Here is a 105,399-nt window from a genome sequence, read left to right as displayed (position 1 = left end):
CCAGCCCCTTTTAAAAAAGTGACTTGGTGCACCGTGGCGCGGCCATACATTTCAGTACACCTTCTCACTGACTTGTTTTCCATCCATCTCCTCTGAGCTGTCAATCAAAGAGAAGAGTGGAGGTTGAAGGAAAACAAGCGGGTGGGTAGGTGCACTTAAATTATTGGCTCCACCATGAAGCACCAAGCGGCGGCTCTGGGATGGATCAGTCAGCCATTCTGTGCCAACAAGGGACCTTTAATGCTTCCTCCATCATAGTGATCAAGTGAATATTTATTTTTACAAGAAATAAACACTAGGATTGTGGGAGCCAAACACTGTGGGGAAAACTGTCCTCAAATGTCCCATTAATATATAGAAATCTGATTAATAAAGCTGCAAGAGAAGGAGAGCTCGGTCAGAGCACAGCTGCATCACAGCGGTCGGAGGCAGAGGGGGCGCCGATATCGCAGAGGTGGTCGAGCAGAAGTCGTGTTAGTCCCCCCACTTTAGGCTGCAGTATTAATCAGATCTTCATTAATGTGTGCAAACATAAAAGTCACAAATTCACTGCAGTCATAGGACAAGAAAAAAATAAAACCACAGACAGGTTGATTTTATCTGAAGTTTTTTTTTTTTATATATATAAAGTTCACACATGATCGCATCCTCCGAGCCGGGGACACAGTCCACTGCTAAGTGCTCTCCTGCTCGGGTCAAAGTCACTGCGGCACGTGTCCAGCTCCAGCGCGGGCAGAGATCGTTCTGGGGATGAGAGGGGGAGGGGAGAGGGGGTCTAAAGAAGAATTACGGGGGCAGATTTGGTCGGCGGCGTTCATCATTTCTTGCCTTTCTGTATAAGACTGTCGCTGCAGAGAGAGACAAATAAAATGAGAGCCAGAAACATCAGAGGGACAAATATCTAAAAACACATGCAGATACAACATATCCAATAAAGGAGGGACCTACCTTCCTCTGCAGGATCCACATCATCCCAGGGAAGAAGAGAGAAGGAAAAAATAAAATAAAAATCAGTAAAATAAATCACAAACATTATGTATGAAATCTGAGCGCGGGTCCAGGGGTGCACATACATATATATGGATGAGAATTTACTAAACCTTGTATCTCAGCCGCTGGAGAGAGACATGCCAGATGTACGAAGAGGCGCACGGCTACTAAAGTTCTAAGATATCGCCTATAATTTAACAGTCTGGGGTAAAGCTTAGTAAAACTTTTGGGAATTTTGGTGGTCCTGCTCCCCTCCTCATACCAGGCTTCCTCATCTCCCAATTAAAAAAAAAAAAAAAAAAAAAAGGACTGCAGTGGGGATGAGTGACTTCTCTCATGTTTGATGATATTTTTTTCCTTTGCACCAAACTCTGCAAAAAAGGGGTCGATAAATTTTGCTCAAAATTACAGCCGCTTTTATTTTTCTTACTTTTTTGCAGCAAACTATTAGTTTTTTTTTTTTTTTTAAATGAGGGGCAAAGATAATGATGAATGAATTGGGAGTAAACGGCAGAAAGATAGTGATATTTTTCCACCAGAAAACTACTGAAAAGAGCGGTATAACTCTCCCCTGCAGTAAGATGCATTAAGGCCATGTTCACATGTGCAGGATTTGTAAGCCCAGACCAGGAGTGGGTCATAAATCCAGAAGTGCTGTCGTGCTTCTATTATACTTTTGCTCGGATTCTTCCGCTCCTCATTTTAGCTTACAATTACGGATGTAAAATACTGAACGTGGCCGTAGAAAAACCATCAGACACTGTTACAAAGCATCTGGCGGCCATGTTTTGCATATTTTGCTCATCTGGCTCCAGTTCCAACCACCAATTTTGTGACATTCCTCCTATAAGTCGAGCACTTTTTGGGGGTGTTTATTCCTTCTCCATGTCCCCCCTACCTGGTGAAGGCGTCATCCTGGAGGTTGAGGACGAGGTTGTCGGCGTTCAGATATACACGGTTCTGCGATGCGGCGATCTGAAATGCACAGAAGGACAGGAGTTACCCCTGGAAGAAGGTGTTCTCCCCCTCCGTCACATCCCACCCTAGTGGAGACCCCGTCATCCTCACATTACACGACCACTCACCGTCTTCGCTATGCTCTGAGCCGCCCTGATCCGCCTTAGTTTCAAGTAGCCAGGATTTTTACTCAGAGCATCACCAATGTAAATGGCAGTCAAGGAAAAGATAAAGAATGACACGGCGACCACCCTTATCCCACCCTCCATAGCAGAGGTCACCTACTCCCACCACTACTGGCAATGTCACGGGGGGGCTCTCATGTCTGGCTAAGAAGGATATCATCTTAGCAGCGGTGGCTTCTCCCTCCGCCTGGACAATCTTCTGTTTCTGGTCCTGCTTCGCCTTCTCCACTAAGAACTGAGCTCGCTGCGCCTCCTGCTGAGCTGTGGATGGGAGATAAAATGGTCAATGTGTGAAGGTTGGGCACGACCAGTGAGGACACGCGCGTCTGGAATTAAAGGCATATTTCCCACCGTAACAAGCGATATCACAGTCAGGAGCAGCGCTGCTCCAAATCCTCTGCTATAATGCCTGCAGTCACCACTAGGGGGAGCTCACCACACAGGTCTATGACCACTGTAGACATTCATGTGACGGGAGCTCCCCCTAGTGGTGACAAATATTAATCACATAACCCTCACGTCAGGGGAAGTTGGGGAAAATGTCACTTCCCTACATCCCCCTAAACTGATCAGTGCAGAGATCACTTACCCACTTGCTTGGACTCCACGGCCGCCGTGTATTCTCTGCTGAAGCTCAGTTCGGTGATGGCCACATCATCTAGGATCAAACTGAAATCCTTCGCTCGTTCTGTCAGCTCCCGACGGATCAAGAGAGAGACCTGAAAAAAACAAAACAAACAAAAAAAAGACGGTAAGGGCCAAGTGTGACACACGATGGGGGTCTCCCGGTCACCCTCTCCCCATAAAAACACCAAGCACAAAGCAACGGGTGCACCCTTAACCCCCCTCACAAACAGATCCTGATCCCACTCTATGTAGCGGACATAGGACGTACCCGTCCGCTCCATGTTGGGACGGTGCTAAGTGCTTTCCGGTAACAGAACTGATACCCAAGAACAATTATTTGCTTGATTCCTAGAATCCCACACGTGTAATCCGGGGGCTGCTCACTTCTGCAACCAGAGACGCAACAAACTTTGCGTCGCTCTCACCTGCCTGTTCTGCTGGTTAGAATCAGGTGCATGCGAGACCGGGCATCGACGTCATGTCGGCAGCATCTCCGCATGCAGAAGGGAGAGGCGCTGGATAACCCCATCGATATCCTGACATAGCCCACCTGGCTCAACCACAAATCCTTTCCCCCACATGTTGACACACACACTCCATCCCTTGCCACCTACACAAGTTAGCTGACAACCTTTCTCTTGCCTCCTCGGTGACACCTGTGAAATAGCCTAATGCTGGCTATAAACAGTGGCTTGCAAAAGTATACATCCCCTTGGCATTTTCAGGTTTTGTTACCACACAGCCTGGAACTTCACGTTTTTGTTTGTTTTTTTTTGGAAGGTTTAGTTTGCATCAGTTCATGTAAAAGAACAGGCAGACAACTGTGAACATTTTTTTTTTCCTTTTATCGTTATTCCCGAGTATTTTTTAGTGCTCGGAGATTTCGTTTGTTGACGGAGCTGCCCGATTTACAGCTGCTAATCAGCCTGAGTACATGTAGGGATTCCCTAGCAGCCAGGCAACCCCCACATGTACTTATGCTGGCTAACAGATGTAAATCATTCAGCTGTGTCAACAAAAACGAAATCTCCGAGCACTAAAAATTACTCGGAGACCCCCAGAGCGTGCTTGGGAAATCTCGAGCAACGAGTACACTCGCTCATCACTAATCTCAACCAAAAGCCGAGATCCTCAGATGAGGAACAGAACAGACATTTACTGTATATACTCGAGTATAAGCCAAGATTTTCAGCCCATTTTTTTAGGCTAAAAGCGCCCCTCTCGGCTTATACTCGAGTCATTGTCCTAAGGGGTCGACGGGGGAGCGGCAGGAATGGCGGCTGTCACATGATGCTCACCCCCTCCTGACGCGGTCTCTGCACTTCCCTGCTTCTCCGATTGTCTCCATCACCGGTAACTCTTCCTGTTTTCAGCGGTCACATGGTACAACTCATTAAAGTAATGAATATGGACGCAACTCCACTCCCATAGGCAGAGCGCATATTCATTACTTTAGTGAGCGGTACCATGTGACTGAGTGAACACAGGAACAAGCTGCCGGCGTCAGAGACTATCGGAGAAGCAGGGACATACAGAGAGACCGCGCCAGGAAGGTAAGTATAACGGGGGAGGGCGAGGCATGCGATATTCACCTGTCCTCCTCGTTCCACCGCCGGGCTGTGTCTTCCGCGTCCTCTGGCTGTGACATTCAGGTCAGAGGGTGCGATGACAGTTAGTGCGCACCCTTTGCCTGAACAGTCACTGCAGAGGCCAGGAAGACACAGCGGCGGTGGAACGGGGACAGGTGAATATCGCAAGTGCCAGGGGCCTGAGCCAGCGGCGACACCGGCATCTGACCCCCATAGTGCATCGGTGTCCCCTCCTGCTCAGGCCCCCGGCACTCGGCGATGAGAGGCGAGTATGTCATTTTAAAATTTTTTTTTTTTTTTTTATAAATCACAGCAGCATACGGAGCATATTATTCTATGGAACATCTCATGGGGCCATCAACCTTTGTGCAGCATTATATGGGGCATAATATTCTATGGAGCATGTTATGGGGCCATCATTAACCTTTAATGCAGCATTATATGGGGCATATTTTAATATCAGACTTTGAGCCCTCGCGGGCAGGGTCCTCCCTCCTTCTGTACCTGTTAGTGCCTTGTTTTTTGCTCATATTTAATGTATTTGTCTATATTTGAACCCTTTTCACATGTAAAGCGCCATGGAATAAATGGTGCTATAAAAAAGTATAATAATAATAATAATAATAATAATAATAATAATATGGAGCATCTAATGGGGCCCATCATAAACTGTATGGAGCATTATATGGGGCTCCTGATTTAATATGGATATTCAAAAACATTTAACCTACTGATGTCTCAATTAATTTTACTTTTATTGGTATCTATTTTTATTTTTGCCATTTACCAGTGGCTGCTGCATTTTCCACCCTAGGCTTATACTCGAGTCATTCAGTTTTCCCAGTTTTTTTGTGGCAAAATTAGGGGGGGGGGGGGTCGGCTTATACTATAGTATATACGGTATAGGACATTTCGGAAATATCCCAAATTATTATGGAAACATTTACAGCACATCCTGCATTGTACTAATGCACCCAAATTTGTTATTTAGTTTAGGAGTCGCGCCATTTTATACAGACACCGACTCCACAGCCCTGGTGAATACTTTTGCAAACCACTGTACATTAAAGAGCTGTTGGCCGGAGGCTCTCACCCATATAAAGGGCCGTTGAGCTCGGCCGAGCGCTGCTGTCTTCTCTATGAGAGATGCCTCTGGCAGCCACTTAAGTAAAATGATTAGTTAACTTAATCCCAACCACCAGAATCTTCTGTGGAGGGACGGTCAGGAGACCCCTATGGAGAAGAATGGATCCGTTGACCTTGCCATGTTCGGATGGCCATCACTTAATGTACTGAACACTTCCAGCCTCCCCCAAGGATTCCTAACCCCCCACTCCTCAGCGGGGGGCTTTACCTGGGCTCTCTGTGTGATGAGCTGCGATGCATTGAACTTGGCCACCACGCTCTTCAGGACTTCATTCACAATGGAGGGCAGGACTCTCTCATCATAATCCATACCAAGTCGCTGGTACATCTGGGGGAGCTCGGAAGCCAGAGGGCGAGAGAGGACGCGCAGGGTGATGTTCACCATCTGCAGATCTGGGGAACAAGAGCAGAGTGTTATACCCTGCACACAGGACTGCAGACAAGTGGCGGACACAGACGAGCATCACTGTACAGGATAAAGCCAGGTATAATCTTCAGATCAGCAACAAAAAAATGGTGCAAATAGACCACAGACTGAGTATAATCCATAAATAGTATCTTTATTAATAAAGTTTAAAATTTGATACAATAGGAACTAGAACTACTGGACACCATATCAAAGGGACAGGATACAACCAACATACATTGAAAGCCTTTTATGTATTTATAGTGACGCATACACCAAAAAAATTACTCACAAAGTGCTAGTGCATATCATATCAACATATAGCCCAAAGGTTAGGAGAAATGCAACATGTCTTGCCAATATAAACAGGCTTCCACCGGCACATTAGCCTGTGTATACTGGTAAGACATGTTGCATTTCTCCTAACCTTTGGGCTATATGTTGCAGCGGTTCAGTGTGGATGACGTGATATGCACTAGCACTTTATTTTGTATCTTAATTCTCTTCATGGACTACCGCTTGCCTGAGATTATCTATACTAATGGCCCATGGGACACATGTTTAATTCAGCTTCCATTAGCTTTAAGTGAGTAATTTTTTTGGTCTATGTGTCACTATAAATAAAAGGCTTTCAATGTGTGTTGGTTGTATCCTGTCCCTAGGATATGGTGTCCAGTAATTCTAGTTCCTATTGTATCAAATTTTAAAAACTTTATTAATAAAGATACTATTTATGGATTATACTCAGTCTGTGGTCTATTTGCACAATTTTTTTGTTGATGTAGAGTATGTGTTGAGTTTCATGTCCTCCATTTAATTTTGGGAAAATTTTTGAGTGTTAATAATCTTCAGAACCCCTGCAAATATTTATTACCAAGTATTTACTTCAGTCGCATCCAGAGCTGCATTCACAATTCTACTGACTTTAAGATCTCTGTGCAAATTGTAAATTCTATTGCACTTGTCTTCTCAGGTCCAGAGACTAAAATGAAACCAGTAAAATACTCTATGCAGCTCCTGATGTGTCAGGAGTACAAGATGATGATGATGCTCATTAAAAACAGAAAAAGTAATCGTAAAAAACAACATTATCCTGTAGTGATCCCAAGTTACATCTATTATACCCCAGAGCTGCACTCACTATTCTGCTGGTGCAGTCACTGTGTACATACATTACATTACTGATCCTGTACTGATCCTGAGTTACATCCTGTATTATACTCCAGAGCTGCACTCACTATTCTGCTGGTGGAGCCATTTTATCTCCCATCAGGTTACTGTATGGCGACACATCACAGTACACACAGTCCGATCTGTGCAGACTCTGAATCTTCATCTCACCTTTAGACCCAGTCGGGGAGGAGATTTTTCGGGGTTTTGCTCGGATATCGTAGATAATTGGATACTGGAACCAGGGAACTCTGCAAAATATGAGATATGTTACCCAGTGATACAAGACATGGAGGAAACAGCAATATCCGGACCCTCCGGTCAAATAACAGATCTAGAACAAATGAGAAAACGGCTCAGTGAAGCGGAGAGTTGGCGATAGCCAAGTGTCTACGTGCTGAGACGACTTCCACCAATCAAGGCACAATGTATGAGCTGGACATGCTGGCACCTGTAGTGTCGCCCCACTAGCAAAGCATTGCCAATGCCTGTGGATAATGGAAATCAATCGGCTCCTATGCGAGTCTTAATGGTATAACGTGGTATCATCTATGCAGACCCGATCGTCACAGCTGAGGGTCTGCTACAATTGTATCCAGCATAGACAATTATCCGAAATATGACACCTGCAGCCAGACTGATACATTGTAAGATTTGCCCTTCTGGACTCTGGGAGAGCTGGGTGACGACGTGCGGAGAGAGGTGCAACAACAGCATTACCAGGTGTCAGTACCTGATGTGAAGCCCCTCGGCGAGGATTGTGTCCTGCTGAACCCCCCCGATCCGGTTGAAGAAGATGGCTCTGTGACCTCCCTCCACTGTGGAGAGAGACAAGGTGAGATGCTGCACAGAATCTGGGGGTACGAGGTTTCTGGGGGAGGCACTTACCTGTAAAGACCGACTCCTTCACGGCATAGGCCACAGCACCTGCACCCAGCAGCAGCTTCAGTCCAGTGCCCAAACCCCGGGGTCCAGCGGGCAGGCGACCTGCGAAGTCCTTCAGGTTCTGAGCCATGATCTGCAGAGAGGAAAGATAAAATCCAACCATATTACAGTCCTATAACGCTCCATATACTTTGTGTTCAAATTCGTTACTTTCAAGATCTCCGCTTGCTGTCAGAGGATTTTGTTACAATATTGCTCCGACTCCGGGGGGTGGGGGGAGTCAGGAAAGAGAGCAGTAGACGGCGCTCACCTGTGTACGGGGGGGGGGGAGTCGGGAGAGACAACAATAGACGGCGCTCTCCTGTGAACGGGGGGAGTCGGGAGAGACAGCAGTAGACGGCGTTTTCCTGTGAACTGGGGGAGTCGGGAGAGACAGCAGCAGACGGCGCTCTCCTGTGTACAGGGGCAGTCAGGAGAGACAGCAGCAGATGGTGCTCTCCTGTGTGTATGGGGGGGGGGGGTTGGTAAGACAGTAGTAGACGGCGCGCTCTCCTGTGTACGGGGGGGGGGGGGGGGTGTGTTTGGTAAGACAGCAGCAGACGGCGCTCTCCTGTGTACAGGGGCAGTCAGGAGAGACAGCAGCAGATGGCGCTCTCCTGTGTGTATGGGGGGGGGGGTTGGTAAGACAGTAGTAGACGGCGCGCTCTCCTGTGTACGGGGGGGGGGGGGGTGTTTGGTAAGACAGCAGCAGACGGCGCTCTCCTGTGTACGGGGGGGTGTTTGGGAGTTGGTAAGACAGCATAATTACATAGATCTCTTAGACCTGATGAGCCTGATGTGCTTACCGTGATAATCTGTCGGTAAGGCAGTAGCAGACGGCGCTCTCCTGTGTACGGGGGGGTGTTTGGGAGTTGGTAAGACAGCAGCAGACGGCGCTCTCCTGTGTACGGGGGGGGGGGGGGGGGGGGGAGAGTTGGTAAGGCAGCAGTAGACGGCGCTCACCTGTGTATGGGGGGGCGCTCTCCTGTGTACAGGGGGAGTAAGGAGAGACAGCAGTAGACGGCGCTCTCCTGTGTACGGGGGGAGTCAGGAGACCGCAGTAGACAGCGCTCTCCTGTGTGTACGGGGATGGGGGGGTTGGTAAGGCAGTAGCAGACGGCGCTCTCCTGTGTATGGGGGGGGGGGGGGGGGGGAGAGTTGGTAATACAGCAGCAGACGGTGCCCTCCTCTGTACAGAAGGAGGGTTGTTGGTAAGACAGCAGTAGACGAGACTGTGTGCCCCTGTATGCAGTAGATTACTACTGGTTACATCAGATCACACCGGTCATGTGACTGATGAAAACTTCTCATTTCATACATTATTACATAGATCTTAGACCTGATGAGCCTGATGTGCTTACCGTGATAATCTGTCGGTAAGGCAGTAGCAGACGGCGCTCCCCTGTGTACGGGGGGAGAGAGTTGGTAATACAGCAGCAGAAGGCGCCCTCCGGTGTACGGGGGGGGGGGGTTGTGTGATGGTAATACAGCAGTAGATGGGTAGATGGCGCTCTCCTGTGTACGGGGGGGGGGGGGGGGGGGGGAGTTGGTAAGACAGCAGTAGATGGCGCTCTCCTGTGCGTACGGGGGGGGGGAGTTGGTAAGACAGCAGTAGACGGCGCTCTGCTGTGCGTACGGGGGGGGGGGGAGTTGGTAAGACAGCAGTAGACGGCGCTCTCCTGTGCGTACGGGGGGGGGGGGGGGGGGGGAGTTGGTAAGACAGCAGTAGGCGAGACTGTGCGCTCCTGTATACAGTAGATTACTACTGGTTACATCAGATCACACCGGTCCATTTACTGAAGGAAACTTCTAATTTCATACATTATTACATAGATCTCCTAGACCTGATGAGCCTGATGTGCTTACCGTGATAATCTGTCAGAATTCCTGCGTAATCCTGACAGTAAGAGTGAATTATGAGTGCGGTCATCCTGACATGGATGTGAGACGAGGACCGGACCCCAAATGTCCTCTCCATCTGACCCAATATTCACATACACCTCGGCGCACATCTGACCCTTCACCCCGTCCCCATCGGTGATCCCAGCACTGACCCTCCATCCGGCCCTGACCTCCCCCCTCCTCACACCGACCTTCACCCAAGACCCAAACAGTCGCCCCCTCCATCCGACCCAGACGTCGCCCCCCAGGGCCCTACTACGGCAGACCCCGACCATCACCACAGATGTGGATGACCCCCGCTCCGGCCGCTGGGGCTTCGATAATTTCCATTTTCTCCAGAATCAGAACAATCAAAAGTTACAAAAAAAACAAATGAGCAGCGACTCCGACAACAAATCCGAACACCAGAAACGGAGGCGGAAAACCACCGAGCGCCCTCACAGCTGTGTCCGACTGTCAGAGCCCCAATAACACAAGGAATGACGGCAGAGGAGCGGTCACCATGTGAGGTGATATACAGCCACCGGAGATACGGCCTCAGGGCGGCGCTCACACACAACACACATGTACAGCGGCCCCCGGGGGCCCCACGGTCTCCCGCGTCCTCACCCCTGTTCTCCTGCTGCTCTCACGTGTCCCCTCCTGTATGTCAGCCCCGGCAGTAGAAGGACACCGGAAGTGTGCTCCCGCCTGTCAGCTCCGGGCGGCCGCCTCTCCTCCTTCTCTTTAGTTCCGCTAGAGCCGCAGCTTCCGCATCACGTGACTCTCCAGCCAACCGCAAGATGGCGCTGTCACCGGAAGTCGCTGCATTTCCATCCGCAACACTTACACACAAAACATGGCGGCGCGCAGGGAGCACGCGAGTGTAGATCACACAGAAGACGGGCCACCAGTGAAGAGGAAGAAAAACAAGAGGCTGATCGTGTTACTGGAGGGAGCCAGTCTGGAGACTGTGCGGGTAATATCTGCAGGTGTTTTGGGGAACTAGAAGTATCAGCATGGCTCTGCAATGGTGGATGTGAGCTCAGTCTGTGGAGCGGTTATAAATTGTTGGGTGTTTAGTGTCGTGCATAAGTTTATAGACCCTATAATTAGCACAGTGGTTTGGCCCGTTTGTCATTACAATGGAGCTGTGATATTGCTCGGAATGTTCCATTACAGTTAGAGGGGAGGTAAGGAAACCTGATGACTGAGCAGGGTCCTGTGGATCCATTGTAGAGACCAATGTGGATGACTGGCGTTGAAAGGGTGTTACAACGATACCGTCCAATCGGTATAGACTGTGAGACCTCCGTGGCATTGGGCTCCAGTCATCCTGATACTACAACTCCCAGCATTCCAGTGCAGGCAGCACATGCTGAGAGTTGTAGTTCTTCATTAGCTGATCAGCCCATATGTTGTCACTTGCAACCATTGTCCTCCTGGGGTTGGGCGCAACTCAGTAATTCTCCCCTCAAAGACATGGACTGCAGTAAAATCCCCATGACAGTTCTTCCTGGACGTGCAGAGGCTGCTCTCCGCTATTCACCGTCATCGTTTCTTCTTTCAGGTGGGAAAAACCTACGAATTATTAAATTGCGACCAACATAAAAATATCCTGGTAAAGAATGGGCGAGACCCCGGCGAGGTGCGGCCGGACATCACACACCAGGTACGTGGCGGCCGTGGTCAGGAGCCGCTGGGGGTCCTCACTGTATCCACAGGGCAGGATAGAGACCGGGAGCGTCTACATGCTGACAGTTTCCTATTAGAGGGGTTGTCTCCGGACTGTGGACGAGGAGTCCGGTGCCCCCCAGTGTTAGCGGGAGCCCAGGCTTAGAAGCCATTGATTCACAGGTCCGGAGTCCGAGGAGCAGATTGTCTTGTACCTTAGAATTGTCCGGCTTTATTACAACTTTCTTGTGGACATTGATGACGTAAAAATGACCGGAGGCGCGCTCAGCTGCTGTCACCATTGTGGGTTTAGCGCAGTGATGTCACCACCGTGCTTCTGTCACAGGCCTGCTGAGACCTATTATAAACCAAGAAAAAGATGGACTCCAAAAGCTAAAAATTACAGTTTATTCAAGAACCATTAAAACAATACATACAAATAAAGTATATGATAAAGACAAAAATTGTAATGAGTAGTAGAAGAGCGACACTAGTGCCGCATACACATGTATCCTGCTCTGAAGATAATTAAAGGGAAGGGAAATATACCATAACTCAATACAATAAATATTTCAATGATATTATAAAGTATATATCATGATACACAGCCAATAACCTGTCATTTAGTAAGGTAATAGTTCACATATAAAAAGCAGGTATAAAAAACAAGGCATGTGATCAAGAAAACTTAAAGTAATGAAGGTGCCTAATGTAAGTTAAGTATGGCAGAAAAGCCCTATATGTGAGACCTAATTATCATATTTGTATGCAAATATATTGGCAACAGTAGCGTGACAGTTCACACATGGGGAGCAGGTACAAAGGGACAATAGGTGTGCATATGAGTCACAGGGGATAATAAAGTGCCTCATGCATATTTTGGAAGCAAATCATAGTATCCGTGCCTAGGTGTAATAAGGAAAAATCCCAAGCATATGCATCAGTCAAAATGTAGTGTAGTGTAATGCTTGGGATTTTTCCTTATTACACCTAGGCACGGATACTATGATTTGCTTCCAAAATATGCATGAGGCACTTTATTATCCCCTGTGACTCATATGCACACCTATTGTCCCTTTGTACCTGCTCCCCATGTGTGAACTGTCACGCTACTGTTGCCAATATATTTGCATACAAATATGATAATTAGGTCTCACATATAGGGCTTTTCTGCCATACTTAACTTACATTAGGCACCTTCATTACTTTAAGTTTTCTTGATCACATGCCTTGTTTTTTATACCTGCTTTTTATATGTGAACTATTACCTTACTAAATGACAGGTTATTGGCTGTGTATCATGATATATACTTTATAATATCATTGAAATATTTATTGTATTGAGTTATGGTATATTTCCCTTCCCTTTAATTATCTTCAGAGCAGGATACATGTGTATGCGGCACTAGTGTCGCTCTTCTACTACTTATTACAATTTTTGTCTTTATCATATACTTTATTTGTATGTATTGTTTTAATGGTTCTTGAATAAACTGTAATTTTTAGCTTTTGGAGTCCATCTTTTTCTTGGTTTATTATATATTTTGATGGCTGAGCATTTATTTATAGTGCCCTCTTTATAGGTTTATCTGCTGAGACCTATGATTGGCTGCAGTGGTCATGTGACTGGAACGACACGTCTGATGATGATGATTATTTATTTCTCTAGCACCATTGATACCATGGTGCTGTACATGAGAAGGGGTCACATACAAATTACAGATATCACTTACAGTAAACAAACTAACAATGACAGACTGATACAGAGGGGCGAGGACCCTGCCCTTGCGGGCTCACATTCTACAGGATGGTGGGGAAGGAGACAATAGGTTGAGGGTTGCAGGAGCTCCGGTGTTGGTGAGGAGGCAGCGGGGTCAGTGTAGGCTGTAGGCTTTCCTGAAGAGGTGGGTTTTCAGGTTCCGTCTGAAGGATCCGAATGTGGTTGATAGTCGGACGTGTTGGGGCAAAGAATTCCAGAGGATGGGGGATATTGTGGAGAAGTCTTGGAGGCGGTTGGATGAGGTGCGAATAAGTGTGGAGGAGAGATGGAGGACCGGAGATTACGTGAGGGAACATATCGGGAGATTAGGTCAGAGATATAGGGAGGAGACAGGTTATGGATGGCTTTGTAGGTCAGTATTAGTAATTTGAACTGGATACGCTGAGGGAATGGGAGCCAGTGAAGAGATTTGCAGAGGGGGGAAGCAGAGGAGTATCGAGGAGAGAGATGGATTAGTCGGGCAGCAGAGTTAAGGATGGACTGGAGAGGTGCAAGGGTGTTAACAGGGAGGCCACAGAAAAGGATGTTGCAGTAGTCAAGGTGGGAGATGATGAGGGCATGCACAAGCATTTTAGTAGATTGACGGTTGAGGAAAGGACGGATTCTGGAGATATTTTTGAGCTGGAGGCGACAGGAGGTGGAAAGAGCTTGGATGTGCGGTTTGAAGGACAGGGCAGAGTCGAAGGTTACTCTGAGACAGTGGATTTCCGGTACGGGGGAAAGCATTATGTCATTAATTGCAATGGATAGGTCAGGTAAGGAAAATCTATGGGATGGAGGAAAGATGAGGAGTTCAGATTTGTCCACATTGAGTTTGAGGAAGCGAGAGGAGAAGGAGGAGGATATGGCTGATAAACACTCTGGGATTCTGGACAGCAGAGAGGTGATGTGAGTGTCATCAGCATAAAGGTGGTACTGGAAGCCATGAGACTTTGAGTTGTCCCAGGCCAAGTGTATAGATTGAGAAGAGTAGGAGTCCTAGAACAGAGCCTTGGGGGACTCCAACAGAGAGAGGGTGGGATGAGGAGATAGGCTTCTTTCACATTTCCGTCGGTACGGGCCCGTCGCAATGCGTCGGGCTGACGTATCAACGGACGTTGTTAATTCTCTGCACGACGTGGGCAGCGGATGGATGCATCCGCTGCCCATTCTGCAGTCCGGGGAGGAGGGGGCGGAGTTTCAGCCGCGCATGCGCGGTCAAAAATGGCGGACCCGTCACACAAAAAAAGTTACATTGAACTTTTTTTGTGATGACTGTCCGCCAATTACCGACGCATCCAGTGCACGACGTATGGAACGTGTGTCCATACGTCGCGATGCGTCGGTAATACAAGTCTATGTGAAAAAAACGCATCCTGCGGGCAACTTTGCAGGATGCGTTTTTTTCACAGAACGACGCATTGCGACGTTCACATTCCGACGGAAGTGTGAAAGAAGCCATAGTGTGGGAGTGGGAGACGCTGAATGTGCGGTTGGAAAGGTACGAGGAGATCCAGGATAGGGCGAGGACTTTGATGCCAAAGGAGGAGAGGATCTGTAGTAGGAGGCAGTGGTCAACTGTGTCGAAAGCAGAGGACAGGTCTAGAAGGAGGAGTACAGAGTATTGTCCGTTAGCTTTGGCTGTAAGTAAGTCATTAGTGATTTTGGTCAGGGCTTTCTCAGTTGAGTGATGGGGGCGGAAACCAGATTGTAGATTGTCAAAGAGCAAGTTAGATGAGAGGTGGAAGGAAAGTTCAGTGTGGACGTGCTGCTCCAGGAGTTTGGAAGCAAATGGAAGCAGCGATATTGGGTGATAGCTGGATAGCAGTTGGATCGAGGGTTGGCTTTTTAAGGATAGACGTGATTGTGGCATGTTTGAAAGCAGAAGGGAAGGTGCCAGAAGTTAGTGATAGGTTGAAGAGGTGGGTTAGGGATGGGATAAGTGTTGTGGTGAGGTTGGGGAGGAGGTGGGATGGGGTCGAGCGCACAGATGGTGAGGTGCGATTTGGAGAGGAGACAATTAAGCCCCCTTCAGTGATGTTGGATAGGGAGGTTATGGGGTTTGAGCATTGGTCTGGTATACAAAGGGGTTGTGGTGTTTGAACAATGAAGACTTGCCTTGTCTGGTCGATCTTATTTTTAAAGTGCGTGGCAAAGTCCTCAGCAGAGATGAGGGAGGTTGGAGGGGGCAGTGGTGGGCGGAGGAGGGAATTAAAGGTTTTGAATAACTGTTTGGGGTTGTAGGATAGGGAAGATACGAGGGTTGTGAAGTAGGCCTGTTTAGCAGAGGTGAGAGCAGATTTAAAAGCGAGTGTTGCCTGTTTGAATGCAGTGAAGTCGTCTTGCGAATGTGTTTTCTTCCAACGCCACTCCGCAACCCTGGACACTTGCCGGAGCTTTTTAGTGGTGTTATTGTGCCAGGGTTGTCTATTGATACGTCGCACTCTGCCAAGGACGAGAGGGGCAACCGTGTCAATAGCTGATGTAAGAGTGGCATTGTAGAAAGCAGTGGCAGTGTCTGTGTCGTGGAGTGAGGATATGGATGCCAGTGGTAGGATAGAGTCAGAGAGTGTGTGGGTGTCTAGGTGTGCAAGGTTTCTGCGGGGGTGCACATATTGCTGGACATGGATGACCGGTGAGGAGGACAGGGATGAGAAAGTGAGCAGATGGTGGTCAGATAGAGGGAGAGGGGAGGTGGTTAAGTTAAGTTGGTTAAGTTAGATAGAGAGCAGAGACGGGTGAAGACCAGGTTTAGTGTATGTCCGTCTGTGTGGGTGGCTGCGGAGGAATAATGAGTAAGTCCAAAAGATGAAGTAAGGGACAGAAGTTTGGAGGCTGTTGACTTGAGGGGTATCAGTGGGGATGTTGAAGTCACCCATAATGATGGTGGGAATGTCAGCAGAGAGAAAGTGAAGGAGCCAGGTGGAGAATTAGTCAATAAAGGCAGTGGTCGGGCCAGGAGGTCGGTATATGATGGCCACTTAGAGGATGGAGGGAGAGTAGATGCGGACAGAGTGGACTTCAAAAGAGGGGAGGATAAGGGAGAGTAGAGGTGGGATTAGGTTAAAGGTGCAGTTAGAAGAAAGGAGAAGTCTGTTGCCGAGATGAGGGGTGTGGGTGAAGTGGAGGCCACCGTAACACAGCGCAATGACTGATAACACCTCTATATACAGTAGATATCACAGGATCCACCATTCACAATAGGAGATGTCACAGCTCACCTCCTCCTCCTGTACAATGACTGATAACACCGCTATATACAGTAGATAACACAGGATCCACCATTCACAACAGCGGATGTCACAATTCACCTCCTTTCCCTCCCTTCACAATGACCTTTGCACACGCTCATTGGATGCATCAATACAAAGGATTGGGTCAGGGTCAGACCATTGTGGCTTATGTACATGTGCTACTGATGAGTGAACATGCTCAGATAAGGTGTTATCTGAGCATGCTCGGGTGCTGAGTGTTTTCGGCATGCTTGAAAAATATGTTCAAGTCCTCGTGGCTGCAAGACTAATGAGACATGCAGCCGCGGGGACTCGGAACATATTTCTCAAGCACAGTGAATACACTCAGGTAGCACCCGAGCATGCTCGTATAACACCTGATCTGAGCATGTTCACTCATCACTAACGTGCCATTTCCTGAAAGAACGGAAAGTTAGACTCTACTAAAAGCCTGAGTGGGAAATGTCAAAATTGGAAATTACGTTTTATTACTCTGTCGCCTCATTGGGGGACACAGGACCACGTTTTTGCTTAGTGTCGCATAGGAGGCACACCTAAAAAAAAATTTTACTCCTTTTTTTTCTGACGGGATTACAGATGAAGAAAAGTGGGTTTCCTGTGAGACTTCCGGGGGGGGGGGTGCCCGGTTGAAGTCGAGATGGCTATTCCCCATGTCGCTCCTTCCCCAGTCCCTCGGGTGCTGGTTCGAAGTCGAGACCCCCCCTCCTTCCCCAATTCCTTTTGGTTTCTGGGTTGAGGTCGCGGCGAGGATAAAGCTCCCTGATGGTGACAACAGCACCCTCCCTATTCCCCCTCTGGGGGCATTAGGTTGAGACGCCTCAGGTAGTCGGAAAAAACCGGAGTAAAAATTTTTTAGGTGTGCCTCCTGTGCGACACTAAGCAAAAACATAGTCCTGTGTCCCCCACTTAGAGACTAAGAGAAAGAGATTTTACGGTGAGTAGTACACAAAAATCTCCTTTTTTTGTAAAATCTATATATTGATGTAAACAATAGGTGATTTTCTGATGACTGTAAGGGTGCATGCTTATAATGATGGCTCCATGGATGCGCTGTGAGAGAAAGCCCGCTCCGCCTGGCCATGAGCACATGGATGTTCGGGGAGACCTTGCACGGTCCGCGGTGATATGGTGGGAGAATAGAGATGATTGTAGGCCGTGTAGTGCAGCTTTGGTGAATCGGGGGCTATGTAATGAACATCCTGGGGGTGCGGGGTGGGCTCGGCTTGCAGCTGGGGCTCTACCAGGCATAGGTTAGATTGATGTTAGTGCTGCGCTCCAGGGAGAAGTGACTGCCTGCAGGTAAATGCAGTTCTGTTCCCAAACCAGCCCCCTTCAGTAACACTGTTCTGATCTCTTCCGTTGAACTCCCCAGAGTTTGCTGATGCTGTTGGACAGTCCCCTGAACCGCGCCGGATTACTGCAAGTCTATATCCACACACACAGGAACGTCCTCATCGAGGTCAACCCGCAGACCCGCATCCCCCGAACCTTCCCCCGATTCTGTGGCCTGATGGGTAAGTGGCGGCTCGTGTGGCCTCCTATGAGGAATCGCCTGTGCCGCAGTTTACAGACTTTATTATTTCTCTCCTTTTTTAGTACAACTGCTGCATAAGTTGAGCGTCAGAGCCGCCGACGGACCCCAGAAACTCTTAAAGGTGAGAGCGCTCCAAAAAAGCTCCTGCTAAACCACATAACCCCCAAATCTCCTGTGACATCAGTCGGACATTGACACCATTTTTCTGGTTCTTACCCTCTCTGATAATCATATGCCCGGATAAACCAGGCGTCTGGACACAGGCTTTTTTTTTTTTTGCGGAAAACTATCTAATTATTTTTTTGTTTGTTTCCCTCATTCCCAATTTATTTAATTATTTTATACCCTTATTATTTTTGTAACACCTTCCTGACAGATGACATACAATTACTTCTTATGTCTGGTCCCCCCTGCTTTGATTCAACCTCAGAATGTAAGGATCTGCTCTAACAGCAGCAAGACTAATAGGTAAAGTTTAAAAAATAGAATTATTCTTACCATTAATTCGGTTTCTAGGAGCCTTCCACGACAGCCACCAGGAGGTTGTCTCCATACCCTAATGGGGGACAGGAAGCACGAGAGGTTAAAAGCCCCTCCCACCTCCCATTAACCAGTGACTTACAACTGAACCCATAGCACCGGTTACCTTTTAGGTTCTCAGAAAAAATTTATCCAAGAACATCGGGAGGGAATTAATGCTGTCGTGGAAGGCTCCTAGAAACCGAATTAACGGTAAGAATAATTCTATTTTCTCTAGTAGCCTTCCACGACAGCCACCAGGAGGAATGCCAACCAATTCTGTATTTAGGGGGGGACCACAGCCTGAAGAACCTTTCGGCCAAAGGCAAGATCCCGGTTGGACCAGAAGTCCAATCTATAATGCTTAGTAAAAGTGTGCAAGGAAGACCATGTTGCTGCCCTGCAAATCTGCTCCGTTGAAGCACCAGCCCTTTCAGCCCAAGAGACAGACGTAGATCTGGTGGAATGAGCTTTTAGGCCCGCAGGAATAGCAATATTCTGAGATAGGTATGCTTCAGAAATGGCTTTCTTTATCCAGTTGGCAATGGTACTCTTCGCTACCTTCTTGCCCTTGTTTCTGCCAGAAAGATGAACGAAGAGATTTTTATCAATTCTGAATGATTTAGTATGTTCTAAATAGAAAAGGACTATACGCCGTACATCCAAGGTATGAAATTTGTGTTCTTCCTGGTTTGAAGGATTGTGACAGAACGATGGGAGGATTATATCCTGTGATCGATGGAATTCTGACACTACTTTCGGGAGGAAACAAGGATCAGGTCGGAACACAATGGAGTCGTCTCTTATGGTTAGATAAGGTTCTCTAACTGAGAGGGCTTGTATTTCTCCCACTCGCCTAGCTGTAGAAATTGCAACCAAGAAGGCCGTTTTGCAGGATAGAAGTTGCGAGGAACAAGACGACAAAGGCTCGAATGGAGGAGCTGTTAGGCCCTTTAGAACTATATTTAAGTCCCATGATGGTACGAAAATTTGTTTTCTTGGGCAATGCCTTGATGCTGCGACCATAAACCTCTTTATCCACCGATGATTTGCAAGGTCTTGATCGAAGACAGAGCTCAAGGCTGACACTTGAACTTTCAAGGTACTTGGCTTCAGCCCCAGCTCTAAACCTTTTTGCAAAAAATCTAATATCTGTGAGACATTAGGATGGAAAGGGTCAGGATTATGAGGATGACACCACGAGGAGAATCTATTCCAAATTTTCCCATATATGGCGTTTGTGATGGGTTTCCTAGACTTTTGTAGGGTAGAAATTACTGACTGTGAAAGGCCCTTGGCCCTTAGTACCTGGGCTTCAATAGCCAGGCTGCTAGATTGAACTTTTGTGGATCCGGATGGCAAAAGGGGCCCTGGCGGAGAAGACCTTCCGCTTGAAGAAAAATCGGACCATCCACCTTCAGTTCTCTTATGAGGTGGTACCAGCTTCTTTTCGGCCATGCCGGCGCTACTAGGATGGTTTGGACTTGATCGTCCCGGATCTTCCGGAGGGTCTTTGCTAGTAATGGTATAGGAGGGAATACGTACGCCAGACGAAACCTCCATGCGTGAGCGAAGGCGTCTACTCCTTGGGACTTGTCCTTGGAGTTCAGGGAGAAATAGTTCTCGACCTGTGCATTCTGACTTGACGCTAGAAGGTCTATATCTGGAAGACCCCATCTGTCTGTCAACGCTCTGAAGATGTCCTCCTTCAGGCTCCATTCTCCTGGATGCAAGTCGTGACGACTTAGAAGATCTGCATGAATGTTTACTGACCCTTTGAGGTGTATTGCTGATAGAGAGAGGAGATGTTTCTCTGCCCAGCAAAATATTCTGTTCGATATTGCTCTCAACTGGTTGAACTTTGGGCTTCCCTGATGTTTTAGATGCGCAACAGTCGTCATATTGTCCGAATAAATTCTGACGTGCTGACCTATAATGAGACTGCTGGCCGCCAGGAGGGCCCTCTCCACTGCCAACAATTCCCTGTAGTTGGAGGAACTGGAACTTTCTCTTCGACTCCAGTGACCCTGGAATGGGATCTGCGAGACCACTGCTCCCCAACCTTTCTGACTGGCGTCCGTTGTCACTGTGATCAGAGGATCTTGTACCCAGCTTACTCCTTTTAGGAGGTTGGATTGGATCGCCCACCAGGTTAAAGAGACCTTTACCTTCCCAGGAGTGTATAATCTCTTGTTCAGGGAGTTTGGATCTCCGTTCCAGTTTTGTAGGATGTGTGCCTGCAGTACTCTTGAGTGGCTTTGAGCCCACTGGACTGATTGTATACAGGCCGTCATTGACCCTAGGAGAGACATTGCAGCCCGTAGACTCGGAGAGCGTTGTTTCTTGAAGTCTGAGATTTTTGAAGTCAGGTTTATTCGGTGTTCCTCTGGTAGGAAAGATTTCTGATTCTCTGAATCCAAGAGGACACCGAGGAATTTTCTCACCTTTGATGGTGACAGTTGAGACTTTTGTAGATTTGGTAACCAACCCAAATCCTGTAAAATGTTCAGAGTTTTGGAAACTCTCTGTTTGAGAATTTCGGCGGAAGGACCAATTATCAGAAGATCGTCCAAGTATGGCACTATAGCGATGTCTTGGCTCCTGATGTGGGCTACTGCCTCTGCCATAACTCTGGAAAACACCCTTGGGGCTGAGGAGATCCCGAAGGGGAGAACATTGTACTGGAAATGTAAGATTTTTTGATTGATTTGGACCGCAAATCTTAAGTATTTCCTGTGACGAGGATGCATTGGAATATGGAAATAGGCATCCTTGAGGTCTATTGTTGCCATATAAGACTGAGGAGCTATTAAAGGGATGGCTGTTTTTACTGACTCCATCTTGAATTTGCGGTAAGTTATATATTTGTTGAGAGCTTTCAGATTTATTATGATCCGAGACTGCCCGGAAGGCTTTTTTACCATAAAGATACGGGAATAGTGTCCTTTCCCTTGCTCGTTCATCGGGACCGGGGAGATAGCTCTCGAGTCTAGTAAGTTTTGAATTCCAGCCATCATCAGTCTTTGGGTCTCCCGAGATGACGGGGAGGTGACTCTTATGATCCTGGGGGGAGGTGCGTCGAACTCTATCAGAAGCCCCTGTTGTACAACACTGACCACCCAAGGGCTGTTGGAGATATTCTGCCAACTGTGAGCGAAGTTCGAGAGCCTCCCCCCCACAGGATCGGAGTCATTGCTTTTCTTGTTGAGCTTGCTGGGGAATAAGGATGTTTTTAGGCTTCCCCTTCGCATAGCTCCACCTCCCGGTTTTTCCTTTCCCTTTACCCTGGGAGGGCTGGGACTGGGACTGGGAGCCTCGAAAAAAACGCTTCCTGGGAGGCCTCTGCTCAGGAAGAGTTTTCTTTCTGTCTGTGGCCTTCTCTAGGATGTCGTCTAATGAAGGTCCAAACACATATTCACCTTTAAAGGGAATGGAACAAAGTTTTATTTTGGAAGTGACATCTCCACTCCACATTTTTAACCAGAGAGCTCTTCTGGCTGAGTTTGTCTGGACCAGGGACCGGGCTGCCACCCGGATAGATTCCAGTGAGGCATCTGCGAGGAACCCAGTTGCTCTCTGAAGAATAGGCAGGGAGTCCAGAACTTCTTCTCTCGGGGTACCCTGAGAGATGTGGTTTTCCAGCTCTTCTAACCAGCGGAAGAGGGAGCGGGCCACACCGGTGGATGTGATGTTGTATCTGAGGGCTGAGGTAGACGTCTCCCAAGATTTTTTGAGAAGGCTCTCGATTTTTCTATCTAAGGGGTCCTTCAACTGGGAGGAATCCTCGAACGGCAGAGCCGTTTTTTTAGCCACTCTGGCCACCTGTACATCAATTTTGGGAATGTTCCATTTTATTGTATCCTCATCAAGAGGAAAACGATGTTTAAAGTCCGGAGGAGTTGTTAGACGTTTCTCCGGCAATTCCCATTCATTATTAATCATGTCTATAATGCTCTTATGCACAGGAAAACCAGGTTGTTTTTCAGTATGAATACCGAAAAGCTCGTCTTGTATAGACTGAGGGACTGACTCTTCCTTAAGCCCCATGGTGTTCCTCACTGCAGATACCAATTCCTCAATGTATTCCGAAGAAAAGAGATATTTTCTAATCTCCGCAGTTTTATGGGGTAACGCCTCCTCCCATTTGGCAGAAGAGGACGTATAGGATGCCTCAGATTCTGACTCGGAATACTCCTGGATTTTTCTCTTTTTAGGAAGAGATGGACCAGGTGAGGATGGTGGCGGCGGTGGAGGTGGGGTGAGCGTGGCCAGAGAGGTCTGAACCTCCTGTCTAACCAAGGAGCGGATCTCCTCAATTAATGAAGGGTGTTCCGCCCGGACGATTTTATCCGTACAGGGTTGGCACAGCTTTTTCACCCAATCTAGCGGCATTTTTACATTACAGGTGGCACATTTGCGTTTGTTAACGTTTTTAGGGCCAGACTTCACTGCCTGCAAAGAGAGAGGAAGTGGTGTAAGAAGGTGTAAAGAGGTACTACCTTTGAATGGGACCCATCTCTGCCACACTTACTAGGGCTTGAGGAGCGCTGGGCTCTGCAGCTGCAGGGCAAGACGAATCCATGCTTACAGCAGCTTACCTGAGACGTCTTCGCAGCTTATATAGAAAATAAGTCTGCACCAGCGCAGGGCAATTTGCCGCCCCTCCCCCTCCGTAGTCCCAGGCAGGCGTGCGAGGATGCAGCGTGCCTCACGCGCCGTTCGGTAATCCACAGATCAAGTCTGTATCGCTCCTGTGCAGGAGCGCCGACCCGGAAGTGGAGGATCGTCTAACTTCCGGGTCACCGAACAGCGTGCGTCAGGAGGGGGAGACGCCGGAGAGCTCAGGGAGGCCTCCGGGAGGGCTCACCGGCCAGCTTTGTCCCCGCAAGAGGACGCAGGAGGACCGGGAACGCGGTCCCAGAATCCAAAGGAGACGGGAGGCACAGCGTAGGAGGAAGCCCCGAGGGACCCGACCATAGTGCCCGGCAGATGAAAAGAAAACACAGGTACACTGCCTAGAGCCGCCGCTGCAGCGCACCAGAAACCTCTCCATGCCCCATGGGGGACAGGAAAGACACTGGTTAATGGGAGGTGGGAGGGGCTTTTAACCTCTCGTGCTTCCTGTCCCCCATTAGGGTATGGAGACAACCTCCTGGTGGCTGTCGTGGAAGGCTACTAGAGAAACAAGTTTTCAGAAAAAAATATTTAAAAAAAAAAATGAAACGCACCCCTCCCCATTTAAAAAATAAAGTAATGCAAAAAATACACACGTGGTCTGATCTGTCAAAAGAAAACATTAATTAACTCGTTCAGTAATGTGGAAAAAAAATTCTAAACTTCCGAATTGCAGTTTCATGGTTGCTGCAACTACGTGAAAAAAAAAAAGAAATAAAAAGTGATCTAAACGTTGTATCTACTCCAAAATGGTGTCAATAAAATACGTCTGCTTTCCATGCAAAAACAGACAAACCCTCACACAGATCCATCAACTGGAAATAATGAAAACCATTTAGGCCTTGGAAAATAAGGCAAGCAGGTTTTTAAAAAAAAAATAAATCCCCAAAACCATATTCAATTTAGAGATCACTGTAATCCTACTAACGAACACGGTGAAACATTGCAATGTCCGGAAGAGGTTAAAATAAGTAAAAAAATAAATAAATATATATATATATATATATATATCAATCAATTTTTTTTATTACTATTATTTTTTTTTTCTCTTTCACCAGGTTATTAAGAATCCGATCACAGATCACCTCCCCGCCGGATGTGTGAGGATCGCCACCTCCTTTCAGGGTGAGAGTGTCCGGTGTGTGCGAGATCTCGTCCCCTCCGAGGATCCGATGATCATGGTAATCGGGGCATTCGCGCACGGCTCGGTGAGTGTTCAGCCAGTAGCATAAATGATGGACGGAAGTGCAGCAATGAGGCTGTGCTGCTGCAAATCTATACCCGAGAGTCTAAATATCAAAATGGCGCCTGTATACATTAATAGCCAACATTCCCCGATCCTTCTCTTTCCCACCGACATTTGCCCTGAGGATTGGCAGCTCTGGATACAGCTGTGACACACACTAGATCTGTGCAGCTTTTCTGGCTAACGCCGGATTCACGCATTTAACACTGACAGTATGTCTATATAAAATTAGATTTAATTATAGAATCTTTTTTTTTTTTTTTTTCTTGATCTTTCAGGTGAATGTAGATTTTGCAGAACGCTGTGTGTCCATCAGTCAGTATCCTCTGTCCGCAGCCCTGACCTGTGCCAAGATCTGCACAGCTTTTGAAGAAGTCTGGGGGGTGCTATGAAGACGTCAGACAAAACGCTGCTTCTTTCTTCCATTTTTCTGTGTATTTTTTATTTTATGTAATGTAATTACTATATATTTTTCCTTTAAAAAAAACAAAACGACCTACACATGAGTAAGGAGTGAATTATTTTCCAAAAGCTTCTAAATATGAAAGGTTTCTCAGCAGCTGCTATGGAATTACAACTCCAAGCATGAAGCCTGTCTGGCATGCTGGGAGTTGTATCTTATGATTAAACCAAAGCAGCAATGATTGTAAATGCATACTCTGTATACAATCTTATATATGCTAGCTTGCACCGGTGCACACAGTTTTTGGGAAAGGGGTTCTCAATGATGGGTTACCAGGATAAGCATATAGAGCAGGGTTCCCCAACTCCGGTCCTCAAGAGCCACCAACAGGTCATGTCTTCAGTTTTTCCTTAGTATTGCACAGGTGATAATTGCATCACCTGCACAGGCTATATTTCCATCACCTGTGCAATACTAAGGAAATCCTGAAAACATGACCTGTTGGTGGCTCTTGAGGACCGGAGTTGGGTAACACTGATAGAGGAAGAAGAAGAATCTACTTGGTGCTTTTTTTTTTTTTCTTTCTCTGAAATACAGCGCCACACCAGATCAAAGGTTTTGTTTGGTATTGCACCTCTGCAGTCTGCACTGGTGATCACTGAGCTGTACCTGCCTCAGTCTTATGCTCTATTCCAAATAACACAACTTAGTGTCCATCACTGCCACTCACCTAGGATTGATCACCCAGCTTTCCCAGTTCAGCAGTCATTCTCCTACACTGGTACAAAACTAATTACATTAATTACATTACATTACAATCTGCATCTCAAAAACATTTCTAGAATTCGCCCTTTTCTTACTTTCTACTCTGCAAAAACTCTTACTGTTTCTCTTATTCATTCCCGTCTGGACTATTGTAACTCTCTACTAATCGGCCTCCCTCTTACCAAACTCTCCCCGCTCCAATCTGTCCTGAATGCTGCTGCCAGGATCATATTCCTCACCAACCGTTATACCTTGTGCCAGTCATTACACTGGCTACCCATCCGCTCCAGAATCCAGTACAAAACTACTACCCTCATCCACAAAGCACTCCATGGCTCAGCACCACCCTACATCTCCTCTCTGGTCTCAGTCTACCACCCTACCCGTGCCCTCCGCTCCGCTAATGACCTCAGGTTAGCATCCTCAATAATCAGAACCTCCCACTCCCGTCTCCAAGACTTTACACGTGCTGCGCCGATTCTTTGGAATGCACTACCTAGGTTAATACGATTAATCCCCAATCCCCACAGTTTTAAGCGTGCCCTAAAAACGCATTTGTTCAGACTGGCCTACCGCCTCAACGCATTAACCTAACTATCCCTGTGTGGCCTATTAATAATAGAAAAAAACAAAACACATAATCAGGTTCCTCACATCATGTCCTCATACACTTTATGCAGTTAATAGCCCTCTGTGTCTGTACTGCTACATACTTAGGCTGATAACTGGTTCATGCAGCTTTACATGAACACCCGAGCCTTACACTATGGCTGGTCCAAATAACTAAAGCAATTGTTACCATCCACCTCTCGTGTCTCCCCTTTTCCTCATAGTCTGTAAGCTTGCGAGCAGCAGGGCCCTCATTCCTCCTGGTATCTGTTTTGAACTGTGATTTCTGTTATGCTGTAATGTCTGTTGTCTGTACAAGTCCCCACTATAAGTTGTAAAGCGCTGCGGAATATGTTGGCGCTATATAAATAAAAATTATTATTATTATAATTATACTGAAGTTTAGAAAAGCTGAATGATGGGGATTATCAGTCAGCTTGCCTATAAAATTAATTTTGGTGATGATTTTGGGGGGGAAGAGGTTGATAGAATTCAAAAACAACCTGTCCATTATTAGTGTGGTCTTAGAATTGTGCATGCAGCTCTGGAGGTGACAGAAGATAATATGATGCAAAAATACATGTGTGAAGTAGACCTATGTAACTTGAGAAGGCCTAATAAATAGACCATACATCTTTCTTAAATGTTTCTGCTTCTCACCATTTGGCTGGTGCAGTCACTGTGTACATACATTACATTACTGATCCTGAGTTACATCCTGTATTATACTCCAGAGCTGCACTCACTATTCTGCTGGTGCAGTCACTGTGTACATACATTACATTACTGATCCTGAGTTACATCCTGTATTATACTCCAGAGCTGCACTCACTATTCTGCTGGTGCAGTCACTGTGTACATACATTACTGATCCTGAGTTACATCCTATATTATCCTCCAGAGCTGCACTCACTATTCTGCTGGTGCAGTCACTGTGTACATACATTACTGATCCTGAGTTACATCCTATATTATCCTCCAGAGCTGCACTCACTATTCTGCTGATGCAGTCACTGTGTACATACATTACATTACTGATCCTGAGTTACATCCTGTATTATACTCCAGAGCTGCACTCGCTATTCTGCTGGTGCAGTCACTGTCTACATACATTACATTACTGATCCTGTATTATACCCCAGAGCTGCGCTCACTATTCAGCTGGTGCAGTCACTGTGTACATATATTACATTACTGATCCTGTACTGATCCTGAGTTACATCCTGTATTATACTCCAGAGCTGCACTCACTATTCTGCTGGTGCAGTCACTGTGTACATACAGTCATGGACAAAAATTTTGAGAATGAGACAAATATTAATTTTTCCAAAGTCTACTGCTTCATTTTTTCTAATGCCAATTTGCATATACTCCTGAATGTCAGAGTGATCAGCTTAACAGCAATTACTGTACTTACAAAGTCAATATTTGCCCAGAAAATGAACTTTAACCCCCAAAACACATTTCAACATCATTGCAGTCCTGCCTTAAAAGGAGCAGCTAACATCGTTTTAGTGATTGATCCATTAACACAGGTGTGGGTGTTGATGAGGACAGGGCTGGCGATCAATCAGTCATGATTAAGTAAGAATGACATCACTTGACACTTTAAAAGGAGGCTGGTGCTTGGTATCATTGTTTCTCTTCAGTTAACCATGGTTATCTCTAAAGAAACACGTGCAGCCATCATTGCACTGCACTAAAATGGCCGAACAGGGAAGAGTATCGCAGCTACAAAGATTGCACCTCAGTCAACAATCTATCGCACCATCAAGAACTTCAAGGAGAGAGCTTCCATTGTTGTCAAAAAGGCTCCAGGGCGCCCAAGAAGACCAGCAAGTGCCAGGACCATATCTTAAAACTGTTTCAGCTGCGGGATCGGACTCCCAGCAGTGCCGAGCTTGCTCAGGAATGGTCAGGCTGGTGTGAGTGCTTCTGCACGCACTGTGAGGCGGAGACTCTTTGAGCAAGGCCTGATTTCAAGGAGGGCAGCAAAGAAGCCACTTCTCTCCAGAAAAAACATCAGGGACCGACTGATATTCTGCAAAAGGTACAGGGAGTGGACTGCTGAGGACTGGGGCAAAGTCATTTTCTCTGATGAATCCCCTTTTCGATTGTTTGGGACATCTGGAAAACAGCTTATTCGGAGAAAAAGAGGTGAGCGTTACCACCAGTCTTGTCTCATGCCAACTGTAAAGCATCCTGAAACCATTCATATGTGGGGTTGCTTCTCAGCCAAGGAAATCGGCTCACTCACAGTCTTGCCTAAAAACACAGCCATGAATAAAGAATGGTACCAGAATGTCCTCCAAGAGCAACTTCTCCCAATTCTCCCAGTTTGGCGCCCAACAATGCCTTTTCCAGCATGATGGAGCACCTTGCCATAAAGCAAAGGTGATAACTAAATGGCTCATGGAACAAAACATAGAGATTTTGGGTCCATGGCCTGGAAACTCCCCAGATCTTAATCCCATTGAGAACTTGTGGTCAATCATCAAGAGACGGGTGGACAAACAAAAACCAACAAATTCAGGCAAAATGCAAGAATGGACTGCTATCAGTCAAGATTTGGTCCAGAAGTTGATTGAGAGCATGCCAGGGAGAATTGCAGAGGTCTTGAAGAAGAAGGGTCAACACTGCAAATATTGACTTGCTGCATTAACTCATTCTAACTGTCAATATAACCTATTGGTACTCATAATAGGATTGCAATTATATTTCTGTATGTGATATAAACATCAGACAAACACTAATAAAAACCAGAGGGCAGCAGATCATGTGAAAATATAATTTTGGTGTCATTCTTAAAAATTTTGGCCATGACTGTACATTACATTACTGATCCTGAGTTACCTCCTGTATTATACTCCAGAGCTGCTCTCACTATTCTGCTGGTGCAGTCACTGTGTACATACAGTACATTACTGATCCTGAGTTACCTCCTGTATTATACTCCAGAGCTGCACTCACTATTCTGCTGGTGCAGTCACTGTGTACTTACATTACTGATCCTAAATTATACTCCACAGCTGCGCTCCCTTATTAGGGGCTAGGCAAATGGAACTACCCTTGCTTTTTTTTGTACAATGTACTGTAATTAGGCTGCAATATTAGATTTGTAAAAAAAAAAAAAAGATCCAAAAAGTAGAAGCAGAGTCGTCATGTTCTCTATATATTTTTTTATATATAGTTTTATATATATTTATACCAGAAATCAGTGTTATTTCATTCATTGTCGTGACCCCCATTATCCGAGCACCCCCTTCACGGGGGTGAAGACGTGAACGAGGTGGTGGGTGGGGGAGACAGGAAGGGAGGGTAACACTTTAATTAGGAAGGAAAAGGTGAGTCCCGGATGGACAAAATAAAGTAAAAAACATTTTGGGGGTGATGAGCGGCTTCGGGCCTTCGTGTCTATGGGTTCTCAGCCATTTTTGTGGACCTGTACTCTGTCAGTACTTTAGTCTCTGGTTAGAGTGGAGCTGTACCCCCAAAAATGATTTGGACCGATGGAGGGGACCAGAAGGGAGTCGTTAGCAGCCTCTCAGGGACTTAATGTAAAAACATCACATGAGACGATTACTAACACGGAATGGAGGCGGCGAGTTTTCCCCTGAGAAATGATGACGTAAACGAGGGGGAGAGGCATCCGAAATGACAGACATGGTGGACGTGATACACATCCCGGCCAGTGTCTGGAGGGTGGCACTCTTCAAGAGACAGCCAGGCTGTGACAGACACACTCCAGAGGAGACGTCGGTGGGACACGTCCCCGGCCGAGCGTCTATACGTTGCACTCGTCGCTTAGAGTGTCGGAGAAGTAGTCAGAAGTGGCTGCGCACCGCACGTTCCTGTCAGGATTGTGGCGTACGCACCGGACGATGGTGGGGAGGACACATAAGCGAGAAGTACACGGATGCGCGGCTGTTGAAACGGAAAGACTTTCAACGTGACTCTTCCTCCTCCAGGTCCTCTTTCTCCGAGACGGATGATTTCTGAGCCGGGACCAAACCGCGAGACTGCAGAGACTGAGGGGAGAAGAAAAATGGAGAAGAGTCAAATGTTTCGCCCTTTTTTTTCTGGCTTTTGGGGGGTGGGAAATAAAAGCCTGAGGCTGCACTACTGAGAGATGCTGGTGACAATATGTCTCCTGTTTCCCGTCAGGCTCAGCGTTGTCATGGAGACCTTGTCTGAAGTCACACGAACATCCGCAGAAATGGAGGCAGATATCTGTGAGCACTAATGTATTTGGTGGTGTGGATTCACGTAAGGTCTCCATGACTAATGTATATTATATTTGTGAAGGCCGTTTCTTAATATCTCCCTCGTCCACTGAAATATAACCAGTTAGTCATAGGGCCTGAGGCTGCACTACTGAGACATTATGGCTCCTCCACTGTTGCCATGGAGACCTTCAATGGCTTCAGATGAACATCATATCCCAGACCCAAGTAGTGGCAGGTGCAGGGGAACATTGATGTGGGTGGTGATTTGGATCCATGTATAAGGTCTCCATGGCAACAGAAAACAACCTGAGGCTGGAGTCACACATAAAGTATAAAAATCGGTCCGTTTTTCACGGCCGAGAATCGCACAAATGTTCCCTGAACATTGATCCGTATGTCACCCGTGTGCAATGCGAGGAGGCGATTTTCTTGCATCTAAGCATCCGTATGGTGAGATTCTCTCGCCGGCTTGCAAAATGGACATATAATGGATCCATGGCCTCAAATATTCGTGAAAACATATATACAGTCTAATATATATATTTTTATATATATTATTTATATGTCAGTGAGACATTATATATATATGTATATCTTTATATTTCATAGAGAGTTAGATAGCAGAATAGCCGATAATTCAATTGTTGGGTTCTGTAAAATCATTACCGAACCAGACAGGATATGGGACATGGTTTACATACATTAGATTTTTATATGTTCCTCACTAATAATGTTAGTGGTGTGTGTGTAAAATTTTGGAGCTCTAGGTGTTAAATTAAAGGATTAATTCATGGAAAAAACTGGCGTGGGCTCCCGTGTAATTTTCTCCGCCAGAGTGGGAAAGCCAGTGACTGAGGGCAGATATTAATAGACTAGAGAGGGTCCATGGTTATTGCCCCTGGCAAAAACATCTGCCCCCAGCCACCCCAGAAAAGGCACATCTGTAAGATGCGCCTATTCTGGCACTTAGCCACTCTCTTCCCACTCCCCTGTAGTGGTGGGATATGGGGTAATAAAGAGTTAATGTCACCTTGCTATTGTAAGGTGACATTAACCCTGGTTGATAATGGAGAGGTGTCAAAAAGACACCTATCCATTATTAATCCAATAGTATGAATGGGTTAAAAAAATACACATTAAGAATAAAGTCTTTTAATGAAATAATTAAACACCCAGGTTTACCATCTTTATTACATTCTCAATCCAAACGAAGTTCTCGTTCTTCTGTAAAAAATCCCAAATAAAAAAGCAACAATATCCCATACCTGTCCGCCGTACAGTCAAGTCCCACGCTGCAATCCATCTCGAGGGGTTAAATAGTTTACAAGCGGGAGTGCTGCTAAAGCTACCGTCTGGGCTGTAAACCACAGAGGAATGAATGAAAAGCTGCCTGCGCAGCCTCCCCGCCTGACCAGACATGAACTCATTAGCATGGGAAAGTTTCTGAACATTTTCCCACGCTATCAAGTTCACCTCAGGTCAGGCGGCGAGTCTGCACATGGTCAGTTACGTCAGCGGTAGTCGGCCCCGCCTGACCTGAGGTGAACTCGGCAGCGTGGGAAAAAGTTCTGAAACTTTCCCACGCTACAGAGTTCATGTCCGGTCAGGCGGGGAGGCTGCGCAGGCAGCTTTTCATTCATTCATTACACAGTGGTTTACAGTTGGGACGGTAGCATTAGCACCGCTCCCGGTTGTAAACTAACCCCTTGAGATGGATTGCAGCGTGGCACTTGACTGTACGGCGGACAGGAATGGGATATTGTTGCTTTTTTATTTTGGATTTTTTTTATAGAAGAATGAGGGTTTTGCTTGGATTGAGACTGTAATAAAGATGGTAAACCTGTGTGTTTAATTATTTCATTAAAAGACTATATTCTTAATGTGTGTGTAGTTTTTTTAACCCATTTGTACTATTGGATTAATAATGGATAGGTGTCTTATTGACACCTCTCCATTAATAACCTGGCTTAATGTCACCTTACAATAGTGGCTAAGATGTTTTTAGCTGGGGGGGCAATAACCATGGTCCCTCTCTAGGCTATTAACCCCTTCACCCCCGGAGCTTTTTCCGTTTTTCCGTTTTCGTTTTTCGCTCCCCTCCTTCCCAGAGCCATAACTTTTTTATTTTTCCGTCAATTTGGCCATGTGAGGGCTTATTTTTTGCGGGACGAGTTGTACTTTTGAACGACATCATTGGTTTTAGCATGTCGTGTACTAGAAAACGGGAAAAAAATTCCAAGTGCAGTGAAATTGCAAAAAAAGTGCAATCCCACACTTGTTTTTTGCTTGCCTATTTTGCTAGGTTCACTAAATGCTAAAACTGACCTGCCATTATGATTCTCCAGGTCACTACGAGTTCATAGACACCTAACATGACTAGGTTATTTTTCACCTAAGTGGTGAAAAAAAATTCCAAACTTTGCAAAAAACAAAACAAAACAAAATTGCGCCATTTTCCGATACTCGTAGCGTCTCCATTTTTCGTGATCTGGGGTCAGGTGAGGGCTTATTTTTTGCGTGCCGAGCTGGCGTTTTTAATGATAGCTTTTTGGTGTAGATACGTTCTTTTGATCGCCCGTTATTGCATTTTAATGCAATGTCGTGGCGACCAAAAAAACGTAAATCTGGCGTTTCGAATTTTTTTCTCATTACGCCATTTAGCGATCAGGTTAATGCTTTTTTTTAATTGATAGATCGGGCGATTCTGAACGCGGCGATACCAAATATGTGTAGGTTTTTTTTTTTTTTTATTGATTTATTTTGATTGGGGCGAAAGGGGGGTGATTTAAACTTTTATGTTTTTTTTATTTTTTTCACATTTTTAAAAACTTTTTTTTTTTACTTTTGCCATGCTTCTATAGCCTCCATGGGAGGCTAGAAGCAGGCACAGCCCGATCGGCTCTGCTACATAACAGCGATCATCAGATCGCTGTTATGTAGCTAAAATGCAGGTGTGCTGTGAGCGCCGACCACAGGGGGGCGCTCACAGCCACCGGCAATCAGTAACCATAGAGGTCTCAAGGACCTCTATGGTTACAATGGAGGAGCATCGCCGACCCCCGATCATGTGACAGGGGTCGGCGATGCGCTCATATCCGGCCGCACGGCCGGATGCGGTAGTTAAATGCCGCTGTCTGCGTTTGACAGCGGCATTTAACTAGTTAATAGCGGCGGGTGATCGCGATTTCACCCGCCGCTATTGCGCGCACATGTCAGCTGTAAAAAACAGCTGACATGTCGCGACTTTGATGTGCGCTCACCGCCGGAGCGCACATCAAAGCGGGGGTCCCGACATGTGACGTACTATACCGTCACATGTCGGGAAGGGGTTAATATCTGCCCTCAGTCACTGGCTTTCCCTGTCTGGCGGAGAAAATTGCAGCCCACGCCAGTTCTTTTCGTGAATTAATCCTTTAATTTAACATCTACAGCTCCAAAATTTTACACACACACATTAGTAGTGAGGGACATATAAAAATCTAACTGTTCTGCAATGGTTTACTGTATGTATACCATGTCTCATATTCTGTCGGGTTCTGCAATGATTTTACAGAACCTGACAATTGAATTATCAGCTATTTTGCTACCTAGCTCTCTATGAAATATAAATACATATATATGTGTCTCACTGATGTATATACTATATACATATATATACACATCTCCCTATACTATGTGTAGACATTTATTTTATCTTTTCTATTATAACCTGTCAGTATGATTTTACTGTACACCGCCCTGAATTGCCGGCTTTTCTATAGAACACCGGTGCGTATTTCTCGCAAGTCACACTGATGGTCCATGTGGTGTGCGAGTTTTTCTCGCCCCCATAGACTTTCATTGGCGAGTCTCGGACGATATGCGCATACAGTCTCAGCATGCTGCGATTTCTCTGGCACGTATAATACGGCCGAGAAAACAACGGATGTTGGGAGCTGCCCCATAGATTAACATTGGTCTGAGTGCTATGCGATTTTTTTGTAGCATAGCACTCGTCCGTATTACGGTCTAGTGTGACTCCGGCCTAATATTGATCGTCTTAGCATGATGGCATCATTGGGCAATTAGCAGTGGGATCCATTCCTGATCTAATCTTATCTTTCACACGTGAAGTATCAGAGGGTTATCAGTAACCATGGGGCCCCATAGTGAAACATGAAATAGGGCCTCACCTTCAGCATTACCTGGAGAGCATAGAAAGGATATGACTACTAATGAACAGGGATAATGACCATAGTGATGTCACAGTACAGAGATAATGCCTACAGTGATATCACAGTACAGAGATAATGCACACAGTGATATCACAGTACAGGGATAATGCACACAGTGATATCACAGTACAGAGATAATGCACACAGTGATATCACAGTACAGAGATAATGCACACAGTGATGTCACAGTACAGAGATAATGCACACAGTGATGTCACAGTACAGAGATAATGCACACAGTGATATCACAGTACAGGGATAATGCACACAGTGATATCACAGTACAGAGATAATGCACACAGTGATATCACAGTACAGGGATAATGCACACAGTGATATCACAGTACAGAGATAATGCACACAGTGATATCACAGTACAGAGATAATGCACACAGTGATATCACAGTACAGAGATAATGCCTACAGTGATATCACAGTACAGAGATAATGCACACAGTGATATCACAGTACAGGGATAATGCACACAGTGATATCACAGTACAGAGATAATGCACACAGTGATGTCCCAGTACAGGGATAATGCACACAGTGATATCACAGTACAGGGATAATGCACACAGTGATATCACAGTACAGAGATAATGCACACAGTGATATCACAGTACAGAGATAATGCACACAGTGATATCACAGTACAGGGATAATGCACACAGTGATATCACAGTACAGAGATAATGCACACAGTGATATCACAGTACAGAGATAATGCACACAGTGATGTCACAGTACAGGGATAATGCACACAGTGATGTCCCAGTACAGAGATAATGCACACAGTGATATCACAGTACAGGGATAATGCACACAGTGATATCACAGTACAGAGATAATGCACACAGTGATATCACAGTACAGGGATAATGCACACAGTGATATCACAGTACAGGGATAATGCACACAGTGATATCACAGTACAGAGATAATGCACACAGTGATATCACAGTACAGAGATAATGCACACAGTGATATCACAGTACAGAGATAATGCCTACAGTGATATCACAGTACAGAGATAATGCACACAGTGATATCACAGTACAGGGATAATGCACACAGTGATATCACAGTACAGAGATAATGCACACAGTGATGTCCCAGTACAGGGATAATGCACACAGTGAAGTCCCAGTACAGGGATAATGCACACGGTGATATCACAGTACAGAGGTAATGCACACAGTGATATCACAGTACAGAGATAATGCACACAGTGATATCACAGTACATAGATAATGCACACAGTGATATCACAGTACAGAGATAATGCACACAGTGATATCACAGTACAGAGATAATGCCTACAGTGATATCACAGTACAGAGATAATGCACACAGTGATATCACAGTACAGAGATAATGCACACAGTGATATCACAGTACAGAGATAATGCCTACAGTGATATCACAGTACAGAGATAATGCACACAGTGATATCACAGTACAGGGATAATGCACACAGTGATATCACAGTACAGAGATAATGCACACGGTGATGTCCCAGTACAGGGATAATGCACACGGTGATGTCCCAGTACAGGGATAATGCACACGGTGATATCACAGTACAGAGATAATGCACACAGTGATATCACAGTACAGAGATAATACACACAGTGATGTCCCAGTACACGGATAATGCACACAGTGATATCACAGTACAGGGATAATACACACAGTGATATCACAGTACAGAGATAATGCACACAGTGATGTCCCAGTACAGGGATAATGCACACAGTGATGTCCCAGTACAGGGATAATGCACACAGTGATATCACAGTACAGAGATAATGCACACAGTGATATCACAGTACAGGGATAATACACACAGTGATATCACAGTACAGAGATAATGCACACAGTGATGTCCCAGTACAGGGATAATGCACACAGTGATGTCCCAGTACAGGGATAATGCACACAGTGATATCACAGTACAGAGATAATGCACACAGTGATATCACAGTACAGGGATAATACACACAGTGATGTCACAGTACAGGGATAATGCACACAGTGATATCACAGTACAGGGATAATGCACACAGTGATATCACAGTACAGAGATAATACACACAGTGATGTCCCAGTACAGGGATAATACACACAGTGATATCACAGTACAGGGATAATACACACAGTGATGTCACAGTACAGGGATAATGCACACAGTGATATCACAGTACAGGGATAATACACACAGTGATATCACAGTACAGAGATAATGCACACAGTGATGTCCCAGTAAGTACAGAGATAATACAGTGAGTTCACAGTAAAATAGTAATACATTATATTTAGTCATCATGCACACTGTAACATCGCAGCACAGGAAAGAGAAACATTATGATGCTACCATGAATCTACACTAGATGTCACAGTGCAAGGATAATGCAAATTGTTACAGACCCTTCCATCATCTATATTTATTACCAACCGCACCTCGTGCCTCAGTGGAGAGGGGCCCCTGCCGGCTGCTTCGCCCGCTGCCCCGGTAGTCCCACCCTGTGCAGCATGTTACAATGTATCAGTTTACTACACTGTATCCAGAGTTGTTTCCATTCATTGTCAACAAGCAGAGCTTTTGTAAATGGTGAAAAATCGGAGTACAAAGTATGTCTGAAAGTTGCCGAACCTGACATTAATGTACTCACCTCCATTGGGTTCACAGTTATGGTCATCGCCGAGTCCTCCCAGAATGGGTCACGCTGATTGGCTGTCTCTAGCTCGGCCCCCTCAGAACCTCTTTGCCTCACGTTGTGTATCCTCGACAGCCCGAGAGTAACAATCAGGGCCAAGAAACCAATGCAAACAACGATGATGACCATAGCCACCCCAGGAAACACTACAAGGAAGAGAACATGATTGCACGTACGATGGGCACCGGGGGGTGTAGAGCTCGGGGGTCTTCACTGCACCAACCTGAGCCGCGGCTGACGCTGACCGGAGCATGGCCAGATAACTCCACAGGGGCCTGGTGCACACTGTGAATAAACTGCTGGGCAGATAGGAGGTGACTGGGGGACACGGCGTGAATCCCATGTAACACGTCAACCTGCGGCGACAGCATGAGAAGATCACACATGTCTGTATGCATCCATAGAGGTGAGTGCAGCCCCACAAGGCCCTGGTGCCATATAATCACACACTAGGTAACGGTTTGGGGACAATTTTACATTGGGGCCCTTTGCGTACTGCATTGGTTAATTTGGCACAGAATTTAAGCACCAGGTATCACACTGTGACGTTATGGATAAACGACCCCTGCTAAGCTGTGAGCGATCCCATCTCAGTGCAGAATCTGCTACATGTAATAATACCGCGCAGCACAGTGTAAACCCTTCTGCACCTGGTGCCGCTCCACCTGCGCCTGCAAAAAATCGCCTTATTGTGGATATATTACATGACACAGGATGTAAGAACATTTCACAGGTATTAGAGGTTGATTTCAAGATCTGTGTGAGAAAAGTAACGGACACCTTACAGGAGTTTTTTCAGCTAGTTAAGGAAGTAAAATTGTAAAAAAACAAGCAACTTGTACATAAGGGCAGTATTATATTATAGTAGATATATTCTTGTACATAGGGGCAGTATTATAGTAGTTATATTCTTGTACATAGGAGCAGTATTATAGTAGTTATATTCTTGTACATAGGAGCAGTATTATAGTAGTTATATTCTTGTACATAGGGGCAGTATTATAGTAGTTATATTCTTGTACATAGGGCAGTATTATAGTAGTTATATTCTTGTACATAGGAGCAGTATTATAGTAGTTATATTCTTGTACATAGGAGCAGTATTACAGTAGTTATATTCTTGTACATAGGGGGCCGTATTATAGTAGTTATATTCTTGTATATAGGGGCAGTATTATAGTGGTTATATTCTTGTACATAGGGGCAGTATTACAGTAGTTATATTCTTGTACATAGGGGGCAGTATTATAGTAGTTATATTCTTGTACATAGGGGCAGTATTATAGTAGTTATATTCTTGTACATAGGAGCAGTATTATAGTAGTTATATTCTTGTACATAGGGCAGTATTATAGTAGTTATATTATTGTACATAGGAGCAGTATTATAGTAGTTATATTCTTGTACATAGGGCAGTATTATAGTAGTTATATTATTGTACATAGGAGCAGTATTATAGTAGTTATATTCTTGTACATCAGGTGCAGTATTATAGTAGTTATATTCTTGTACATAGGAGCAGTATTATAGTAGTTATATTCTTGTACATAGGGGTAGTATTATAGTAGTTATATTATTGTACATAGGAGCAGTATTATAGTAGTTATATTCTTGTACATCAGGTGCAGTATTATAGTAGTTATATTCTTGTACATAGGAGCAGTATTATAGTAGTTATATTCTTGTACATAGGGGCAGTATTATACTAGTTATATTCTTGTACATAGGAGCAGTATTATAGTAGTTATATTATTGTACATAAGAGCAATATAATAGTAGTTATATTCTTGGACATAGGGGCAGTATTATTGTAGAGTGTAGCAATTGGACTAAAATATAACTTTTAATGTATGCAATTTAAAAAAGACTAACTGTGAAAACTTCACCACGTGATATAAACATACAGGGGACTTAAAAAAGGGGGGATAGGCGTACCCCCTCAGGACACAAAAGGTACGTAGGAATAAACGAATATGAATGTGCTGATCCGTTCATATAGAGATCCAGCAACATGCACTGGTAATATGCGGTGAGAATAGCAATGCTAGTGAGTCGAGCAGGCTCGGGTATCTGTGCACAGTGGCGAAATATGTAATGTCTTATAATAAGTCACCATAGGGTTCCAGACCCCAATTGTCTTTGTACACACACAGTACCTATAACCAAAATGCTCATTCAGTCCTTTCAGACTAACGACCTAGCTATATGCTTTAAACCAGATGCAATCATAAATTCAGCAGCAAAGATAACATATTGCTGACTATAATGATCAAAACAATGCATGCATATTGTGGAATACTTGTATACCCATCTCATGGGTTTCCACCCTTACCGCAGCAATATGATACTTCTAGTCAGTCACAATGTGCATTTAAACATAGCGCCTATATTACAGGCGACTTGGAATAATCTCACCCATTCGATGTGTTATGGAGAGAGAATATGTAGGTGGCAGATAGCGTCTCCCGACGCGTTTCGTCCTATCCAGGACTCATCAGGGGAATGACAGGGAACCTGCAGAGCTGCGTTACCTGACGTCCGCTTGTGCCTCCCTTATATGCGGTATGATAGGGACCGCGATACACGGCACGCTGTTCTCGGCGTGCGCGCCGCTTCCGGTCCTCATGACCTCACTTCCGGTTTTGTTTGTGCATAGTTTGCGCATGCGCTGGCTTGGAACGCATCAGCACCCCGCAATGAAACGCAAACATTATGTATTCTACTTATCATCCTAAAAGATGACCCGGAGCTTATTATAATGAGGACATAATTCTTGAAGGTAGAGCTCTCCAGAAATGTAATTGCGGAGGAGTTTTACCCGTGAGGTTGTACATAGAGTATACATTATCAAAATTGAGACAACCACACTTATTGGAATCAACTTGTTTTTACAAAAATTATGCAAAGTTGTTCCATTAATCCATGGGTATGGTCCGGTTTTTTACCCCGGTGCTAGACAAGTAGATAAAGAATCGGGTAAAGAGGCCAAAATTAGAGGAAAGAAAAAAAGGAACGTAGAAATATCACAAACCAACGTATTATGAAAGAATAACAATTTGGAAAAATGATGAGCATTTAGAAAAAAGAAATTTTACGACTAGTATAAATTCGTAATCAGGGACACCACGGACCTGTTTAAAGCCTGTACGCCCTATGAGGCCAGCTGCTCTGCTGTGCCCTACCTAACGCGGAGGTTGGCACCTCTACAGAACCTGCGCAAATGGCGCCCCCACTCGACGACGGCTATCCCTATCTATTCATCCCTACATGACCCTAAAAGTAGGGGGACAGGGGAGGTATGTAGTGCCTGAAGAGGATGTGGGGAATGAAAAGTGGGTGGCCACTGAGTTGATATTAACGAAATGTATGCCGTATAATAAACCTATAGAGAACTGCAACTTCTATGCTGTAATGCCTTTTTGCTGATATCCTACCTATAGCAGGGGTAGGCACCCTAAAAAGTATACGTTTGGTGGCGCCCCCACTCCTCGGCGGCTTTCCCTATGTTATCCCTGTTACCACCTAACTGTTCAAAGGTGGAGAAAGAATTGTAAATCAATATAGGGATATGGGAGTTGGAAGGGGAAGGGGAGGGTTTGGAGTTTGGGGGGAGGAGACTGGGACATATGCTGATTTAACCATTGGAATACTTGCTGAGTTTACAAAAAACAGTCATATGACAATTGCTCGTTTAGGCCATAGGGCTGTGTGGTTTTCAAGTTGAAGATCCATCTGCATTCTTTTTGCAGAATTTGTTTGTCCCAGTCGCCCCCCCTGGGTGATGGTACAATTTTGTCGATCCCGACAAATTTAATTTTCTTGGGGTCACCATTATGATATGTATTCATGTGATTCGCCACCGGGGTATCCCTTTTATTAAGGATATCCCGGACATGTTCGCGAATCCTTCTGCGGAATTCCCTTTTGGTTTTCCCCACGTACTCCATTCCGCACACACAGGTGGCCTTATAGACAATCCCCTTAGTGCGACAGTTGATGAAATGTCAGATGGAGTTTGGCTCATTTGTTGAAGGCCTGAATACAAACACCATAGGCCTCAGCTTTACGTATGAAGTGAACCCCACTAAATTGTCCTTTCTAGATATCTGCATTGAAAAAACCTTTAGCGGAGCTCTAGCAACAAGAACACACAGGAAGAGCACTTCAACCAACTCCCTTTTGAGATGGGAGAGTAACCACCCTGTCCCTCTCAAGAGAGGGATACCGAAAGGGCAATATTTACGTATGCGTAGAAACTGTTCACAACCTGAAACATTTCAAGAACAGGCCAACGATTTACAAATGAGATTTTTGGAAAGGGGGTATCCTCAAAGTATTTTGAAAAAGGCCTACAAAGAATCTGTAGCAAGAGACAGGAGGGAATTATTGGTGCCCAGAATGAGGGATGAATCTGACACCAAGGTTCGCTTCATCACAAGGTATTCGAATGGGGCAAATCACATCAGAACCATTTTGCAACGACATTGGTCTGTTCTAGCAATGGACAATGACATCAAGGAGTTCCTCCCAGAAATGCCACAGATCACATACAGAAGGGGAAGATCCCTAGGTGACCGTCTTGTCCACAGTCACTTTCAGTCCAATCAGGGGACTGGCAATTTTTTGACAAATCGAACTACAGGCTGCTTCAAATGCGGGAGGTGTAGGGCTTGCGACTCTATTCTTCCGAGCAGGTCCTTCTGCGGCAATGTCAGCGGTACCTCGTACTCCATCCGACATTTCATCAACTGTCGCACTAAGGGGATTGTCTATAAGGCCACCTGTGTGTGCGGAATGGAGTACGTGGGGAAAACCAAAAGGGAATTCCGCAGAAGGATTCGCGAACATGTCCGGGATATCCTTAATAAAAGGGATACCCCGGTGGCGAATCACATGAATACATATCATAATGGTGACCCCAAGAAAATTAAATTTGTCGGGATCGACAAAATTGTACCATCACCCAGGGGGGGCGACTGGGACAAACAAATTCTGCAAAAAGAATGCAGATGGATCTTCAACTTGAAAACCACACAGCCCTATGGCCTAAACGAGCAATTGTCATATGGCTGTTTTTTGTAAACTCAGCAAGTATTCCAACGGTTAAATCAGCATATGTCCCAGTCTCCTCCCCCCAAACTCCAAACCCTCCCCTTCCCCTTCCAACTCCCATATCCCTATATTGATTTACAATTCTTTCTCCACCTTTGAACAGTTAGGTGGTAACAGGGATAACTGTTATGGTTCTCAATGGCAAGAGAACATAGCCCAGCAAACATAAAAACTAGCTCTTGGAAGGATGGAAACTAAACTGACCATGAACTAAACCTGCCGCACAACTAACAGTAGCCGGGTAGCGTAGCCTGCGTTTTATCCCTAGACGCCCAGCGCCGGCCGGAGGACTAACTAATCCTGGCAGAGGAAAATATAGTCCTGGCTCACCTCTAGAGAAATTTCCCCGAAAGGCAGACAGAGGCCCCCACAAATATTGGCGGTGATTTTAGATGAAATGACAAACGTAGCATGAAAATAGGTTTAGCAAAATTGAGGTCCGCTTACTAGATAGCAGGAAGACAGAAAGGGCACTTTCATGGTCAGCTGAAAACCCTATCAAAACAGCATCCTGAAATTACTTTAAGACTCTAGTATTAACTCATAACATAAGAGTGGCAATTTCAGATCACAAGAGCTTTCCAGACACAGAAACGAAACTACAGCTGTGAACTGGAACAAAATGCAAAAACAAACAAGGACTAAAGTCCAACTTAGCTGGGAGTTGTCTAGCAGCAGGAACATGCACAGAAAGGCTTCTGATTACAATGTTGACCGGCATGGAAGTGACAGAGGAGCAAGGCTAAATAGCGACTCCCACATCCTGATGGAAACAGGTGAACAGAGAGGATGATGCACACCAGTTCAATTCCACCAGTGGCCACCGGGGGAGCCCAAAATCCAATTTCACAACAGTACCCCCCCCTCAAGGAGGGGGCACCGAACCCTCACCAGAACCACCAGGGCGATCAGGATGAGCCCTATGAAAGGCACGGACCAAATTGGAGGCATGAACATCAGAGGCAGTCACCCAAGAATTATCCTCCTGACCGTATCCCTTCCATTTGACCAGATACTGGAGTTTCCGTCTGGAAACACGGGAGTCCAAGATTTTTTCCACAACGTACTCCAACTCGCCCTCAACCAACACCGGAGCAGGAGGCTCAACGGAAGGCACAACCGGTACCTCATACCTGCGCAACAATGACCGATGAAAAACATTATGAATAGAAAAAGATGCAGGGAGGTCCAAACGGAAGGACACAGGGTTAAGAATCTCCAATATCTTGTACGGGCCGATGAACCGAGGCTTAAACTTGGGAGAAGAAACCCTCATAGGGACAAAACGAGAAGACAACCACACCAAGTCCCCAACACAAAGCCGAGGACCAACCCGACGCCGGCGGTTGGCAAAAAGCTGAGTCTTCTCCTGGGACAACTTCAAATTGTCCACTACCTGCCCCCAAATCTGATGCAACCTCTCCACCACAGCATCCACTCCAGGACAATCCGAAGATTCCACCTGACCAGAAGAAAATCGAGGATGAAACCCCGAATTACAGAAAAAGGGAGACACCAAGGTGGCAGAGCTGGCCCGATTATTGAGGGCAAACTCCGCTAAAGGCAAAAAAGCAACCCAATCATCCTGATCTGCAGACACAAAACACCTCAAATATGTTTCCAAGGTCTGATTCGTCCGCTCGGTCTGGCCATTAGTCTGAGGATGGAAAGCAGACGAGAAAGACAAATCTATGCCCATCCTAGCACAGAATGCTCGCCAAAATCTAGACACGAATTGGGTACCTCTGTCAGAAACGATATTCTCCGGAATACCATGCAAACGGACCACATTTTGAAAAAACAGAGGAACCAACTCGGAAGAAGAAGGCAACTTAGGCAGGGGAACCAAATGGACCATCTTAGAGAAACGATCACACACCACCCAGATGACAGACATCTTCTGAGAAACAGGAAGATCCGAAATAAAATCCATCGAGATGTGCGTCCAGGGCCTCTTCGGAATAGGCAAGGGCAACAACAATCCACTAGCCCGAGAACAACAAGGCTTGGCCCGAGCACAAACGTCACAAGACTGCACGAAGCCTCGCACATCTCGAGACAGGGAAGGCCACCAGAAGGACCTTGCCACCAAATCCCTGGTACCAAAGATTCCAGGATGACCTGCCAACGCAGAAGAATGAACCTCAGAAATGACTTTACTGGTCCAATCATCAGGAACAAACAGTCTACCAGGTGGGCAACGATCAGGTCTATCCACCTGAAACTCCTGCAAGGCCCGCCGCAGGTCTGGAGAAACGGCAGACAATATCACTCCATCCTTAAGGATACCTGTAGGTTCAGAATTACCAGGGGAGTCAGGCTCAAAACTCCTAGAAAGGGCATCCGCCTTAACATTCTTAGAACCCGGCAGGTAGGACACCACAAAATTAAACCGAGAGAAAAACAACGACCAGCGCGCCTGTCTAGGATTCAGGCGTCTGGCGGACTCAAGATAAATTAGATTTTTGTGGTCAGTCAATACCACCACCTGATGTCTAGCCCCCTCAAGCCAATGACGCCACTCCTCAAAAGCCCACTTCATGGCCAAAAGCTCCCGATTCCCAACATCATAATTCCGCTCGGCGGGCGAAAATTTACGCGAGAAAAAAGCACAAGGTCTCATCACGGAGCAATCGGAACTTCTCTGCGACAAAACCGCCCCAGCTCCGATTTCAGAAGCGTCGACCTCAACCTGAAAAGGAAGAGCAACATCAGGCTGACGCAACACAGGGGCGGAAGAAAAGCGGCGCTTAAGCTCCCGAAAGGCCTCCACAGCAGCAGGGGACCAATCAGCAACATCAGCACCCTTCTTAGTCAAATCAGTCAATGGTTTAACCAGATCAGAAAAACCAGCAATAAATCGACGATAAAAGTTAGCAAAGCCCAAAAATTTCTGAAGACTCTTAAGAGAAGAGGGTTGCGTCCAATCACAAATAGCCTGAACCTTGACAGGATCCATCTCGATGGAAGAGGGGGAAAAAATATATCCCAAAAAGGAAATCTTTTGAACCCCAAAAACGCACTTAGAACCCTTCACACACAAGGAATTAGACCGCAAAACCTGAAAAACCCTCCTGACCTGCTGGACATGAGAGTCCCAGTCATCCGAAAAAATCAGAATATCATCCAGATACACAATCATAAATTTATCCAAATAATCGCGAAAAATATCATGCATAAAGGACTGGAAAACTGACGGAGCATTAGAAAGACCAAAAGGCATCACTAAATACTCAAAGTGGCCCTCGGGCGTATTAAATGCGGTTTTCCACTCATCCCCCTGCCTGATTCGCACCAAATTATACGCCCCACGGAGATCTATCTTAGAGAACCACTTGGCCCCCTTTATGCGAGCAAACAAATCAGTCAGCAGTGGCAACGGATATTGATATTTAACCGTGATTTTATTCAAAAGCCGATAATCAATGCACGGCCTCAAAGAGCCATCTTTCTTAGCCACAAAGAAAAAACCGGCTCCTAAGGGAGATGACGAAGGACGAATATGTCCCTTTTCCAAGGACTCCTTTATATATTCTCGCATAGCAGCATGTTCAGGCACAGACAGATTAAATAAACGACCCTTAGGGTATTTACTACCCGGAATCAAATCTATGGCACAATCGCACTCCCGGTGCGGAGGTAATGAACCAAGCTTAGGTTCTTCAAAAACGTCACGATATTCAGTCAAGAATTCAGGAATCTCAGAGGGAATAGATGATGAAATGGAAACCACAGGTACGTCCCCATGCGTCCCCTTACATCCCCAGCTTAACACAGACATAGCTTTCCAGTCAAGGACTGGGTTATGAGATTGCAGCCATGGCAATCCAAGCACCAACACATCATGTAGGTTATACAGCACAAGAAAGCGAATAATCTCCTGGTGATCCGGATTAATCCGCATAGTTTCTTGTGTCCAGTATTGTGGTTTATTGCTAGCCAATGGGGTGGAGTCAATCCCCTTCAGGGGTATAGGAGTTTCAAGAGGCTCCAAATCATACCCACAGCGTTTGGCAAAGGACCAATCCATAAGACTCAAAGCGGCGCCAGAGTCGACATAGGCATCCGCGGTAATAGATGATAAAGAACAAATCAGGGTCACAGATAGAATAAACTTAGACTGTAAAATGCCAATTGAAACAGACTTATCAAGCTTCTTAGTACGCTTAGAGCATGCTGATATAACATGAGTTGAATCACCGCAATAGAAGCACAACCCATTTTTTCGTCTAAAATTCTGCCGTTCACTTCTGGACAGAATTCTATCACATTGCATATTCTCTGGCGTCTTCTCAGTAGACACCGCCAAATGGTGCACAGGTTTGCGCTCCCGCAGACGCCTATCGATCTGGATAGCCATTGTCATGGACTCATTCAGACCCGCAGGCACAGGGAACCCCACCATAACATCCTTAATGGCATCAGAGAGACCCTCTCTGAAATTCGCCGCCAGGGCGCACTCATTCCACTGAGTAAGCACAGCCCATTTACGGAATTTCTGGCAGTATATTTCAGCTTCGTCTTGCCCCTGAGATAGGGACATCAAGGCCTTTTCCGCCTGAAGTTCTAACTGAGGTTCCTCATAAAGCAAGCCCAAGGCCAGAAAAAACGCATCCACATTGAGCAACGCAGGATCCCCTGGAGCCAATGCAAAAGCCCAATCCTGAGGGTCGCCCCGGAGCAAGGAAATCACAATCCTGACCTGCTGAGCAGGATCTCCAGCAGACTTCTCTTTTCTCTCCTTTCTCTGTCAATTAATTTAACCCTTTGTGGCCGATCAAACTGTTATGGTTCTCAATGGCAAGAGAACATAGCCCAGCAAACATAAAAACTAGCTCTTGGAAGGATGGAAACTAAACTGACCATGAACTAAACCTGCCGCACAACTAACAGTAGCCGGGTAGCGTAGCCTGCGTTTTATCCCTAGACGCCCAGCGCCGGCCGGAGGACTAACTAATCCTGGCAGAGGAAAATATAGTCCTGGCTCACCTCTAGAGAAATTTCCCCGAAAGGCAGACAGAGGCCCCCACAAATATTGGCGGTGATTTTAGATGAAATGACAAACGTAGCATGAAAATAGGTTTAGCAAAATTGAGGTCCGCTTACTAGATAGCAGGAAGACAGAAAGGGCACTTTCATGGTCAGCTGAAAACCCTATCAAAACAGCATCCTGAAATTACTTTAAGACTCTAGTATTAACTCATAACATAAGAGTGGCAATTTCAGATCACAAGAGCTTTCCAGACACAGAAACAAAACTACAGCTGTGAACTGGAACAAAATGCAAAAACAAACAAGGACTAAAGTCCAACTTAGCTGGGAGTTGTCTAGCAGCAGGAACATGCACAGAAAGGCTTCTGATTACAATGTTGACCGGCATGGAAGTGACAGAGGAGTGTCATGATCTCTGCAGACAGAGATCATAGCAAGCCTATAGAGGGACAAGCTCTCGGAAGATGGAACTATACTGACCATGAACTAAGCCTGCCGCGCAACTAGAAATAGCCAGGTAGCATTTCCTATTTATAGCTAGATGCCCAGCTCTGGCCTAAGACCTAAATAGCTAGCAAAGGGAAATATAAGACCTGGCTCACCTCTAGAGAAATATTCCAAAGAAGACAGTAGCCCCCCACATATAATGACGGTGAGTTCAGATGAAACAACAAACGCAGCAGGAAAATAGTCTTAGCAAATTTGAGGTCCGCTTACTAGATAGCAGAAGACAGATAGTATACTTTCATGGTCAGCAGAAAAACACTAACAAAACACCATCCAGAGATTACCTTAAACTCTGGCATTAACTCATAACGCCAGAGTAGCAATCCCAGATCAACGAGAGCTTTCCAGACACAGTAACAAAACTTCAGCTGTGAACTGGAACAAATAGGCAAAAAGAAACATGGACAAAAGTCCAACTTATCTAGTAGTTGTCAGAAGCAGGAACAAGCACTGAGAGGCATCAGATAACATTGTTGACCGGCAAGAAACCACCAGAGAAATGAGCTTAAATAGCGACACCCACTACTGATGGAACCAGGTGAAACAGGAAAGAGGATGACAAGTCCAATTCCACAAGCGGCCACCGGGGGAGCCCAGAATCCAAATTCACAACAGTACCCCCCCCTCAAGGAGGGGGCACCGAACCCTCACCAGATCCACCAGGGCGACCAGGATGAGCCCTATGGAAGGCACGAACAAGATCAGAAGCATGAACATCAGATGCATTGACCCAAGAATTATCCTCCTGGCCGTAACCCTTCCAGTTGACCAGATACTGGAGTCTCCGTCTGGAAACACGAGAGTCCAAAATTTTCTCCACAACGTACTCCAACTCACCCTCAACCAACACCGGAGCAGGAGGCTCAACTGAAGGTACAACAGGTACCTCATACCTGCGCAATAACGACCGATGAAAAACGTTATGAATGGAAAAGGACGCAGGGAGGTCCAAACGGAAAGAAACAGGATTAAGAATCTCCAATATTCTATAAGGGCCGATGAACCGAGGTTTAAACTTAGGAGAAGAGACCCTCATAGGGACAAAACGAGAAGACAACCACACCAAATCTCCAACACAAAGCCGAGAACCAACACGACGATGACGGTTGGCAAAACGCTGAGTCTTCTCCTGGGACAACTTCAAATTGTCCATAACCTGCCCCCAGATGTGATGCAATCTCTCCACCACCGCATCCACTCCAGGACAATCCGAGGATTCCACCTGACCGGAGGAAAATCGAGGGTGAAACCCCGAATTACAGAAAAACGGGGACACCAAGGTGGAAGAGCTGGCCCGATTATTGAGGGCGAACTCTGCCAATGGCAAAAAAGCAACCCAATCATCCTGGTCAGCAGAGACAAAACACCTCAGATATGTCTCCAGGGTCTGATTAGTCCGCTCGGTCTGGCCATTAGTCTGAGGGTGAAAAGCAGATGAAAAAGACAAATCTATGCCCATCCTAGCACAGAATGCCCGCCAAAATCTAGACACAAATTGGGTACCTCTGTCAGAAACAATATTCTCAGGAATACCGTTACATCCCCAGCTCAACACAGACATTGCTCTCCAGTCCAAGACTGGATTGTGAGACTGCAACCATGGCAATCCCAGTACCAAATCGTCATGTAAATTATACAGCACCAGGAAACGAATAATCTCCTGGTGATCCGGATTGATACGCATGGTTACTTGTGTCCAGTACTGTGGTTTATTATTAGCCAATGGGGTGGAGTCAATCCCCTTCAGAGGAATAAGAGTCTCCAAAGGCTCTAAATCAAAACCACAACGATTGGCAAAGGACCAATCCATAAGACTCAGAGCGGCGCCAGAGTCAACATAGGCGTCCGTGGCAATGGATGACAAAGAGCAAATCAGGGTTACAGACAAAATAAACTTAGACTGAATGGTGCCAATGGAAACAGACTTATCAAGCTTCTTTGTACGCCTAGAGCATGCTGATATAACATGAGTAGAATCCCCACAATAGAAGCACAATCCATTCTTCCGTCTAAAATTCTGTCGCTCACTCCTGGACAGAATTCTATCACACTGCATACTTTCTGGCGTCTTTTCCATAGACACCGCCAGATGGTGCACCGGTTTGCGCTCCCGCAGACGCCTATCAATCTGAATAGCCATTGTCATGGACTCATTCAGACCTGCAGGCACAGGGAACCCCACCATAACATCCTTAACGGCATCAGAGAGACCTTCTCTGAAAGTTGCCGCCAAGGCGCACTCATTCCACTGAGTAAGCACAGACCATTTACGGAATTTTTGGCAGTAAACCTCAGCTTCGTCTTGCCCCTGAGATAGTGCCATCAAAGTTTTTTCTGCCTGAAGTTCCAAATGAGGTTCCTCATAAAGCAAGCCCAAGGCCAGAAAAAACGCATCCACATCGCGCAACGCAGGATCCCCTGCTGGCAATGAGAAGGCCCAATCTTGAGGGTCACCCCTGAGCAAGGAAATCACAATCCTAACCTGCTGAGCAGGGTCTCCAGCTGAACGAGACTTCAGGGACAAATAAAGCTTACAATTATTTCGGAAATTCTGGAAGCTAGCTCTATTCCCTGTGAAGAACTCCGGCAAAGGAATTCTCGGCTCAGATACTGGAGCATGTACCACAAAATCTTGCAAATTTTGTACTTTCGTGATGAGATTATTCAAACCCGCAGTTACACTCTGAAGATCCATTATTGTCAGGTGCACACAGAGCAATACAGAGATTAGGAGGAGAGAGAGAAAAAAGACTGCAGCAAGGCAAACTGGAGGAAAAAAAAAAAAAAAAAATTCCAGCAGACTTCTTATAACTCTCCTTTCTCAACCTGGGTCTTTAACACTTTATTGGCCGGTCAAACTGTCATGATCTCTGCAGACAGAGATCATAGCAAGCCTATAGAGGGACAAGCTCTCGGAAGATGGAACTATACTGACCATGAACTAAGCCTGCCGCGCAACTAGAAATAGCCAGGTAGCATTTCCTATTTATAGCTAGATGCCCAGCTCTGGCCTAAGACCTAAATAGCTAGCAAAGGGAAATATAAGACCTGGCTCACCTCTAGAGAAATATTCCAAAGAAGACAGTAGCCCCCCACATATAATGACGGTGAGTTCAGATGAAACAACAAACGCAGCAGGAAAATAGTCTTAGCAAATTTGAGGTCCGCTTACTAGATAGCAGAAGACAGATAGTATACTTTCATGGTCAGCAGAAAAACACTAACAAAACACCATCCAGAGATTACCTTAAACTCTGGCATTAACTCATAACGCCAGAGTAGCAATCCCAGATCAACGAGAGCTTTCCAGACACAGTAACAAAACTTCAGCTGTGAACTGGAACAAATAGGCAAAAAGAAACATGGACAAAAGTCCAACTTATCTAGTAGTTGTCAGAAGCAGGAACAAGCACTGAGAGGCATCAGATAACATTGTTGACCGGCAAGAAACCACCAGAGAAATGAGCTTAAATAGCGACACCCACTACTGATGGAACCAGGTGAAACAGGAAAGAGGATGACAAGTCCAATTCCACAAGCGGCCACCGGGGGAGCCCAGAATCCAAATTCACAACAGAGGAGCAAGGCTAAATAGCGACTCCCACATCCTGATGGAAACAGGTGAACAGAGAGGATGATGCACACCAGTTCAATTCCACCAGTGGCCACCGGGGGAGCCCAAAATCCAATTTCACAACAGATAACATAGGGAAAGCCGCCGAGGAGTGGGGGCGCCACCAAACGTATACTTTTTAGGGTGCCTACCCCTGCTATAGGTAGGATATCAGCAAAAAGGCATTACAGCATAGAAGTTGCAGTTCTCTATAGGTTTATTATACGGCATACATTTCGTTAATATCAACTCAGTGGCCACCCACTTTTCACTCCCCACATCCTTCTCAGGCACTACATACCTCCCCTGTCCCCCTATTTTTAGGGTCATGTAGGGATGAATAGATAGGGATAGCCGTCGTCGAGTGGGGGCGCCATTTGCGCAGGTTCTGTAGAGGCGCCAACCTCCGCGTTAGGTAGGGCACAGCAGAGCAGCTGGCCTCATAGGGCGTACAGGCTTTAAACAGGTCCGTGGTGTCCCTTATTACGAATTTATACTAGTCGTAAAATTTCTTTTTTCTAAATGCTCATCATTTTTCCAAATTGTTATTCTTTCATAATACGTTGGTTTGTGATATTTCTACGTTCCTTTTTTTCTTTCCTCTAATTTTGGCCTCTTTACCCGATTCTTTATCTACTTGTCTAGCACCGGGGTAAAAAACCGGACCATACCCATGGATTAATGGAACAACTTTGCATAATTTTTGTAAAAACAAGTTGATTCCAATAAGTGTGGTTGTCTCAATTTTGATAATGTATACTCTATGTACAACCTCACGGGTAAAACTCCTCCGCAATTACATTTCTGGAGAGCTCTACCTTCAAGAATTATGTCCTCATTATAATAAGCTCCGGGTCATCTTTTAGGATGATAAGTAGAATACATAATGTTTGCGTTTCATTGCGGGGTGCTGATGCGTTCCAAACTGTGCACAAACAAAACCGGAAGTGAGGTCATGAGGACCGGAAGCGGCGCGCACGCCGAGAACAGCGTGCCGTGTATCGCGGTCCCTATCATACCGCATATAAGGGAGGCACAAGCGGACGTCAGGTAACGCAGCTCTGCAGGTTCCCTGTCATTCCCCTGATGAGTCCTGGATAGGACGAAACGCGTCGGGAGACGCTATCTGCCACCTACATATTCTCTCTCCATAACACATCAAATGGGTGAGATTATTCCAAGTCGCCTGTAATATAGGCGCTATGTTTATATGCACATTGTGACTGACTAGAAGTATCATATTGCTGCGGTAAGGGTGGAAACCCATGAGATGGGTATACAAGTATTCCACAATATGCATGCATTGTTTTGATCATTATAGTCAGCAATATGTTATCTTTGCTGCTGAATTTATGATTGCATCTGGTTTAAAGCATATAGCTAGGTCGTTAGTCTGAAAGGACTGAATGAGCATTTTGGTTATAGGTACTGTGTGTGTACAAAGACAATTGGGGTCTGGAACCCTATGGTGACTTATTATAAGACATTACATATTTCGCCACTGTGCACAGATACCCGAGCCTGCTCGACTCACTAGCATTGCTATTCTCACCGCATATTACCAGTGCATGTTGCTGGATCTCTATATGAACGGATCAGCACATTCATATTCGTTTATTCCTACGTACCTTTTGTGTCCTGAGGGGGTACGCCTATCCCCCCTTTTTTAAGTCCCCTGTATGTTTATATCACGTGGTGAAGTTTTCACAGTTAGTCTTTTTTAAATTGCATACATTAAAAGTTATATTTTAGTCCAATTGCTACACTCAACAAGTATTTCCATTGGATTCTATCCCGCTAATTGCAGTATTATTGTAGTTATATTCTTGTACATAGGGGTAGTATTATAGTAGTTATATTCCTGTACATAGGAGGCAGTATTATAGTAGTTATATTCTTCTACATAGGAGCAGTATTATAGTAGTTATATTCTTGTACATAGGAGCAGTATTATAGTAGTTATATTATTGTACATAGGAGCAGTATTATAGTAGTTATATTCTTGTACATAGGAGCAGTATTATAGTAGTTATATTCCTGTACATAGGAGCAGTATTATAGTAGTTATATTCCTGTACATAGGGGCAGTATTATAGTAGTTATATTCTTGTACATACAGGCAGTATTATAGTAGTTATATTCTTGCACATAGGAGCAGTATTATAGTAGTTATATTCTTGTACATAGGAGCAGTATTATAGTAGTTATATTCTTGTACATAGGAGCAGTATTATAGTAGTTATATTCTTGTACATCAGGTGCAGTATTATAGTAGTTATATTCTTGTACATAGGGGCAGTATTATAGTAGTTATATTCTTGTACATAGGAGCAGTATTATAGTAGTTATATTCTTGTACATAGGAGCAGTATTATAGTAGTTATATTCTTGTACATAGGAGCAGTATTATAGTAGTTATATTCTTGTACATAGGGGCAGTATTATAGTAGTTATATTCTTGTACATAGGGGGCAGTATTATAGTAGTTATATTCTTGTACATAGGAGCAGTATTATAGTAGTTATATTCTTGTACATAGGAGCAGTATTATAGTAGTTATATTCTTGTACATCAGGTGCAGTATTATAGTAGTTATATTCTTGTACATACAGGCAGTATTATAGTAGTTATATTCTTGTACATAGGAGCAGTATTATAGTAGTTATATTCTTGTACATAGGAGCAGTATTATAGTAGTTATATTCTTGTACATAGGAGCAGTATTATAGTAGTTATATTCTTGTACATAGGGGCAGTATTATAGTAGTTATATTCTTGTACATAGGGGGCAGTATTATAGTAGTTATATTATTGTACATAGGGGCAGTATTATAGTAGTTATATTCTTGTACATAGGAGCAGTATTATAGTAGTTATATTCTTGTACATCAGGTGCAGTATTATAGTAGTTATATTCTTGTACATACAGGCAGTATTATAGTAGTTATATTCTTGCACATAGGAGCAGTATTATAGTAGTTATATTCTTGTACATAGGAGCAGTATTATAGTAGTTATATTCTTGTACATAGGAGCAGTATTATAGTAGTTATATTCTTGTATATAGGAGCAGTATTATAGTAGTTATATTCTTGTACATAGGGGCAGTATTATAGTAGATATATTCTTGTACATAGGAGCAGTATTATAGTAGTTATATTCTTGTATATAGGAGCAGTATTATAGTAGTTATATTCTTGTACATAGGAGCAGTATTATAGTAGTTATATTCTTGTACATAGGGGCAGTATTATAGTAGTTATATTCTTGTACATAGGAGCAGTATTATAGTAGTTATATTCTTGTACATTGAGGGCAGTATTATAGTAGTTTTATCCTTGTACGTATATCTTGCACATACCTCAGTATAGAGCTGGTTACTTATGTATCTCCCGTTCATCTCACTGCAGGATACATGAAACTTCCTTGCATATAATGAGGCTCGGACCCCTGTGCGGTAGCTGACACTGCGGAGGATATCCTCGTACACTGCTACATTCTGCACACCTGGATAAGACAAACGGCTCCGGATTTCCACGCTGCACGGAGTTTTTAGTATCTTCAGCTGATTTTCTTAGTGAGGCCTCTAACCTGTAACTCGCAGGCTCCGGGAGCTGTTCTCGGTCTCGAGTCCCCGCTGCCAGGCAGACGACACATCTAGGGACAGGCTCTCATACTCTGGATTCAGATCCTCTCCCACCACTCCGATCTCGCACCTCTCCAGGGCGCACTCTATGCCGTCAGGGGACTGCATATCTGGATACACAGAGAATGGTTCATATTGGGATCATGAGGATATAACGTAAAGGGGTATTCCAATCTGGGACATTTACGGATTATCGGCTTGATATGCAATAAAGGTTCAATAGATGCAGGTGGGAGATTTTGGAGCTCCCATAGAAATTAATGGAGAAAACCCCAATTGTGGAGCCACCTCTCTATTTCTGACACCCTGCATTGGGGACCATTAATCACATATCCTGTCGATATATCTGATACGTTCCATATAGGAATACTCCTTTATGCTATAGGAGACCATAAGGAAGGATCTAGAGAAGTCACTTACCAGATCTCGGAGCTCTTTCAAGCTTGTTGGGCGATATATTATGAGATACAGTGCATGTAATCTTCAGGTCTGGAAATATGGGAACACCTAGTGTCCCCTGGAAGTCAGATACAGGGTGCGCTGATCGAGGGGACCCGGCTAGTTGGACCTGTGGGGCATCAGGCTGCAGCACTACGAGATACCCATCGAGATCTGGTACCGTGAGACATCCTTCATCCGTGAGACACCTGGAAAAAAGAAGACGTAGAGCTTCAAGTGTATGAACCATTTGCCTTTTCTTTGTAGGGAGTCAGCAGCAGAGACAACACCAGTATTTTTCCCGTATATCTGATAAGGGGTCGGTGCTCTCCTTTTTCAGTACAAATCATCATTTCCATAATTTACTTGATAAGATCGCAGCTACCTGCTTTGGCCACTAGAGGGCGATATGTATGGAGCTGGCAATGTGCATGGACCAATACAGCCCCCTAGTGGTGGTAAAAGGTTTGAACCATTATATGTATATGTACCTGTATGTACCAGGATCGGGAACTATTTAACCACAAGAGATCTGCTCCAAAATAACCTTCATAATGGGTCGAACTAAGCTGGACCTTGGGCCCTGCTGTCAAACACAAGCCCACCTACGGGTACTATGAAGGGTCAACTCAACGATACCGACCTCCCGATGCAAAAAGGTTCAAATGTAATTACAACTTCCATAGGTGTTCTTACGACTGAGCCACTGACCTTGGCCATGGAGCACCCACCTCACCACTGTCTGCAGTTTTACGGGTCTCACTCCTGGTGTTGGAAACTGTAAAGAGTTGAGGTATTCCACGTGCTGCAGAGCTCGGCTGAAGGACAGGGCATCGTCCCCTTCCAGGGTCAGCTGTGACTGAGCAGGATTGACGTGGACCTGACAAATAATGTTATGAGAGTTTTATAGTCGCCATACATTGGCTCATCCCATACTAGGGGGGTGGACTGTATAGTACTAGCATATATTATAGGTCATAGAAAAAAAAATCCATAAAGACTTCTCCAGAGAGGGGAAATATCACACTCACAAATGGAATTAATTGTAGCTGAGGAAGAAACTAATGATAACTGAGGAAGTGAGAGAAAGCTGACATGCCAACCTCCATTGAAGTAGGGGCCTCCTGCATTGAAAAAGGTAATTACAACAGGAGGTTTGCGCTGGGAAAACGTCACCAAGACTGAGATTCTTTTATGCAGAGGCAGGGAAGTACACTTCACAAGCATATGCTTCCTCTGATCAAAGCACTGCTCCCAGATCTTTTGGAGTCAGTTGTCAGTGATGAATATCTGGGTTTGCATAGATCCGATATATATTTTCGGTGTCATAGCGAAGCCACAAACATAACACATTCGGTTACATTTCCGTAAGACCGGCAAAACCCCTTCAACTTAATATTGGTCAGATGGATGATGCTATCCAGGCCATGTTTCACCTCTATAGACAGGTCAAATAACGATAAGAAACATGACACCAATATCTCCTGCCTGGAACCTCCAGGGGTGAAGATATCCTGTAAGTTGGGGATCTCATAAAATTCTAAAAGACCTAGCACATCCCCAAACCAGGCCCCTGCATGGGCTCACCAAGGGGAAGTACGTGAAGTTAATAAAAGCAGAATTTGGGTTTTGTCATTTGTCAGTCCTGGAAGGTACAGCTTGCTGTGGGTTCTGTCCATTTTCCTAAGGAGTACCTCCCTCTTCTAAGCTCTGAGCCATTTCTGTGACATCAGGTTTAATAATCTTTCTTTATCCTTTTTATTTTATGTCATTGTATACACCGTATGGTTTTGTTCCCATTTTGTATCATATTTGCATATTGTTTAGACACACTGCCTATATTGCCGGATTAAATATATAACATTTAACAGCTCTGTTCCTCTTGCTCTGTAAACCGCACCTCTGAAGCCACACGCTACCTGTAACGGGTGTTCAATCGGCCTATATAAATGATTGGTGATGGCAGCTAGTGGTTCTTTTGTTCTTGCCGAGTTGGCAGTGATCGTATCGAGGTATATATATATATATATATTCCATGATCTGGAATCGGAGGTGTATATACCATATGCTCACTGTGAGTTCCCCAATAATCGGCCTAGTAGTGGAGGCAGCCGTGGCCTCCTCCATCACTCATCAGTCAACTGCGTAGTTGCCCTGATGATTAGAGGCAGCGGAGTTGCGTCCCCTGACAATCTGGAGGCAGTGGTGGGATCTACGCAACCCACCTGGCTGTTATCCGTGACAACTGGTGAGAGCGATGGGATTTGCGTGACTCCTCTGCTGTTATCCTTGACATTATACATACAGATATTGCTGTCACATAACACATGACCAACCCTATATCACCTGCATTACCTTCATTCCTTTGCCCAGGCTGTCAAAATCGGTATATTGGAGACCTTCCTTACAAGCATATAGACACTCGATCACTTCCCGGGAATCCACTGGACCCAGGCGCAGGGACAGGCCGGAGATGTAACCGCGCAAGAAGCGTCCGACAGTGGACCCTGAGTGTAAGAGAGAGTCAGGGGGTCAGCAAACAAGTTGCAGTTGATTATCCATGACCCCACAGTTGAATGGGCCCCATTTCTATTGTGTGTTGATGTTAGCTTTTTGCACATTTTGGGCTGTAACAGTTTCCCGTTTTGGTCGGGCCAAGTCCTTGCACCTCACATTCACTTTTGCAGCAACTTTACATTGTACCTGAAGTTCTTGAAGTTTCGCCATCATTCACTTTTACTGAAATCTTCTCCTCTGTTAAAAGAAACCAATACGTATTTGTGCAAAGTGTTTCGGTATTTAATGACTAGTTTGCAGCTAGGATGGGTTCTATAGGTTTGTGGAAGGAGTACTAGCCCTGGTCAGGAGGTGAGTGTACAGACAGGAAAGGTTAGATCCATGCAGGACAAGTTGGAAATATTGGATGAGCAGGGGAAGTGAGCAAATTGGTAGGTAAGACCATGAGCAATGAGGCAAGTTGGGCAGGCGCTGGCCTAATAAGTCAGACCTATGTAAGACTTGTAGCTTCAGCCTGAACATCTCCTTCACTGTTTACCCAGAATCCTTAAAGGATCCCAAATCTCAGTACCACCATTATTGCTTCCCATAACTCCTTACCCGTCCAACAGCCGCCAATCATCATCCTGGCCTGGCGCTTGGGAGGAGTAAGGGCTCCATTATCGTGCATGAGTGCCGGATCATACGTCACCCCGTCCACATACAGAGACACAGTTGGGAACTCGAGGCTCAGAGCATAATGATGCCACTCCACGTCACAGACCTGAGGGACACAAGCAGCTGATTAGATGTGGTTGGAGAAAAATGCGATGGATGACGAGAAGGAGACTGCAAGCGAGCAAGGAGATGGAAGGAAAGATGGTGCTGGATAAGACCAAGAAGGGTAAGGTAGGAAAGAAAGAGATGGAAGGAAAGATGGTGCTGGATAAGACCAAGAAGGGTATAAAGAAGAGAGGAAAGAAAGAGGTGGAGGGAAAGATGGTGCTGGATAAGACCAAGAAGGGTATAAAGAAGGGAGGAAAGAAAGAGATGGAAGGAAAGATGGTGCTGGATAAGACCAAGAAGGGTATAAAGAAGGGAGGAAAGAAAGATGGAAGGAAAGATGGTGCTGGATAAGACCAAGAAGGGTATAAAGAAGGGAGGAAAGAAAGATGGAAGGAAAGATGGTGCTGGATAAGACCAAGAAGTGTATAAAGAAGAGAGGAAAGAAAGAGGTGGAGGGAAAGATGGTGCTGGATAAGACCAAGAAGGGTATAAAGAAGGGAGGAAAGAAAGAGATGGAAGGAAAGATGGTGCTGGATAAGACCAAGAAGGGTATAAAGAAGGGAGGAAAGAAAGATGGAAGGAAAGATGGTGCTGGATAAGACCAAGAAGGGTATAAAGAAGAGAGGAAAGAAAGAGGTGGAAGGAAAGATGGTGCTGGATAAGACCAAGAAGTGTATAAAGAAGAGAGGAAAGAAAGATGGAAGGAAAGATGGTGCTGGATAAGACCAAGAAGTGTATAAAGAAGAGAGGAAAGAAAGATGGAAGCAAAGATGGTGCTGGATAAGACCAAGAAGGGTATAAAGAAGAGAGGAAAGAAAGAGGTGGAAGGAAAGATGGTGCTGGATAAGACCAAGAAGTGTATAAAGAAGAGAGGAAAGAAAGATGGAAGGAAAGATGGTGCTGGATAAGACCAAGAAGGGTATAAAGAAGGGAGGAAAGAAAGATGGAAGGAAAGATGGTGCTGGATAAGACCAAGAAGGGTATAAAGAAGAGAGGAAAGAAAGAGGTGGAAGGAAAGATGGTGCTGGATAAGACCAAGAAGTGTATAAAGAAGAGAGGAAAGAAAGATGGAAGGAAAGATGGTGCTGGATAAGACCAAGAAGGGTATAAAGAAGGGAGGAAAGAAAGATGGAAGGAAAGATGGTGCTGGATAAGACCAAGAAGGGTATAAAGAAGAGAGGAAAGAAAGAGGTGGAAGGAAAGATGGTGCTGGATAAGACCAAGAAGTGTATAAAGAAGAGAGGAAAGAAAGAGATGGAAGGAAAGATGGTGCTGGATAAGACCAAGAAGGGTATAAAGAAGAGAGGAAAGAAAGATGGAAGGAAAGATGGTGCTGGATAAGACCAAGAAGGGTATAAAGAAGGGAGGAACGAAAGAGGTGGAAGGAAAGATGGTGCTGGATAAGACCAAGAAGGGTATAAAGAAGGGAGGAAAGAAAGATGGAAGGAAAGATGGTGCTGGATAAGACCAAGAATGGTATAAAGAAGGGAGGAAAGAAAGATGGAAGGAAAGATGGTGCTGGATAAGACCAAGAAGTGTATAAAGAAGGGAGGAAAGAAAGATGGAAGGAAAGATGGTGCTGGATAAGACCAAGAAGTGTATAAAGAAGGGAGGAAAGAAAGATGGAAGGAAAGATGGTGCTGGGTAAGACCAAGAAGTGTATAAAGAAGGGAGGAAAGAAAGATGGAAGGAAAGATGGTGCTGGATAAGACCAAGAAGGGTATAAAGAAGGGAGGAAAGAAAGAGATGGAAGGAAAGATGGTGCTGGATAAGACCAAGAAGGTTATAAAGAAGGGAGGAAATAAAGAGGTGGAAGGAAAGATGGTGCTGGATAAGACCAAGAAGGGTATAAAGAAGGGAGGAAAGTAAGAGGTGGAAGGAAAGATGGTGCTGGATAAGACCAAGAAGGGTATAAAGAAGGGAGGAAAGAAAGAGATGGAAGGAAAGATGGTGCTGGATAAGACCAAGAAGGGTATAAAGAAGGGAGGAACGAAAGATGGAAGGAAAGATGGTGCTGGATAAGACCAAGAAGGGTATAAAGAAGGGAGGAAAGTAAGAGGTGGAAGGAAAGATGGTGCTGGATAAGACCAAGAAGGGTATAAAGAAGGGAGGAAAAAGGTGGAAGGAAAGATGGTGCTGGGTAAGCGACCAAGAAGGTTATAAAGAATAGAGGAAAGAAAGAGATGGAAGCAAAGATGGTGCTGGATAAGACCAAGAAGGGTATAAAGAAGGGAGGAAAGAAAGAGGTGGAGGGAAAGATCGTGCTGGATAAGACTAAGAAGGGTATAAAGAAGGGAGGAAAGTAAGAGGTGGAAGGAAAGATGGTGCTGGATAAGACCAAGAAGGGTATAAAGAAGGGAGGAAAGAAAGAGGTGGAAGGAAAGATGGTGCTGGATAAGACCAAGAAGGGTATAAAGAAGAGAGGAACGAAAGAGGTGGAAGGAAAGATGGTGCTGGATAAGACCAAGAAGGGTATAAAGAAGGGAGGAACGAAAGAGGTGGAAGGAAAGATGGTGCTGGATAAGACCAAGAAGGGTATAAAGAAGGGAGGAACGAAAGATGGAAGGAAAGATGGTGCTGGATAAGACCAAGAAGGGTATAAAGAAGGGAGGAAAGTAAGAGGTGGAAGGAAAGATGGTGCTGGATAAGACCAAGAAGGGTATAAAGAAGGGAGGAAAAAGGTGGAAGGAAAGATGGTGCTGGGTAAGCGACCAAGAAGGTTATAAAGAATAGAGGAAAGAAAGAGATGGAAGCAAAGATGGTGCTGGATAAGACCAAGAAGGGTATAAAGAAGGGAGGAAAGAAAGAGATGGAAGGAAAGATGGTGCTGGATAAGACCAAGAAGGGTATAAAGAAGGGAGGAAAGAAAGAGATGGAAGCAAAGATGGTGCTGGATAAGACCAAGAAGGTTATAAAGAAGGGAGGAAATAAAGAGGTGGAAGGAAAGATGGTGCTGGATAAGACCAAGAAGGGTATAAAGAAGGGAGGAAAGTAAGAGGTGGAAGGAAAGATGGTGCTGGATAAGACCAAGAAGGGTATAAAGAAGGGAGGAAAGAAAGAGGTGGAGGGAAAGATGGTGCTGGATAAGACCAAGAAGGGTATAAAGAAGGGAGGAAAGAAAGAGATGGAAGGAAAGATGGTGCTGGATAAGACCAAGAAGGGTATAAAGAAGGGAGGAAAGAAAGAGATGGAAGCAAAGATGGTGCTGGATAAGACCAAGAAGGTTATAAAGAAGGGAGGAAATAAAGAGGTGGAAGGAAAGATGGTGCTGGATAAGACCAAGAAGGGTATAAAGAAGGGAGGAAAGTAAGAGGTGGAAGGAAAGATGGTGCTGGATAAGACCAAGAAGGGTATAAAGAAGGGAGGAAAGAAAGAGATGGAAGGAAAGATGGTGCTGGATAAGACCAAGAAGGGTATAAAGAAGGGAGGAACGAAAGATGGAAGGAAAGATGGTGCTGGATAAGACCAAGAAGGGTATAAAGAAGGGAGGAAAGTAAGAGGTGGAAGGAAAGATGGTGCTGGATAAGACCAAGAAGGGTATAAAGAAGGGAGGAAAAAGGTGGAAGGAAAGATGGTGCTGGGTAAGCGACCAAGAAGGTTATAAAGAATAGAGGAAAGAAAGAGATGGAAGCAAAGATGGTGCTGGATAAGACCAAGAAGGGTATAAAGAAGGGAGGAAAGAAAGAGGTGGAAGGAAAGATGGTGCTGGATAAGACCAAGAAGGGTATAAAGAAGAGAGGAACGAAAGAGGTGGAAGGAAAGATGGTGCTGGATAAGACCAAGAAGGGTATAAAGAAGGGAGGAACGAAAGAGGTGGAAGGAAAGATGGTGCTGGATAAGACCAAGAAGGGTATAAAGAAGGGAGGAACGAAAGAGGTGGAAGGAAAGATGGTGCTGGATAAGACCAAGAAGGGTATAAAGAAGGGAGGAAAGAAAGAGATGGAAGGAAAGATGGTGCTGGATAAGACCAAGAAGGGTATAAAGAAGGGAGGGACGAAAGAGGTGGAAGGAAAGATGGTGCGGATCAGACAAATATGGGTGTAAAGAAGGGAGGAAAGAAAGAGGTGGAAGCATGCCTCTGCTGGCAACTTATTCCCCCAGAGAGAAAAATAATTGAACATGTTGAAATTCATCATGCACTATACTTCTTTCTTCCACAAGTTGGGGGAAAAGTCAGGAGAAGAGTGGAGAAAATAGAGGTAAAGAGATGAAAAGAGAGAAGGAAGAGGTGTGAAGTGTGTAGAAGAAAATAATAAAAATAATAATAATAATCTTTATATATATATAAAAAAAGACAAAAGTGAAGATAAGAGAATAGGTGAAAAGTGTACATATGGGACGAGAGAAGAAGAGGGGGATAAGTGTAGAACGAGGAAAGAGAGGATAAATGAAGAGAGGAGGGGAAAAAGAAAAAAAAGATGAGAGAGGAGACAAGAACAGAATGGGGAAGAGAAGAGATAAAAGGAGAGAAGAGAGAAGTATACAGAGGAAAAGGGAAGAGAGAATCATAAGGGGAGGAGGTGGGATGTGTACAGATAAGAAGAGTTGGCAAGAGAGAAGCAAAAAAGAGGAGAAAACAGAAGAGTACACAAAAATGTAACGGAGAAGAAAAGAGGAGAGGCTAAGAGATAAAATGATGAGAAGAGAGAACTGAAGAAAGGAAAAGAAAAAAGTGTACAGAAGTTAAGAGAGTGAGAGGAGAAAAGGAGAGAGTAAAGGAGAAGAAAGGATAAAAGTGAAGAAAAGAACAGATGAGATGAAAAGAAAGAAAAGAAGTGGAGTAGAAGAGAGGAGTAGACACGACTATAGAAGGGGAAAAGTGTAGAGAGGAAAACTGAGAGGAGGAGAGAAGAAAAGAAGTGAGGAGAAGAAAATAGGAGAGGATAGGGGAAGAGAAAAAAAGATTAGAAGAAATAAGAAGATAGGAGATGAGAAGTTTTTGAGGTTGAAGGAATTAGTAAAAAGGAAGTAGGAGCTAATAAGTATCTATGAAGGAGAGAAGTAATGACTGAAGAAGATGCAGAGGAGGGATGAGAAGGTTAGGAGAAGAACAGACATGCATTAGTAAGGTGGAGAGAAGGGATTGTAGAGTTAGAAGGAAGTAAGAATCGGGAAGGAGGACACAATGGGAGACTAAGAACATATATATAACGTATATAGCTAATAGGAAATAAGGAGATGATTAGAGGAGGGGAGGTAGAATGAGCTGAGACGCGGAGAGTAGATAAAGGCCCCATAATGCCGACTACATGCCATACAATGGCTGATCAGTAGACGAGGACAGGAGATACAAGCTGGGACAATAGGCACCTACAAAAATAGGCCAAAATGAGGGAAAATCCAGGCAAGCAACATGTCAAGTGTCTCCCATCCATCTCCTCCTCACGCCTACAAACGCAAGGCTGCCATGTTTTATTCTTTTGGGGGTTTCTGATGACTACAAATAAATCTACTGAGGCATGAAAAAGGCACCAAAGTCTCTGTGCCCTGGACTGGTGCCTCCTCTGGTTTACACAACACACAGCAAAAAAAGAGGAGATTGAAGGAAGATACAGGGAAGAACAAATGTCACAGGAGTGATAAGGAAGAGGAGGCAAGATAAGAAGAGAAAAGCAAGAAAGGAGCCATGTATGACACAACAGAAATCATCTACTGCATAGTTATCATCAGAAAGGGATGAATCAATGCCCGGATCAGTCAATGCCCGAATCAGTCAATGCCCGGATCAGTCAATGCCCGGATCAGTCAATGCCCGGATCAGTCAATGCCTGGATCAGTCAATGCCCGAATCAGTCAATGCCTGGATCAGTCAATGCCCAGATCAGTCAATGCCCAGACCAGCCAATGCCCGGATCAGTCAATGCCCGAATCAGTCAATGCCCGAATCAGTCAATGCCCGAATCAGTCAATGCCTGGATCAGTCACTACCCGGATCAGTCAAAGTCTGGATCAGTCAATGCCCGGATCAGTCAATGCCCGGATCAGTCAATGCCCGGATCAGTCAAAGTCTGGATCAGTCAATGCCCGGATCAGTCAATGCCCAGATCAGTCAATGCCCAGATCAGTCAATGCCCGGATCAGTCAAAGTCTGGATCAGTCAATGCCCCGATCAGTCAATGCCCAGATCAGTCAATGCCCAGATCAGTCAATGCCCGGATCAGTCAAAGTCTGGATCAGTCAATGCCCCGATCAGTCAATGCCCAGATCAGTCAAAGTTCGGATCAGTCAATGCGTGGATCAGTCAATGCCTGGATCAGTTAATGCCCGGTTCAGTCAATGCCCGGATCAGTCAATGCCCGGATCAATCAATGCCCGGATCAGTCAATGCCGGGATCAGTCAAAGTCTGGATCATTCAATGCCCCGATCAGTCAATGCCCGAATCAGCCAATGCCTGGATTAGTCAATGCCCGGATCAGTCAATGCCCAGATCAGTCAATGCCCAAATCAGTCAATGCCCAAATCAGTCAAAGTCTGGATCAGTCAAAGCCCCGATCAGTCAATGCCTGAATCAATCAATGCCCGGATCAGTCAAAGTCTGGATCAGTCAATGCCCGAATTAGTCAATGCCCGAATCAGTCAATGCCCGGATCAGTCAATACCCGGATCAGTCAATACCCGGATCAGTCAAAGTCTGGATCAGTCAATGCCCCGATCAGTCAATGCCCCGATCAGTCAAAGTTCGGATCAGTTAATGCCCGGATCAGTCAATGCCTGGATCAGGCAATGCCCGGATCAGTCAATGCACAGTTCAGTCAATGCCCCGATCAGTCAAAGTCCGGATCAGTCAAAGTCTGGATCAGTCAATACCCAGATCAGTCAAAGTACGGATCAATCACAGTTCAGATTAGTAAAAGTCCAGATTAGTGAAAGTCCGGATCAGTCAATGTTTGGATAAGTCAATGCCCGGATCAGTCAAAGCTCGGATCAGTCAAAGCTCGGATCAATCAAAGTCCGGATCAGTCAATGTCCCTACTGGAACGTTCTTGCTACTTTGTTGCAACAATAATAGTCAGTTATAAACCTGCAACACTGTAGCTAGTGCAAGAATCGTAATTATCGGCAGCACATTGTCCTGTATAAACTGAAAATATGCTGCCAACACCATGATGCTGTACGGGGACAGAATGATCAGTTTTCCTCAGATGGTGGGAACAGGCCAGTAACCAATAGACTTATACCTAGTGTGCCAGCCCTCGTTAACAGGCTGGCGCCGGCCATAAGTATCACTGAACCATCTCATTAACAGAGCGATTTCAGTCATAGGAGTATTTTAGGGAATTGCTATACATGCGATTCTCTAATGCACAGTGATGGTCGCACCCAGTGTGAACATGTTCCTTCCCATCTGTCCTCCCGCTTTCCTCTCGGATCCTCCTTGGCATGGGCCGCCCGTGATTGTACGAGGAATATTCAGCATTTCATTATGGATTGTTATGAATATTTATATCTGCTCTGAAGATGCGAATATTGATACAGAAATTACTGTGAAGGATTTAGCATTTTCCTTGATAAGGTGTGATAATAGTAGTGACCCTTACAGCAGTACAGAGGATTTCAGGAGATGGCTATGTTGATCATTTATGGGGCGGTGAGGACAGGGGGTATAAATGTCAGGCGCCGTATCTGGGGCATCGTAACCCCATAACGCATCAGTGTCTACCGGATCTCATTAACCCCCTCATGCCCAATCGTCATAGTTCTATATCATTACCTGTTCCAGCTTCCATAGGAATTTGACGGGGTGAGCGCTGTCCAGAAGGGACCAGTAGAGGAATGAGATCCTGCAGCCGTGCACGGCCAGAGTGTAGTGCGAGAAGCTGCCATCTGGAGGAAAGGGGGCATGAAAAAAGGCGCTAAGTAATGAGGAAAATGCTTGGAGCTTCCTCAGTCCCTTTTACTAATGATTCCTAACCTGTCACTCACTATTGCAGAACTACAACCCCCAGCATGTCCTGACAGCTGCATCCTATCAGAGAATGACGGGAGGAGTAGTTGTCCTAAAGCTGAAGAGTCACTGATTGAATTAAAAAAAAGTCTAAAAAAGCCCAATTATATATAACACTGTACTCTGTTATGGTCTTGGAGCCATAGCTAGACCCCCGGAGACCCCCGCCCTGCGCTCTTACCATTCTGCACAGTGTTACACAGCAGCACCTCCTCCTCCTTTCCGCTCTTCCCTCCGCTGCCTCCTGCATGTTTCAGCCAGAAAGAGAGAGTCAGGTGATCAGCGGCTCCGCCCCCTGCAGGTAACCGCCCATGAGGAACCTCCACTGACTGAGAACCATTAAACCAAAAGACCGGGCTACTGTCCTGTGTGTCCTGTATGGGAAGGCTATGGGTCCAGTTATAGGACGGGCTGGATGGGGGTAGCAGGTCAACATCGCCTGGAGCAGCTCCTAAAAGCAAGCAGAGGTATTAACACATAAAATAAAACAGTGTTGTTCCTTAACTATGGGGCTTAGTTCACTGATCACTCCCATTTAAATGCTGCAGTACCAGACACAACCACGCTTGTAGGGGTGGCGCTCTGCTTTGGCCCCTTTATTCTTATGATTGGGATCAGCTAGACTATCAGTGTCCTGACACACATAAGGGGCTTGTCTGCTGTAATCTCTGCCACCAAGGTTTCCTTTTCCCTGCAACGCCCCCTGCAGGAAAATTGAATAATTACATGTAAATCAATAGCTGCATAGATAATGCTGGGTCCTCCAGAGTGAGAACCGCTCTTAGTACTTAGTACTAGCTTCTTGGTCCTGATGCGAAGCCACCCCCATAATATTTCCTAATAAGGTGGGTTTTATAAATGAGAAACCCGTTATAATCTCCGAGACCCCATATTCATAATTGTACTTATGCAATAAAACAGAGGTTTAGTAGGAAGTTCTTGGGCCCTAAGTCCTAGGGGCCCGGTATTTAGCTCTGCCTTGCCTCTAGCTATTATATGACTGGCGGTAACCTGTATCTGTGCACCGCCGCTAATTACAGCGTAATACCAGGAATTATGTGTCTTATCTCCCAGCCCCACGGGCTTTGTGTTACACGTACCGCACAGCTTGCGCAATGATTTCTCTGAATAGTTATCACGGTCGCAGCCCTTGGCAATGTGACTCGTCTGGATTTCCACCGTGGCCTGAATACTCCAGATTGGCTCCTCGCAGGTCTCTAGGTGGATGGTTGGAAACAGGGCCAAGCTGCCGGTGCCAGGAACGTACTCGATACGCTTGTTCCAGCCTGTCGGGGCAGAGACCGCGGGGTTAATGCAACGGCACAAACAGTGAAAAATACACAGATACCGTGCTGAGTACATACCACGAGCACCTGGCCAGGACCTGATGCAAAACTACAACTCTCAGCATGCCTTAACAGCCAAAGAAGCTTGGTGGGCCCTATTCCTACATTTATAAAAGAGCCTCTATCTACCATGTGACCATTATGTGTCAGAGGGCCCCTCAGCTCTAGGGCCCCAAAGCTACACCCCCTGGTGGAGTCTGTTGGGGTCTTGGGGCCAAAGCTAGATCCCAAGAGACCCCCGCCTTGTGCTCTTAACATTCTGCCCAGTGTTACACAGCAGCACCTCCTCCTCCTTTCCGCTGTTCCCTCTGCTGCCCCCTACATGTTTTATCCAGAGTCAGGTGATCAACGGCTCCGCCCCCTGCAGGTAACCGCCCAGGAGGAACCTCCACTGATTGAGAACCATTGAACCAAGACCAGGCTACTGTCCTGTGTCCTCCAGTTGTAATATATCTACACCATAAGCTCCGGTCCAGGATCTGCTGTGAACCTACAACTTTCGGCTGAAGACCGGTCTGATATTTTCCTCTCCTTCTTCCAAGAGCCATAACAGTTTTTTGCTTCTCCATGGACATAGCTGTATAATGACTTATTTTCTTAGGGCACTTTGTTTTTTTGAATACTGCGAGTCATTTTACTGTGTAATGTACTGAAAAATGGGAAAAAAAATTCCAAGTGCAGTGAAATGTGCTGATGTTTTTATTTATACCATTTTGGGGTACATATGATGTTTTCATCACTTTTTATTGAATCTTTTGCAGGAGGGTGCAGCAACCAAAAAACAGCAATCCTGTAGTTTTTCTTTTTCTTTTGCATCACTGCTTTTAGAGTACAGGTTGTATAATCTTATATTTTGATAGTTCAGACTTCTGTCGTGACCTCAAATAAACAGTATACAGTATATATATATATATAATTTTTTTTATTATTATTATTTTCCCTTTTAATTTTTTTCATATTGGAAAAAGTGTGTGATTCCATTTTTTTTTTTTTACTTTATTACTTCTTATTTTTATTTTATTTATCTTTTTCACAGTTGGAAAATGGGTGATTCAAGTCTTGTTTTATTTTTAACTTTTTCATTAGTTTTTTTACTTTTCTTTTAACTTTTATTTTTCTTTTTGGAAAAAGGGAGTGATTCAAATCTTTTTTTTTTTTTTTACTTTTTTATTCCTTTTTTTTTTTTTACTTTCCTAATGGGACTTAAACTTGCAATTATTTGATTTGACTTGAACTATTATAATCCTTTAGTATTACAATATCTAGTGTAATTAATGATTTGCAATGAACCTCAGCCCGTTGCTGCCATGTCCACCCATCTGCCCAGCTGCCAGGGGCTCCACTGGGATCGTACCCCTGAAATACCCCTGCTATAGACTGACCGCGGTATTCCAAGGGTTAAACCGCAGAGCTCAGAGCTGGCTGTTACAGGCAGGTGCTGGCAGTATAGAGCAGCTGGTTACGGCGCGCACACAACATATGCCGCACATGTATGATGGGTATTGGGAAAGGGTTATTATAAAGGGTCTAAATATATTTAGATAAGCCCGGGTGTCGCCCTTTGCAGGTTTGACATCTCTGCACGACATTGACTTGGTATGTGATTGCTTTGCCCGATGCCAGGGTGGGCGGCAGAATATCCCTGGAGGTAAACTCTAACCTATTTATACTTAAAACCCCAAAAAAAGTTTATCAAAAGAGGAAAAAAAATTTGGTGTTGAGTTGTTATAGAATTTTTGGATAATGCCCATTTTCTATCTTGGCACATTATGAGCGTGCCGTGGTGCCAGGACCTCGTGTCTCAGGGCATCATTGTTCTCTGGGCTCCAGGAGTCAAAGCACCATTGTTCGAGGCACATACAATCAGAGATGCTTTTGTATTCCGCGCCCTAATAACAGTCCGTCACCCTGGGTACATAATCCTGAATGGCACAATCCACGTCCACAACAAGAAGGTATTTACAGGGAGGAGGCTCCATGATACCAACATGTTGTACAAATCCGGGAACTCGGGCCGAGGCATCAATTTTATTATATGACATTTAATATAACTCGGCGACTTTCCAATATACTTTGCAGGTCAGTTTCTCAGCCTTTTCTAGATCTCTGCTTGCTTTGCTGACATTCACCCGTCCTGACCATGCCCAGGTCACCCAGATGCACAGCTCATGCCCAGGGCGTCAGATCTATCTTCTGTAAGGAGTCGTGCACCCATGCAATGTGGACGAGATTAGGAAGGAAAGAAGGATTCAGTATACTGACAGCAAGCAGAGATATGGAAAATCTTAGGGGATGGAAGTAAAAGGAATGTTAGAAAGTTTTACTTTTTTTTTTAATTCATGGGGTTCATGTGGTCACCTCTCCAGCTGGGTTTGCAGGTGGGCTTCACTTGGATCTCCACCTCGGCGTCCTCCACAGCTCGCTTCTTCCCGCAGTCATACGCCGTGACCGTAAATCTGATCAAGCGCTCCCCGCTGGCCTGCAGGGGCTGCGTATTCTTTATGTAACCTGTCAAGAAGCAAAGCCGACTAAGCAACCCATAAGATCCAGTTCATACAAGGATAAAAGATAAAAATTCTGTTTCGGGGTGACAACTATTATGACTTCGAATAAAGGGGGTGTCTGCTGACTTTCTCATCTAAGCAACTTAGATTCCTGAAATGGCTGATACCAGGGAACAATAGATTACACTGATGAGTAGATTGTTGGGTCTGACTTACCGTCGTTGTCGATTGTGAAGGGCACGTTGGGGGTGAGGATCTGGTAGAAGCAGACCTGGCTGTATTGAGGAGAGCAGTCCTGGTCCCACGCCTGCACTCGAAGGACCCGTTCATACATACGACCCTCAGTGACTGAAGCTCTGAAGACCCGTTCGCCAAAAACGGGGGCAAACTCGTTGACGTCATTGACTCGGACGTGAACTGTGGCTCTGTGGTGGACAAAGAAGAGAGAGAGATGCTAACAAGATGGCATGATGGCTGGGTTGGTCACTTAGTTGGGTGAGGTGCTGGCAAAAGAATTGGTGGTGTCCCAATATGCCCATACAACAACCAAATATTGGAGCGGTGACTATGGGTCTGAGTTTTGGTAACAGCCAACCAACCAGAGCCCCAAACACCATGTGTATACAGAATTTTGTGAGTTTTTTTTTTCCAGTTTTTGAAGCAGAAATCACTTCAGGAAACACTCCTTTTTGGGGAGTTTTGGGGAGACTTTTTCTCTTTTCCTGTAGCTATTTTGAAGAATTTTTGGAATTGTTTCTTACCCAGAAGAGGGTTTTGTTTTACATCTTTTTGATTGGACAGTGTCTAACCTGGAGATATTTCCGTCAGGATCCACTTCAAACTCTCTTTTTCCCACCAGGTTTTTTTCAATTATTGGTGGAGAAAGGTTGAACTTGATGGACCTAGGTCTTTTCAACCTAGGTAATTATGTAAAAATCTTTTCAATAAAAAAAAAAATGTTCAAAAACTCCTCATATGAACAGCAAAGTCAATTCCCATAGAAATTAAATAGTATAGGTTTTCAAGAGTTTTTGAAGCAGTTTTTGAGGAGGATGTTGGATAGGATCTGCTTCAAAAAATTCCATATGCACATACCCTTTGACCTTAAGGGTATGTACAAGCAGAGGATTTTTGCTGAGGTTTTGGAGCAGAAAGTGGTTACATTTATTTTAGGAGATTTCAGAGGAAGCTCTTCAAATCTTCCTGAAAAACTTGGAAGTTCTGCTTAGTTTCATCTCAAAAGTTGAGCAAAAAGACTTTCGTGTGCACATAGCCATTAGGCTTTTGAGGTGTTTTGAGATTTTAAACTCTATTTAGAAAATTCCGTTTAGTTTTTGCTCCAAAAACTCAGACAGTCAAACCCATATGTGTTTTGTTCTCACCCCTAAATGGACATTACGAGGATGCATGTTGTAGGCCCTCCAAGGAGGACTGCAGGTGACCTTCATGGGATCTTGACTCATCATTCTACACTTTGATCACACTAAAATTTGCTCACTTGTGAGACTTCTTGCTGTTACTCCCGTCGGGTCCCTCTCCGCAGTCATGTGCCTGGATGGTGAAGGTGTGCTCCCTCTGGGCCTCACAGTCCACCGGACCCTTGGCTCGGATCAGACCTTCACCTGTCATCCGATCTAGAACAACAGCTTCAAAGGGAGTTCCAGCTCCATGAATCCGGAACCCACAGATTTCCCCTGCGATAAGGAAGATAATTAATTCCATGAATCATCGATGTCCAACCTGGGGCCCTCCTGGTATGACTGGAATTATAGTTTTGAAGATCTGGAGGTTCACAGGTTGGAGACCACTGTAATAGATAATGTATCCCTCCATTTATTGGACCAGTACCTGCGTATCTCAGTGGAGCATCTTTATCCAGGGCAAAGAGAGGTGGGTTGAGTAAGACTGTGTTGTCGTTCTCCATGATGATCCCCTGGTACTGGGCTTCCATCCATGGCTTGTGTTTGTTACCTAGAACCAGATTTTTGGATATTCTATAATTAGTACAAGACAAAGACGATCCCATAAATTCAGGATTATCCCTACATTTGTAATACATTTGTTGTGTAGGACCCAGGCCTAAAACCCCCACCATGGCCAACGGGGTTCAGGAGAAACACTCATGTCCTCCTCATGCTTCCTTGGGTGCCGTCCAGGATCTTCAGTTACCTCTCATCCCATGATAGGTCAATTAGTTTCCTATGAAATTTGCCAACGTGTTTTCTTTACGAAATTTCAGGAGATGTGACCGTTAAAAAGCCCTTCATTGGGTGAATCTCCAGCACTGAGTCAAGGTACAAAAATTAATGGAGTGTTTTTGAGGGTCACGTCCTACAGAAAAATATGTCCGCAAACCCTATAATGTGTATCAGACCTAAGCCCTAAACTCATTTGTCACCCCCAGACCTCTAAATTAATTTTACACTACAGGCCAGACCCTTATATTCATTTTAGACCCCCTATGTTAAAATCAGACCTCAAATGTGACAGACACCCCACTTTTTTAATTTTGCTGCTCACCTTCATTCATCCCAAAGGTGAAAAAATGAGTAAAAAAAAAACCGGTTAAATAATTGACAAGCTGCAGTTTTAAAAAAAGCAATAGAGGTCAAAACGTCAATTAAATAAATGCAAAGTGTGAATGAGGTTTTGGAAATCTCATTAATTTTGATGTTATTGTAAAACGCTTTAGGAAAAAATGCTTTTTTGCTGTGTTTTTTTATCCATTTTACATGAACTGCAAAAGGAATACGATTTCTAAAATTGCATTCACACATTGCATTTTTTTATACATTATATTATACATTTACTTATACATTATATATATATATATATATATATATATATATATATATATATATATATATATATATAAAACATTTCAATTCTTGTTGTTTTTCCCCAATGTCATCAAGGAGCAGAAATGCAAAAAAACTGCAGTTAAAAATGCACAGAAAACACTTCTGTAAAATGATGCGTCATTTCCAACATGCCTGGAAAACAAAGTAGAAAAAGCTCTATATGTGAACGAGCTTTTTTCAGGCCAACTTGGAATTGGTCCTTCTTGCTATCCATAGGCTGTCACGTGAGCAATCACGTGGACGTGACGTCACGTTAGGTCCTGCCGCAAGCAGAGCACCTACCAGAGCCGAGGAGCGCACAGAGCCTGCACGTGGGTATAGAGCACATGAGGTTCTGTCACCGGCCGGGACAGGTACTGTAGTGCATACCCTGGAAGAAATCACACAAGCCCAGACCGGACTACCATTTCTACCTGGATCATACAGACGGACTAACAGATCATAGGAGAAAGAGGGTGAGGAATACCGTTTTGTATGGTCCCAGTTTTAGATTAGCACTTTTTTATGAGGTAATCATTATTTCTCTGATCACAGTATTACCATTGCCCTTTATACAGTCTTCTCATTTGATGTTCACAGCGCAGATATTCTTTATTTTACTAATTTGATGTTTTATACTGCTACAGTTAGGTGACACTGTAGATATATCAGCTGCAGGTTCAGAGGAGGGGTAGCGCTCTTGGTATAGATACTTGGTCATTTCCAACATGCCTGGAAAACAAAGTAGAAAAAGCTCTATATGTGAACGAGCTTTTTTCAGGCCAACTTGGTTATTGATAACTTACACAGGTGCTCAGCTCGTTACAGTGTATTAGCGCACTCTCTAGATGGAGCTGTGAGTAATATGGCTCCAAACAATAAAGCTTTTACGTAGCCATTATAAGGCCATGCATATGGCCTTTGGATGAAAACAAGAAGGTCTCAAGTCACTGACAGCAAACACAGTAACTGAAAATGGGAAAAAAACACCTGAATTTGAAATCTATACATCATGTATATAACACACAGCAGTGCATCTTGAGTTGCCGTAAATGGGGCCCCTCGGTGCCTGGGGGCTTTGGGCAACTGCCCAGTCTGCTCTCCCCTAACGGCATAAACCCTGTCCTGACCAGAGGGGTAGTAGTCTTGGGCCAGCAGGCAGTGTTCACTATGATATGTATGGCTAATGCTCAGTTTTGCTGGAGAGGTCAACCACCTCCCATAGCTGATGGCTGGAGGCCAAGATCAATCCCTTGTCCCGCAGAAGCATGGCCGACCCTTCCCGTTGGCATCAATCCCAGATAATGCATTTACAACAAAGCACAGATGGCGACAGTAGCAATGTTTTTGCCGGCGTCATTTTTCCAAGCCTAATTTTTGCTCACTACTTCATGTGATCTATAGACAGCAAAGTGCAGCTGACAGCGCGGCATTATAGAGGGGGCAAATTACCTGGGGTTTGCACCAAAGTTACTGTGCACTACATGGCATTCCATGACTTTCACGTAGCAATATTATTTTAGTCCTGTACTCATTCATGTGTGCAATATATTACGGTATATATAATATATTACTATTGTATGACATTATTTCATCACTGTATTGCGGTTTTATGTGAACACTATGGCGGCATTATTTTTAGTTTTATATAGCAATGTGCTGCCTGGTACGGTAAAAGTTTTCCGGTTTCTAAAGGACCATCGTTGTTTTCGTGTCACTGTTTGTAACCATTTTACTTATTTACGCTGTATCATTTGCTAGGTTTAATCCTACTAGTATGGCCACCATCCGACAAAGGTCCTATGAGAATCACGACTATATGTCTTGCTTAGAGAGGTAATTGTCTCAGGAATGGGTGAATCTCAATAGACATGATGCTTCTGATTGTAAAGCGTCCGAAGGTCAGAAAGTCTGCTCCGCAGGGGAGGGTCTAAATCAAAACCAAGGGATGGTGTCATAGCCTCAATGTTGGACCTTGGGGGGCTCAAATGTTCCTGTGCCCCAAATGAGGAGACCAAAACTGCCCATGACACGTTATGGTGGTCTTGGGCCCCAGAAACGTCAAATCAACCCTCTTCTGAGCAACACCTATTTATATAAATTTACAAATACGCCCCAATCCAAAGGATGGGGACAAGATATCGCATCACACTCTAAGGAAACAGCCTACAATTCCTGATGCCCCTTGTGCTTGTCCTGTGCACACTTGCGCTGCAATTACATCACTTGCAAACACAATTTTATTTCTATTTTCCAAAAGTAAACCTGCCCTAATTGCAAGTGGCGATGGAGATAAGCGGCCAGTGCACCCAAAGAAAACATCCTAAAATTTGAAATGCATCCTTGCACTTGTTTTTTGCACACTTGACGTACCTTTATGTCACTTGCTAACATCAGATTTTCAATAACTTTGCAAAAATGCAACCTGCCCTAATTCACAGGGGTCTTTGGGACTATCCTAATCCAAAGGGGTCATGGGTACAGCCCTAATCCAAAGGGGTCAATGGTACTGCCCTAACCCAAAGGGCTTATGGGTACTGCCCTAAACCAAAGGGCTCATGGGTACTGCCCTAATTCAAAGGGGTCATAGGTACTGCCTTAATCAAAAGGACTCATGGTTATTGCCCTAGTCCAAAGGGGTGATGGGTAATTCCTTAATCCAACGGATTCATTGGTATTTTCATAGGGTCATTGGTACTTGCCTAATGCAAGGGGCTCACGGGTACTGCCCTGATACTTTGAGACATACAGTGGGGGAAATAACTATTTGATCCCTTGCTGATTTTGTAAGTTTGCCCCCCTGACAAAGACATGAACAGTCTATAATTTTAAGGGAAGGTTGATTTTAACATTGAGAGATAGAATATCAAAAATAAAATCCCGAAAATCACATTGTGTAAATTATATAAATTAATTTGCATTTTGCAGGGAGAAATAAGTATTTGATCCCCTACCAACCATTAAGAGTTCTGGCTCCTGCAGACCAGTTAGATGCTCCTAATCAACTCGTTACCTGCAGTAAAGACGGCTGTCTTCCATAGTCACCTTTATGAAAGACTCCTGTCCACAGACTCCATTAATCAGTCAGACTCTAACCTCTACAACATGGGCAAGACCAAAGAGCTTTACAAGGTTGTCAGGGACTAGATCATAGACCTGCACAAAGCTGGAATGGGCTACAAAACTATACGTGAGACACTGGGTGAGAAGGAGACAACTGCTGGTGCAATAGTAAGAAAATGGAAGAAATACAAAATGACTGTCAATCGACATTGATGTGGGGCACCGTGCAAAATCTCACCTCGTGGGGTATCCTTGATCATGAGGAAGGTGAGAGATCAGCCTAAAACTACACCGGGGAACTTGTTAATGATCTCAAGGCAGCTGGGACCACAGTCACCAAGAAAACCATTGGTAACACATTACACCGTAAAGGTCTAAAATCCTGCAGTGCCCGCAAGGTCTCCTGCTCAAGAAGGCAAATGTGCAGCCCGGCTGAAGTTTACCAATGAACACCTGGATGATTCTGTGAGTGATTGGGAGAAGGGGCTGTGGTTTGATGAGACAGAAAATGAGGTCTTTGGCATTAACTCAACTCGCCGTGTTTGGATGAAGAGAAATGGGTCATGGGTACTGCCCTAATCCAAAGGGGTCATGGGTACTGCCCTAATCCAAAGGGTCTATGGTTACCGCCTTATTCCAAAAGACTCATGTGTACCTCCCTAATCCAAATCAATAGAGGTCATTGCTACTGCCCTAGTCGAAAGGGATCATGGGTACTGCATTAACCCAAAGGATTCATGGGTATTTTCCTAATCCGAAGGGACTCAGGGATACTGCCCTAATCTGAAAGCGTCATTGGTATTTCCATAGGGGTCATGGTTACTGCCCTAATCCAAAGGGTTCATGGGAACAAGTTGTCTCATTACACCCTAAGGGAACAGTCTAGAGGGTGACCGCATCCTTGGACTTGTCTTTTGCTCATTTCCTTTACCTGATTCCTCCTCTACTCCACTTCCAAACACTATATATTCTGTAATTTTGTACAAATGAAGTTTTCCCGTTGCAAATTTAGTAGCTGTCTGTCTGCAAAGCAATTCCTGCAGGAACATTCAGCGCAGCAACCGGCACTGCAGCCTCGTCAGTTGCTATGAGAAACACCTGCTCTAATCTTTAAACATTCTAAAAGGGTTTCGCACTTTTTTTTTTTCCCCCTCGGCATCATGAATTACCTCCAGACGCCAGGATAAAGCTCTGAATATATTTGACTGGCACCCAAGATCCCAAGGCTTGTGTAAGCGGCTTTCGTGCACAGTCCCCGGCAGCCATCTGCTGCCCTCTTACACGGACTAGTGCCAGCATCTGCATTCTTGCAAAGCAAGTTAGTGTCATCTTAGCAGAGTTATAGCTCCTGACGGCAATGACCTTCAGAGACAGAAGAAGTGTTTCCCCAGCGTCTTGTGGGATTAGCACGGCATTGCAGTTGGTCTATGACATTTAAAGGGACAACAGATTTGTAATCATAAATACAATGGAAAAAAAACATAAGAGCAGCTCTGTACAATATCAAAGGGTCGCATTAAAGGGGTTGTACAAAATAATAAGAAAAAAAAAACCAGCGCCACACCTGTCTGCAGGTTGTGTGTGGGATTGCAGCTCAGCCCCAATTACTTTAGCTGCCATACCAGACACAACTGCTTCTTCTGGAAGAAATCAGTCATAATTTACTTATTATACACAACCTCTTTAGGGCTGAAGCTGCAAGTACTCACAGACAATGCACCCATTCACACAGAATTTGTTTTGAGTCTTCATTTATTTCCAAAATGCAAAGTTTCAAACTCTCTAAGTAGTCTTCCTTAAAGATGTCCTACTATATTGCTGCTGCAGAGTGTCTGTAAATCTTTTATCTAGCTGGGTGCTTTTGCAGAACTTTCTACTCCCCTCTCCTTTCACTGTTAGTAATAGCAGGAGGAGAGGGTGGGAGTTACACAGACTTCTATGGAAAGGCGAGAAAGTATTTAAAGTCTTATGGAAAGCAGAGAATACAGGCTATAGACATGGAGAAAATCACAAAAAATAAGTGCAAAATAGAAACTGTATGAATTAATGTAGTAACCTGGAAAAACACACAGAACTCACATCCAGCCTATGTTACTGGAAGAGACAAAAAGAACTCTAATCAAGCCTTCATTACTGGGAAAGACACACAGCTTACATCCAGCCTATATTACTGGGAGAGACACACATTAGTGATGAGCGAGTATACTCGTTGCTCGGGTTTTCCCGGGCATGTTCGGGTGACCTCTGAGTATTTGTTATTGCTCGGAGATATACAGTTAGGTCCATATATATTTGGACACAGACAACATTTTTCTAATTTTGGTTATAGACATTACCACAATGAATTTTAAACAACACAATTCAGATGCAGTTGAAGTTCAGACTTTCAGCTTTCATTTGAGGGTGTCCACATTAAAATTGGATGAAGGGTTTAGGAGTTTCAGCTCCTTAACATGTGCCACCCTGTTTTTAAAGGGACCAAAAGTAATTGGACAATTGACTCCAAGGCTATTTCATGGACAGGTGTGGGCAATCCCTTCGTTATGTCATTCTCAATTAAGCAGATAAAAGGCCTGGAGCTGATTTGAGGTGTGTTGCTTACATTTGGAAGGTTTTGCTGTGAAGTAAACATGTGGTCAAAGAAGCTCTCCATGTAGGTGAAACAAGCCATCCTTAAGCTGTGAAAACAGAAAAAACCCATCCGAGAAATTGCTACAATATTAGGAGTGGCAAAATCTACAGTTTGGTGCATCCTGAGAAAGAAAGAAAGCACTGGTGAACTCATCAATGCAAAAAGACCTGGGCGCCCACAGAAGACAACAGTGGTGGGTGATCGCAGAATAATCTCCATGGTGAAGAGAAACCCCTTCACAACAGCCAACCAAGTGACCAACACTCTCCCGGAGGTCGGCGCATCAATATCCAAATCTATCATAAAGAGAAGACTGCATGACCGTAAATACAGAGGGTTCACTGCACGGTGCAGCCACTCATAAGCATCAAGAATAAAAAGGCTAAAAAACATCTAAAAAAGCCAGCACAGTTCAGGAAGAACATTCTTTGGACAGATGAAACCAAGATCAACCTCTACCAGAATGATGGAAAGAGAAAAGTATGGGGAAGGTGTGGTACAGCTCATGATCCAAAGCATACCACATCATCTGTAACACACGGCGGAGGCAGTGTGATGGCTTGGGCATGCATGGCTGCCAGTGGCACTGGGTCACTAGTGTTTATGGATGATGTGACACAGGAATGAATTCTGAGGTCTTCAGAGCCGCCATACTGTGTGCTCAGATCCAGCCAAATGCAGCCAAACTGATTGGTCGTCGTTTCATACTACAGATGGACAATGACCCAAAACATAAAGCCAAAGCAACCCAGGAGTTTATTAAAGCAAAGAAGTGGAATATTCCTGAATGGCCAAGTCAGTCACCTGATCTCAACCCAATTGAGCAGCATTTCACTTGTTAAAGACTAAACTTCAGACAGAAAGGCCACAAACAAACAGCAACTGAAAACCACCGCAGTGAAGGCCTCGCAGAGCATCAAAAAGGAGGAAACACAGCGTCTGGTGATGTCCATGAGTTCAAGACTTCAGGCAGTCATTGCCAACAAAGGGTTTTCAACCAAGTACTAAAAATGAACATTTTATTTAAAATTATTGAATCTGTCCAATTACTTTTGGTCCCTTTAAAAACAGGGTCGCACATGTTAAGGAGCTGAAACTCCTAAACCCTTCATCCAATTTTAATGTGGATACCCTCAAATGAAAGCTGAAAGTCTGAACTTCAACTGCATCTGAATTGTTTTGTTTAAAATTCATTGTGGTAATGTCTATAACTAAAATGAGAAAAATGTTGTCTCTGTCCAAATATATATGGACCTAACTGTAGTTTTCATCGCCTCAGTTGCATGATTTACGGCTTCCAGATACGCTGAATACATGTGAGTTATGCCTGTTTATTAGGGAATTTCCACATGTATTCAGCGTATCTGGAAGCCGTAAATCATGCAACTGAGGCGATGAAAACTATATCTCCGAGCAATAACAAATACTCGGAGGTCACTCAAGCGTGCTCGGGAAAACCCGAGCAATGAGTATACTCGCTCATCACTAACACACAGACCTCACATCCAGCCTTTATTACTGGGAGAGACACACAGATCTCACATCCAGCCTTTATTACTGGGAGAGACACACAGAGCTCACATCCAGCCTATATTACTGGGAGAGACACACAGAGCTTACATCCAGCCTATATTACTGGTAGAGACACACAGACCTCACATCCAGCCTATATTACTGGGAGAGACATTCAGACCTCACATCCAGCCTATATTAGTGGGAGAGACACACAGAGCTCACATCCAGCCTATATTACTGGGAGAGACACACAGACCTCACATCCAGCCTATATTAGTGGGAGAGACACACAGACCTCTCATCCAGCCTATATTACTGGGAGAGACGCAGAGCTCACATCCAGCCTATATTACTGGGAGAGACACACAGATCTCACATCCAGCCTATATTACTGGGAGAGACACACAGACCTCACATCCAGCCTATATTACTGGGAGAGACACACAGAGCTCACATCCAGCCTATATTACTGGGAGAGACACACAGACCTCACATCCAGCCTATATTACTGGGAGAGACACACAGAGCTCACATCCAGCCTATATTACTGGGAGAGACACACAGAACTCACATCCAGCCTATATTACTGGGAGAGACACACAGAGCTCACATCCAGCCTATATTACTGGGAGAGACACACAGACTTCACATCCAGCCTATATTACTGGGAGAGACATTCAGACCTCACATCCAGCCTATATTAGTGGGAGAGACACACAGACCTCTCATCCAGCCTATATTACTGGGAGAGACATAAACCTCACATCCAGCCTATATTATTGGGAGAGACACACAGACCTCAGATCCAGCCTATATTACTGGGAGAGACATTCAGACCTCACATCCAGCCTATATTAGTGGGAGAGACACACAGACCTCTCATCCAGCCTATATTACTGGGAGAGACACACAGACCTCACATCCAGCCTATATTACTGGGAGAGACATTCAGACCTCACATCCAGCCTATATTAGTGGGAGAGACACACAGACCTCTCATCCAGCCTATATTACTGGGAGAGACATAAACCTCACATCCAGCCTATATTACTGGGAGAGACACACAGACCTCACATCCAGCCTATATTACTGGTAGAGACACACAGACCTCACATCCAGCCTATATTACTGGGAGAGACGCAGAGCTCACATCCAGCCTATATTACTGGGAGAGACACACAGATCTCACATCCAGCCTATATTACTGGGAGAGGCACACAGAGCTCACATCCAGCCTATATTACTGGGAGAGACGCAGAGCTCACATCCAGCCTATATTACTGGGAGAGACACACAGAACTCACATCCAGCCTATATTACTGGGAGAGACACACAGACCTCACATCCAGCCTATATTACTGGGAGAGACACACAGAGCTCACATCCAGCCTATATTACTGGGAGAGACACACAGAGCTCACATCCAGCCTATATTACTGGGAGAGACACACAGAGCTTACATCCAGCCTATATTACTGGTAGAGACACACAGACCTCACATCCAGCCTATATTACTGGGAGAGACACACAGAGCTCACATCCAGCCTTTATTACTGGGAGAGACACACATTGAGATCACATCCAGCCTATATTACTGGGAGAGACATAGACCTCACCTCCAGCCTACATTACCGTGAGAGACACACAGAGCTCACATCCAGCCTATATTACTGGTAGAGACATGCAGACCTCACATCCAGTTTATATTACTGGTAGAGACACACGGAGCTCACATCCAGCCTATATTACTAGCAGTCTCCAGCTCATGATTCTCAAACCTTTGCAAAATTACAAACCTCAGCATGCCTTGATACTTTGAGACATACAGTGGGGGAAATAAGTATTTGATCCCTTGCTGATTTTGTAAGTTTGCCCCCTGACAAAGACATGAACAGTCTATAATTTTAAGGGTAGGTTAATTTTAACATTGAGAGATAGAATATCAAAAATAAAATCCAGAAAATCACATTGTATAAATTATATATATTTATTTGCATTTTGCAGTGAGAAGTATTTGATCCCCTACCAACATTAAGATTTCTGGCTCCTACAAACCAGTTAGATTCTCCTAATCAACTCATTACTTGCATTAAAGGCAGCTGTCTTACATAGTCACCTTTATAAAAGACTCCTGTTCACAGACTCAGTTAATCAGTCAGACTCTAACCTCTACAACATGGGCAAGACCAAAGAGCTTTATAAGGACAAGATCATAGACCTGAACAAAGCTGGAATGGGCTACAAAACCATAAGTAAGACACTGGGTGAGAAGGAGACAACTGTCAATTGACATCGATCTGGGGCACCATGCAAAATCTCACCTTATAGGGTATCCTTGATCATGAGGAAGGTGAGAGATCAGCCTAAAACTACACGGGGGGAACTTGTTAATGATCTCAAGGCAGCTGAGACCACAGTCAAGAAGGCACATGTGCAGCCCGTCTGAAGTTTGCCAATGAACATCTGGATGATTCTGTGAGTGATTGGGAGACGATTCTGTGGTCAGATGAGACAGAAAATTAGGTCTGTGGCATTAACTCAACTCTCTGTGTTTGGAGGAAGAGAAATGCTGCTTATGACCTAAAGAACACCATCCCCACTGTCAAGCATGGAGATGGAAACATGTTTTCAGGGTGTTTCTCTGCTAAGGGCACAGGACTACTTCACCGCATCAATGGGAGAATGGATGGAGCCATGTACCGTAAAATCCTGAGTGACAACCTCCTTACCTCCGTGAGGACATTAACAATGTGGCTGGGTCTTCCAGCAAGACAATGACCCAAAACATACAGCCAAGGCAACAAAGGAGTGACTCAAAAAGAAACACATTAAGGTCATGGAGTGGCCTAGCCAGTCTTCAGACCTATATCCCATAGAAAACTTATGGAGGGAGTTGAAGCTCTGAGTTGCCAAGCGACAGCCTGAAAATCTTAATGATTTAGAGATGATCTGCAAAGAGGAGTAGACCAAAATTCCTCCTGACATGTGCGCAAACCTCATCATCAACTCCAAAAACGTCTGACTGCCGGGCTTGCCAACAAGGGTTTTGCCACCAAGTAGTAAGTCTTGTTTGCCAGAGGGATCAAATACTGATTTCTCACTGCAAAATGCAAATAAATTTATATCATTTATACAATGTGATTTTCTGGGTTTTATTTTTGATATTCTATTTCTCAATGTTAAAATTAACTGACCCTTAAAATTATAGACTGTTCATGTCTTTGTCAGTGGGCAAACTTACAAAATCAGCAAGGGATCAAATACTTATTTCCCCCACTGTACTTGACGTAGTCATTTTACAACAGTTGAGAAGTCAGAGTTTGGAGACTACTATGAAAATCAAGAGCATATGATTGTCATCTGTGTAGCACCCGCGTGCTGACTTTTACAAAACCCACATGTACTGTATGAATTCTCAAGGTTGAGAACCTGTGACTAATAAAGGCTCCCTCTTAATTAGGGATTAAACAAATCACACAATTTCCCAGAAATAGCTTCTAAAGTTATTCAGGTCAACATATCCATGAAAAAAGGAAATCAATACCCTAAAGTAAATCACTCATTTTTAACACCTTGTCAGTCATTTTTAGATCCAACATTTTGCACTGAAAAGTTTCTGCTTTTCATAAATAAAGCCCCAATTTCCCTGCACTGACCACCAGGGGGAGCTCACTGTCTACTATGTTATTATTGGGCTCCGTGTATAGACAGTATGCAGTAGGCTCATCATCTCCCTCAAGTGGTGGCTGCAGAGAACAATAATTGAATAAGATAATTATAAGATCAGGGTATTTGAAAATCTTAATTGCACAAAAAATGTTGGATCTTATAAGTAAACACAACAAATTAATATGCAAAGGTTGAGTTTTACTTTAAAGATCAGGTAGGAAGTGATGAAAATGACAAGAAGGGACGAAAATGGGAAAATATGAAAGGAAGAAGATGTAGAAGTCAAAGATACAAGAGAATGGGAAAAAGTGAATAGGCAGACGGAAAGCAACTGAGAAGGTACATGCAAGGAAGAAAAGATGACATGCTGTACACAACATGAGGAACTGAGAAGACTGAGTGTTACAGAACTGCAACACAGAACTAGGGTAGAAGGGGGAAAACGGACCCTGCACTAAGACTAGGCTGATACCCTGCGATGGAGTGGGCGACCCATTCCTTACGAATAGACCCACCGACGATCGGGGGAAGGAGGTCCCTGAAAGATCTAAGGACTGGTTATAAAAAACAGGTCACCTCCTAATAGGAAACACAGAGACGGCTGCAGAAACCAACTGAAAACAGAAACGAAGGACAGCAGAACCAGAGGTCCCAGAACTGCATAAAATCCAACACAAAAAGCTATCAAAGCACCTAGTCAGAACTCTAGCGAATTAACACTGCTGTCCAGCAAGGAATGGGAGGCAGGTGCTGGGTAATAAAGGGTGATACAATAACCTGACCTAAGGCAACCCAGCACCAGGGGAAAAAGACCAGCAGCCAGAAAACCACAACAAGATGGGGGACGGTCAAAACAAAACAGATTCTAACACTGAGAATGTGAACATAGGGGAGGAAAAAATAACATGAAGGACAGGAAAGAAGGATAGAGTATGAAGATGTATAAATTTAGAAAATGTGAACCGGGACTGAGAAAGGATGGAAATCATTACACAGAGTTGGAAGAAGATGTAGAATGGTGGGAAGAAGAGACAAGTGAATTGAGAATGTAACAAAAGAAAAGAGATGAATAAAGGAGGTGATGAAGGAAGGCGACCTAGAGCATAAAGGAGGTGATAAAGGAAGGCGATCTAGAGCATAAAGGAGATGATAAAGGAAGGCAATCTAGAGCATAAAGGAGGTGATGAAGGAAGGCGATCTAGAGCATAAAGGAGGTGATTAAGGAAGGCGATCTAGAGCATAAAGGAGGTGATGAAGGAAGGCGATCTAGAGCATAAAGGAGGTGATGAAGAAAGGCGATCTAGAGCATAAAGGAGGTGATGAAGGAAGGAGATATAGAGCATAAAGGAGGTGATGAAGGAAGGCGATCTAGAGCATAAAGGAGGTGATGAAGGAAGGAGATATAGAGCATAAAGGAGGTGATAAAGGAAGGCGATCTAGAGCATAAAGGAGGTGATGTAGAAAGGCGATCTAGAGCATAAAGGAGGTGATGAAGGAAGGAGATATAGAGCATAAAGGAGGTGATGAAGGAAGGCGATCTAGAGCATAAAGGAGGTGATGAAGGAAGGAGATATAGAGCATAAAGGAGGTGATGAAGGAAGGGGATCCAGAGCATAAAGGAAGTGATGAAGGAAGGAGATATAGAGCATAAAGGAGGTGATGAAGGAAGGGGATCCAGAGCATAAAGGAGGTGATGAATGAAGGTGATCTAGAGCATAAAGGAGGTGATGAAGGAAGGTGATCTAGAGCATAAAGGAGGTGATGAAGGAAGGCGATCTAGAACATAAAGGAGGCGATGAAGGAAGGCGATCTAGAGCATAAAGGAGGTGATGAAGGAAGGAGATCTAGAACATAAAGGAGGTGATGAAGGAAGGAGATCTAGAACATAAAGGAGGTGATGAAGGAAGGTGATCTAGAGCATAAAGGAGGTGATGAAGGAAGGGGATCTAGAGCATAAAGGAGGTGATGAAGGAAGGAGATCTAGAGCATAAATGATGTGAAGTAGGAAGGCAATCTAGAGCATAAAGGAGGTGATGAAGGAAGGCGATCTAGAGCATAAAGGAGGTGATGAAGGAAGGCGATCTAGAGCATAAAGGAGGTGATGAAGGAAGGAGATCTAGAACATAAAGGAGGTGATGAAGGACGGTGATCTAGAGCATAAAGGAGGTGATGAAGGAAGGAGATGTAGAGAATAAAGGAGGTGATAAATGAAGGAGATCTAGAACATAAAGGTGAAAAAGAAAGGAGCTTTAGAACATGATGATGATAAAGGAAGGAGATCTAGAGCACAAATATGATGCTAATGGAATGGGATCTTGAGCATAAAGGTGATGAAAATGAAGCAAGTCTAGAACATAAAGATGATTATAAGAGGAGATCTAGATCAGAAATGTAATGATAAAGAAAGGAGAACTAGAACATAAAGGTGATAATGAAGGCTGGAGATCTAAAATAAAAAGATTATAAAGGTTGTAAAGCAAGGAGATACAAAACAAATTCATAGACATGTTATGGAAAGATAAAGACATAAAACTGACGTGAAAAGATCAAAAACAAAAAGATCATGTCAGGAGGAGATTAAAAATATAAAAAGCAAAGATAAAGGACATCAAGATAAGGTAGAGATCAGATCTACACTAGAACATGATGACAATGTAGATGGGATATCAAGCACATAAAGATGATGTAGGGACGAGACCAAGAACACAAGGACGAAACAACATAAAAAATGGTACGATAAGGAGTCAGGAGAAATAATGTGAGCTAAGGGAAGAAAGAACGTAAAGATGAGTAAGGAGCAGATCATGGACACAAGGATAAAAAAGCATAATCGTGCGATGAAGAGACAAGTGGATGGAGAGTGTTAATGTGGAGAAAGAAATAAAGAACATGAAGAAGATATAGAAGGAAAATCAAGACCATACAAGGAGTAAATCAAGATAATAAAGATTATGTGAGGAGCTCATGAACATGGGTGTATGGAGAGGGATCAAGAACATAGGATGATACAGATGATATCACAAGAGATCAAGAACTTGATGATATAAGGAGGAGATGAAGAATATAAAGATAATGTAAAGTGAAGATCAAGATCATAAGGGCGATGTTGGGAGGAGATCAAGAATAGAAGAATAATACTGTAGATGTAGGAGTTGAAGAACTTAGGGCTCGATTCATCAAGCAGCGTTCACCAGAATTCTTTACGTCAACTATTTACGTTAATTTTCACGCTAATACTGGTCAACTATGCCAACTCTTTAATTCATTAGGAGGTGCACACAAGGGCAGAAAATACAAAACATGGTGTAATGAGAAGGCGAGAGGATTAAAGGGAAAGAGATTGTAGAGGAAGCAAGGAGATAAAGATGACAGAAGATGGACATTGACGGTATAAAGAGGGGAGTGGATCAAGATCATGAAGATTTCGACCAGTAAGATTAGGAAAGGTGACATGAACCATAAAAATCAGGGTGAGAATGATAACGTATACGTGGGGAAGGAAAGAGACTAATAAGAATACCAAGATGTAGGAAGCAAATGAAGAAAGAACCGAGGAAGAAATAAAAGACGAGGAGTATGGAGTGGAAGAGCAAGACCATAAATATAAGGAACTTACAATAAAGATTGAGGAAGATGAATGGTGAGGAGATGAAGAGACAAGTGGATCATGAACGAAGAGAGGGAAAAAGAAGGAAACTATGGACAGAAGGCAGGAAAAGATGAAAAAGAAAGACAGAACGTCAAGTATGTAAAATGAAAGGGAACCTGTCAGCATGTTTTCACATGGAGGTAGTGGTACGGCTGTGCAGGCACTAGTGCCACAATAAAAATGACATTTTTTTTATAGAGATCCGATGTGCCAGTCTTAAGAAATCTAGCGTAGAAGCCATATGCAAATCAGGCTGGGAGTGCAGAGGGGGTGTGTCATGTCACTTGGAAAAGGTGGTCCAAGAGCATGGACACACCCCAGTGCACTTCCTGCCTGATTTGCATGTGGCTTCTACACTAGATTTCTCATGATTCGCACATCAGATCTCCACAAAAAAAGGAACAATATTTATTTGAGGTTCAGTGCCCACACAGTCATACCACTATTCCCATATGTAAAAACATGCTGACGGATTCCCTGCAAAGAAGGAAGGGGGGGGGGGGGGCATAAAATAAAGAGAATACAATACATACATAGCATATATCTACCAGTAAGAGTTTATACTGGGAGGTCAAAACATTAAAAAGCTAATGAAATCATTCTATAGGAACACTTACAACTGAGTTCATAGCCAACATTCAGATTGGACATGTACAGTATATCAGGAGCTTTATGGAGAAACCACACCAGCCTAAGAGGTCTGCACAATGCCAAGCGTCTGCTGGAGTGGTGTAAAGCCACCATGAGATTAGCAAGCATTCACCATCTATATGTTATATATTCACATGCTTGATTGTAGAAGAAGATCCATGGGTTGGGAACAGTTTTCATCATATTAAACCCTTACAGTGAAACAAAATTCAAAGCTCTAGCAGAAATTCAGAAAAAAAGACTACATCTTCAACTTTGGGGCACAGTGCAAATGATTCACAAAAGTTCCCCCCAGAATGCAGCCAGGGCAGTACTGTACATATGAGAAAGGGGTGGGAATTGGGACCAAAATGAGCTGTGTATTTGGCGGGAGCTTTGAATGGTCTGGGCTGGGGCAGACATACCAATGGTGCAACCTTGGAAGCCCAACAGGGGCCCAAGAGGTCAGGGGCCCCACTTACACTTGCAATGTATTAGATGGCTCCATATATTGTTCTTGCACAGGGGCCTCCTTCCGTCTGTGTCCTCTCCTGGGTTTCCATTATTCTCCAGCCTCAATGGGCCCCACTTGGAGGGGAGTTTGGGACCACTCACTAGCCATTATATCTTATGGCTTGCTCCCTCACTCATCTCAGCATCCCAGCAGGGTCGTGGCCATAAGGGTGCACAGACAGCACTTGCACCCAGGAGCTGGCGCCACCTTGCCACATAACGAGACCGAAACGGCTGGCCTAGTACTGATTTTGCATTGCGTGCTATTGGGGCATGCTGGGAGTTGTAGTTTTGCTACAGCTGCAGATCCAGGAGATGATTTTATATTATCATATTTTGGAGATGTGGTTGCCTCGGGAGCTATTTTTTGGTATGTATGACAGTGATCTCTGCTTCTGTTTACCCCATACATTATGCATATGATCACATGCGCGTTTTGTCTGTCGAGCTGTTTTCATAAATCATTAACTCCTTTTGCTTCTGAGCACAAATAGAACGTGCGACGAGCATCTGTCACTTTACACCCGTCAGCATCCTCAGCCATTGCTATATTGGGATCACGCCGGGTAGGAAAGGGGATTGATTTTTTTTTTCTACCATAAGTAATGATCCTCGGCAAGCGCTCCCCGACCTTCACACCCAGCGCATTCCCATCAGCTCTGTTCAGCGAAACGCAGGGCATTGCCTAGCAACGTCCAGGGCAGGGTGCTGCAGCCATGCCGGCCTGCACATACTGGCTCCATACAAATGGCATCGAAGCTCCACGCAATACCGGGCCACTCAGCATAGCCAGCCACAATCACAGGGCCAAGGATGCTGAGATATAGGGCGATGTTTGCAGATGGTTTCGCTCACCAGCTGAGCGGCTCTGCGGCTTTCAGACATGCTGGGAGATGGCGTTTTGGAAATGGTGAATTGTAGGTTAAGAATCACTGGACAAGGGGCTTCTCTGACCTCCATCTACATCCATAGACATTAATATAGAGTCGCCCCTCTGCAGATATAACGGATCCCGCTCTTCTGGGAAAGATTTCTATAATATTTTGGAGGCATCTGTGGGAATTTCGCCCCTTCATCTAGTAGAGCATTTGTGAGGTCAGACCCTGTTGTTGGGGACAGGCCGGGCTCACAACCTCTGTTCTAGTCACTGGATGGGGTCCGGGCTCTGTGCAGCCCCTCATGTTCTACCCTCCATGTCTGTATGGACCCTGTGCACTGGGCACCGTCATGGGGAACACAAAAGGATCATCCCCAAACTGTTCCCACAAAGCTGAAGCTACAATTGTCCACAATGTCTTGTGCTGAAGTATTAACTTTTCTCTTCACTGGAACTAAGGGCCGAGGCCGCCCCCTGATAACAGCCCATAGCATTATCCCCCTCCACCATCTGTACAGGGGGCACAATGCAGTCAGGGGGTAACATCCTCCAGGAATAACCAAACCCAGACTCCTCCATCAGACGCAGACAGAGAAATGTGATCACTGCACAGAACACGTCTCCTCCAGAGTCCAGTGATGGCGGCTTTACACCACTCCATCCGATGCTCGGCATTGTGCTTGGTGATCTACGGCTGCACGCAGCTGCTCGGCCATGAAGTGTTTGTGCAGCGCCCCAGAGTCCTGGTCGTTGCAGTACTGTGGCTCCGCCGCTAAGGGGGGCTATGGTACGTCTGATGGCACTGAAGGAGTTCATCTGACCAGGTATCACAGACACCAATACATTTCACAGTCTGGCCTCCAGGGGGAGCTAAGGGTTCTATGTATTAGGCCACTCCCCCCAATCTGGTAAAACTGGGGGTTAGAGAGGTAGACAGAAGCTGACTGGTTTGGAACCAGGCAACATCCTGTGGCAGAGGGTGTTGTAGGGGAAGATTCAGAGGGGTCCCTGTCAGGGGTGGGATCCTGACAGAGGCCTAGCAACCAGAGAGAACGTTACGGGACCGCGCCTGCACGATATAACGGCGGTACCCCAAGAAAGGACAAGAAGCGAGGTATATTGTGCTGAGTGAGAAACGAGATCAACGCAACAAGGAGAATACCAGTAGGAGTCGTGCTGTAAGACGAGGCAACATCCTATTGAGGCGCATAACCGGTGGCCGGAACGCCGAGGAAGTATAGAGCTCCAGGCCTAACTTCAAACCTACAGCAGGACAGTCAGTTATAGGCGGGCTGTCTCACCCAATTGACCTAGGAAGACACAGGGGGGTAACAACAGGAGTGGGGCGACGCTAGAGTCCCGGAAGAGCTCCGAGCCTCCCCGTCATACGGGTGCGTCCTAACCATAAGATCTGGGGGATGTGGAAGAACATCAGAATCAAGTTGTGAGGGAACACGAGAAACAGACACAACAGTTGTGAGGACTGTCCCGTGGTGCTCAGCAGGGAAGGACTACAACACACAAGCGCTAGCAGGTAGGCACAGATTCCCACCTGCAAAGGGAACTCTGGAGGTGCCATCGGACCGGCCGGAGCCTGGTTAATCGTATTCCGGACTGAGGACCCTGAAGCCTTCAGTAAAGAGGTAAAGAGACTGCAACCTGGTGTCCTCGTTATTTACCGCAACCTGCACCGCACCACCACAACATCATCACCATCACGCACACCTATTATTTGGGCGCCCCTCAGCAGGGTCACGGACCGGGTCTAGCCACCGTAACAACCCCAGAACAGAGACTCAGAGGCCCGGTACCGGGTACCCCTCGGCCCTGCGACAGTGGGGGCGCTGCAAACTTGGCGTCACGAACAGGATCTACTTAAGCCTGAAGAATCCTGTCATGTGTGCCTTGGAATTGTGATTTATTATACTTGGACTGTGACTTATTGCAAAGACTGTGCTGTGCCACTTGCCGCCAAAAGTTCTCGCCAAAAGCCGCCGTCATTGCAGCGCCACAGGGAGCGCAGAGGAAGAAGAAGAGTGTGCCATGGGAGGAGACTACCAAAGCGGCGCCAGAAGTAGCGACCGCCCCCTCCGACTCCTGCTGCGAGATGACGACTTGCCCAGCAGCAGAGGAGAACCGCCCCCTGATTTGCAACGGCGGGAACGAGGCGAAGAAGAAGCTCGACCTCGGAGAAATGGCGGAGCCAGGTGCATGCGTTGCCGCCGAATGCCAGACAGCGACGATGAGCAGCAAGTGCCCGAGCGACGGCGAAGTGATCCCGGCTTGCCCTCACCCACCAGAGGCGGATCTGCGTCCACCGCCGGTGAGGGATCCGGGCTACCTGGAGCCGCCGGCGGAGGAGCCGAGTCTACCTATCCCGACCACGGAGCCATGGAGAGCGGAGCCACATCGGGAGGCCGCCGAGGAGGAGCCGCGGTCCGGGTTGCTGCCGATTCCAGTGTCCTCGTCAACGGAACAGATCGACATCGGTGGAATCACATCAGGCGCAGGTATGGACGGCGCCCCTACTCCCCCGGCCGATTCTGCTCCCCCGACCGATCCAGCTCTCCTGACCGATCCCGCTCCCGTGATCGCTCCTCACCCCAGCAATAACTGTTTCCTCTCGGTGGAGCGGGTGATCCTCACCCCCGACGCGATGGGGAAGCTGGTACCTCCACTACCGACCAAGATGGGAGAACCCATAGACGTGGGCTCAGACGGGGTGGTCCTCCGGTGGGACACCCCCTGGACCGGGCCAGATGGAGCCCGGGAGGACGGCCTCACCCTTGCTGTGCTCACTTGGGAACAGTATAAACAATGTTTAATCCTGCATTGGAGACACCGAGACGAGACGGAACAACCTGACACGCCAAAAACGCAATGCAGAAAGTCTGCGCACGGCCGGAAAGACGTGGTGAAGCGGGGAACTGTGCTGGCCTTCCACCCGAAGAGGGGTTGGGGCTCCATACAGGAACCGGGACTACCGACTGACGTCTTCGTTACTAGTTACAACGTGAAGACTCCCTGCTGTAACCAATATGGTGACCCATTGCAAAGGGGGGATCAGGTGACCTACACCCGCCACCGGAGTGCGCAAGGGTGGTGCGCCCGGAATGTCCAACGCTGCGAGCCTGAAGGGGCGTCACCTGTTGCCCCGACCATAACTGATCCGGGCTTGACAGATCTTGTTACTCTCACCACCGTCCGCCTTGTGGCGGCTACCGAACTTGCAAACAGGGTTAGCCTTCAGATCCAGACACCGGGTGATCTGACGGCACCTGAGAGATCAACCACCGGTACTGATACCGCATCAGCCGCGGATCGGAGACCACCCCCTACACTACAAGAAAACTGAGTAAGCAAAAATGCTTTATTGATTGTAAATAGTTCATTGTTTTCTGCTGTTTTGCTGCTAAAACCCGTCCAGGGTTAACTCTTAAAGGGATCCCTTTGTTGACCCGGGATCCCTGTTGCCTTTTGTTTGTTTTCTACTTGTTGCCTCAGTTGTCAAGAGACTGCCGAGTCATGGACGGTGAATGATTCAAAAACTGATGTTGTAAATAGTTTGCACCTTCTTAAAGGTGCTCTCTACTGGTTTTATAAAAGAAAGGACTCTTTGCGAAGAAACTGTTCCTGGAAGCAGTACCGGAGTCCTTGCTGCATACGGACTTGCAGCTTGAGAAGTTGCATTACCTCAGAGACTTGGTCCCCTCTTAAAGGGGATGTTCATCGATAGCACTTAAGGAATGATGATGCTTTGAAAGAAGAAGTAATAATGCTGATATGTAAAAGTTATATGTAGAAAGCCAGTTAATTGTAAAAGAAGTTTAATAATGTTGATAAAAGAACGAGGACAGAAAGTGAACCCGTACGGGGTTAGTTAGTGAGTCCTCCCAGGAGCCATACAGAGATGGCTCAGTAATCCTGAACCGAAAGATGGATGATATGTTCTATACTGTGTATAGTAGTAGAAAGACAGTAGGCCCGGGTGGAAAGGGGCGGTCCTGTAACAGAAAGGAGAGGCAGTAGGTCTGGAGCAGTTAGGACAGGCGGTCCTGCAGATTTGAAGAAGGAGAATGCATAAACGTTGAATAGCCTTATAATGTGTTATAAGAAGGTCTTTAGTGGATTCAGCGAGTACGTCCTTAAAGGCAGAGTTAAATTATTGTTCAAAGATTTTGCACTTAGTAGAATACCCGGTTGGGTAAGAAAAGTATTTATAGTATGTTATTTAAAATATTTAACCATGTTTGTAACGTTCAAGTGTCCTCACCTCCCATAAAGGGAAGCTCTGTTAAAAAGTTTACTTGTACTTGCATTTTCAAAATTGTATGTCTTTTTGCTAACATGTATTGTTGTTTTCTTCCCAGTCCAGGAGTACTGAATTTAACCGGGGGGGAGTGCAGCGCCCCAGAGTCCTGGTCGTTGCAGTACTGTGGCTCCGCCGCTAAGGGGGGCTATGGTATGTCTGATGGCACTGAAGGAGTTCATCTGACCAGGTATCACAGACACCAATACATTTCACAGTCTGGCCTCCAGGGGGAGCTAAGGGTTCTATTCATTAGGCCACTCCTCACAATCTGGTAAAACGGGGGGTTAGGCAGGAAGTTAGAAGAGAAAGCTGACTGGGTTGGAACCAGGCAACACCTTGTGGCAGAGGGTGTTGTAGGGGAAGATTCAGAGGGGTCCCTGTCAGGGGTGGGATCCTGACAGAGGCCTAGCAACCAGAGAGAACGTTACGGGACCGCGCCTGCACGATATAGCGGCGGTACCCCAAGAAAGGATAAGAAGCGAGGTATATTGTGCTGAGTGAGAAACGAGATCAACGCAACAAGGAGAATACCAGTAGGAGTCGTGCTGTAAGACGAGGCAACATCCTACTGAGGCGCATAACCGGTGGCTGGAACGCTGAGGAAGTATAGAGCTCCAAGCCAAACTTCAAACCTACGGCAGGACAGTCAGTTATAGGCGGGCTGTCTCACCCAATTGACCTAGGAAGACACAGGGGGGTAACAACAGGAGTGGGGCGACGCTAGAGTCCCGGAAGAGCTCCGAGCCTCCCCGTCATACGGGTGCGTCCTAACCATAGGATCTGGGGGACGTGGAAGAACATCAGAATCGAGTTGTGAGGGAACACGAGAAACAGACACAACAGTTGTGAGGACTATCCCGTGGTGCTCAGCAGGGAAGGACTACAACACACAAGCGCTAGCAGGTAGGCACAGATTCCCACCTGCAAAGGGAACTCTGGAGGTGCCATCGGACCGGCCGGACTTGCGCAGCCTGGTTAACCGTATTCCGGACTGAGGACCCTGAAGCCTTCAGTAAAGAGGTAAAGAGACTGCAACCTGGTGTCATCGTTATTTACCGCAACCTGCACCGCACCACCACAACATCATCACCATCACGCACACCTATTATTTGGGCGCCCCTCAGCAGGGTCACGGACCGGGTCTAGCCACCGTGACAACCCCAGAACAGAGACTCAGAGGCCCGCTACCGGGTACCCCTCGGCCCTGCGACAGTGGGGGCGCTGCATTTGTGCTGATGTTAATACCAGAGGAGGTCTGGACTCTGCAGTTATGGGGTCAGCAGAGCGGTGGTGATTTTTCTGCCCTCTGCTCCTCAGCACTCGGTGACCCCACTCGGTAATAAGAGTTGCTGCGGTTTCTTCCACTTCTCAATAAATTGACTTACAAGTGATGGGGGAAGAAATGTCATGGATGGATTTATTACACTGGTTTGTTCCGATTACAGGACCGCGCTGGTATCTGTGAGCTCTGCACCATGAGCCATTCTGCCAAATCTTATTAAAGACAGACGGCACGGCAGGGCAGGGGGCTGGATGTTATACACCGGCCCGGGGAGTGGGGGGGGGGGGGGTAATGGTGCTGGAGGTTATACACTGGCCCCGGGGCGATTGGGGGGTAATGGTGCTGGATGTTATACACCGGCCCCGGAGCGATGAGGGGTAATGGTGCTGGATGTTATACACCGGCCCTGGGGCGCTGGGGGGTAATGGTGCTGGATGTTATACACCGGCCCCAGGGCGATGGAGGGTAATGGTGCTGGATGTTATACACCGGCCCCAGGGTGATGGGGGGTAATGGTGCTGGATGTTATACACCGGCCCCGGGGTGATGGGGGGTAATGGTGCTGGATGTTATACACCGGCCCGGGGGGTAATGGTGCTGGATGTTATACACCGTCCCCGGGGCGATGGGGGGGTAATGGTGCTGGATGTTATACACCGGCCCTGGGGCGATGGGGGGTAATGGTGCTGGATGTTATACACCGGCCCCGGGGCGATGGAGGGTAATGGTGCTGGATGTTATACACCGGCCCTGGGGTGATGGGGGGTAATGGTGCTGGATGTTATACACTGGCCCCGAAGCGATGGGGGGTAATGGTGCTGGATGTTATACACCGTCCCGGGGCGATGGGGGGTAATGATGCTGGATGTTATACACCGGCCCGGGGGGGGGGGGGGGGGGTAATGGTGCTGGAGGTTATACACTGGCCCCGGGGCGATTGGGGGGTAATGGTGCTGGATGTTATACACCGGCCCGGGGGGGGGGGGGGGGGGGTAATGGTGCTGGAGGTTATACACTGGCCCCGGGGCGATGGGGGGGTAATGGTGCTGGATGTTATACACCGGCCCTGGGGCAATGGGGGGTAATGGTGCTGGATGTTATACACTGGCCCCGAAGCGATGGGGGGGTAATGGTGCTGGATGTTATACACCGGCCCTGGGGCAATGGGGGGTAATGGTGCTGGATGTTATACACTGGCCCCGAAGCGATGGGGGGGTAATGGTGCTGGATGTTATACACCGTCCCGGGGCGATGGGGGGTAATGATGCTGGATGTTATACACCGGCCCGGGGGGGGGTAATGGTGCTGGAGGTTATACACTGGCCCCGGGGCGATTGGGGGGTAATGGTGCTGGATGTTATACACCGGCCCGGGGGGGGGGGGTAATGGTGCTGGAGGTTATACACTGGCCCCGGGGCGATGGGGGGGTAATGGTGCTGGATGTTATACACCGGCCCTGGGGCAATGGGGGGTAATGGTGCTGGATGTTATACACTGGCCCCGAAGCGATGGGGGGGTAATGGTGCTGGATGTTATACACCGGCCCGGGGCGATGGGGGGTAATTATGCTGGATGTTATACACCGGCCCGGGGGGGGGGGTAATGGTGCTGGAGGTTATACACTGGCCCCGGGGCGATTGGGGGGTAATGGTGCTGGATGTTATACACCGGCCCCGGGGCGATGGGGGGTAATGGTGCTGGATGTTATACACCGGCCCTGGGGCGCTGGGGGGTAATGGTGCTGGATGTTATACACCGGCCCCAGGGCGATGGAGGGTAATGGTGCTGGATGTTATACACCGGCCTGGGGCGATGAGGGGTAATGGTGCTGGATTTTATACACCGGCCCCGGGGCGATGGGGGGTAATGGTGCTGGATGTTATACACCGGCCCCGGGAAGATGGGGGGGTAATGATGCTGGATGTTATACACTGGCCCCGGGGCGATGGGGGGGGGGGGGGGGGGGTAATGGTGCTGGATGTTATATACCGGCCTCTGGGCAATGGGGGGGTAATGGTGCTGGATGTTATACACTGGCCCCAGGGCGATGGGGGGTAATTGTGCTGGATGTTATACACCGGCCCCGGGGAGATGGGGGGCAATGATGCTGGATGTTATACACCGGCCCCGGGGCGATGGGGGGTTATGGTGCTGGATGTTATACACCGGCCCCGGGGCGATGGGGGGGTAATGGTGCTGGATGTTATACACCGGCCTGGGGCGATGAGGGGTAATGGTGCTGGATGTTATACACCGGCCCTGGGGCGATGGGGGGTAATGGTGCTGGATGTTATACACCGGCCCTGGGGCGCTGGGGGGTAATGGTGCTGGATGTTATACACCGGCCCCGGGAAGATGGGGGGTAATGATGCTGGATGTTATACACTGGCCCCGGGGCGATGGGGGCGGGGGTAATGGTGCTGGATGTTATATACCGGCCTCTGGGCGATGCGGGGGGTAATGGTGCTGGATGTTACACAGCAGGAATGATGAGGTCTGATGGTTTACATTGTTGCAATTGGAGCCAGATGTTAAGCACTGGGAGCAATGGGACCAGATTGCTCTGCTAGACTGCATCTGGGTGTCCGCCTCCAGTAAGTGTATGCGCCTGAAAACGATGCACATCAGAGCGCACATTGCTCTGCCGACACCATTATAGTCTATTGCCCTGTCAGCGTATAAGTCCGAATCAGATCTATGCCCTGATGGGACGAATCAACGTGCAGAAAAGAGCAATGTAAAATCAACCTGAAAGCAAAACTGGGCTTGCTGCCCATAGCAACCAATCACAGAGCAGCTTTCCGGTCATACTCTGCTCTTGAAAAATGTAAGCTGCCTTGTGACTGGTTGCTATGGGCAGCAAGTACAGTTATTCTTTTTAGACAGTTGTCATATATCTCCGGCTTGTGAAAATTACCTAAAGAGAAAAACTGTCTTTGTAGTTGTAGTTTCCCAATAACCGAAGAGCCACTGGGCCTCATTCATCAAAACTCTCAGTTGTCAATAGCAACCAATCACAGCTCAGCTTTTATTTTATGAGAGCAGTTTAAAAAATGAAAGCTGAGCTCTGATAGGTTGCTATGGGCAACAAAGAGTTTCAACAAATGAGGCCTAGTGTTTCTTCAGTGGTTGGGAAACTACAACTCCTAGCATGTTCAGTCTGCACCTGATACTGCAATTTCAAGGCTGCTCTCTATCAAATATTCATATTTAATGCAGCCATCATGTTGTTAAAAATTATATCTACTGACGTATATTCACCTCTGGTAAAGCTGGGTGACTGATAACCCATACAGTTTCCATATCAGGGATTGTCATCGAGCTTTCCCAGACTCCAGACTGGCATATTTGCCAATAGTAGGAACCATAAATAGTTTCAGTGAAAACTTCCCTTTGGGGGTAGAAGCCATAGTGGAGGCCATATTGGCTATCACCTAACTTTCCCAGAAACAGATACCGAAAAGACTGCCCAATTCCTAACAACCTGTGAGAAGACGACGACTCACAGACAGGGCTTTTGGGGAATTTTAGGGGGAAGTTCTGTAACATTGAATCCTGTATAGCAATATATATATATATATATATATATATATATATATATACAGGTACCACCACCCATTTCTATACTGACCTTTATTGCAGGTAACAGCATGCAGAACGGCTGCGACCACAAGACCCGACAGGCAGACGACTCTCCCGATCATTCTCAGCTGTCGCCAGTGGTCTTGATGCACTTACGGGGGGCTATCTGGCTGTATTAATCAGCGCTGTCTGCGGATCTCATATGATGTTTCTGTAGGGGAAGAATGGCAAGAAAATACCCCAAAAATCAATCTAGACGAATGATTTCTTCCTGTGACATCGCAGACAGTCTCGTCTCTCAAACCTGGGCGATCTCTCGGTCAGACGGCTGTCTCTTTACTACCAGCAGTAATTCAGGCTGCACAAGGGTTATACATGATATTCCATTTTTGCAGTTACCCCCCTCCACAGTTCTGTGCTGTTCCACTGTCACACAAGGTCTAAATCATCTGCAGTCTCTCTGTCACTCAGTAATCTCAATGTCACTGGTTGCATCGTGCCCCCCATTTTCTAGGATCTGCAACCTGCCCATCTGCTCCCTGTGCGGCGGGATTATGCACGGATGAAGATGCTGTTCCTATGGATTTGCTGATCTGATGATGTGCGGGATGCTCTGCGTATGTGATGCTCTGCAGCTGCTCACCTGTAATGCTCTGCCTTGGGTGGGGGCGATTCTTGACGGATTATGGCACAGGAGAAAAATTGCAAAAAATTCAAAATTAAAAATTTCTGTCAGGTTGGCGGCTCCGGTGATCTGCTGAGAGGTGTACCCCAGGGGGTGGGAGAAATGCTCTGCTTTGGGGAAGATACTCTGCGTTGGGGAGGGAGATGTGGAGCTTTAGGGGGGATACTTGGCTCCGGGGGAGGGTCTGTGTAATGTCCTTAGGATGGAGCAGAGTCTAGCAGCACTGCAGGATGACATCAGCCATAGACTGGCAGCTCCGCAGAACCAATGGAAAAGCTGCTGCAGGTGGTGGAGGGGAGAGGAGGGCCTCGGTGGTCCTCACCCTCCTCCCTTCCCTTCCACTACCTTCATGTCCTCTCCGATTGTCTCCCCTCCCTTTCCCCCACCCATCATATTACATTCTGTCTTCCCACATTAGTGTCTCCCCAAGGTCCCTGCAGCCAAGACGTGAGATAACAACGGGGGCACAATTACAAAATTTCCCAGCTAAAAATAAAATGGCGTTCCAGTAAATATATAGAATAATATGCAGTCAGGCATAAAGATCAATATTGCTGTACGCATGTAATATACATACTGGGAGGGTAGGAGGCATCCGTGGCCACAACAGGTGAAGGACAATGAAGAGGCGGCAATTAGTGGCAGAAAATTAAAAGCTTCTCTATAGAAAATTTCTGAAAGATTTCCATTCATCCTTCCTATATTTACAGTATATATACAGAGAAGCTCTGGCATACAATAATCCGAACAATCCAGTGAACACAAGAGGTCACATCTACAGGAAAATCAGAACATTTTTTATTTTATTTTTCAATATTTTTGTGACTGTCTGATATTCCAGAATACGTCATAATTCAGCACTTGTCAGATCCAAAAGAAATGTGCATATTTAGGTAGTAGAATGATTCTCTACCTTAGCAAACTCATCAAATATACTTTTCTATTACCATCCACAATATTTAATAGCACACCTTCCATCAGACTCCATTTTTTACTTTGTTGAAGTTTGAGCCAAGTGTCACCTTATCATGATCTGATTCTATCACAGGAGAGAATTGCAGCACAGGTGTGGGGAAGATGAAGAACATTAATTTCTCCATCTTCTCCATTGTCTCTGAGAGCGGACATCGGACTGCACTCGGATGACACCCGAGTGCAGCCCGATGTTTTACGTGCACCATTGACTTGTATGGGTGCGTGTGATCCAAATGTCGGAGCCACACGCAGCATTTTGCAAATCTATGTTCTGAAGTTCTGAACTTTGACCATCACCTCGGTGCAAGGAGTGTCATCGTGTGCGGTGCTAACCTTATGTTGGATGGTACCTGCTATGGCACCTTGTGTTTGTGCCTCCTCTTACAAATAACCATACCACACAGTACATAATTATAGGCGCCATACAATACATAATGGTAAGCACTATACAGTGCAGAATTATAAGAGCCGCACTTTGCCATGTACAGTGGGGAAAATAAGCATTTCATACACTGACGATTTTTGCAGGTTTTCCAACCTACAAAGAATGGAGAGGTCTGTAATTTTTATCATTGGTACACTTCACCTGTGACAGACAGAATCTAAAAATAAGAAAAAATAAAAAAAAACAGAAAATCACATTGTACGATTTTTACATAATTAAATAGAATTTTAGTGCATGAAATAAGCATTTGATCACCTACAAACCAGCAAGAATTCTGCTCTCACAGACCTGTTAGTTTTTATTTAAGAAGCCTCCTACTCTGCGCTCATTACCTGTATTAATTGCACTTGTTTGAACTCGTTGCCTGTATAAAAGACACCTGTCCTCACACTCAATCACACTCCACCCTCTCCACCATGGCCAAGACCAAAGAGCTGTCTAAGGACACCAGGGACACAATTGTAGACCTGCACATGGCTGGGATGGACTACAGGACAATAGGCAAGCAGCTTGGTGAGAAGGTAACAATTGTTGGCACAATTATTAGAAAATAGAAGAAGCACACGATGACGGTCAATCTTCCTTGATCTGGGGCTCCATGCACGATCTTGCCTCCTGAGGTAAGGATGATTCTGAGAAAGTACTGGAAACAGCCCAGAGCTACACGGGAGGACCTGGTCAATGACCTGAAGAGAGCTGGGACCACAGAAACCTGGAAGATCTGGAGAAGATCTGTATGGAGGAGGGGGCCAAAATCCCTGCTGCAGTGTCTGCAAAGTTAGTCAAGAACTACAGGAAACGTCTGACCTCTGTAATTGCAAACAAAGGTTTCTGTACTAAATATTAAGTTCTGTTTTTCTATTGTATCAAATTCTTATTTCACAGGGCTGTATATTACTTATTGGGCTCCGTACTGGTATAAGGGCGACAGGGGCTGGCTGGCACTTTTCAGCCTGGGGGGCAATCACAAGGTAGTGGCCCTCGAGTCGCGGTGTCCCTCCTTTTCCCTGCTTACATCTGGCCATTGCATTGAAGAAGTAGAGATAACAGGCTTTAAAAACAGGCTGGTATGTAGATACAGGAACAGAACAGAGTTTACTCTGGAGATATTGGAGCAGAACCGAGCTTCCTACAGAGATATGGGTGCAGAACCGAGCTTAAGGTACCTTCACACTAAACGATATCGCTAGCGATCCGTGACGTTGCAGCATCCTGGCTAGCGATATCGTTGAGTGTGACAGGCAGCAGCGATCAGGATCCTGCTGTGATATCGCTGGTCGTTGCTGAAAGTTCAGAACTTTATTTGGTCATCAGACCGGCGTGTATCGTCGTGCTTGACACCAAAAGCAACAATGCCAGCGATGTTTTACTCTGGTAACCAGGGTAAACATCGGGTTGCTAAGCGCAGGGCCGCGCTTAGTAACCCGATGTTTACCCTGGTTACCAGTGTAAAATGTAAAAAAAACAAACACTACATACTCACCTTCGCGTCCCCCGGCGTCCGCTTCCTGCACTGCCACTGACTGAGTGAGCGCCGGCCTGCACTGCCACTGACTGAGTGAGCGCCGGCCGTAAAGTGAAAGTACAGCACAGCGGTGACGTCACCGCTCTGCTGTTAGGGCCGGCACTCACACAGTGCAGGGAAGCAGACGCCGGGGGACGCTAAGGTGAGTATGTACTGTTTGTTTTTTTTACATTTTACACTGGTAACCAGGGTAAACATCGGGTTACTAAGCGCAGCCCTGCGCTTAGCAACTCGATGTTTACCCTGGTTACCCGGGGACCTCGGCATCGTTGGTCGCTGGAGAGCGGTCTGTGTGACAGCTCTCCAGCGACCAAACAGCGACGCTGCAGCGATCGGCATCGCTGTCGCTATCGCTGCAGCGTTGCTTAATGTGAAGGTACCTTTACTACAGAGCAGTGGCATAACTACAAAGTTATGGGCCCCGATGCAAACTTCAAATGGGGTCCCCCCCATGCCAAAATATATAGGTGAATTAGAAATGGTGACACACGCAAACGACATCTGCGTTAGTAATACCTGCACCATTATGGAATTAGTTGTAGGCTGGATTCACAAGAGTGAAGTACACGGTCTATATACAGACCACAACCTCCAGCCTTGTGGAGGGTATCCCAATCCGAACTCACACCCTCATGTGTCTATGGTAATACGCTCCTGTAAACCCAGCCTAACAGGGATGACCCCTTATAAATGGAAGTGTGCCCCTCTAAACCCTGGTGGGGAAAGTCACATCCTGACAAGTAATATTGCCAATTCTCCAACCATAAATTGTGCATTTCCAGAGCTGGCAAATGGGAGTTCAATACTAGAACACGTCAACTATGATTCCCGTCCCGCCTCAAGGAAGTATGGCAGACAGGTGTGATAAGCCTATTAAAAGAACTACTGCCACACACATGGATGTGTAGTGCCCGTGTATGGACATGTCAGAGGTTAGAAAGAAGAAAGCTTGATCCCTCTTAGCTTCTGGCAATGTTTTACCTCAGCTCACATTTGGGCCATAACATTGTAAAACAGGTAGACACATTTACCCACTGACCCTACTATTCATAAGGAACTGCTGTCTACACCTTAGTTGCCCACTGTATATAGTCAGTGTGGGGATGTGGGCTACAGAACAACACAGGGCGATGACACTGCTACCTGAACCCTTCAGCTGCCCCACAATATGCAGGGAGTAAAACCAGTACAAGGCATGGCAGCCTCCCTGCAGAGCTGTCCAGGGCCAGACTGGGACTAAAAAGCACCCCTGAAACACAAACCCCACAAACTATAAAACTCCCCCCACACCCGATCAGTGGATTTTGCTTTATTGTGTTGTGCCCTTCAACAGTCCTCTTAAAGGCGTTAGTTGAAGAGCCACGTGTAAATGCCGCAGCAGTGTGCATGATCGACCACCTCTATAGAGCGCCTGTTCTCGAGATCATGGGGGTCCCAGCGGTCAGACTCCAGCGACTACAAAGCTCTCGGGAATGGGGATTACTTGGCATAATCCATTTAAATGGGTTTTCCAATATAAACCAATATTAACCCTCCCAAAGACCAATGTCGCCTCTCCAAGAACAGGACAGGAGCAGTGGTACTGTACAGTGTATATACACAGGACAGGAGAAGTGGTACTGTACAGTGTATATATACAGGACAGGAGGAGTGGTACTGTACAGTGTATATATACAGGACAGGAGAAGTGGTACTGTACAGTGTATATTTACAGGATAGGAGGAGTGGTACTGTACAGTGTATATATACAGGACAGGAGGAGTGGTACTGTACAGTGTATATATACAGGAGGAGTGGTACTGTGCAGTGTATATATACAGGACAGGAGAAGTGGTACTGTACAGTGTATATATACAGGACAGGAGGAGTGGTACTGTACAGTGTATATATACAGGAGGAGTGGTACTGTACAGTGTATATACACAGGACAGGAGAAGTGGTACTGTACAGTGTATATATACAGGACAGGAGGAGTGGTACTGTACAGTGTATATATACAGGACAGGAGAAGTGGTACTGTACAGTGTATATTTACAGGATAGGAGGAGTGGTACTGTACAGTGTATATATACAGGACAGGAGGAGTGGTACTGTACAGTGTATATATACAGGAGGAGTGGTACTGTGCAGTGTATATATACAGGACAGGAGAAGTGGTACTGTACAGTGTATATATACAGGAGAAGTGGTACTGTACAGTGTATATATACAGGACAGGAGGAGTGGTACTGTACAGTGTATATATACAGGACAGGAGGAGTGGTACTTTACAGTGTATATATACAGGAGGAGTGGTACTGTACAGTGTATATATACAGGACAGGAGGAGTGGTACTGTACAGTGTAT

General features: G+C 45.5%; 3 protein-coding genes across 4 annotated transcripts; 1 reads left to right on the top strand and 2 right to left on the bottom strand.

Moving 5' to 3' along the window:
- Positions 1-1,720: 1,720 nt before the first annotated feature.
- On the bottom strand, positions 1,721-10,642 carry PHB2 (prohibitin 2). The gene is made up of 9 exons (XM_077258199.1): positions 10,506-10,642; positions 7,959-8,088; positions 7,804-7,888; positions 7,242-7,321; positions 5,703-5,887; positions 2,722-2,851; positions 2,290-2,393; positions 2,076-2,153; positions 1,721-1,965 (listed from the first exon to the last, which is right to left on the bottom strand). The coding sequence occupies exons 2-9, from the start codon at positions 8,083-8,085 to the stop codon at positions 1,885-1,887; spliced, it is 870 nt and encodes a 289-aa protein (XP_077114314.1). The 5' UTR covers positions 8,086-8,088; positions 10,506-10,642; the 3' UTR covers positions 1,721-1,884.
- Positions 10,643-10,686: 44 nt separating this feature from the next.
- On the top strand, positions 10,687-25,034 carry EMG1 (EMG1 N1-specific pseudouridine methyltransferase). Its single transcript, XM_077258200.1, has 6 exons — positions 10,687-10,854; positions 11,446-11,547; positions 17,935-18,076; positions 18,159-18,217; positions 24,348-24,497; positions 24,814-25,034. The coding sequence occupies exons 1-6, from the start codon at positions 10,735-10,737 to the stop codon at positions 24,925-24,927; spliced, it is 687 nt and encodes a 228-aa protein (XP_077114315.1). The 5' UTR covers positions 10,687-10,734; the 3' UTR covers positions 24,928-25,034.
- Positions 25,035-29,474: 4,440 nt separating this feature from the next.
- On the bottom strand, positions 29,475-100,427 carry CLSTN3 (calsyntenin 3). Of its 2 annotated transcripts, none has more exons than XM_077258172.1 (19): positions 100,066-100,427; positions 99,472-99,633; positions 72,707-72,829; positions 72,357-72,552; positions 71,075-71,283; positions 70,713-70,862; positions 68,109-68,294; positions 67,190-67,459; positions 66,775-66,887; positions 58,898-59,060; positions 58,484-58,534; positions 58,136-58,287; positions 56,512-56,660; positions 55,763-55,989; positions 55,288-55,452; positions 55,058-55,203; positions 37,696-37,828; positions 37,428-37,618; positions 29,475-30,340 (listed from the first exon to the last, which is right to left on the bottom strand). In XM_077258172.1, exons 2-19 carry the CDS (start codon positions 99,542-99,544, stop codon positions 30,257-30,259), a joined length of 2,781 nt encoding a protein of 926 aa, XP_077114287.1. In that variant the 5' UTR covers positions 99,545-99,633; positions 100,066-100,427; the 3' UTR covers positions 29,475-30,256. The 2 variants fall into 2 exon arrangements, with proteins under 2 accessions (XP_077114287.1, XP_077114288.1); XM_077258173.1 differs by lacking the exon at positions 100,066-100,427 and adding an exon at positions 99,727-99,749.
- Positions 100,428-105,399: the final 4,972 nt, after the last annotated feature.

The sequence above is a fragment of the Ranitomeya variabilis genome, chromosome 4 (assembly GCF_051348905.1).
Source record: "Ranitomeya variabilis isolate aRanVar5 chromosome 4, aRanVar5.hap1, whole genome shotgun sequence".
Taxonomy (NCBI): Eukaryota; Metazoa; Chordata; class Amphibia; order Anura; family Dendrobatidae; genus Ranitomeya; species Ranitomeya variabilis.
This window is presented reverse-complemented; position numbering and strand designations above follow the sequence as displayed.

What these genes read in the sequence shown, in the direction of transcription:
- CLSTN3 (XM_077258172.1), bottom strand. Translation starts at nt 99,544, where the DNA reads ATGATCGGGAGAGTCGTCTGCCTGTCGGGTCTTGTGGTCGCAGCCGTT. An exon ending in AACAGCAAGAAGTCTCACAA is followed by an intron (nt 71,284 to 72,356) that starts GTGAGCAAATTT and finishes TGTCCACCACAG; the next exon opens with AGCCACAGTTCACGTCCGAG. An exon ending in GTAACCAGCTCTATACTGAG is followed by an intron (nt 37,829 to 55,057) that starts GTATGTGCAAGA and finishes CTGTCGCCGCAG; the next exon opens with GTTGACGTGTTACATGGGAT.
- EMG1 (XM_077258200.1), top strand. Translation starts at nt 10,735, where the DNA reads ATGGCGGCGCGCAGGGAGCACGCGAGTGTAGATCACACAGAAGACGGG. An exon ending in CCAGTCTGGAGACTGTGCGG is followed by an intron (nt 10,855 to 11,445) that starts GTAATATCTGCA and finishes TTCTTCTTTCAG; the next exon opens with GTGGGAAAAACCTACGAATT. An exon ending in GGGCATTCGCGCACGGCTCG is followed by an intron (nt 24,498 to 24,813) that starts GTGAGTGTTCAG and finishes TTGATCTTTCAG; the next exon opens with GTGAATGTAGATTTTGCAGA.
- PHB2 (XM_077258199.1), bottom strand. Translation starts at nt 8,085, where the DNA reads ATGGCTCAGAACCTGAAGGACTTCGCAGGTCGCCTGCCCGCTGGACCC. An exon ending in GCCGAGGGGCTTCACATCAG is followed by an intron (nt 7,322 to 7,803) that starts GTACTGACACCT and finishes CATATTTTGCAG; the next exon opens with AGTTCCCTGGTTCCAGTATC. An exon ending in CTCAGAGCATAGCGAAGACG is followed by an intron (nt 1,966 to 2,075) that starts GTGAGTGGTCGT and finishes TGTGCATTTCAG; the next exon opens with ATCGCCGCATCGCAGAACCG.